The 144,179-nt window shown below is 42.7% G+C and overlaps 1 long non-coding RNA gene across 4 annotated transcripts; it reads right to left on the bottom strand.

Moving 5' to 3' along the window:
- Nucleotides 1–18,944: 18,944 nt before the first annotated feature.
- LOC126927830 (uncharacterized) lies at nucleotides 18,945–101,808 on the bottom strand. 4 transcript variants are annotated; one of them, XR_007715956.1, is made up of 3 exons: nucleotides 101,678–101,808; nucleotides 70,880–70,937; nucleotides 18,945–19,052 (listed from the first exon to the last, which is right to left on the bottom strand). It is a non-coding gene; the product is annotated as an uncharacterized LOC126927830 (long non-coding RNA). The 4 variants fall into 4 exon arrangements; XR_007715958.1 differs by lacking the exon at nucleotides 70,880–70,937 and adding an exon at nucleotides 73,411–73,468; XR_007715957.1 differs by lacking the exon at nucleotides 101,678–101,808 and adding an exon at nucleotides 100,415–100,545.
- Between the last annotated feature and the right edge of the window lie 42,371 nt (nucleotides 101,809–144,179).

Genomic DNA, 144,179 nt, shown 5'->3' on the forward strand with positions numbered 1-144,179 from the left:
CTAGATTTTTACGAGCGAGCGGAGCGAGCGAGCAACGATTACAATTTCCAAGCTATATATATTCCTTATATTGCCTTGTATATATTTCCTGTTATTGCCTAATTTTGTCAGCGATTTCGGACCACACGTTGCACTGTACTATGTGGAAATATTACTATTTATGTAAAACTATTGATAAACTGTAAAATTTTGTCAGTACGCAGTTCGATAAAGACTTCCGGCTCCTCGGGCTGGTGCGAATATTTCAATGTCCCTGTGTGCCAAACCGTTGGTTTGTGACACACATATATGCGTCCCTCGCTCGCTGCGCTCGCTCGAAAACTATAGCCTAACCTAAAACCAAGCCCTGTAGCGTTCGTTATTCGATAAGGAGGCGACTTCTTTCAAATTTGCTAACGTGTCGGATCGGTTGTGAGGTTGGACTAGATTTTTATGAGCGAGCGGTACGAGCGAGCAACGATTACTATTTCCACGCTATACATATACCTTATATTGCCTTGCATGTATTTCCTGTTATTGCCTAATTTTGTCAGCGATTTCGGACCACACGTTGCACTGTACTATGTGGAAATATTACTACTTATTTTAAACTATTGATAAACTGTAATCTTTTGTCAGTACGCAGTTCGATAAAGACTTCCGGCTCCTCGGGCTGGTGCTAATATTTCAATGTCCCTATGTGCCAATCCGTTGGATTGTGACACACCTTTACGCGACCCTCGCTCGCTGCGCTCGCTCGAAAACTATAGCCTAACCTAAAACCATTCCTCTTGCGTTCGTTATTCGATAAGGAGGCGACTTATTTCAAATTTGCTAACGTGTCGGATCGGTTGTGAGGTTGGACTAGATTTTTACGAGCGAGCGGTGCGAGCGAGCAACGCTTACAATTTCCAAGCTAAACATATGCGATACCTTACCTTGCATATATTTCCTGTTATTACCTAATTTTGTCTGCGATTTCGGACCTCACGTTGCACTGTACTATGTGGAATTATTACTATTTATGTAAAACTATTGATAAACTGTAAACTTTTGTCAGTACGCAACTCGATAAAGTCTTGCGGCTCCTCGGTCTGGTGCGAATATTTCAATGTCCCTATGAGCCAAACCGTTGGTTTGTGACACACCTTTACGCGTCCCGCGCTCGCTGCGCTTACTCGAAAACTATAGCCTATCCTAAAACCAAGCCCTCTTGCGTTCGTTATTCGATAAGGAGGCGACTTCTTTCAAATTTGCTAACGTGTCGGATCGGTTGTGAGGTTGGACTAGATTTTTACGAGCGAGCGGAGCGAGCGAGCAACGATTACAATTTCCAAGCTATACATATGCGATATATTACCTTGCATATATTTCCCGTTATTACCTAATTTTGTCTGCGATTTCGGACCTCACGTTGCACTGTACTATGTGGAAATATTACTATTTATGTAAAACTATCGATAAACTGTAAACTTTTGTCAGTACGCAGTTCGATAAAGAATTCCGGCTCCTCGGGCTGTTGCGAATATTTCAATGTCCCTATGTGCCAAACCGTTGGTTTGTGACACACCTTTACGCGTTCCGCGCTCGCTGCGCTCGCTCGAAAACTATAGCCTAACCTAATAACAAGCCCTCTTGCGTTCGCTGTTCGATAGGGAGGCGACTTATTTCAAATTTGCTAACGTGTCGGATCGGTTGTGAGGTTGGACTAGATTTTTACGAGAGAGCGGTACGAGCGAACAGCGATTACAATTTCCACTCTATAGATATACCTTATATTGCCTTGCATGTATTTCCTGTTATTGCCTAATTTTGTCAGCGATTTCGGACCTCACGTTGCACTGTACTATGTGGAAATATTACTATTTATGTAAAACTATTGATAAACTGTAAACTTTTGTCAGTGCGCAGTTCGATAAAGACTTCCGGCTCCTCGGGCTGGTGCGAATATTTCAATGTCCCTGTGTGCCAAACCGTTGGTTTGTGACACACATTTACGCGTCCCTCGCTCACTGCGCTCACTCGAAAACGATAGCCTAACCTAAAACCATCACTCTTATGTTCGTTATTCGATAAGTAGGCGACCTATTTCGAATTTGCTCACGTGTCGGATCGGTTGTGTGGTTGGACTAGGTTTTTACGAGCGAGCGAGCAACGATTACAATTTCCACGCTATACATATACCTTATATTGCCTTGCATATATTTCCTGTTATTACCTAATTTAGTCTGCGAATTCGGACCTCACGTTGCACTGTACTATGTGGAAATATTACCATTTATGTAAAACTATTGATAAACTGTAAACTGTTGTCAGTACTCAGTACGATAAAGACTTCCGGCTCCTCGGGCTGTTGCGAATATTTCAATGACCCTATGTGACAAACCGTTGGTTTGTGACACACCTTTACGCGTTCCTCGCTCGCTGCGCTCGCTCGAAAACTATAGCCTAACCTAAAACCATTCCTCTTGCCTTCGTTATTCGATAAGGAGGCGACTTATTTCAAATTTGCTAACGTGTCGGATCGGTTGTGAGGTTGGACTAGATTTTTACGAGCGAGCGGTGCGAGCGAGCAACGCTTACAATTTCCAAGCTAAACATATGCGATACCTTACCTTTCATATATTTCCCGTTATTACCTAATTTTGTCTGCGATTTCGGACCACACGTTGCACTGTACTATGTGGAAATATTACTATTTATGTAAAACTATTGATAAACTGTAAAATTCTGTCAGTACGCAGTTCGATAAAGACTTCCGGCTCCTCGGGCTGGTGCGAATATTTCAATGTCCCTGTGTGCCAAACCGTTGGTTTGTGACACACATATATGCGTCCCTCGCTCGCTGCGCTCGCTCGAAAACTATAGCCTAACCTAAAACCAAGCCCTGTAGCGTTCGTTATTCGATAAGGAGGCGACTTCTCTCAAATTTGCTAACGTGTCGGATCGGTTGTGAGGTTGGACTAGATTTTTACGAGCGAGCGGAGCGAGCGAGCAACGATTACAATTTCCAAGCTATATATATTCCTTATATTGCCTTGTATATATTTCCTGTTATTGCCTAATTTTGTCAGCGATTTCGGACCACACGTTGCACTGTACTATGTGGAAATATTACTATTTATTTTAAACTATTGATAAACTGTAAACTTTTCTCAGTACGCAGTTCGATAAAGACTTCCGGCTCCTCGGGCTGTTGCGAATATTTCAATGACCCTATGTGCCAAACCGTTGGTTTGTGACACACCTTTACGCGTCCCTCGCTCGCTGCGCTCGCACGAAAACTATAGTCTAACCTAAAACCACCCCTCTTGCGTTCGTTATTCGATAGGGAGGCGACTTCTTTCAAATTTGCTGACGTGTCGGATCGGTTGTGAGGTTGGACTAGATTTTTGCGAGCGAGCGGAGCGAGCGAGCAACGATTACAATTTCCACGCTATACATATACCTTATATTGCCTTGCATATATTTCCTGTTATTACCTAATTTTGTCTGCGATTTCGGACCTCACGTTGCACTGTACTATGTGGAGATATTACTATTTATGTAAAACTATTGATAAACTGTAAACTTTTGTCAGTACGCAGTTCGATAAAGACTTCCGGCTCCTCGGGCTGTTGCGAATATTTCAATGTCCCTATGTGCCAAACCGTTGGTTTGTGACACACCTTTACGCGTTCCGCGCTCGCTGCGCTCGCTCGAAAACTATAGCCTAACCTAATAACAAGCCCTCTTGCGTTCGTTGTTCGATAGGGAGGCGACTTATTTCAAATTTGCTAACGTGTCGGATCGGTTGTGAGGTTGGACTAGATTTTTACGAGCGAGCGGAGCGAGCGAGAAAGGATTACAATTTCCACGCTATACATATACCTTATATTGCCTTGCATGTATTTCCTGTTATTGCCTAATTTTGCAGCGATTTCGTACCTCACGTTGCACTGTTCTATGTGGAAATATTACTATTTATGTAAAACTATTGATAAACAGTAAACTTTTGTCAGTACGCAGTTCGATAAAGACTTCCGGCTCCTCCGGCTGTTGCGAATATTTCAATGTCCCTATGTGCCAAACCGTTGGATTGTGAAACACCTTTACGCCTCCCTCGCTCGCTGCGCTCGCTCGAAAACTATAGCCTAAACTAAAACCAATCCCTCTTGCGTTCGTTATTCGATAAGGAGGCGTCCTATTTCAAATTTGCGATCGTGTCTGATCGGTTGTGAGGTTGGACTAGATTTTTACGTGCGAGCGGAGCGAGCGAGCAACGATTACAATTTCCACGCTATACATATACCTTATATTGTCTTGCATATATTTCCTGTTATTACCTAATTTTGTCTGCGATTTCGGACCTCACGTTGCACTGTACTATGTGGAGATATTACTATTTATGTAAAACTATTGATAAACTGTAAACATTTGTCAGTACAAAATTCGATAAAGACTTGCGGCTCCTCGGTCTGGTGCGAATATTTCAATGTCCCTATGTGCCAAACCGTTGGTTTGTGACACACCTTTACGCCGCCCTCGCTCGCTGCGCTCGCTCGAAAACTATAGCCTAAACTAAAACCAATCCCTCTTGCGTTCGTTATTCGATAAGGAGGCGTCTTATTTCAAATTTTCGATCGTGTCTGATCGGTTGTGAGGTTGGACTAGATATTTACGAGCGAGCGGAGCGAGCGAGCAACGATTACAATTTCCACGCTATACATATACCTTATATTGCCTTGCATATATTTCCTGTTATTACCTAATTTTGTCTGCGATTTCGGACATTACGTTGCACTGTACTATGTGGAAATATTACTATTAATGTAAAACTATTGATAAACTGTAAACTTTTGTCAGTACGCAGTTCGATAAAGACTTCCGGCTCCTCGGGCTGTTGCGAATATTTTAATGTCCCTATGTGCCAAACCGTTGGTTTGTGACACACCATTACGCCTCCCTCGCTCGCTGCGCTCGCTCGAAAACTATAGCCTAACCTAAAACCATTCCTCTTGCGTTCGTTATTCGATAAGGAGGCGACTTATTTTAAATTTTCGAACGTGTCGGATCGGATGTGAGGTTGGACTAGATATTTACGAGCGAGCGGAGCGAGCGAGCAACGATTACAATTTCCACGCTATACATATACCTTATATTGCCTTGCATATATTTCCTGTTATTACCTAATTTTTTCTGCGATTTCGGACATTACGTTGCACTGTACTATGTGGAAATATTACTATTAATGTAAAACTATTGATAAACTGTAAACTTTTGTCAGTACGCAGTTCGATAAAGACTTCCGGCTCCTCGGGCTGTTGCGAATATTTCTATGTCCCTGTGTGCCAAACCGTTGGTTTGTGACACACATATATGCGTCCCTCGCTCGCTGCGCTCGCTCGAAAACTATAGTCTAACCTAAAACCACCCCTCTTGCGTTCGTTATTCGATAGGGAGGCGACTTCTTTCAAATTTGCTAACGTGTCGGATCGGTTGTGAGGTTGGACTAGATTTTTATGAGCGAGCGGTACAAGCGAGCAACGATTACAATTTCCACGCTATACATATACCTTATATTGCCTTGCATGTATTTCCTGTTATTGCCTAATTTTGTCTGCGATTTCGGACCTCACGTTGCACTGTACTATGTGGAATTATTACTATTTATGTAAAACTATTGATAAACTGTAAACTTTTGTCAGTACGCAACTCGATAAAGATTTGCGGCTCCTCGGGCTGGTGCTAATATTTCAATGTCCCTGTGTGCCAAACCGTTGGTTTGTGACACACATATACTCGTCCCTCGCTCGCTGCGCTCGCTCGAAAACTATAGCCTAACCTAAAACCAAGCCCTCTAGCGTTCGTTATTCGATAAGGAGGCGACTTCTTTCAAATTTGCTAACGTGTCGGATCGGTTGTGAGGTTGGACTAGATTTTTACGAGCGAGCGGAGCGAGCGAGCAACGATTACAATTTCCAAGCTATATATATTCCTTATATTGCCTTGTATATATTTCCTGTTATAGCCTAATTTTGTCAGCGATTTCGGACCACACGTTGCACTGTACTATGTGGAAATATTACTATTTATTTTAAACTATTGATAAACTGTAAACTTTTGTCAGTACGCAACTCGATAAAGTCTTGCGGCTCCTCGGTCTGGTGCGAATATTTCAATGTCCCTATGAGCCAAACCGTTGGTTTGTGACACACCTTTACGCGTCCCGCGCTCGCTGCGCTTACTCGAAAACTATAGCCTATCCTAAAACCAAGCCCTCTTGCGTTCGTTATTCGATAAGGAGGCGACTTCTTTCAAATTTGCTAACGTGTCGGATCGGTTGTGAGGTTGGACTAGATTTTTACGAGCGAGCGGAGCGAGCGAGCAACGATTACAATTTCCAAGCTATACATATGCGATATATTACCTTGCATATATCTCCCGTTATTACCTAATTTTGTCTGCGATTTCGGACCTCACGTTGCACTGTACTATGTGGAAATATTACTATTTATGTAAAACTATTGATAAACTGTAAACTTTTGTCAGTACGCAGTTCGATAAAGAATTCCGGCTCCTCGGGCTGTTGCGAATATTTCAATGTCCCTATGTGCCAAACCGTTGGTTTGTGACACACCTTCACGCGTCCCTCGCACGCTGCGCTCGCTCGAAAACTATAGCCTAACCTAATACCAAGCCCTCTTGCGTTCGTTATTCGATAAGGAGGCGACATATTTCAAATTTGCTAACGTGTCGGATCGGTTGTGAGGTTGGACTAGATTTTTACGAGCGAGCGGAGCGAGCGAGCAACGATTACAATTTCCAAGCTATATATATTCCTTATATTGCCTTGTATATATTTCCTGTTATTGCCTAATTTTGTCAGCGATTTCGGACCACACGTTGCACTGTACTATGTGGAAATATTACTATTTATGTAAAACTATTGATAAACTGTAAAATTTTGTCAGTACGCAGTTCGATAAAGACTTCCGGCTCCTCGGGCTGGTGCGAATATTTCAATGTCCCTGTGTGCCAAACCGTTGGTTTGTGACACACATATATGCGTCCCTCGCTCGCTGCGCTCGCTCGAAAACTATAGCCTAACCTAAAACCAAGCCCTGTAGCGTTCGTTATTCGATAAGGAGGCGACTTCTTTCAAATTTGCTAACGTGTCGGATCGGTTGTGAGGTTGGACTAGATTTTTATGAGCGAGCGGTACGAGCGAGCAACGATTACTATTTCCACGCTATACATATACCTTATATTGCCTTGCATGTATTTCCTGTTATTGCCTAATTTTGTCAGCGATTTCGGACCACACGTTGCACTGTACTATGTGGAAATATTACTACTTATTTTAAACTATTGATAAACTGTAATCTTTTGTCAGTACGCAGTTCGATAAAGACTTCCGGCTCCTCGGGCTGGTGCTAATATTTCAATGTCCCTATGTGCCAATCCGTTGGATTGTGACACACCTTTACGCGACCCTCGCTCGCTGCGCTCGCTCGAAAACTATAGCCTAACCTAAAACCATTCCTCTTGCGTTCGTTATTCGATAAGGAGGCGACTTATTTCAAATTTGCTAACGTGTCGGATCGGTTGTGAGGTTGGACTAGATTTTTACGAGCGAGCGGTGCGAGCGAGCAACGCTTACAATTTCCAAGCTAAACATATGCGATACCTTACCTTGCATATATTTCCTGTTATTACCTAATTTTGTCTGCGATTTCGGACCTCACGTTGCACTGTACTATGTGGAATTATTACTATTTATGTAAAACTATTGATAAACTGTAAACTTTTGTCAGTACGCAACTCGATAAAGTCTTGCGGCTCCTCGGTCTGGTGCGAATATTTCAATGTCCCTATGAGCCAAACCGTTGGTTTGTGACACACCTTTACGCGTCCCGCGCTCGCTGCGCTTACTCGAAAACTATAGCCTATCCTAAAACCAAGCCCTCTTGCGTTCGTTATTCGATAAGGAGGCGACTTCTTTCAAATTTGCTAACGTGTCGGATCGGTTGTGAGGTTGGACTAGATTTTTACGAGCGAGCGGAGCGAGCGAGCAACGATTACAATTTCCAAGCTATACATATGCGATATATTACCTTGCATATATTTCCCGTTATTACCTAATTTTGTCTGCGATTTCGGACCTCACGTTGCACTGTACTATGTGGAAATATTACTATTTATGTAAAACTATCGATAAACTGTAAACTTTTGTCAGTACGCAGTTCGATAAAGAATTCCGGCTCCTCGGGCTGTTGCGAATATTTCAATGTCCCTATGTGCCAAACCGTTGGTTTGTGACACACCTTTACGCGTTCCGCGCTCGCTGCGCTCGCTCGAAAACTATAGCCTAACCTAATAACAAGCCCTCTTGCGTTCGCTGTTCGATAGGGAGGCGACTTATTTCAAATTTGCTAACGTGTCGGATCGGTTGTGAGGTTGGACTAGATTTTTACGAGAGAGCGGTACGAGCGAACAGCGATTACAATTTCCACTCTATACATATACCTTATATTGCCTTGCATGTATTTCCTGTTATTGCCTAATTTTGTCAGCGATTTCGGACCTCACGTTGCACTGTACTATGTGGAAATATTACTATTTATGTAAAACTATTGATAAACTGTAAACTTTTGTCAGTGCGCAGTTCGATAAAGACTTCCGGCTCCTCGGGCTGGTGCGAATATTTCAATGTCCCTGTGTGCCAAACCGTTGGTTTGTGACACACATTTACGCGTCCCTCGCTCACTGCGCTCACTCGAAAACGATAGCCTAACCTAAAACCATCACTCTTATGTTCGTTATTCGATAAGTAGGCGACCTATTTCGAATTTGCTCACGTGTCGGATCGGTTGTGTGGTTGGACTAGGTTTTTACGAGCGAGCGAGCAACGATTACAATTTCCACGCTATACATATACCTTATATTGCCTTGCATATATTTCCTGTTATTACCTAATTTAGTCTGCGAATTCGGACCTCACGTTGCACTGTACTATGTGGAAATATTACCATTTATGTAAAACTATTGATAAACTGTAAACTGTTGTCAGTACTCAGTACGATAAAGACTTCCGGCTCCTCGGGCTGTTGCGAATATTTCAATGACCCTATGTGACAAACCGTTGGTTTGTGACACACCTTTACGCGTTCCTCGCCCGCTGCGCTCGCTCGAAAACTATAGCCTAACCTAAAACCATTCCTCTTGCCTTCGTTATTCGATAAGGAGGCGACTTATTTCAAATTTGCTAACGTGTCGGATCGGTTGTGAGGTTGGACTAGATTTTTACGAGCGAGCGGTGCGAGCGAGCAACGCTTACAATTTCCAAGCTAAACATATGCGATACCTTACCTTTCATATATTTCCCGTTATTACCTAATTTTGTCTGCGATTTCGGACCACACGTTGCACTGTACTATGTGGAAATATTACTATTTATGTAAAACTATTGATAAACTGTAAAATTCTGTCAGTACGCAGTTCGATAAAGACTTCCGGCTCCTCGGGCTGGTGCGAATATTTCAATGTCCCTGTGTGCCAAACCGTTGGTTTGTGACACACATATATGCGTCCCTCGCTCGCTGCGCTCGCTCGAAAACTATAGCCTAACCTAAAACCAAGCCCTGTAGCGTTCGTTATTCGATAAGGAGGCGACTTCTCTCAAATTTGCTAACGTGTCGGATCGGTTGTGAGGTTGGACTAGATTTTTACGAGCGAGCGGAGCGAGCGAGCAACGATTACAATTTCCAAGCTATATATATTCCTTATATTGCCTTGTATATATTTCCTGTTATTGCCTAATTTTGTCAGCGATTTCGGACCACACGTTGCACTGTACTATGTGGAAATATTACTATTTATTTTAAACTATTGATAAACTGTAAACTTTTCTCAGTACGCAGTTCGATAAAGACTTCCGGCTCCTCGGGCTGTTGCGAATATTTCAATGACCCTATGTGCCAAACCGTTGGTTTGTGACACACCTTTACGCGTCCCTCGCTCGCTGCGCTCGCACGAAAACTATAGTCTAACCTAAAACCACCCCTCTTGCGTTCGTTATTCGATAGGGAGGCGACTTCTTTCAAATTTGCTGACGTGTCGGATCGGTTGTGAGGTTGGACTAGATTTTTGCGAGCGAGCGGAGCGAGCGAGCAACGATTACAATTTCCACGCTATACATATACCTTATATTGCCTTGCATATATTTCCTGTTATTACCTAATTTTGTCTGCGATTTCGGACCTCACGTTGCACTGTACTATGTGGAGATATTACTATTTATGTAAAACTATTGATAAACTGTAAACTTTTGTCAGTACGCAGTTCGATAAAGACTTCCGGCTCCTCGGGCTGTTGCGAATATTTCAATGTCCCTATGTGCCAAACCGTTGGTTTGTGACACACCTTTACGCGTTCCGCGCTCGCTGCGCTCGCTCGAAAACTATAGCCTAACCTAATAACAAGCCCTCTTGCGTTCGTTGTTCGATAGGGAGGCGACTTATTTCAAATTTGCTAACGTGTCGGATCGGTTGTGAGGTTGGACTAGATTTTTACGAGCGAGCGGAGCGAGCGAGAAAGGATTACAATTTCCACGCTATACATATACCTTATATTGCCTTGCATGTATTTCCTGTTATTGCCTAATTTTGCAGCGATTTCGTACCTCACGTTGCACTGTTCTATGTGGAAATATTACTATTTATGTAAAACTATTGATAAACAGTAAACTTTTGTCAGTACGCAGTTCGATAAAGACTTCCGGCTCCTCCGGCTGTTGCGAATATTTCAATGTCCCTATGTGCCAAACCGTTGGATTGTGAAACACCTTTACGCCTCCCTCGCTCGCTGCGCTCGCTCGAAAACTATAGCCTAAACTAAAACCAATCCCTCTTGCGTTCGTTATTCGATAAGGAGGCGTCCTATTTCAAATTTGCGATCGTGTCTGATCGGTTGTGAGGTTGGACTAGATTTTTACGTGCGAGCGGAGCGAGCGAGCAACGATTACAATTTCCACGCTATACATATACCTTATATTGTCTTGCATATATTTCCTGTTATTACCTAATTTTGTCTGCGATTTCGGACCTCACGTTGCACTGTACTATGTGGAGATATTACTATTTATGTAAAACTATTGATAAACTGTAAACATTTGTCAGTACAAAATTCGATAAAGACTTGCGGCTCCTCGGTCTGGTGCGAATATTTCAATGTCCCTATGTGCCAAACCGTTGGTTTGTGACACACCTTTACGCCGCCCTCGCTCGCTGCGCTCGCTCGAAAACTATAGCCTAAACTAAAACCAATCCCTCTTGCGTTCGTTATTCGATAAGGAGGCGTCTTATTTCAAATTTTCGATCGTGTCTGATCGGTTGTGAGGTTGGACTAGATATTTACGAGCGAGCGGAGCGAGCGAGCAACGATTACAATTTCCACGCTATACATATACCTTATATTGCCTTGCATATATTTCCTGTTATTACCTAATTTTGTCTGCGATTTCGGACATTACGTTGCACTGTACTATGTGGAAATATTACTATTAATGTAAAACTATTGATAAACTGTAAACTTTTGTCAGTACGCAGTTCGATAAAGACTTCCGGCTCCTCGGGCTGTTGCGAATATTTTAATGTCCCTATGTGCCAAACCGTTGGTTTGTGACACACCATTACGCCTCCCTCGCTCGCTGCGCTCGCTCGAAAACTATAGCCTAACCTAAAACCATTCCTCTTGCGTTCGTTATTCGATAAGGAGGCGACTTATTTTAAATTTTCGAACGTGTCGGATCGGATGTGAGGTTGGACTAGATTTTTGCGAGCGAGCGGAGCGAGCGAGCAACGATTACAATTTCCACGCTATACATATACCTTATATTGCCTTGCATATATTTCCTGTTATTACCTAATTTTGTCTGCGATTTCGGACCTCACGTTGCACTGTACTATGTGGAGATATTACTATTTATGTAAAACTATTGATAAACTGTAAACTTTTGTCAGTACGCAATTCGATAAAGACTTGCGGCTCCTCGGTCTGGTGCGAATATTTCAATGTCCCTATGTGCCAAACCGTTGGTTTGTGACACACCTTTACGCGTTCCGCGCTCGCTGCGCTCGCTCGAAAACTATAGCCTAAACTAAAACCAATCCCTCTTGCGTTCGTTATTCGATAAGGAGGCGTCCTATTTCAAATTTGCGATCGTGTCTGATCGGCTGTGAGGTTGGACTAGATTTTTACGAGCGAGCGGAGCGAGCGAGCAACGATTACAATTTCCACGCTATACATATACCTTATATTGCCTTGCATATATTTCCTGTTATTACCTAATTTTGTCTGCGATTTCGGACATTACGTTGCACTGTACTATGTGGAAATATTACTATTAATGTAAAACTATTGATAAACTGTAAACTTTTGTCAGTACGCAGTTCGATAAAGACTTCCGGCTCCTCGGGCTGTTGCGAATATTTCAATGTCCCTATGTGCCAAACCGTTGGTTTGTGACACACCTTTACGCCTCCCTCGCTCGCTGCGCTCGCTCGAAAACTATAGCCTAACCTAAAACCATTCCTCTTGCGTTCGTTATTCGATAAGGAGGCGACTTATTTTAAATTTTCGAACGTGTCTGATCGGTTGTGAGGTTGGACTAGATATTTACGAGCGAGCGGGGCGAGCGAGCAACGATTACAATTTCCACGCTATACATATACCTTATATTGCCTTGCATATATTTCCTGTTATTACCTAATTTTTTCTGCGATTTCGGACATTACGTTGCACTGTACTATGTGGAAATATTACTATTAATGTAAAACTATTGATAAACTGTAAACTTTTGTCAGTACGCAGTTCGATAAAGACTTCCGGCTCCTCGGGCTGTTGCGAATATTTCAATGTCCCTATGTGCCAAACCGTTGGTTTGTGACACACCTTTACGCCTCCCTCGCTCGCTGCGCTCGCTCGAAAACTATAGCCTAACCTAAAACCATTCCTCTTGCGTTCGTTATTCGATAAGGAGGCGACTTATTTTAAATTTTCGAACGTGTCTGATCGGTTGTGAGGTTGGACTAGATTTTTGCGAGCAAGCGGAGCGAGCGAGCAACGATTACAATTTCCACGCTATACATATACCTTATATTGCCTTGCATATATTTCCCGTTATTACCTAATTTTGTCTGCGATTTCGGACCTCACGTTGCACTGTACTATGTGGAAATATTACTATTTATGTAAAACTATTGATAAACTGTAAACTTTTGTCAGTACGCAATTCGATAAACACTTCCGGCTCCTCGGGCTGTTGCGAATATTTCAATGTCCCTATGTGCCAAACCGTTGGTTTGTGACACACCTTCACGCGTTCCGCGCTCGCTGCGCTCGCTCGAAAACTATAGCCTAACCTAATAACAAGCCCTCTTGCGTTCGTTGTTCGATAGGGAGGCGACTTATTTCAAATTTGCTAACGTGTCGGATCGGTTGTGAGGTTAGACTAGATTTTTACGAGCGAGCGGAGCGAGCGAGAAAGGATTACAATTTCCACGCTATACATATACCTTATATTGCCTTGCATGTATTTCCTGTTATTGCCTAATTTTGTCAGCGATTTCGTACCTCACGTTGCACTGTTCTATGTGGAAATATTACTATTTATGTAAAACTATTGATAAACAGTAAACTTTTGTCAGTACGCAGTTCGATAAAGACTTCCGGCTCCTCGGGCTGTTGCGAATATTTCAATGTCCCTATGTGCCAAACCGTTGGTTTGTGACACACCTTTACGCCTCCCTCGCTCGCTGCGCTCGCTCGAAAACTATAGCCTAACCTAAAACCATTCCTCTTGCGTTCGTTATTCGATAAGGAGGCGACTTATTTTAAATTTTCGAACGTGTCGGATCGGATGTGAGGTTGGACTAGATTTTTGCGAGCGAGCGGAGCGAGCGAGCAACGATTACAATTTCCACGCTATACATATACCTTATATTGCCTTGCATATATTTCCCGTTATTACCTAATTTTGTCTGCGATTTCGGACCTCACGTTGCACTGTACTATGTGGAGATATTACTATTTATGTAAAACTATTGATAAACTGTAAACTTTTGTCAGTACGCAATTCGATAAAGACTTCCGGCTCCTCCGGCTGTTGCGAATATTTCAATGTCGATATGTGCCAAACCGTTGGATTGTGAAACACCTTTACGCCTCCCTCGCTCGCTGCGCTCGCTCGAAAACTATAGCCTAAACTAAAACCAATCCCTCTTGCGTTCGTTATTCGATAAGGAGGCGTCCTCTTTCAAATTTGCGATCGTGTCTGATCGGTTGTGAGGTTGGACTAGATTTTTACGAGCGAGCGGAGCGAGCGAGCAACGATTACAATTTCCACGCTATACATATACCTTATATTGTCTTGAATATATTTCCTGTTATTACCTAATTTTGTCTGCGATTTCGGACCTCACGTTGCACTGTACTATGTGGAGATATTACTATTTATGTAAAACTATTGATAAACTGTAAACTTTTGTCAGTACGCAATTCGATAAAGACTTGCGGCTCCTCGGTCTGGTGCGAATATTTCAATGTCCCTATGTGCCAAACCGTTGGTTTGTGACACACCTTTACGCCTCCCTCGCTCGCTGCGCTCGATCGAAAACTATAGCCTAAACTAAAACCAATCCCTCTTGCGTTCGTTATTCGATAAGGAGGCGTCTTATTTCAAATTTTCGATCGTGTCTGATCGGTTGTGAGGTTGGACTAGATATTTACGAGCGAGCGGAGCGAGCGAGCAACGATTACAATTTCCACGCTATACATATACCTTATATTGCCTTGCATATATTTCCTGTTATTACCTAATTTTGTCTGCGATTTCGGACATTACGTTGCACTGTACTATGTGGAAATATTACTATTAATGTAAAACTATTGATAAACTGTAAACTTTTGTCAGTACGCAGTTCGATAAAGACTTCCGGCTCCTCGGGCTGTTGCGAATATTTCAATGTCCCTATGTGCCAAACCGTTGGTTTGTGACACACCTATACGCCTCCCTCGCTCGCTGCGCTCGCTCGAAAACTATAGCCTAACCTAAAACCATTCCTCTTGCGTTCGTTATTCGATAAGGAGGCGACTTATTTTAAATTTTCGAACGTGTCGGATCGGATGTGAGGTTGGACTAGATTTTTACGAGCGAGCGGAGCGAGCGAGAAAGGATTACAATTTCCACGCTATACATATACCATATATTGCCTTGCATGTATTTCCTGTTATTGCCTAATTTTGTCAGCGATTTCGTACCTCACGTTGCACTGTTCTATGTGGAAATATTACTATTTATGTAAAACTATTGATAAACAGTAAACTTTTGTCAGTACGCAGTTCGATAAAGACTTCCGGCTCCTCCGGCTGTTGCGAATATTTCAATGTCCCTATGTGCCAAACCGTTGGATTGAGAAACACCTTTACGCCTCCCTCGCTCAATGCGCTCGCTCGAAACTATAGCCTAAACTAAAACCAATCCCTCTTGCGTTCGTTCTTCGATAAGGAGGCGTCCTATTTCAAATTTGCGATCGTGTCTGATCGGTTGTGAGGTTGGACTAGATTTTACGAGCGAGCGGAGCGAGCGAGCAACGATTACAATTTCCACGCTATACATATACCTTATTTTGCCTTGCATGTATTTCCTGTTATTGCCTAATTTTGTCAGCGATTTCGTACCTCACGTTGCACTGTTCTATGTGGAAATATTACTATTTATGTAAAACTATTGATAAACAGTAAACTTTTGTCAGTACGCAGTTCGATAAAGACTTCCGGCTCCTCCGGCTGTTGCGAATATTTCAATGTCCCTATGTGCCAAACCGTTGGATTGTGAAACACCTTTACGCCTCCCTCGCTCGATGCGCTCGCTCGAAAACTATAGACTAAACTAAAACCAATCCCTCTTGCGTTCGTTATTCGATAAGGAGGCGTCTTATTTCAAATTTTCGATCGTGTCTGATCGGTTGTGAGGTTGGACTAGATATTTACGAGCGAGCGGAGCGAGCGAGCGGAGCGAGCGAGCAACGATTACAATTTCCACGCTATACATATACCTTATATTGCCTTGCATATATTTCCTGTTATTACCTAATTTTGTCTGCGATTTCGGACATTACGTTGCACTGTACTATGTGGAAATATTACTATTAATGTAAAACTATTGATAAACTGTAAACTTTTGTCAGTACGCAGTTCGATAAAGACTTCCGGCTCCTCGGGCTGTTGCGAATATTTCAATGTCCCTATGTGCCAAACCGTTGGTTTGTGACACACCTTTACGCCTCCCTCGCTCGCTGCGCTCGCTCGAAAACTATAGCCTAACCTAAAACCATTCCTCTTGCGTTCGTTATTCGATAAGGAGGCGACTTATTTTAAATTTTCGAACGTGTCTGATCGGTTGTGAGGTTGGACTAGATATTTACGAGCGAGCGGAGCGAGCGAGCAACGATTACAATTTCCACGCTATACATATACCTTATATTGCCTTGCATATATTTCCTGTTATTACCTAATTTTTTCTGCGATTTCGGACATTACGTTGCACTGTACTATGTGGAAATATTACTATTAATGTAAAACTATTGATAAACTGTAAACTTTTGTCAGTACGCAATTCCATAAAAACTTGCGACTCCTCCGGCTGTTGCGAATATTTCAATGTCCCTATGTGCCAAACCGTTGGATTGTGAAACACCTTTACGCCTCCCTCGCTCGATGCGCTCGCTCGAAAACTATAGACTAAACTAAAACCAATCCCTCTTGCGTTCGTTATTCGATAAGGAGGCGTCTTATTTCAAATTTTCCATCGTGTCTGATCGGTTGTGAGGTTGGACTAGATATTTACGAGCGAGCGGAGCGAGCGAGCGGAGCGAGCGAGCGGAGCGAGCGAGCAACGATTACAATTTCCACGCTATACATATACCTTATATTGCCTTGCATATATTTCCTGTTATTACCTAATTTTGTCTGCGATTTCGGACATTACGTTGCACTGTACTATGTGGAAATATTACTATTAATGTAAAACTATTGATAAACTGTAAACTTTTGTCAGTACGCAGTTCGATAAAGACTTCCGGCTCCTCGGGCTGTTGCGAATATTTCAATGTCCCTATGTGCCAAACCGTTGGTTTGTGACACACCTTTACGCCTCCCTCGCTCGCTGCGCTCGCTCGAAAACTATAGCCTAACCTAAAACCATTCCTCTTGCGTTCGTTATTCGATAAGGAGGCGACTTATTTTAAATTTTCGAACGTGTCTGATCGGTTGTGAGGTTGGACTAGATATTTACGAGCGAGCGGAGCGAGCGAGCAACGATTACAATTTCCACGCTATACATATACCTTATATTGCCTTGCATATATTTCCTGTTATTACCTAATTTTTTCTGCGATTTCGGACATTACGTTGCACTGTACTATGTGGAAATATTACTATTAATGTAAAACTATTGATAAACTGTAAACTTTTGTCAGTACGCAGTTCGATAAAGACTTCCGGCTCCTCGGGCTGTTGCGAATATTTCAATGTCCCTATGTGCCAAACCGTTGGTTTGTGAGACACCATTACGCGTTCCGCGCTCGATGCGCTCGCTCGAAAACTATAGCCTAAACTAAAACCAATCCCTCTTGCGTTCGTTATTCGATAAGGAGGGGTCTTATTTCAAATTTTCGATCGTGTCTGATCGGTTGTGAGGTTGGACTAGATTTTTACGAGCGAGCGGAGCGAGCGAGCAACGATTACAATTTCCACGCTTTACATATACCTTATATTGCCTTGCATGTATTTCCTGTTATTGCCTAATTTTGTCAGCGATTTCGTACCTCACGTTGCACTGTTCTATGTGGAAATATTACTATTTATGTAAAACTATTGATAAACAGTAAACTTTTGTCAGTACGCAGTTCGATAAAGACTTCCGGCTCCTCCGGCTGTTGCGAATATTTCAATGTCCCTATGTGCCAAACCGTTGGATTGTGAAACACCTTTACGCCTCCCTCGCTCGATGCGCTCGCTCGAAAACTATAGCCTAAACTAAAACCAATCCCTCTTGCGTTCGTTATTCGATAAGGAGGGGTCTTATTTCAAATTTTCGATCGTGTCTGATCGGTTGTGAGGTTGGACTAGATATTTACGAGCGAGCGGAGCGAGCGAGCAACGATTACAATTTCCACGCTATACATATACCTTATATTGTCTTGCATATATTTCCTGTTATTACCTAATTTTGTCTGCGATTTCGGACCTCACGTTGCACTGTACTATGTGGAAATATTACTATTAATGTAAAACTATTGATAAACTGTAAACTTTTGTCAGTACGCAGTTCGATAAAGACTTCCGGCTCCTCGGGCTGTTGCGAATATTTCAATGTCCCTATGTGCCAAACCGTTGGTTTGTGACACACCTTTACGCCTCCCTCGCTCGCTGCGCTCGCTCGAAAACTATAGCCTAACCTAAAACCATTCCTCTTGCGTTCGTTATTCGATAAGGAGGCGACTTATTTTAAATTTTCGAACGTGTCTGATCGGTTGTGAGGTTGGACTAGATATTTACGAGCGAGCGGAGCGAGCGAGCAACGATTACAATTTCCACGCTATACATATACCTTATATTGCCTTGCATATATTTCCTGTTATTACCTAATTTTTTCTGCGATTTCGGACATTACGTTGCACTGTACTATGTGGAAATATTACTATTAATGTAAAACTATTGATAAACTGTAAACTTTTGTCAGTACGCAGTTCGATAAAGACTTCCGGCTTCTCGGGCTGTTGCGAATATTTCAATGTCCCTATGTGCCAAACCGTTGGTTTGTGACACACCTTTACGCCTCCCTCGCTCGCTGCGCTCGCTCGAAAACTATAGCCTAACCTAAAACCATTCCTCTTGCGTTCGTTATTCGATAAGGAGGCGACTTATTTTAAATTTTCGAACGTGTCGGATCGGATGTGAGGTTGGACTAGATTTTTGCGAGCGAGCGGAGCGAGCGAGCTACGATTACAATTTCCACGCTATACATATACCTTATATTGCCTTGCATATATTTCCCGTTATTACCTAATTTTGTCTGCGATTTCGGACCTCACGTTGCACTGTACTATGTGGAAATATTACTATTTATGTAAAACTATTGATAAACTGTAAACTTTTGTCAGTACGCAATTCGATAAACACTTCCGGCTCCTCGGGCTGTTGCGAATATTTCAATGTCCCTATGTGCCAAACCGTTGGTTTGTGACACACCTTTACGCGTTCCGCGCTCGCTGCGCTCGCTCGAAAACTATAGCCTAACCTAATAACAAGCCCTCTTGCGTTCGTTGTTCGATAGGGAGGCGACTTATTTCAAATTTGCTAACGTGTCGGATCGGTTGTGAGGTTAGACTAGATTTTTACGAGCGAGCGGAGCGAGCGAGAAAGGATTACAATTTCCACGCTATACATATACCTTATATTGCCTTGCATGTATTTCCTGTTATTGCCTAATTTTGTCAGCGATTTCGTACCTCACGTTGCACTGTTCTATGTGGAAATATTACTATTTATGTAAAACTATTGATAAACAGTAAACTTTTGTCAGTACGCAGTTCGATAAAGACTTCCGGCTCCTCGGGCTGTTGCGAATATTTCAATGTCCCTATGTGCCAAACCGTTGAATTGTGAAACACCTTTACGCCTCCCTCGCTCGCTGCGCTCGCTCGAAAACTATAGCCTAAACTAAAACCAATCCATCTTGCGTTCGTTATTCGATAAGGAGGCGTCCTATTTCAAATTTGCGATCGTGTCTGATCGGTTGTGAGGTTGGACTAGATTTTTACGAGCGAGCGGAGCGAGCGAGCAACGATTACAATTTCCACGCTATACATATACCTTATATTGTCTTGCATATATTTCCTGTTATTACCTAATTTTCTCTGCGATTTCGGACCTCACGTTGCACTGTACTATGTGGAGATATTACTATTTATGTAAAACTATTGATATACTGTAAACTTTTGTCAGTACGCAATTCGATAAAGACTTGCGGCTCCTCGGGCTGGTGCGAATATTTCAATGTCCCTATGTGCCAAACCGTTGGTTTGTGACACACCTTTACGCCTCCCTCGCTCGCTGCGCTCGCTCGAAAACTATAGACTAAACTAAAACCAATCCCTCTTGCGTTCGTTATTCGATAAGGAGGCGTCTTATTTCAAATTTTCGATCGTGTCTGATCGGTTGTGAGGTTGGACTAGATATTTACGAGCGAGCGGAGCGAGCGAGCGGAGCGAGCGAGCAACGATTACAATTTCCACGCTATACATATACCTTATATTGCCTTGCATATATTTCCTGTTATTACCTAATTTTGTCTGCGATTTCGGACATTACGTTGCACTGTACTATGTGGAAATATTACTATTAATGTAAAACTATTGATAAACTGTAAACTTTTGTCAGTACGCAGTTCGATAAAGACTTCCGGCTCCTCGGGCTGTTGCGAATATTTCAATGTCCCTATGTGCCAAACCGTTGGTTTGTGACACACCTTTACGCCTCCCTCGCTCGCTGCGCTCGCTCGAAAACTATAGCCTAACCTAAAACCATTCCTCTTGCGTTCGTTATTCGATAAGGAGGCGACTTATTTTAAATTTTCGAACGTGTCTGATCGGTTGTGAGGTTGGACTAGATATTTACGAGCGAGCGGAGCGAGCGAGCAACGATTACAATTTCCACGCTATACATATACCTTATATTGCCTTGCATATATTTCCTGTTATTACCTAATTTTTTCTGCGATTTCGGACATTACGTTGCACTGTACTATGTGGAAATATTACTATTAATGTAAAACTATTGATAAACTGTAAACTTTTGTCAGTACGCAATTCCATAAAAACTTGCGACTCCTCCGGCTGTTGCGAATATTTCAATGTCCCTATGTGCCAAACCGTTGGATTGTGAAACACCTTTACGCCTCCCTCGCTCGATGCGCTCGCTCGAAAACTATAGACTAAACTAAAACCAATCCCTCTTGCGTTCGTTATTCGATAAGGAGGCGTCTTATTTCAAATTTTCGATCGTGTCTGATCGGTTGTGAGGTTGGACTAGATATTTACGAGCGAGCGGAGCGAGCGAGCGGAGCGAGCGAGCGGAGCGAGCGAGCAACGATTACAATTTCCACGCTATACATATACCTTATATTGCCTTGCATATATTTCCTGTTATTACCTAATTTTGTCTGCGATTTCGGACATTACGTTGCACTGTACTATGTGGAAATATTACTATTAATGTAAAACTATTGATAAACTGTAAACTTTTGTCAGTACGCAGTTCGATAAAGACTTCCGGCTCCTCGGGCTGTTGCGAATATTTCAATGTCCCTATGTGCCAAACCGTTGGTTTGTGACACACCTTTACGCCTCCCTCGCTCGCTGCGCTCGCTCGAAAACTATAGCCTAACCTAAAACCATTCCTCTTGCGTTCGTTATTCGATAAGGAGGCGACTTATTTTAAATTTTCGAACGTGTCTGATCGGTTGTGAGGTTGGACTAGATATTTACGAGCGAGCGGAGCGAGCGAGCAACGATTACAATTTCCACGCTATACATATACCTTATATTGCCTTGCATATATTTCCTGTTATTACCTAATTTTTTCTGCGATTTCGGACATTACGTTGCACTGTACTATGTGGAAATATTACTATTAATGTAAAACTATTGATAAACTGTAAACTTTTGTCAGTACGCAGTTCGATAAAGACTTCCGGCTCCTCGGGCTGTTGCGAATATTTCAATGTCCCTATGTGCCAAACCGTTGGTTTGTGACACACCTTTAGGCCTCCCTCGCTCGCTGCGCTCGCTCGAAAACTATAGCCTAACCTAAAACCATTCCTCTTGCGTTCGTTATTCGATAAGGAGGCGACTTATTTTAAATTTTCGAACGTGTCGGATCGGATGTGAGGTTGGACTAGATTTTTGCGAGCGAGCGGAGCGAGCGAGCAACGATTACAATTTCCACGCTATACATATACCTTATATTGTCTTGCATATATTTCCTGTTATTACCTAATTTTCTCTGCGATTTCGGACCTCACGTTGCACTGTACTATGTGGAGATATTACTATTTATGTAAAACTATTGATAAACTGTAAACTTTTGTCAGTACGCAATTCGATAAAGACTTGCGGCTCCTCGGTCTGGTGCGAATATTTCAATGTCCCTATGTGCCAAACCGTTGGTTTGTGACACACCTTTACGCCTCCCTCGCTCGCTGCGCTCGCTCGAAAACTATAGCCTAACCTAATAACAAGCCCTCTTGCGTTCGTTGTTCGATAGGGAGGCGACTTATTTCAAATTTGCTAACGTGTCGGATCGGTTGTGAGGTTAGACTAGATTTTTACGAGCGAGCGGAGCGAGCGAGAAAGGATTACAATTTCCACGCTATACATATACCTTATATTGCCTTGCATGTATTTCCTGTTATTGCCTAATTTTGTCAGCGATTTCGTACCTCACGTTGCACTGTTCTATGTGGAAATATTACTATTTATGTAAAACTATTGATAAACAGTAAACTTTTGTCAGTACGCAGTTCGATAAAGACTTCCGGCTCCTCCGGCTGTTGCGAATATTTCAATGTCCCTATGTGCCAAACCGTTGGATTGTGAAACACCTTTACGCCTCCCTCGCTCGCTGCGCTCGCTCGAAAACTATAGCCTAAACTAAAACCAATCCCTCTTGCGTTCGTTATTCGATAAGGAGGCGTCCTATTTCAAATTTGCGATCGTGTCTGATCGGTTGTGAGGTTGGACTAGATTTTTACGAGCGAGCGGAGCGAGCGAGCAACGATTACAATTTCCACGCTATACATATACCTTATATTGTCTTGCATATATTTCCTGTTATTACCTAATTTTGTCTGCGATTTCGGACCTCACGTTGCACTGTACTATGTGGAGATATTACTATTAATGTAAAACTATTGATAAACAGTAAACTTTTGTCAGTACGCAGTTCGATAAAGACTTCCGGCTCCTCGGGCTGTTGCGAATATTTCAATGTCCCTATGTGCCAAACCGTTGGTTTGTGACACACCTTTACGCCTCCCTCGCTCGCTGCGCTCGCTCGAAAACTATAGCCTAACCTAAAACCATTCCTCTTGCGTTCGTTATTCGATAAGGAGGCGACTTATTTTAAATTTTCGAACGTGTCTGATCGGTTGTGAGGTTGGACTAGATATTTACGAGCGAGCGGAGCGAGCGAGCAACGATTACAATTTCCACGCTATACATATACCTTATATTGCCTTGCATATATTTCCTGTTATTACCTAATTTTTTCTGCGATTTCGGACATTACGTTGCACTGTACTATGTGGAAATATTACTATTAATGTAAAACTATTGATAAACTGTAAACTTTTGTCAGTACGCAGTTCGATAAAGACTTCCGGCTTCTCGGGCTGTTGCGAATATTTCAATGTCCCTATGTGCCAAACCGTTGGTTTGTGACACACCTTTACGCCTCCCTCGCTCGCTGCGCTCGCTCGAAAACTATAGCCTAACCTAAAACCATTCCTCTTGCGTTCGTTATTCGATAAGGAGGCGACTTATTTTAAATTTTCGAACGTGTCGGATCGGATGTGAGGTTGGACTAGATTTTTGCGAGCGAGCGGAGCGAGCGAGCAACGATTACAATTTCCACGCTATACATATACCTTATATTGCCTTGCATATATTTCCCGTTATTACCTAATTTTGTCTGCGATTTCGGACCTCACGTTGCACTGTACTATGTGGAAATATTACTATTTATGTAAAACTATTGATAAACTGTAAACTTTTGTCAGTACGCAGTTCGATAAAGACTTCCGGCTCCTCGGGCTGTTGCGAATATTTCAATGTCCCTATGTGCCAAACCGTTGGTTTGTGACACACCTTTAGGCCTCCCTCGCTCGCTGCGCTCGCTCGAAAACTATAGCCTAACCTAAAACCATTCCTCTTGCGTTCGTTATTCGATAAGGAGGCGACTTATTTTAAATTTTCGAACGTGTCGGATCGGATGTGAGGTTGGACTAGATTTTTGCGAGCGAGCGGAGCGAGCGAGCAACGATTACAATTTCCACGCTATACATATACCTTATATTGTCTTGCATATATTTCCTGTTATTACCTAATTTTCTCTGCGATTTCGGACCTCACGTTGCACTGTACTATGTGGAGATATTACTATTTATGTAAAACTATTGATAAACTGTAAACTTTTGTCAGTACGCAATTCGATAAAGACTTGCGGCTCCTCGGTCTGGTGCGAATATTTCAATGTCCCTATGTGCCAAACCGTTGGTTTGTGACACACCTTTACGCCTCCCTCGCTCGCTGCGCTCGCTCGAAAACTATAGCCTAACCTAATAACAAGCCCTCTTGCGTTCGTTGTTCGATAGGGAGGCGACTTATTTCAAATTTGCTAACGTGTCGGATCGGTTGTGAGGTTAGACTAGATTTTTACGAGCGAGCGGAGCGAGCGAGAAAGGATTACAATTTCCACGCTATACATATACCTTATATTGCCTTGCATGTATTTCCTGTTATTGCCTAATTTTGTCAGCGATTTCGTACCTCACGTTGCACTGTTCTATGTGGAAATATTACTATTTATGTAAAACTATTGATAAACAGTAAACTTTTGTCAGTACGCAGTTCGATAAAGACTTCCGGCTCCTCCGGCTGTTGCGAATATTTCAATGTCCCTATGTGCCAAACCGTTGGATTGTGAAACACCTTTACGCCTCCCTCGCTCGCTGCGCTCGCTCGAAAACTATAGCCCAAACTAAAACCAATCCCTCTTGCGTTCGTTATTCGATAAGGAGGCGTCCTATTTCAAATTTGCGATCGTGTCTGATCGGTTGTGAGGTTGGACTAGATTTTTACGAGCGAGCGGAGCGAGCGAGCAACGATTACAATTTCCACGCTATACATATACCTTATATTGTCTTGCATATATTTCCTGTTATTACCTAATTTTGTCTGCGATTTCGGACCTCACGTTGCACTGTACTATGTGGAGATATTACTATTAATGTAAAACTATTGATAAACAGTAAACTTTTGTCAGTACGCAGTTCGATAAAGACTTCCGGCTCCTCGGGCTGTTGCGAATATTTCAATGTCCCTATGTGCCAAACCGTTGGTTTGTGACACACCTTTACGCCTCCCTCGCTCGCTGCGCTCGCTCGAAAACTATAGCCTAACCTAAAACCATTCCTCTTGCGTTCGTTATTCGATAAGGAGGCGACTTATTTTAAATTTTCGAACGTGTCTGATCGGTTGTGAGGTTGGACTAGATATTTACGAGCGAGCGGAGCGAGCGAGCAACGATTACAATTTCCACGCTATACATATACCTTATATTGCCTTGCATATATTTCCTGTTATTACCTAATTTTTTCTGCGATTTCGGACATTACGTTGCACTGTACTATGTGGAAATATTACTATTAATGTAAAACTATTGATAAACTGTAAACTTTTGTCAGTACGCAGTTCGATAAAGACTTCCGGCTTCTCGGGCTGTTGCGAATATTTCAATGTCCCTATGTGCCAAACCGTTGGTTTGTGACACACCTTTACGCCTCCCTCGCTCGCTGCGCTCGCTCGAAAACTATAGCCTAACCTAAAACCATTCCTCTTGCGTTCGTTATTCGATAAGGAGGCGACTTATTTTAAATTTTCGAACGTGTCGGATCGGATGTGAGGTTGGACTAGATTTTTGCGAGCGAGCGGAGCGAGCGAGCAACGATTACAATTTCCACGCTATACATATACCTTATATTGCCTTGCATATATTTCCCGTTATTACCTAATTTTGTCTGCGATTTCGGACCTCACGTTGCACTGTACTATGTGGAAATATTACTATTTATGTAAAACTATTGATAAACTGTAAACTTTTGTCAGTACGCAGTTCGATAAAGACTTCCGGCTCCTCGGGCTGTTGCGAATATTTCAATGTCCCTATGTGCCAAACCGTTGGTTTGTGACACACCTTTAGGCCTCCCTCGCTCGCTGCGCTCGCTCGAAAACTATAGCCTAACCTAAAACCATTCCTCTTGCGTTCGTTATTCGATAAGGAGGCGACTTATTTTAAATTTTCGAACGTGTCGGATCGGATGTGAGGTTGGACTAGATTTTTGCGAGCGAGCGGAGCGAGCGAGCAACGATTACAATTTCCACGCTATACATATACCTTATATTGTCTTGCATATATTTCCTGTTATTACCTAATTTTCTCTGCGATTTCGGACCTCACGTTGCACTGTACTATGTGGAGATATTACTATTTATGTAAAACTATTGATAAACTGTAAACTTTTGTCAGTACGCAATTCGATAAAGACTTGCGGCTCCTCGGTCTGGTGCGAATATTTCAATGTCCCTATGTGCCAAACCGTTGGTTTGTGACACACCTTTACGCCTCCCTCGCTCGCTGCGCTCGCTCGAAAACTATAGCCTAACCTAATAACAAGCCCTCTTGCGTTCGTTGTTCGATAGGGAGGCGACTTATTTCAAATTTGCTAACGTGTCGGATCGGTTGTGAGGTTAGACTAGATTTTTACGAGCGAGCGGAGCGAGCGAGAAAGGATTACAATTTCCACGCTATACATATACCTTATATTGCCTTGCATGTATTTCCTGTTATTGCCTAATTTTGTCAGCGATTTCGTACCTCACGTTGCACTGTTCTATGTGGAAATATTACTATTTATGTAAAACTATTGATAAACAGTAAACTTTTGTCAGTACGCAGTTCGATAAAGACTTCCGGCTCCTCCGGCTGTTGCGAATATTTCAATGTCCCTATGTGCCAAACCGTTGGATTGTGAAACACCTTTACGCCTCCCTCGCTCGCTGCGCTCGCTCGAAAACTATAGCCTAAACTAAAACCAATCCCTCTTGCGTTCGTTATTCGATAAGGAGGCGTCCTATTTCAAATTTGCGATCGTGTCTGATCGGTTGTGAGGTTGGACTAGATTTTTACGAGCGAGCGGAGCGAGCGAGCAACGATTACAATTTCCACGCTATACATATACCTTATATTGTCTTGCATATATTTCCTGTTATTACCTAATTTTGTCTGCGATTTCGGACCTCACGTTGCACTGTACTATGTGGAGATATTACTATTAATGTAAAACTATTGATAAACAGTAAACTTTTGTCAGTACGCAGTTCGATAAAGACTTCCGGCTCCTCGGGCTGTTGCGAATATTTCAATGTCCCTATGTGCCAAACCGTTGGTTTGTGACACACCTTTACGCCTCCCTCGCTCGCTGCGCTCGCTCGAAAACTATAGCCTAACCTAAAACCATTCCTCTTGCGTTCGTTATTCGATAAGGAGGCGACTTATTTTAAATTTTCGAACGTGTCTGATCGGTTGTGAGGTTGGACTAGATATTTACGAGCGAGCGGAGCGAGCGAGCAACGATTACAATTTCCACGCTATACATATACCTTATATTGCCTTGCATATATTTCCTGTTATTACCTAATTTTTTCTGCGATTTCGGACATTACGTTGCACTGTACTATGTGGAAATATTACTATTAATGTAAAACTATTGATAAACTGTAAACTTTTGTCAGTACGCAGTTCGATAAAGACTTCCGGCTTCTCGGGCTGTTGCGAATATTTCAATGTCCCTATGTGCCAAACCGTTGGTTTGTGACACACCTTTACGCCTCCCTCGCTCGCTGCGCTCGCTCGAAAACTATAGCCTAACCTAAAACCATTCCTCTTGCGTTCGTTATTCGATAAGGAGGCGACTTATTTTAAATTTTCGAACGTGTCGGATCGGATGTGAGGTTGGACTAGATTTTTGCGAGCGAGCGGAGCGAGCGAGCAACGATTACAATTTCCACGCTATACATATACCTTATATTGCCTTGCATATATTTCCCGTTATTACCTAATTTTGTCTGCGATTTCGGACCTCACGTTGCACTGTACTATGTGGAAATATTACTATTTATGTAAAACTATTGATAAACTGTAAACTTTTGTCAGTACGCAGTTCGATAAAGACTTCCGGCTCCTCGGGCTGTTGCGAATATTTCAATGTCCCTATGTGCCAAACCGTTGGTTTGTGACACACCTTTAGGCCTCCCTCGCTCGCTGCGCTCGCTCGAAAACTATAGCCTAACCTAAAACCATTCCTCTTGCGTTCGTTATTCGATAAGGAGGCGACTTATTTTAAATTTTCGAACGTGTCGGATCGGATGTGAGGTTGGACTAGATTTTTGCGAGCGAGCGGAGCGAGCGAGCAACGATTACAATTTCCACGCTATACATATACCTTATATTGCCTTGCATATATTTCCTGTTATTACCTAATTTTGTCTGCGATTTCGGACCTCACATTGCACTGTACTATGTGGAGATATTACTATTTATGTAAAACTATTGATAAACTGTAAACTTTTGTCAGTACGCAATTCGATAAAGACTTGCGGCTCCTCGGTCTGGTGCGAATATTTCAATGTCCCTATGTGCCAAACCGTTGGTTTGTGAGACACCTTTACGCGTTCCGCGCTCGCTGCGCTCGCTCGAAAACTATAGCCTAACCTAATAACAAGCCCTCTTGCGTTCGTTGTTCGATAGGGAGGCGACTTATTTCAAATTTGCTAACGAGTCGGATCGGTTGTGAGGTTGGACTAGATTTTTACGAGCGAGCGGAGCGAGCGAGAAAGGATTACAATTTCCACGCTATACATATACCTTATATTGCCTTGCATGTATTTCCTGTTATTGCCTAATTTTGTCAGCGATTTCGTACCTCACGTTGCACTGTTCTATGTGGAAATATTACTATTTATGTAAAACTATTGATAAACAGTAAACTTTTGTCAGTACGCAGTTCGATAAAGACTTCCGGCTCCTCGGGCTGTTGCGAATATTTCAATGTCCCTATGTGCCAAACCGTTGGTTTGTGACAAACCATTACGCCTCCCTCGCTCGCTGCGCTCGCTCGAAAACTATAGCCTAACATAAAACCAATCCCTCTTGCGTTCGTTATTCGATAAGGAGGCGACTTATTTCGAATTTGCTCACGTGTCGGATCGGTTATGAGGTTGGACTAGATTTTTACGAGCGCGCGGTACGAGCGAGCAACGATTACAATTTCCACGCTATACATATACCTTATATTGCCTTGCATGTATTTCCTGTTATTGCCCAATTTTGTCAGCGATTTCGGACCTCACGTTGCACTGTACTATGTGGAAATATTACTATTTATGTAAAACTATTGATAAACTGTAAAATTTTGTCAGTATGCAGTTCGATAAAGACTTCCGGCTCCTCGGGCTGGTGCGAATATTTCAATGTCCCTGTGTGCCAAACCGTTGGTTTGTTACACACATATATGCGTCCCTCGCTCGCTGCGCTCGCTCGAAAACTATAGCCTAACCTAATAACAAGCCCTGTAGCGTTCGTTATTCGATAAGGAGGCGACTTCTCTCAAATTTGCTAACGTGTCGGATCGGTTGTGAGGTTGGACTAGATTTTTACGAGCGAGCGGTGCGAGCGAGCAACGCTTACAATTTCCAAGCTATATATATTCCTTATATTGCCTTGTATATATTTCCTGTTATTGCCTAATTTTGTCAGCGATTTCGGACCACACGTTGCACTGTACTATGTGGAAATATTACTATTTATTTTAAACTATTGATAAACTGTAAACTTTTCTCAGTACGCAGTTCGATAAAGACTTCCGGCTCCTCGGGCTGTTGCGAATATTTCAATGACCCTATGTGCCAAACCGTTGGTTTGTGACACACCTTTACGCGTCCCTCGCTCGCTGCGCTCGCTCGAAAACTATAGCCTATCCTAAAACCAAGCCCTCTTGCGTTCGTTATTCGATAAGGAGGCGACTTCTTTCAAATTTGCTAACGTGTCGGATCGGTTGTGAGGTTGGACTAGATTTTTACGAGCGAGCGGAGCGAGCGAGCAACGATTACAATTTCCAAGCTATACATATGCGATATATTACCTTGCATATATTTCCCGTTATTACCTAATTTTGTCTGCGATTTCGGACCTCACGTTGCACTGTACTATGTGGAAATATTACTATTTATGTAAAACTATTGATAAACTGTAAACTTTTGTCAGTACGCAGTTCGATAAAGAATTCCGGCTCCTCGGGCTGTTGCGAATATTTCAATGTCCCTATGTGCCAAACCGTTGGTTTGTGACACACCTTTACGCGTTCCGCGCTCGCTGCGCTCGCTCGAAAACTATAGCCTAACCTAATAACAAGCCCTCTTGCGTTCGCTGTTCGATAGGGAGGCGACTTATTTCAAATTTGCTAACGTGTCGGATCGGTTGTGAGGTTGGACTAGATTTTTACTAGAGAGCGGTACGAGCGAACAGCGATTACAATTTCCACTTTATACATATACCTTATATTGCCTTGCATGTATTTCCTGTTATTGCCTAATTTTGTCAGCGATTTCGGACCTCACGTTGCACTGTACTATGTGGAAATATTACCATTTATGTAAAACTATTGATAAACTGTAAACTGTTGTCAGTACTCAGTACGATAAAGACTTCCGGCTCCTCGGGCTGTTGCGAATATTTCAATGACCCTATGTGCCAAACCGTTGGTTTGTGGCACACCTTTACGCGTTCCTCGCTCGCTGCGCTCGCTCGAAAACTATAGCCTAACCTAAAACCATCACTCTTATGTTCGCTATTCGATAAGTAGGCGACCTATTTCGAATTTGCTCACGTGTCGGATCGGTTGTGTGGTTGGACTAGGTTTTTACGAGCGAGCGAGCAACGATTACAATTTCCACGCTATACATATACCTTATATTGCCTTGCATATATTTCCTGTTATTACCTAATTTAGTCTGCGAATTCGGACCTCACGTTGCACTGTACTATGTGGAAATATTACTATTTATGTAAAACTATTGATAAACTGTAAACTTTTGTCAGTACGCAATTCGATAAAGACTTGCGGCTCCTCAGGCTGGTGCGAATATTTCAATGTCCCTATGTGCCAAACCGTTGGTTTGTGACACACCTTTAAGCGCCCCTCGCTCGCTGCGCTCGCTCGAAAACTATAGCCTGACCTAAAACCAATCATTCTTGCGCTCGTTATTCGATAAGGAGGCGACTTATTTCAAATTTGCGATCGTGTCGGATCGGTTGTGAGGTTGGACTAGATTTTTACGAGCGAGCGGAGCGAGCGAGCAACGACTACAATTTCCACGCTATACATATACCTTATATTACCTTGCATATATTTCCCGTTATTACCTAATTTTGTCTGCGATTTCGGACCGCACGTTGCACTGTTCTATGTGGAAATATTACTATTTATGTAAAACTATTGATAAACTGTAAACTTTTGTCAGTACGAAATTCGATAAAGATTTGCGGCTCCTCGGGCTGGTGCGAATATTTCAATGTCCCTATGTGCCAAACCGTTGGTTTGTGACACACATTCACGCGTCCCTCGCACGCTGCGCTCGCTCGAAAACTATAGCCTAACCTAATACCAAGCCCTCTTGCGTTCGTTATTCGATAAGGAGGCGACATATTTCAAATTTGCTAACGTGTCGGATCGGTTGTGAGGTTGGACTAGATTTTTACGAGAGAGCGGTACGAGCGAGCAACGATTACAATTTCCAAGCTATACATATGCGATATATTACCTTGCATATATTTCCCGTTATTACCTAATTTTGTCTGCGATTTCGGACCTCACGTTGCACTGTACTATGTGGAAATATTACTATTTATGTAAAACTATTGATAAACTGTAAACTTTTGTCAGTACGCAGTTCGATAAAGAATTCCGGCTCCTCGGGCTGTTGCGAACATTTCAATGTCCCTATGTGCCAAACCGTTGGTTTGTGACACACCTTTACGCGTTCCGCGCTCGCTGCGCTCGCTCGAAAACTATAGCCTAACCTAATAACAAGCCCTCTTGCGTTCGCTGTTCGATAGGGAGGCGACTTATTTCAAATTTGCTAACGTGTCGGATCGGTTGTGAGGTTGGACTAGATTTTTACGAGCGAGCGGTGCGAGCGAGCAACGCTTACAATTTCCAAACTAAACATATGCGATACCTTTCCTTTCATATATTTCCCGTTATTACCTAATTTTGTCTCCGATTTCGGACCTCACGTTGCACTGTACTATGTGGAGATATTACTATTTATGTAAAACTATTGATAAACTGTAAACTTTTGTCAGTACGCAATTCGATAAAGACTTGCGGCTCGTCGGTCTGGTGCGAATATTTCAATGTCCCTATGTGCCAAACCGTTGGTTTGTGACATACCTTTACGCCTCCCTCGCTCGCTGCGCTCGCTCGAAAACTATAGCCTAACATAAAACCAATCCCTCTTGCGTTCGTTATTCGATAAGGAGGCGTCTTCTTTCAAATTTGCGATCGTGTCTGATCGGTTGTGAGGTTGGACTAGATTTTTAGGAGCGAGCGGATCGAGCGAGCAACGATTACAATTTCCACGCTATACATATACCTTATATTGCCTTGCATATATTTCCTGTTATGACCTAATTTTGTCTGCGATTTCGGACACTACGTTGCACTGTACTATGTGGAAATATTACTAATAATGTAAAACGATTGATAAACAGTAAACTTTTGTCTGTACGCAGTTCGATAAAGACTTCCGGCTCCTCGGGCTGTTGCGAATATTTCAATGTCCCTATGTGCCAAACCGTTGGTTTGTGACACACCTTTACGCGTTCCGCGCTCGCTGCGCTCGCTCGAAAACTATAGCCTAACCTAATAACAAGCCCTCTTGCGTTCGTTGTTCGATAGGGAGGCGACTTATTTCAAATTTGCTAACGTGTCGGATCGGTTGTGAGGTTGGACTAGATTTTTACGAGCGAGCGGAGCGAGCGAGAAAGGATTACAATTTCCACGCTATACATATACCTTATATTGCCTTGCATGTATTTCCTGTTATTGCCTAATTTTGTCAGCGATTTCGTACCTCACGTTGCACTGTTCTATGTGGAAATATTACTATTTATGTAAAACTATTGATAAACTGTAAACTTTTGTCAGTGCGCAGTTCGATAAAGACTTCCGGCTCCTCGGGCTGTTGCGAGTATTTCAATGACCCTATGTGCCAAACCGTTGGTTTGTGACACACCTTTACGCCTCCCTCGCTCGCTGCGCTCGCTCGAAAACTATAGCCTAACCTAAAACCATCCCTCTTGCGTTCGTTATTCGATAAGGAGGCGACTTATTTCGAATTTGCTCACGTGTCGGATCGGTTGTGAGGTTGGACTAGATTTTTACGAGCGCGCGGTACGAGCGAGCAACGATTACAATTTCCACGCTATACATATACCTTATATTGCCTTGCATGTATTTCCTGTTATTGCCTAATTTTGTCAGCGATTTCAGACCACACGTTGCACTGTACCATGTGGAAATATTACTATTTATGTAAAACTATTGATAAACTGTAAAATTTTGTCAGTACGCAGTTCGATAAAGACTTCCGGCTCCTCGGGCTGGTGCGAATATTTCTATGTCCCTGTGTGCCAAACCGTTGGTTTGTGACACACATATATGCGTCCCTCGCTCGCTGCGCTCGCTCGAAAACTATAGTCTAACCTAAAACCACCCCTCTTGCGTTCGTTATTCGATAGGGAGGCGACTTCTTTCAAATTTGCTAACGTGTCGGATCGGTTGTGAGGTTGGACTAGATTTTTATGAGCGAGCGGTACGAGCGAGCAACGATTACAATTTCCACGCTATACATATACCTTATATTGCCTTGCATGTATTTCCTGTTATTGCATAATTTTGTCAGCGATTTCGGACCACACGTTGCACTGTACTAAGTGGAAATATTACTACTTATTTTAAACTATTGATAAACTGTAATCTTTTGTCAGTACGCAGTTCGATAAAGACTTCCGGCTCCTCGGGCTGGTGCTAATATTTCAATGTCTCTATGTGCCAATCCTTTGGATTGTGACACACCTTTACGCGACCCTCGCTCGCTGCGCTCGCTCGAAAACTATAGCCTAAGCTAAAACCATTCCTCTTGCGTTCGTTATTCGATAAGGAGGCGACTTATTTCAAATTTGCTAACGTGTCGGATCGGTTGTGAGGTTGGACTAGATTTTTACGAGCGAGCGGAGCGAGCGAGCAACGATTACAATTTCCAAGCTATACATATGCGATATATTACCTTGCATATATTTCCCGTTATTACCTAATTTTGTCTGCGATTTCGGACCTCACGTTGCACTGTACTATGTGGAATTATTACTATTTATGTAAAACTATTGATAAACTGTAAACTTTTGTCAGTACGCAACTCGATAAAGTCTTGCGGCTCCTCGGTCTGGTGCGAATATTTCAATGTCCCTATGAGCCAAACCGTTGGTTTGTGACACACCTTTACGCGACCCGCGCTCGCTGCGCTTACTCGAAAACTATAGCCTATCCTAAAACCAAGCCCTCTTGCGTTCGTTATTCGATAAGGAGGCGACTTCTTTCAAATTTGCTAACGTGTCGGATCGGTTGTGAGGTTGGACTAGATTTTTACGAGCGAGCGGAGCGAGCGAGCAACGATTACAATTTCCAAGCTATACATATGCGATATATTACCTTGCATATATATCCCGTTATTACCTAATTTTGTCTGCGATTTCGGACCTCACGTTGCACTGTACTATGTGGAAATATTACTATTTATGTAAAACTATTGATAAACTGTAAAATTTTGTCAGTACGCAGTTCGATAAAGAATTCCGGCTCCTCGGGCTGTTGCGAATATTTCAATGTCCCTATATGCCAAACCGTTGGTTTGTGACACACCTTTACGCGTTCCACGCTCGCTGCGCTCGCTCGAAAACTATAGCCTAAACTAATAACAAGCCCTCTTGCGTTCGCTGTACGATAGGGAGGCGACTTATTTCAAATTTGCTAACGTGTCGGATCGGTTGTGAGGTTGGACTAGATTTTTACGAGAGAGCGGTACGAGCGAACAGCGATTACAATTTCCACTCTATACATATACCTTATATTGCCTTGCATGTATTTCCTGTTATTGCCTAATTTTGTCAGCGATTTCGGACCTCACGTTGCACTGTACTATGTGGAAATATTACTATTTATGTAAAACTATTGATAAACTGTAAACTTTTGTCAGTGCGCAGTTCGATAAAGACTTCCGACTCCTCGGGCTGGTGCGAATATTTCAATGTCCCTGTGTGCCAAACCGTTGGTTTGTGACACACATTTACGCGTCCCCTCGCTCACTGCGCTCGCTCGAAAACGATAGCCTAACCTAAAACCATCACTCTTATGTTCGTTATTCGATAAGTAGGCGACCTATTTCGAATTTGCTCACGTGTCGGATCGGTTGTGTGGTTGGACTAGGTTTTTACGAGCGAGCGAGCAACGATTACAATTTCCACGCTATACATATACCTTATATTGCCTTGCATATATTTCCTGTTATTACCTAATTTAGTCTGCGAATTCGGACCTCACGTTGCACTGTACTATGTGGAAACATTACCATTTATGTAAAACTATTGATAAAATGTAAACTGTTGTCAGTACTCCGTACGATAAAGACTTCCGGCTCCTCGGGCTGTTGCGAATATTTCAATGACCCTACGTGACAAACCGTTGGTCTGTGACACACCTTTACGCGTTCCTCGCTCGCTGCGCTCGCTCGAAAACTATAGCCTAACCTAAAACCATTCCTCTTGCGTTCGTTATTCGATAAGGAGGCGACTTATTTCAAATTTGCTAACGTGTCGGATCGGTTGTGAGGTTGGACTAGATTTTTACGAGCGAGCGGTGCGAGCGAGCAACGCTTACAATTTCCAAGCTAAACATATGCGATACCTTACCTTTCATATATTTCCCGTTATTACCTAATTTTGTCTGCGATTTCGGACCACACGTTGCACTGTACTATGTGGAAATATTACTATTTATGTAAAACTATTGATAAACTGTAAACTTTTGTCAGTACGCAATTCGATAAAGACTTGCGGCTCCTCAGGCTGGTGCGAATATTTCAATGTCCCTATGTGCCAAACCGTTGGTTTGTGACACACCTTTAAGCGCCCCTCGCTCGCTGCGCTCGCTCGAAAACTATAGCCTGACCTAAAACCAAGCATTCTTGCGCTCGTTATTCGATAAGGAGGCGACTTATTTCAAATTTGCTAACGTGTCGGATCGGTTGTGAGGTTGGACTAGATTTTTACGAGCGAGCGGTGCGAGCGAGCAACGCTTACAATTTCCAAGCTAAACATATGCGATACCTTTCCTTTCATATATTTCCCGTTATTACCTAATTTTGTCTGCGATTTCGGACCACACGTTGCACTGTACTATGTGGAATTATTACTATTTATGTAAAACTATTGATAAACTGTAAACTTTTGTCAGTACGCAACTCGATAAAGTCTTGCGGCTCCTCGGTCTGGTGCGAATATTTCAATGTCCCTATGAGCCAAACCGTTGGTTTGTGACACACCTTTACGCGTCCCGCGCTCGCTGCGCTTACTCGAAAACTATAGCCTATCCTAAAACCAAGCCCTCTTGCGTTCGTTATTCGATAAGGAGGCGACTTCTTTCAAATTTGCTAACGTGTCGGATCGGTTGTGAGGTTGGACTAGATTTTTACGAGCGAGCGGAGCGAGCGAGCAACGATTACAATTTCCAAGCTATACATATGCGATATATTACCTTGCATATATATCCCGTTATTACCTAATTTTGTCTGCGATTTCGGACCTCACGTTGCACTGTACTATGTGGAAATATTACTATTTATGTAAAACTATTGATAAACTGTAAAATTTTGTCAGTACGCAGTTCGATAAAGAATTCCGGCTCCTCGGGCTGTTGCGAATATTTCAATGTCCCTATATGCCAAACCGTTGGTTTGTGACACACCTTTACGCGTTCCACGCTCGCTGCGCTCGCTCGGAAACTATAGCCTAAACTAATAACAAGCCCTCTTGCGTTCGCTGTACGATAGGGAGGCGACTTATTTCAAATTTGCTAACGTGTCGGATCGGTTGTGAGGTTGGACTAGATTTTTACGAGAGAGCGGTACGAGCGAACAGCGATTACAATTTCCACTCTATACATATACCTTATATTGCCTTGCATGTATTTCCTGTTATTGCCTAATTTTGTCAGCGATTTCGGACCTCACGTTGCACTGTACTATGTGGAAATATTACTATTTATGTAAAACTATTGATAAACTGTAAACTTTTGTCAGTGCGCAGTTCGATAAAGACTTCCGACTCCTCGGGCTGGTGCGAATATTTCAATGTCCCTGTGTGCCAAACCGTTGGTTTGTGACACACATTTACGCGTCCCTCGCTCACTGCGCTCGCTCGAAAACGATAGCCTAACCTAAAACCATCACTCTTATGTTCGTTATTCGATAAGTAGGCGACCTATTTCGAATTTGCTCACGTGTCGGATCGGTTGTGTGGTTGGACTAGGTTTTTACGAGCGAGCGAGCAACGATTACAATTTCCACGCTATACATATACCTTATATTGCCTTGCATATATTTCCTGTTATTACCTAATTTAGTCTGCGAATTCGGACCTCACGTTGCACTGTACTATGTGGAAACATTACCATTTATGTAAAACTATTGATAAAATGTAAACTGTTGTCAGTACTCCGTACGATAAAGACTTCCGGCTCCTCGGGCTGTTGCGAATATTTCAATGACCCTACGTGACAAACCGTTGGTCTGTGACACACCTTTACGCGTTCCTCGCTCGCTGCGCTCGCTCGAAAACTATAGCCTAACCTAAAACCATTCCTCTTGCGTTCGTTATTCGATAAGGAGGCGACTTATTTCAAATTTGCTAACGTGTCGGATCGGTTGTGAGGTTGGACTAGATTTTTACGAGCGAGCGGTGCGAGCGAGCAACGCTTACAATTTCCAAGCTAAACATATGCGATACCTTACCTTTCATATATTTCCCGTTATTACCTAATTTTGTCTGCGATTTCGGACCACACGTTGCACTGTACTATGTGGAAATATTACTATTTATGTAAAACTATTGATAAACTGTAAACTTTTGTCAGTACGCAATTCGATAAAGACTTGCGGCTCCTCAGGCTGGTGCGAATATTTCAATGTCCCTATGTGCCAAACCGTTGGTTTGTGACACACCTTTAAGCGCCCCTCGCTCGCTGCGCTCGCTCGAAAACTATAGCCTGACCTAAAACCAAGCATTCTTGCGCTCGTTATTCGATAAGGAGGCGACTTATTTCAAATTTGCTAACGTGTCGGATCGGTTGTGAGGTTGGACTAGATTTTTACGAGCGAGCGGTGCGAGCGAGCAACGCTTACAATTTCCAAGCTAAACATATGCGATACCTTTCCTTTCATATATTTCCCGTTATTACCTAATTTTGTCTGCGATTTCGGACCACACGTTGCACTGTACTATGTGGAAATATTACTACTTATTTTAAACTATTGATAAACTGTAAACTTTTGTCAGTACGCAACTCGATAAAGATTTGCGGCTCCTCGGGCTGGTGCTAATATTTCAATGTCCCTGTGTGCCAAACCGTTGGTTTGTGACACACATATACTCGTCCCTCGCTCGCTGCGCTCGCTCGAAAACTATAGCCTAACCTAAAACCAAGCCCTCTAGCGTTCGATATTCGATAAGGAGGCGACTTCTTTCAAATTTGCTAACGTGTCGGATCGGTTGTGAGGTTGGACTAGATTTTTACGAGCGAGCGGAGCGAGCGAGCAACGATTACAATTTCCAAGCTATATATATTCCTTATATTGCCTTGTATATATTTCCAGTTATAGCCTAATTTTGTCAGCGATTTCGGACCACACGTTGCACTGTACTATGTGGAAATATTACTATTTATATTAAACTATTGATAAACTGTAAACTTTTGTCAGTACGCAACTCGATAAAGTCTTGCGGCTCCTCGGTCTGGTGCGAATATTTCAATGTCCCTATGAGCCAAACCGTTGGTTTGTGACACACCTTTACGCGTCCCGCGCTCGCTGCGCTTACTCGAAAACTATAGCCTATCCTAAAACCAAGCCCTCTTGCGTTCGTTATTCGATAAGGAGGCGACTTCTTTCAAATTTGCTAACGTGTCGGATCGGTTGTGAGGTTGGACTAGATTTTTACGAGCGAGCGGAGCGAGCGAGCAACGATTACAATTTCCAAGCTATACATATGCGATATATTACCTTGCATATATCTCCCGTTATTACCTAATTTTGTCTGCGATTTCGGACCTCACGTTGCACTGTACTATGTGGAAATATTACTATTTATGTAAAACTATTGATAAACTGTAAACTTTTGTCAGTACGCAGTTCGATAAAGACTTCCTGCTCCTCGGGCTGGTGCGAATATTTCAATGTCCCTGTGTGCCAAACCGTTGGTTTGTGACACACCTTTACGCGTTCCGCGCTCGCTGCGCTCGCTCGAAAACTATAGCCTAACCTAATAACAAGCCCTCTTGCGTTCGCTGTTCGATAGGGAGGCGACTTATTTCAAATTTGCTAACGTGTCGGATCGGTTGTGAGGTTGGACTAGATTTTTATGAGCGAGCGGTACGAGCGAGCAACGATTACTATTTCCACGCTATACATATACCTTATATTGCCTTGCATGTATTTCCTGTTATTGCCTAATTTTGTCAGCGATTTCGGACCACACGTTGCACTGTACTATGTGGAAATATTACTACTTATTTTAAACTATTGATAAACTGTAATCTTTTGTCAGTACGCAGTTCGATAAAGACTTCCGGCTCCTCGGGCTGGTGCTAATATTTCAATGTCCCTATGTGCCAATCCGTTGGATTGTGACACACCTTTACGCGACCCTCGCTCGCTGCGCTCGCTCGAAAACTATAGCCTAACCTAAAACCATTCCTCTTGCGTTCGTTATTCGATAAGGAGGCGACTTATTTCAAATTTGCTAACGTGTCGGATCGGTTGTGAGGTTGGACTAGATTTTTACGAGCGAGCGGTGCGAGCGAGCAACGCTTACAATTTCCAAGCTAAACATATGCGATACCTTACCTTGCATATATTTCCTGTTATTACCTAATTTTGTCTGCGATTTCGGACCTCACGTTGCACTGTACTATGTGGAATTATTACTATTTATGTAAAACTATTGATAAACTGTAAACTTTTGTCAGTACGCAACTCGATAAAGTCTTGCGGCTCCTCGGTCTGGTGCGAATATTTCAATGTCCCTATGAGCCAAACCGTTGGTTTGTGACACACCTTTACGCGTCCCGCGCTCGCTGCGCTTACTCGAAAACTATAGCCTATCCTAAAACCAAGCCCTCTTGCGTTCGTTATTCGATAAGGAGGCGACTTCTTTCAAATTTGCTAACGTGTCGGATCGGTTGTGAGGTTGGACTAGATTTTTACGAGCGAGCGGAGCGAGCGAGCAACGATTACAATTTCCAAGCTATACATATGCGATATATTACCTTGCATATATTTCCCGTTATTACCTAATTTTGTCTGCGATTTCGGACCTCACGTTGCACTGTACTATGTGGAAATATTACTATTTATGTAAAACTATCGATAAACTGTAAACTTTTGTCAGTACGCAGTTCGATAAAGAATTCCGGCTCCTCGGGCTGTTGCGAATATTTCAATGTCCCTATGTGCCAAACCGTTGGTTTGTGACACACCTTTACGCGTTCCGCGCTCGCTGCGCTCGCTCGAAAACTATAGCCTAACCTAATAACAAGCCCTCTTGCGTTCGCTGTTCGATAGGGAGGCGACTTATTTCAAATTTGCTAACGTGTCGGATCGGTTGTGAGGTTGGACTAGATTTTTACGAGAGAGCGGTACGAGCGAACAGCGATTACAATTTCCACTCTATACATATACCTTATATTGCCTTGCATGTATTTCCTGTTATTGCCGAATTTTGTCAGCGATTTCGGACCTCACGTTGCACTGTACTATGTGGAAATATTACTATTTATGTAAAACTATTGATAAACTGTAAACTTTTGTCAGTGCGCAGTTCGATAAAGACTTCCGGCTCCTCGGGCTGGTGCGAATATTTCAATGTCCCTGTGTGCCAAACCGTTGGTTTGTGACACACATTTAAGCGTCCCTCGCTCACTGCGCTCACTCGAAAACGATAGCCTAAACTAAAACCATCACTCTTATGTTCGTTATTCGATAAGTAGGCGACCTATTTCGAATTTGCTCACGTGTCGGATCGGTTGTGTGGTTGGACTAGGTTTTTACGAGCGAGCGAGCAACGATTACAATTTCCACGCTATACATATACCTTATATTGCCTTGCATATATTTCCTGTTATTACCTAATTTAGTCTGCGAATTCGGACCTCACGTTGCACTGTACTATGTGGAAATATTACCATTTATGTAAAACTATTGATAAACTGTAAACTGTTGTCAGTACTCAGTACGATAAAGACTTCCGGCTCCTCGGGCTGTTGCGAATATTTCAATGACCCTATGTGCCAAACCGTTGGTTTGTGACACACCTTTACGCGTTCCTCGCTCGCTGCGCTCGCTCGAAAACTATAGCCTAACCTAAAACCATTCCTCTTGCGTTCGTTATTCGATAAGGAGGCGACTTATCTCAAATTTGCTAACGTGTCGGATCGGTTGTGAGGTTGGACTAGATTTTTACGAGCGAGCGGTGCGAGCGAGCAACGCTTACAATTTCCAAGCTAAACATATGCGATACCTTACCTTTCATATATTTCCCGTTATTACCTAATTTTGTCTGCGATTTCGGACCACACGTTGCACTGTACTATGTGGAAATATTACTATTTATGTAAAACTATTGATAAACTGTAAACTTTTGTCAGTACGCAACTCGATAAAGTCTTGCGGCTCCTCGGTCTGGTGCGAATATTTCAATGTCCCTATGAGCCAAACCGTTGGTTTGTGACACACCTTTACGCGTCCCGCGCTCGCTGCGCTTACTCGAAAACTATAGCCTATCCTAAAACCAAGCCCTCTTGCGTTCGTTATTCGATAAGGAGGCGACTTCTTTCAAATTTGCTAACGTGTCGGATCGGTTGTGAGGTTGGACTAGATTTTTACGAGCGAGCGGAGCGAGCGAGCAACGATTACAATTTCCAAGCTATACATATGCGATATATTACCTTGCATATATATCCCGTTATTACCTAATTTTGTCTGCGATTTCGGACCTCACGTTGCACTGTACTATGTGGAAATATTACTATTTATGTAAAACTATTGATAAACTGTAAAATTTTGTCAGTACGCAGTTCGATAAAGAATTCCGGCTCCTCGGGCTGTTGCGAATATTTCAATGTCCCTATATGCCAAACCGTTGGTTTGTGACACACCTTTACGCGTTCCACGCTCGCTGCGCTCGCTCGGAAACTATAGCCTAAACTAATAACAAGCCCTCTTGCGTTCGCTGTACGATAGGGAGGCGACTTATTTCAAATTTGCTAACGTGTCGGATCGGTTGTGAGGTTGGACTAGATTTTTACGAGAGAGCGGTACGAGCGAACAGCGATTACAATTTCCACTCTATACATATACCTTATATTGCCTTGCATGTATTTCCTGTTATTGCCTAATTTTGTCAGCGATTTCGGACCTCACGTTGCACTGTACTATGTGGAAATATTACTATTTATGTAAAACTATTGATAAACTGTAAACTTTTGTCAGTGCGCAGTTCGATAAAGACTTCCGACTCCTCGGGCTGGTGCGAATATTTCAATGTCCCTGTGTGCCAAACCGTTGGTTTGTGACACACATTTACGCGTCCCTCGCTCACTGCGCTCGCTCGAAAACGATAGCCTAACCTAAAACCATCACTCTTATGTTCGTTATTCGATAAGTAGGCGACCTATTTCGAATTTGCTCACGTGTCGGATCGGTTGTGTGGTTGGACTAGGTTTTTACGAGCGAGCGAGCAACGATTACAATTTCCACGCTATACATATACCTTATATTGCCTTGCATATATTTCCTGTTATTACCTAATTTAGTCTGCGAATTCGGACCTCACGTTGCACTGTACTATGTGGAAACATTACCATTTATGTAAAACTATTGATAAAATGTAAACTGTTGTCAGTACTCCGTACGATAAAGACTTCCGGCTCCTCGGGCTGTTGCGAATATTTCAATGACCCTACGTGACAAACCGTTGGTCTGTGACACACCTTTACGCGTTCCTCGCTCGCTGCGCTCGCTCGAAAACTATAGCCTAACCTAAAACCATTCCTCTTGCGTTCGTTATTCGATAAGGAGGCGACTTATTTCAAATTTGCTAACGTGTCGGATCGGTTGTGAGGTTGGACTAGATTTTTACGAGCGAGCGGTGCGAGCGAGCAACGCTTACAATTTCCAAGCTAAACATATGCGATACCTTACCTTTCATATATTTCCCGTTATTACCTAATTTTGTCTGCGATTTCGGACCACACGTTGCACTGTACTATGTGGAAATATTACTATTTATGTAAAACTATTGATAAACTGTAAACTTTTGTCAGTACGCAATTCGATAAAGACTTGCGGCTCCTCAGGCTGGTGCGAATATTTCAATGTCCCTATGTGCCAAACCGTTGGTTTGTGACACACCTTTAAGCGCCCCTCGCTCGCTGCGCTCGCTCGAAAACTATAGCCTGACCTAAAACCAAGCATTCTTGCGCTCGTTATTCGATAAGGAGGCGACTTATTTCAAATTTGCTAACGTGTCGGATCGGCTGTGAGGTTGGACTAGATTTTTACGAGCGAGCGGTGCGAGCGAGCAACGCTTACAATTTCCAAGCTAAACATATGCGATACCTTTCCTTTCATATATTTCCCGTTATTACCTAATTTTGTCTGCGATTTCGGACCACACGTTGCACTGTACTATGTGGAAATATTACTACTTATTTTAAACTATTGATAAACTGTAAACTTTTGTCAGTACGCAACTCGATAAAGATTTGCGGCTCCTCGGGCTGGTGCTAATATTTCAATGTCCCTGTGTGCCAAACCGTTGGTTTGTGACACACATATACTCGTCCCTCGCTCGCTGCGCTCGCTCGAAAACTATAGCCTAACCTAAAACCAAGCCCTCTAGCGTTCGATATTCGATAAGGAGGCGACTTCTTTCAAATTTGCTAACGTGTCGGATCGGTTGTGAGGTTGGACTAGATTTTTACGAGCGAGCGGAGCGAGCGAGCAACGATTACAATTTCCAAGCTATATATATTCCTTATATTGCCTTGTATATATTTCCAGTTATAGCCTAATTTTGTCAGCGATTTCGGACCACACGTTGCACTGTACTATGTGGAAATATTACTATTTATATTAAACTATTGATAAACTGTAAACTTTTGTCAGTACGCAACTCGATAAAGTCTTGCGGCTCCTCGGTCTGGTGCGAATATTTCAATGTCCCTATGAGCCAAACCGTTGGTTTGTGACACACCTTTACGCGTCCCGCGCTCGCTGCGCTTACTCGAAAACTATAGCCTATCCTAAAACCAAGCCCTCTTGCGTTCGTTATTCGATAAGGAGGCGACTTCTTTCAAATTTGCTAACGTGTCGGATCGGTTGTGAGGTTGGACTAGATTTTTACGAGCGAGCGGAGCGAGCGAGCAACGATTACAATTTCCAAGCTATACATATGCGATATATTACCTTGCATATATCTCCCGTTATTACCTAATTTTGTCTGCGATTTCGGACCTCACGTTGCACTGTACTATGTGGAAATATTACTATTTATGTAAAACTATTGATAAACTGTAAACTTTTGTCAGTACGCAGTTCGATAAAGACTTCCTGCTCCTCGGGCTGGTGCGAATATTTCAATGTCCCTGTGTGCCAAACCGTTGGTTTGTGACACACCTTTACGCGTTCCGCGCTCGCTGCGCTCGCTCGAAAACTATAGCCTAACCTAATAACAAGCCCTCTTGCGTTCGCTGTTCGATAGGGAGGCGACTTATTTCAAATTTGCTAACGTGTCGGATCGGTTGTGAGGTTGGACTAGATTTTTATGAGCGAGCGGTACGAGCGAGCAACGATTACTATTTCCACGCTATACATATACCTTATATTGCCTTGCATGTATTTCCTGTTATTGCCTAATTTTGTCAGCGATTTCGGACCACACGTTGCACTGTACTATGTGGAAATATTACTACTTATTTTAAACTATTGATAAACTGTAATCTTTTGTCAGTACGCAGTTCGATAAAGACTTCCGGCTCCTCGGGCTGGTGCTAATATTTCAATGTCCCTATGTGCCAATCCGTTGGATTGTGACACACCTTTACGCGACCCTCGCTCGCTGCGCTCGCTCGAAAACTATAGCCTAACCTAAAACCATTCCTCTTGCGTTCGTTATTCGATAAGGAGGCGACTTATTTCAAATTTGCTAACGTGTCGGATCGGTTGTGAGGTTGGACTAGATTTTTACGAGCGAGCGGTGCGAGCGAGCAACGCTTACAATTTCCAAGCTAAACATATGCGATACCTTACCTTGCATATATTTCCTGTTATTACCTAATTTTGTCTGCGATTTCGGACCTCACGTTGCACTGTACTATGTGGAATTATTACTATTTATGTAAAACTATTGATAAACTGTAAACTTTTGTCAGTACGCAACTCGATAAAGTCTTGCGGCTCCTCGGTCTGGTGCGAATATTTCAATGTCCCTATGAGCCAAACCGTTGGTTTGTGACACACCTTTACGCGTCCCGCGCTCGCTGCGCTTACTCGAAAACTATAGCCTATCCTAAAACCAAGCCCTCTTGCGTTCGTTATTCGATAAGGAGGCGACTTCTTTCAAATTTGCTAACGTGTCGGATCGGTTGTGAGGTTGGACTAGATTTTTACGAGCGAGCGGAGCGAGCGAGCAACGATTACAATTTCCAAGCTATACATATGCGATATATTACCTTGCATATATTTCCCGTTATTACCTAATTTTGTCTGCGATTTCGGACCTCACGTTGCACTGTACTATGTGGAAATATTACTATTTATGTAAAACTATCGATAAACTGTAAACTTTTGTCAGTACGCAGTTCGATAAAGAATTCCGGCTCCTCGGGCTGTTGCGAATATTTCAATGTCCCTATGTGCCAAACCGTTGGTTTGTGACACACCTTTACGCGTTCCGCGCTCGCTGCGCTCGCTCGAAAACTATAGCCTAACCTAATAACAAGCCCTCTTGCGTTCGCTGTTCGATAGGGAGGCGACTTATTTCAAATTTGCTAACGTGTCGGATCGGTTGTGAGGTTGGACTAGATTTTTACGAGAGAGCGGTACGAGCGAACAGCGATTACAATTTCCACTCTATACATATACCTTATATTGCCTTGCATGTATTTCCTGTTATTGCCGAATTTTGTCAGCGATTTCGGACCTCACGTTGCACTGTACTATGTGGAAATATTACTATTTATGTAAAACTATTGATAAACTGTAAACTTTTGTCAGTGCGCAGTTCGATAAAGACTTCCGGCTCCTCGGGCTGGTGCGAATATTTCAATGTCCCTGTGTGCCAAACCGTTGGTTTGTGACACACATTTAAGCGTCCCTCGCTCACTGCGCTCACTCGAAAACGATAGCCTAAACTAAAACCATCACTCTTATGTTCGTTATTCGATAAGTAGGCGACCTATTTCGAATTTGCTCACGTGTCGGATCGGTTGTGTGGTTGGACTAGGTTTTAACGAGCGAGCGAGCAACGATTACAATTTCCACGCTATACATATACCTTATATTGCCTTGCATATATTTCCTGTTATTACCTAATTTAGTCTGCGAATTCGGACCTCACGTTGCACTGTACTATGTGGAAATATTACCATTTATGTAAAACTATTGATAAACTGTAAACTGTTGTCAGTACTCAGTACGATAAAGACTTCCGGCTCCTCGGGCTGTTGCGAATATTTCAATGACCCTATGTGCCAAACCGTTGGTTTGTGACACACCTTTACGCGTTCCTCGCTCGCTGCGCTCGCTCGAAAACTATAGCCTGACCTAAAACCAAGCATTCTTGCGCTCGTTATTCGATAAGGAGGCGACTTATTTCAAATTTGCGATCGTGTCGGATCGGTTGTGAGGTTGGACTAGATTTTTACGAGCGAGCGGAGCGAGCGAGCAACGACTACAATTTCCACGCTATACATATACCTTATATTACCTTGCATATATTTCCCGTTATTACCTAATTTTGTCTGCGATTTCGGACCTCACGTTGCACTGTTCTATGTGGAAATATTACTATTTATGTAAAACTATTGATAAACTGTAAACTTTTGTCAGTACGAAATTCGATAAAGATTTGCGGCTCCTCGGGCTGGTGCGAATATTTCAATGTCCCTATGTGCCAAACCGTTGGTTTGTGACACACCTTCACGCGTCCCTCGCACGCTGCGCTCGCTCGAAAACTATAGCCTAACCTAATACCAAGCCCTCTTGCGTTCGTTATTCGATAAGGAGGCGACATATTTCAAATTTGCTAACGTGTCGGATCGGTTGTGAGGTTGGACTAGATTTTTACGAGCGAGCGGAGCGAGCGAGCAACGATTACAATTTCCAAGCTATATATATTCCTTATATTGCCTTGTATATATTTCCTGTTATTGCCTAATTTTGTCAGCGATTTCGGACCACACGTTGCACTGTACTATGTGGAGATATTACTATTTATGTAAAACTATTGATAAACTGTAAACTTTTGTCAGTACGCAATTCGATAAAGACTTGCGGCTCCTCGGTCTGGTGCGAATATTTCAATGTCCCTATGTGCCAAACCGTTGGTTTGTGACACACCTTTACGCGTTCCGCGCTCGCTGCGCTCGCTCGAAAACTATAGCCTAAACTAAAACCAATCCCTCTTGCGTTCGTTATTCGATAAGGAGGCGTCCTATTTCAAATTTGCGATCGTGTCTGATCGGTTGTGAGGTTGGACTAGATTTTTACGAGCGAGCGGAGCGAGCGAGCAACGATTACAATTTCCACGCTATACATATACCTTATATTGCCTTGCATGTATTTCCTGTTATTGCCTAATTTTGTCAGCGATTTCGTACCTCACGTTGCACTGTTCTATGAGGAAATATTACTATTTATGTAAAACTATTGATAAACAGTAAACTTTTGTCAGTACGCAGTTCGATAAAGACTTCCGGCTCCTCCGGCTGTTGCGAATATTTCAATGTCCCTATGTGCCAAACCGTTGGATTGTGAAACACCTTTACGCCTCCCTCGCTCGATGCGCTCGCTCGAAAACTATAGCCTAAACTAAAACCAATCCCTCTTGCGTTCGTTATTCGATAAGGAGGCGTCTTATTTCAAATTTTCGATCGTGTCTGATCGGTTGTGAGGTTGGACTAGATATTTACGAGCGAGCGGAGCGAGCGAGCAACGATTACAATTTCCACGCTATACATATACCTTATATTGCCTTGCATATATTTCCTGTTATTACCTAATTTTGTCTGCGATTTCGGACATTACGTTGCACTGTACTATGTGGAAATATTACTATTAATGTAAAACTATTGATAAACTGTAAACTTTTGTCAGTACGCAGTTCGATAAAGACTTCCGGCTCCTCGGGCTGTTGCGAATATTTCAATGTCCCTATGTGCCAAACCGTTGGTTTGTGACACACCTTTACGCCTCCCTCGCTCGCTGCGCTCGCTCGAAAACTATAGCCTAACCTAAAACCATTCCTCTTGCGTTCGTTATTCGATAAGGAGGCGACTTATTTTAAATTTTCGAACGTGTCGGATCGGATGTGAGGTTGGACTAGATTTTTGCGAGCGAGCGGAGCGAGCGAGCAACGATTACAATTTCCACGCTATACATATACCTTATATTGCCTTGCATATATTTCCTGTTATTACCTAATTTTGTCTGCGATTTCGGACCTCACATTGCACTGTACTATGTGGAGATATTACTATTTATGTAAAACTATTGATAAACTGTAAACTTTTGTCAGTACGCAATTCGATAAAGACTTGCGGCTCCTCGGTCTGGTGCGAATATTTCAATGTCCCTATGTGCCAAACCGTTGGTTTGTGAGACACCTTTACGCGTTCCGCGCTCGCTGCGCTCGCTCGAAAACTATAGCCTAACCTAATAACAAGCCCTCTTGCGTTCGTTGTTCGATAGGGAGGCGACTTATTTCAAATTTGCTAACGTGTCGGATCGGTTGTGAGGTTGGACTAGATTTTTACGAGCGAGCGGAGCGAGCGAGAAAGGATTTCAATTTCCACGCTATACATATACCTTATATTGCCTTGCATGTATTTCCTGTTATTGCCTAATTTTGTCAGCGATTTCGTACCTCACGTTGCACTGTTCTATGTGGAAATATTACTATTTATGTAAAACTATTGATAAACAGTAAACTTTTGTCAGTACGCAGTTCGATAAAGACTTCCGGCTCCTCGGGCTGTTGCGAATATTTCAATGTCCCTATGTGCCAAACCGTTGGATTGTGAAACACCTTTACGCCTCCCTCGCTCGCTGCGCTCGCTCGAAAACTATAGCCTAAACTAAAACCAATCCATCTTGCGTTCGTTATTCGATAAGGAGGCGTCCTATTTCAAATTTGCGATCGTGTCTGATCGGTTGTGAGGTTGGACTAGATTTTTACGAGCGAGCGGAGCGAGCGAGCAACGATTACAATTTCCACGCTATACATATACCTTATATTGTCTTGCATATATTTCCTGTTATTACCTAATTTTCTCTGCGATTTCGGACCTCACGTTGCACTGTACTATGTGGAGATATTACTATTTATGTAAAACTATTGATAAACTCTAAACTTTTGTCAGTACGCAATTCGATAAATACTTGCGGCTCCTCGGTCTGGTGCGAATATTTCAATGTCCCTATGTGCCAAACCGTTGGTTTGTGACACACCTTTACGCCTCCCTCGCTAGCTGCGCTCGCTCGAAAACTATAGCCTAACCTAAAACCATTCCTCTTGCGTTCGTTATTCGATAAGGAGGCGACTTATTTTAAATTTTCGAACGTGTCGGATCGGATGTGAGGTTGGACTAGATTTTTACGAGCGAGCGGAGCGAGCGAGAAAGGATTACAATTTCCACGCTATACATATACCATATATTGCCTTGCATTTATTTCCTGTTATTGCCTAATTTTGTCAGCGATTTCGTACCTCACGTTGCACTGTTCTATGTGGAAATATTACTATTTATGTAAAACTATTGATAAACAGTAAACTTTTGTCAGTACGCAGTTCGATAAAGACTTCCGGCTCCTCCGGCTGTTGCGAATATTTCAATGTCCCTATGTGCCAAACCGTTGGATTGTGAAACACCTTTACGCCTCCCTCGCTCGATGCGCTCGCTCGAAAACTATAGACTAAACTAAAACCAATCCCTCTTGCGTTCGTTATTCGATAAGGAGGCGTCTTATTTCAAATTTTCGATCGTGTCTGATCGGTTGTGAGGTTGGACTAGATATTTACGAGCGAGCGGAGCGAGCGAGCAACGATTACAATTTCCACGCTATACATATACCTTATATTGCCTTGCATATATTTCCTGTTATTACCTAATTTTGTCTGCGATTTCGGACATTACGTTGCACTGTACTATGTGGAAATATTACTATTAATGTAAAACTATTGATAAACTGTAAACTTTTGTCAGTACGCAGTTCGATAAAGACTTCCGGCTCCTCGGGCTGTTGCGAATATTTCAATGTCCCTATGTGCCAAACCGTTGGTTTGTGACACACCTTTACGCCTCCCTCGCTCGCTGCGCTCGCTCGAAAACTATAGCCTAACCTAAAACCATTCCTCTTGCGTTCGTTATTCGATAAGGAGGCGACTTATTTTAAATTTTCGAACGTGTCTGATCGGTTGTGAGGTTGGACTAGATATTTACGAGCGAGCGGAGCGAGCGAGCAACGATTACAATTTCCACGCTAAACATATACCTTATATTGCCTTGCATATATTTCCTGTTATTACCTAATTTTTTCTGCGATTTCGGACATTACGTTGCACTGTACTATGTGGAAATATTGCTATTAATGTAAAACTATTGATAAACTGTAAACTTTTGTCAGTACGCAGTTCGATAAAGACTTCCGGCTCCTCGGGCTGTTGCGAATATTTCAATGTCCCTATGTGCCAAACCGTTGGTTTGTGACACACCTTTACGCCTCCCTCGCTCGCTGCGCTCGCTCGAAAACTATAGCCTAACCTAATAACAAGCCCTCTTGCGTTCGTTGTTCGATAGGGAGGCGACTTATTTCAAATTTGCTAACGTGTCGGATCGGTTGTGAGGTTGGACTAGATTTTTACGAGCGAGCGGAGCGAGCGAGAAAGGATTTCATTTTCCACGCTATACATATACCTTATATTGCCTTGCATGTATTTCCTGTTATTGCCTAATTTTGTCAGCGATTTCGTACCTCACGTTGCACTGTTCTATGTGGAAATATTACTATTTATGTAAAACTATTGATAAACAGTAAACTTTTGTCAGTACGCAGTTCGATAAAGACTTCCGGCTCCTCGGGCTGTTGCGAATATTTCAGTGTCCCTATGTGCCAAACCGTTGGATTGTGAAACACCTTTACGCCTCCCTCGCTCGCTGCGCTCGCTCGAAAACTATAGCCTAAACTAAAACCAATCCATCTTGCGTTCGTTATTCGATAAGGAGGCGTCCTATTTCAAATTTGCGATCGTGTCTGATCGGTTGTGAGGTTGGACTAGATTTTTACGAGCGAGCGGAGCGAGCGAGCAACGATTACAATTTCCACGCTATACATATACCTTATATTGTCTTGCATATATTTCCTGTTATTACCTAATTTTCTCTGCGATTTCGGACCTCACGTTGCACTGTACTATGTGGAGATATTACTATTTATGTAAAACTATTGATAAACTGTAAACTTTTGTCAGTACGCAATTCGATAAATACTTGCGGCTCCTCGGTCTGGTGCGAATATTTCAATGTCCCTATGTGCCAAACCGTTGGTTTGTGACACACCTTTACGCCTCCCTCGCTAGCTGCGCTCGCTCGAAAACTATAGCCTAACCTAAAACCATTCCTCTTGCGTTCGTTATTCGTTAAGGAGGCGACTTATTTTAAATTTTCGAACGTGTCGGATCGGATGTGAGGTTGGACTAGATTTTTACGAGCGAGCGGAGCGAGCGAGAAAGGATTACAATTTCCACGCTATACATATACCATATATTGCCTTGCATGTATTTCCTGTTATTGCCTAATTTTGTCAGCGATTTCGTACCTCACGTTGCACTGTTCTATGTGGAAATATTACTATTTATGTAAAACTATTGATAAACAGTAAACTTTTGTCAGTACGCAGTTCGATAAAGACTTCCGGCTCCTCCGGCTGTTGCGAATATTTCAATGTCCCTATGTGCCAAACCGTTGGATTGAGAAACACCTTTACGCCTCCCTCGCTCGCTGCGCTCGCTCGAAAACTATAGCCTAAACTAAAACCAATCCCTCTTGCGTTCGTTCTTCGATAAGGAGGCGTCCTATTTCAAATTTGCGATCGTGTCTGATCGGTTGTGAGGTTGGACTAGATTTTTACGAGCGAGCGGAGCGAGCGAGCAACGATTACAATTTCCACGCTATACATATACCTTATTTTGCCTTGCATGTATTTCCTGTTATTGCCTAATTTTGTCAGCGATTTCGTACCTCACGTTGCACTGTTCTATGTGGAAATATTACTATTTATGTAAAACTATTGATAAACAGTAAACTTTTGTCAGTACGCAGTTCGATAAAGACTTCCGGCTCCTCCGGCTGTTGCGAATATTTCAATGTCCCTATGTGCCAAACCGTTGGATTGTGAAACACCTTTACGCCTCCCTCGCTCGATGCGCTCGCTCGAAAACTATAGACTAAACTAAAACCAATCCCTCTTGCGTTCGTTATTCGATAAGGAGGCGTCTTATTTCAAATTTTCGATCGTGTCTGATCGGTTGTGAGGTTGGACTAGATATTTACGAGCGAGCGGAGCGAGCGAGCAACGATTACAATTTCCACGCTATACATATACCTTATATTGCCTTGCATATATTTCCTGTTATTACCTAATTTTTTCTGCGATTTCGGACATTACGTTGCACTGTACTATGTGGAAATATTACTATTAATGTAAAACTATTGATAAACTATAAACTTTTGTCAGTACGCAGTTCGATAAAGACTTCCGGCTCCTCGGGCTGTTGCGAATATTTCAATGTCCCTATGTGCCAAACCGTTGGTTTGTGACACACCTTTACGCCTCCCTCGCTCGCTGCGCTCGCTCGAAAACTATAGCCTAACCTAAAACCATTCCTCTTGCGTTCGTTATTCGATAAGGAGGCGACTTATTTTAAATTTTCGAACGTGTCTGATCGGTTGTGAGGTTGGACTAGATATTTACGAGCGAGCGGAGCGAGCGAGCAACGATTACAATTTCCACGCTAAACATATACCTTATATTGCCTTGCATATATTTCCTGTTATTACCTAATTTTTTCTGCGATTTCGGACATTACGTTGCACTGTACTATGTGGAAATATTACTATTAATGTAAAACTATTGATAAACTGTAAACTTTTGTCAGTACGCAGTTCGATAAAGACTTCCGGCTCCTCGGGCTGTTGCGAATATTTCAATGTCCCTATGTGCCAAACCGTTGGTTTGTGACACACCTTTACGCCTCCCTCGCTCGCTGCGCTCGCTCGAAAACTATAGCCTAACCTAACACCATTCCTCTTGCGTTCGTTATTCGATAAGGAGGCGACTTATTTTAAATTTTCGAACGTGTCGGATCGGATGTGAGGTTGGACTAGATTTTTGCGAGCGAGCGGAGCGAGCGAGCAACGATTACAATTTCCACGCTATACATATACCTTATATTGCCTTGCATATATTTCCCGTTATTACCTAATTTTGTCTGCGATTTCGGACCTCACGTTGCACTGTACTATGTGGAAATATTACTATTTATGTAAAACTATTGATAAACTGTAAACTTTTGTCAGTACGCAATTCGATAAACACTTCCGGCTCCTCGGGCTGTTGCGAATATTTCAATGTCCCTATGTGCCAAACCGTTGGTATGTGACACACCTTTACGCGTTCCGCGCTCGCTGCGCTCGCTCGAAAACTATAGCCTAACCTAATAACAAGCCCTCTTGCGTTCGTTATTCGATAAGGAGGCGTCCTATTTCAAATTTGCGATCGTGTCTGATCGGTTGTGAGGTTGGACTAGATTTTTACGAGCGAGCGGAGCGAGCGAGCAACGACTACAATTTCCACGCTATACATATACCTTATATTGTCTTGCATATATTTCCTGTTATTACCTAATTTTCTCTGCGATTTCGGACCTCACGTTGCACTGTACTATGTGGAGATATTATTATTTATGTAAAACTATTGATAAACTGTAAACTTTTGTCAGTACGCAATTCGATAAAGACTTGCGGCTCCTCGGTCTGGTGCGAATATTTCAATGTCCCTATGTGCCAAACCGTTGGTTTGTGACACACCTTTACGCCTCCCTCGCTCGCTGCGCTCGCTCGAAAACTATAGCCTAACCTAATAACAAGCCCTCTTGCGTTCGTTGTTCGATAGGGAGGCGACTTATTTCAAATTTGCTAACGTGTCGGATCGGTTGTGAGGTTAGACTAGATTTTTACGAGCGAGCGGAGCGAGCGAGAAAGGATTACAATTTCCACGCTATACATATACCTTATATTGCCTTGCATGTATTTCCTGTTATTGCCTAATTTTGTCAGCGATTTCGTACCTCACGTTGCACTGTTCTATGTGGAAATATTACTATTTATGTAAAACTATTGATAAACAGTAAACTTTTGTCAGTACGCAGTTCGATAAAGACTTCCGGCTCCTCCGGCTGTTGCGAATATTTCAATGTCCCTATGTGCCAAACCGTTGGATTGTGAAACACCTTTACGCCTCCCTCGCTCGCTGCGCTCGCTCGAAAACTATAGCCTAAACTAAAACCAATCCCTCTTGCGTTCGTTATTCGATAAGGAGGCGTCCTATTTCAAATTTGCGATCGTGTCTGATCAGTTGTGAGGTTGGACTAGATTTTTACGAGCGAGCGGAGCGAGCGAGCAACGATTACAATTTCCACGCTATACATATACCTTATATTGTCTTGCATATATTTCCTGTTATTACCTAATTTTGTCTGCGATTTCGGACCTCACGTTGCACTGTACTATGTGGAGATATTACTATTTATGTAAAACTATTGATAAACTGTAAACTTTTGTCAGTACGCAATTCGATAAAGACTTGCGGCTCCTCGGTCTGGTGCGAATATTTCAATGTCCCTATGTGCCAAACCGTTGGTTTGTGACACACCTTTACGCCTCCCTCGCCCGCTGCGCTCGCTCGAAAACTATAGCCTAAACTAAAACCAATCCCTCTTGCGTTCGTTATTCGATAAGGAGGCGTCTTATTTCAAATTTTCGATCGTGTCTGATCGGTTGTGAGGTTGGACTAGATATTTACGAGCGAGCGGAGCGAGCGAGCAACGATTACAATTTCCACGCTATACATATACCTTATATTGCCTTGCATATATTTCCTGTTATTGCCTAATTTTGTCAGCGATTTCGTACCTCACGTTGCACTGTTCTATGTGGAAATATTACTATTTATGTAAAACTATTGATAAACAGTAAACTTTTGTCAGTACGCAGTTCGATAAAGACTTCCGGCTCCTCCGGCTGTTGCGAATATTTCAATGTCCCTATGTGCCAAACCGTTGGATTGAGAAACACCTTTACGCCTCCCTCGCTCGCTGCGCTCGCTCGAAAACTATAGCCTAAACTAAAACCAATCCCTCTTGCGTTCGTTATTCGAAAAGGAGGCGTCCTATTTCAAATTTGCGATCGTGTCTGATCGGTTGTGAGGTTGGACTAGATTTTTACGAGCGAGCGGAGCGAGCGAGCAACGATTACAATTTCCACGCTATACATATACCTTATATTGCCTTGCATGTATTTCCTGTTATTGCCTAATTTTGTCAGCGATTTCGTACCTCACGTTGCACTGTTCTATGTGGAAATATTACTATTTATGTAAAACTATTGATAAACAGTAAACTTTTGTCAGTACGCAGTTCGATAAAGACTTCCGGCTCCTCCGGCTGTTGCGAATATTTCAATGTCCCTATGTGCCAAACCGTTGGATTGTGAAACACCTTTACGCCTCCCTCGCTCGATGCGCTCGCTCGAAAACTATAGCCTAAACTAAAACCAATCCCTCTTGCGTTCGTTATTCGATAAGGAGGGGTCTTATTTCAAATTTTCGATCGTGTCTGATCGGTTGTGAGGTTGGACTAGATATTTACGAGCGAGCGGAGCGAGCGAGCAACGATTACAATTTCCACGCTATACATATACCTTATATTGCCTTGCATATATTTCCTGTTATTACCTAATTTTGTCTGCGATTTCGGACATTACGTTGCACTGTACTATGTGGAAATATTACTATTAATGTAAAACTATTGATAAACTGTAAACTTTTGTCAGTACGCAGTTCGATAAAGACTTCCGGCTCCTCGGGCTGTTGCGAATATTTCAATGTCCCTATGTGCCAAACCGTTGGTTTGTGACACACCTTTACGCCTCCCTCGCTCGCTGCGCTCGCTCGAAAACTATAGCCTAACCTAAAACCATTCCTCTTGCGTTCGTTATTCGATAAGGAGGCGACTTATTTTAAATTTTCGAACGTGTCTGATCGGTTGTGAGGTTGGACTAGATATTTACGAGCGAGCGGAGCGAGCGAGCAACGATTACAATTTCCACGCTATACATATACCTTATATTGCCATGCATATATTTCCTGTTATTACCTAATTTTTTCTGCGATTTCGGACATTACGTTGCACTGTACTATGTGGAAATATTACTATTAATGTAAAACTATTGATAAACTGTAAACTTTTGTCAGTACGCAGTTCGATAAAGACTTCCGGCTCCTCGGGCTGTTGCGAATATTTCAATGTCCCTATGTGCCAAACCGTTGGTTTGTGACACACCTTTACGCCTCCCTCGCTCGCTGCGCTCGCTCGAAAACTATAGCCTAACCTAAAACCATTCCTCTTGCGTTCGTTATTCGATAAGGAGGCGACTTATTTTAAATTTTCGAACGTGTCGGATCGGATGTGAGGTTGGACTAGATTTTTGCGAGCGAGCGGAGCGAGCGAGCAACGATTACAATTTCCACGCTATACATATACCTTATATTGCCTTGCATATATTTCCCGTTATTACCTAATTTTGTCTGCGATTTCGGACCTCACGTTGCACTGTACTATGTGGAAATATTACTATTTATGTAAAACTATTGATAAACTGTAAACTTTTGTCAGTACGCAATTCGATAAAGACTTTCGGCTCCTCCGGCTGTTGCGAATATTTCAATGTCCCTATGTGCCAAACCGTTGGTTTGTGACACACCTTTACGCGTTCCGCGCTCGCTGCGCTCGCTCGAAAACTATAGCCTAACCTAATAACAAGCCCTCTTGCGTTCGTTATTCGATAGGGAGGCGACTTATTTCAAATTTGCTAACGTGTCGGATCGGTTGTGAGGTTAGACTAGATTTTTACGAGCGAGCGGAGCGAGCGAGAAAGGATTACAATTTCCACGCTATACATATACCTTATATTGCCTTGCATGTATTTCCTGTTATTGCCTAATTTTGTCAGCGATTTCGTACCTCACGTTGCACTGTTCTATGTGGAAATATTGCTATTTATGTAAAACTATTGATAAACAGTAAACTTTTGTCAGTACGCAGTTCGATAAAGACTTCCGGCTCCTCCGGCTGTTGCGAATATTTCAATGTCCCTATGTGCCAAACCGTTGGATTGTGAAACACCTTTACGCCTCCCTCGCTCGCTGCGCTCGCTCGAAAACTATAGCCTAAACTAAAACCAATCCCTCTTGCGTTCGATATTCGATAAGGAGGCGTCCTATTTCAAATTTGCGATCGTGTCTGATCGGTTGTGAGGTTGGACTAGATTTTTACGAGCGAGCGGAGCGAGCGAGCAACGATTACAATTTCCACGCTATACATATACCTTATATTGTCTTGCATATAATTCCTGTTATTACCTAATTATGTCTGCGATTTCGGACCTCACGTTGCACTGTACTATGTGGAGTTATTACTATTTATGTAAAACTATTGATAAACTGTAAACTTTTGTCAGTACGCAATTCGATAAAGACTTGCGGCTCCTCGGTCTGGTGCGAATATTTCAATGTCCCTATGTGCCAAACCGTTGGTTTGTGACACACCTTTACGCCTCCCTCGCTCGCTGCGCTCGCTCGAAAACTATAGCCTAAACTAAAACCAATCCCTCTTGCGTTCGTTATTCGATAAGGAGGCGTCTTATTTCAAATTTTCGATCGTGTCTGATCGGTTGTGAGGTTGGACTAGATATTTACGAGCGAGCGGAGCGAGCGAGCAACGATTACAATTTCCACGCTATACATATACCTTATATTGCCTTGCATGTATTTCCTGTTATTGCCTAATTTTGTCAGCGATTTCGTACCTCACGTTGCACTGTTCTATGTGGAAATATTACTATTTATGTAAAACTATTGATAAACAGTAAACTTTTGTCAGTACGCAGTTCGATAAAGACTTCCGGCTCCTCGGGCTGTTGCGAATATTTCAATGTCCCTATGTGCCAAACCGTTGGATTGTGAAACACCTTTACGCCTCCCTCGCTCGCTGCGCTCGCTCGAAAACTATAGCCTAAACTAAAATCAATCCATCTTGCGTTCATTATTCGATAAGGAGGCGTCCTATTTCAAATTTGCGATCGTGTCTGATCGGTTGTGAGGTTGGACTAGATTTTTACGAGCGAGCGGAGCGAGCGAGCAACGATTACAATTTCCACGCTATACATATACCTTATATTGTCTTGCATATATTTCCTGTTATTACCTAATTTTCTCTGCGATTTCGGACCTCACGTTGCACTGTACTATGTGGAGATATTACTATTTATGTAAAACTATTGATAAACTGTAAACTTTTGTCAGTACGCAATTCGATAAAGACTTGCGGCTCCTCGGTCTGGTGCGAATATTTCAATGTCCCTATGTGCCAAACCGTTGGTTTGTGACACACCTTTACGCCTCCCTCGCTCGCTGCGCTCGCTCGAAAACTATAGCCTAACCTAATAACAAGCCCTCTTGCGTTCGTTGTTCGATAGGGAGGCGACTTATTTCAAATTTGCTAACGTGTCGGATCGGTTGTGAGGTTAGACTAGATTTTTACGAGCGAGCGGAGCGAGCGAGCAACGATTACAATTTCCACGCTATACATATACCTTATATTGCCTTGCATGTATTTCCTGTTATTGCCTAATTTTGTCAGCGATTTCGTACCTCACGTTGCACTGTTCTATGTGGAAATATTACTATTTATGTAAAACTATTGATAAACAGTAAACTTTTGTCAGTACGCAGTTCGATAAAGACTTCCGGCTCCTCCGGCTGTTGCGAATATTTCAATGTCCCTATGTGCCAAACCGTTGGATTGTGAAACACCTTTACGCCTCCCTCGCTCGATGCGCTCGCTCGAAAACTATAGCCTAAACTAAAACCAATCCCTCTTGCGTTCGTTATTCGATAAGGAGGGGTCTTATTTCAAATTTTCGATCGTGTCTGATCGGTTGTGAGGTTGGACTAGATATTTACGAGCGAGCGGAGCGAGCGAGCAACGATTACAATTTCCACGCTATACATATACCTTATATTGCCTTGCATATATTTCCTGTTATTACCTAATTTTGTCTGCGATTTCGGACATTACGTTGCACTGTACTATGTGGAAATATTACTATTAATGTAAAACTATTGATAAACTGTAAACTTTTGTCAGTACGCAGTTCGATAAAGACTTCCGGCTCCTCGGGCTGTTGCGAATATTTCAATGTCCCTATGTGCCAAACCGTTGGTTTGTGACACACCTTTACGCCTCCCTCGCTCGCTGCGCTCGCTCGAAAACTATAGCCTAACCTAAAACCATTCCTCTTGCGTTCGTTATTCGATAAGGAGGCGACTTATTTTAAATTTTCGAACGTGTCGGATCGGATGTGAGGTTGGACTAGATTTTTGCGAGCGAGCGGAGCGAGCGAGCAACGATTACAATTTCCACGCTATACATATACCTTATATTGTCTTGCATACATTTCCTGTTATTACCTAATTTTGTCTGCGATTTCGGACCTCACGTTGCACTGTACTATGTGGAGATATTACTATTTATGTAAAACTATTGATAAACTGTAAACTTGTGTCAGTACGCAATTCGATAAAGACTTGCGGCTCCTCGGTCTGGTGCGAATATTTCAATGTCCCTATGTGCCAAACCGTTGGTTTGTGACACACCTTTACGCCTCCCTCGCTCGCTGCGCTCGCTCGAAAACTATAGCCTAAACTAAAACCAATCCCTCTTGCGTTCGTTATTCGATAAGGAGGCGTCTTATTTCAAATTTTCGATCGTGTCTGATCGGTTGTGAGGTTGGACTAGATATTTACGAGCGAGCGGAGCGAGCGAGCAACGATTACAATTTCCACGCTATACATATACCTTATATTGCCTTGCATGTATTTCCTGTTATTGCCTAATTTTGTCAGCGATTTCGTACCTCACGTTGCACTGTTCTATGTCTAAATATTACTATTTATGTAAAACTATTGATAAACAGTAAACTTTTGTCAGTACGCAGTTCGATAAAGACTTCCGGCTCCTCCGGCTGTTGCGAATATTTCAATGTCACTATGTGCCAAACCGTTGGATTGAGAAACACCTTTACGCCTCCCTCGCTCGCTGCGCTCGCTCGAAAACTATAGCCTAAACTAAAACCAATCCCTCTTGCGTTCGTTATTCGATAAGGAGGAGTTATTTCAAATTTGCGAACGCAAGAGGGATCGGTTGTGAGTTTGGACTATAGTTTTACGAGGCGAGCGAGCGAGCGAGCAACGATTACAATTTCCACGCTATACATATACCTTATATTGTCTTGCATATATTTCCTGTTATTACCTAATTTTATCTGCGATTTCGGACCTCACGTTGCACTGTACTATTTGGAGATATTACTATTTATGTAAAACTATTGATAAACTGTAAACTTTTGTCAGTACGCAATTCGATAAAGACTTGCGGCTCCTCGGTCTGATGCGAATATTTCAATGTCCCAATGTGCCAAACCGTTGGTTTGTGACACACCTTTACGCCTCCCTCGCTCGCAGCGCTCGCTCGAAAACTATAGCCCTAACATAAAACCAATCTCTCTTGCGTTCGTTATTCGATAAGGAGGGCGTCTTCTTTCAAATTTGCGATCGTGTCTGATCGGTTGTGAGGTTGGACTAGATTTTTAGGAGCGAGCGGATCGAGCGAGCAACGATTACAATTTCCACGCTATACATATACCTTATATTGCCTTGCATATATTTCCTGTTATTACTTAATTTTGTCTGCGATTTCGGACACTACGTTGCACTGTACTATGTGGAAATATTACTAATAATGTAAAACTATTGATAAACAGTAAACTTTTGTCAGTACGCAGTTCGATAAAGACTTCCGGCTCCTCGGGCTGTTGCGAGTATTTCAATGACCCTATGTGCCAAACCGTTGGTTTGTGACACACCTTTACGCGTCCCTCGCTCGCTGCGCTCGCTCGAAAACTATAGCCTAACCTAAAACATTCCTCTTGCGTTCGTTATTCGATAAGGAGGCGACTTATTTCGAATTTGCTAACGTGTCGGATCGGTTGTGAGGTTGGACTAGATTTTTACGAGAGAGCGGTACGAGCGAACAGCGATTACAATTTCCACTCTATACATATACCTTATATTGCCTTGCATGTATTTCCTGTTATTGCCTAATTTTGTCAGCGATTTCGGACCTCACGTTGCACTGTACTATGTGGAAATATTACTATTTACGTAAAACTATTGATAAACTGTAAACTTTTGTCAGTGCGCAGTTCGATAAAGACTTCCGGCTCCTCGGGCTGGTGCGAATATTTCAATGTCCCTGTGTGCCAAACCGTTGGTTTGTGACACACATTTACGCGTCCCTCGCTCACTGCGCTCGCTCGAAAACGATAGCCTAACCTAAAACCATCACTCTTATGTTCGTTATTCGATAAGTAGGCGACTTATTTCGAATTTGCTCACGTGTCGGATCGGTTGTGTGGTTGGACTAGGTTTTTACGACCGAGCGAGCAACGATTACAATTTCCACGCTATACATATACCTTATATTGCCTTGCATATATTTCCTGTTATTACCTAATTTAGTCTGCGAATTCGGACCTCACGTTGCACTGTACTATGTGGAAATATTACCATTTATGTAAAACTATTGATAAACTGTAAACTGTTGTCAGTACTCAGTACGATAAAGACTTGCGGCTCCTCGGGCTGTTGCGAATATTTCAATGACCCTATGTGCCAAACCGTTGGTTTGTGACACACCTTTACGCGTTCCTCGCTCGCTGCGCTCGCTCGAAAACTATAGCCTAACCTAAAACCATTCCTCTTGCGTTCGTTATTCGATAAGGAGGCGACTTATTTCAAATTTGCTAACGTGTCGGACCGGTTGTGAGGTTGGACTAGATTTCTACGAGCGAGCGGTGCGAGCGAGCAACGCTTACAATTTCCAAGCTAAACATATACCTTATATTGCCTTGCATGTATTTCCTGTTATTGCCTAATTTTGTCAGCGATTTCGGACCACACGTTGCACTGTACTATGTGGAAATATTACTACTTATTTTAAACTATTGATAAACTGTAATCTTTTGTCAGTACGCAACTCGATAAAGACTTGCGGCTCCTCAGGCTGGTGCTAATATTTCAATGTCCCTATGTGCCAATCCGTTGGATTGTGACACACCTTTACGCGACCCTCGCTCGCTGCGCTCGCTCGAAAACTATAGCCTAACCTAAAACCATTCCTCTTGCGTTCGTTATTCGATAAGGAGGCGACTTATTTCAAATTTGCTAACGTGTCGGATCGGTTGTGAGGTTGGACTAGATTTTTACGAGCGAGCGGTGCGAGCGAGCAACGCTTACAATTTCCAAGCTAAACATATGCGATACCTTACCTTGCATATATTTCCTGTTATTACCTAATTTTGTCTGCTATTTCGGACCTCACGTTGCACTGTACTATGTGGAATTATTACTATTTATGTAAAACTATTGATAAACTGTAAACTTTTGACAGTACGCAACTCGATAAAGACTTGCGGCTCCTCGGTCTGGTGCGAATATTTCAATGTCCCTATGAGCCAAACCGATGGTTTGTGACACACCTTTACGCCTCCCTCGCTCGCTGCGCTCGCTCGAAAACTATAGCCTAAACTAAAACCAATCCTCTTGCGTTCGTTATTCGATAAGGAGGCGTCTTATTTCAAATTTGCGATCGTGTCTGATCGGTTGTGAGGTTGGACTAGATTTTTACGAGCGAGCGGAGCGAGCGAGCAACGATTACAATTTCCACGCTATACATATACCTTATATGCCTTGCATATATTTCCTGTTATTACCTAATTTTGTCTGCGATTTCGGACATTACGTTGCACTGTACTGTGTGGAAATATTACTATTAATGTAAAACTATTGATAAACTGTAAACTTTTGTCAGTACGCAGTTCGATAAAGACTTCCGGCTCCTCGGGCTGTTGCGAATATTTCAATGTCCCTATGTGCAAACCGTTGGTTTGTGACACACCTTTACGCGTTCCGCGCTCGCTGCGCTCGCTCGAAAACTATAGCCTAACCTAATAACAAGCCCTCTTGCGTTCGTTGTTCGATAGGGAGGCGACTTATTTCAAATTGGCTAACGTGTCGGATCGGTTGTGAGGTTAGACTAGATTTTTACGAGCGAGCGGAGCGAGCGAGCAACGATTACAATTTCCACGCTATACATATACCTTATATTGCCTTGCATGTATTTCCTGTTATTGCCTAATTTTGTCAGCGATTTTCGTACCTCACGTTGCACTGTTCTATGTGGAAATATTACTATTTATGTAAAACTATTGATAAACAGTAAACTTTTGTCAGTACGCAGTTCGATAAAGACTTCCGGCTCCTCGGCTGTTGCGAATATTTCAATGTCCCTATGTGCCAAACCGTTGGATTGTGAAACACCTTTACGCCTCCCTCGCTCGATGCGCTCGCTCGAAAACTATAGCCTAAACTAAAACCAATCCCTCTTGCGTTCGTTATTCGATAAGGAGGGGTCTTATTTCAAATTTTCGATCGTGTCTGATCGGTTGTGAGGTTGGACTAGATATTTACGAGCGAGCGGAGCGAGCGAGCAACGATTACAATTTCCACGCTATACATATACCTTATATTGCCTTGCATATATTTCCTGTTATTACCTAATTTTGTCTGCGATTTCGGACATTACGTTGCACTGTACTATGTGGAAATATTACTATTAATGTAAAACTATTGATAAACTGTAAACTTTTGTCAGTACGCAGTTTCGATAAAGACTTCCGGCTCCTCGGGCTGTTGCGAATATTTCAATGTCCCTATGTGCCAAACCGTTGGTTTGTGACACACCTTTACGCCTCCCTCGCTCGCTGCGCTCGCTCGAAAACTATAGCCTAACCTAAAACCATTCCTCTTGCGTTCGTTATTCGATAAGGAGGCGACTTATTTTAAATTTTCGAACGTGTCGGATCGGATGTGAGGTTGGACTAGATTTTTGCGAGCGAGCGGAGCGAGCGAGCAACGATTACAATTTCCACGCTATACATATACCTTATATTGTCTTGCATACATTTCCTGTTATTACCTAATTTTGTCTGCGATTTCGGACCTCACGTTGCACTGTACTATGTGGAGATATTACTATTTATGTAAAACTATTGATAAACTGTAAACTTTTGTCAGTACGCAATTCGATAAAGACTTGCGGCTCCTCGGTCTGGTGCGAATATTTCAATGTCCCTATGTGCCAAACCGTTGGTTTGTGACACACCTTTACGCCTCCCTCGCTCGCTGCGCTCGCTCGAAAACTATAGCCTAAACTAAAACCAATCTCTCTTGCGTTCGTTATTCGATAAGGAGGCGTCTTCTTTCAAATTTGCGATCGTGTCTGATCGGTTGTGAGGTTGGACTAGATTTTTAGGAGCGAGCGGATCGAGCGAGCAACGATTACAATTTCCACGCTATACATATACCTTATATTGCCTTGCATATATTTCCTGTTATTACTTAATTTTGTCTGCGATTTCGGACACTACGTTGCACTGTACTATGTGGAAATATTACTAATAATGTAAAACTATTGATAAACAGTAAACTTTTGTCAGTACGCAGTTCGATAAAGACTTCCGGCTCCTCGGGCTGTTGCGAGTATTTCAATGACCCTATGTGCCAAACCGTTGGTTTGTGACACACCTTTACGCGTCCCTCGCTCGCTGCGCTCGCTCGAAAACTATAGCCTAACCTAAAACCATTCCTCTTGCGTTCGTTATTCGATAAGGAGGCGACTTATTCGAATTTGCTAACGTGTCGGATCGGTTGTGAGGTTGGACTAGATTTTTACGAGAGAGCGGTACGAGCGAACAGCGATTACAATTTCCACTCTATACATATACCTTATATTGCCTTGCATGTATTTCCTGTTATTGCCTAATTTTGTCAGCGATTTCGGACCTCACGTTGCACTGTACTATGTGGAAATATTACTATTTATGTAAAACTATTGATAAACTGTAAACTTTTGTCAGTGCGCAGTTCGATAAAGACTTCCGGCTCCTCGGGCTGGTGCGAATATTTCAATGTCCCTGTGTGCCAAACCGTTGGTTTGTGACACACATTTACGCGTCCCTCGCTCACTGCGCTCGCTCGAAAACGATAGCCTAACCTAAAACCATCACTCTTATGTTCGTTATTCGATAAGTAGGCGACTTATTTCGAATTTGCTCACGTGTCGGATCGGTTGTGTGGTTGGACTAGGTTTTTTACGACCGAGCGAGCAACGATTACAATTTCCACGCTATACATATACCTTATATTGCCTTGCATATATTTCCTGTTATTACCTAATTTAGTCTGCGAATTCGGACCTCACGTTGCACTGTACTATGTGGAAATATTACCATTTATGTAAAACTATTGATAAACTGTAAACTGTTGTCAGTACTCAGTACGATAAAGACTTGCGGCTCCTCGGGCTGTTGCGAATATTTCAATGACCCTATGTGCCAAACCGTTGGTTTGTGACACACCTTTACGCGTTCCTCGCTCGCTGCGCTCGCTCGAAAACTATAGCCTAACCTAAAACCATTCCTCTTGCGTTCGTTATTCGATAAGGAGGCGACTTATTTCAAATTTGCTAACGTGTCGGACCGGTTGTGAGGTTGGACTAGATTTCTACGAGCGAGCGGTGCGAGCGAGCAACGCTTACAATTTCCAAGCTAAACATATACCTTATATTGCCTTGCATGTATTTCCTGTTATTGCCTAATTTTGTCAGCGATTTCGGACCACACGTTGCACTGTACTATGTGGAAATATTACTACTTATTTTAAACTATTGATAAACTGTAATCTTTTGTCAGTACGCAACTCGATAAAGACTTGCGGCTCCTCAGGCTGGTGCTAATATTTCAATGTCCCTATGTGCCAATCCGTTGGATTGTGACACACCTTTACGCGACACTCGCTCGCTGCGCTCGCTCGAAAACTATAGCCTAACCTAAAACCATTCCTCTTGCGTTCGTTATTCGATAAGGAGGCGACTTATTTCAAATTTGCTAACGTGTCGGATCGGTTGTGAGGTTGGACTAGATTTTTACGAGCGAGCGGTGCGAGCGAGCAACGCTTACAATTTCCAAGCTAAACATATGCGATACCTTACCTTGCATATATTTCCTGTTATTACCTAATTTTGTCTGCTATTTCGGACCTCACGTTGCACTGTACTATGTGGAATTATTACTATTTATGTAAAACTATTGATAAACTGTAAACTTTTGACAGTACGCAACTCGATAAAGACTTGCGGCTCCTCGGTCTGGTGCGAATATTTCAATGTCCCTATGAGCCAAACCGATGGTTTGTGACACACCTTTACGCCTCCCTCGCTCGCTGCGCTCGCTCGAAAACTATAGCCTAAACTAAAACCAATCCCTCTTGCGTTCGTTATTCGATAAGGAGGCGTCTTATTTCAAATTTGCGATCGTGTCTGATCGGTTGTGAGGTTGGACTAGATTTTTACGAGCGAGCGGAGCGAGCGAGCAACGATTACAATTTCCACGCTATACATATACCTTATATTGCCTTGCATATATTTCCTGTTATTACCTAATTTTGTCTGCGATTTCGGACATTACGTTGCACTGTACTGTGTGGAAATATTACTATTAATGTAAAACTATTGATAAACTGTAAACTTTTGTCAGTACGCAGTTCGATAAAGACTTCCGGCTCCTCGGGCTGTTGCGAATATTTCAATGTCCCTATGTGCCAAACCGTTGGTTTGTGACACACCTTTACGCCTCCCTCGCTCGCTGCGCTCGCTCGAAAACTATAGCCTAACCTAAAACCATTCCTCTTGCGTTCGTTATTCGATAAGGAGGCGACTTATTTTAAATTTTCGAACGTGTCGGATCGGATGTGAGGTTGGACTAGATTTTTGCGAGCGAGCGGAGCGAGCGAGCAACGATTACAATTTCCACGCTATACATATACCTTATATTGCCTTGCATATATTTCCTGTTATTACCTAATTTTGTCTGCGATTTCGGACCTCACATTGCACTGTACTATGTGGAGATATTACTATTTATGTAAAACTATTGATAAACTGTAAACTTTTGTCAGTACGCAATTCGATAAAGACTTGCGGCTCCTCGGTCTGGTGCGAATATTTCAATGTCCCTATGTGCCAAACCGTTGGTTTGTGAGACACCTTTACGCGTTCCGCGCTCGCTGCGCTCGCTCGAAAACTATAGCCTAACCTAATAACAAGCCCTCTTGCGTTCGTTGTTCGATAGGGAGGCGACTTATTTCAAATTTGCTAACGTGTCGGATCGGTTGTGAGGTTGGACTAGATTTTTACGAGCGAGCGGAGCGAGCGAGAAAGGATTACAATTTCCACGCTATACATATACCTTATATTGCCTTGCATGTATTTCCTGTTATTGCCTAATTTTGTCAGCGATTTCGTACCTCACGTTGCACTGTTCTATGTGGAAATATTACTATTTATGTAAAACTATTGATAAACAGTAAACTTTTGTCAGTACGCAGTTCGATAAAGACTTCCGGCTCCTCGGGCTGTTGCGAATATTTCAATGTCCCTATGTGCCAAACCGTTGGATTGTGAAACACCTTTACGCCTCCCTCGCTCGCTGCGCTCGCTCGAAAACTATAGCCTAAACTAAAACCAATCCCTCTTGCGTTCGTTATTCGATAAGGAGGCGTCCTATTTCAAATTTGCGATCGTGTCTGATCGGTTGTGAGGTTGGACTAGATTTTTACGAGCGAGCGGAGCGAGCGAGCAACGATTACAATTTCCACGCTATACATATACCTTATATTGTCTTGCATATATTTCCTGTTATTACCTAATTTTGTCTGCGATTTCGGACCTCACGTTGCACTGTACTATGTGGAGATATTACTATTTATGTAAAACTATTGATAAACTGTAAACTTTTGTCAGTACGCAATTCGATAAAGACTTGCGGCTCCTCGGTCTGGTGCGAATATTTCAATGTCCCTATGTGCCAAACCGTTGGTTTGTGACACACCTTTACGCCACCCTCGCTCGCTCCGCTCGCTCGAAAACTATAGCCTAAACTAAAACCAATCCCTCTTGCGTTCGTTATTCGATAAGGAGGGGTCTTATTTCAAATTTTCGATCGTGTCTGATCGGTTGTGAGGTTGGACTAGATATTTACGAGCGAGCGGAGCGAGCGAGCAACGATTACAATTTCCACGCTATACATATACCTTATATTGCCTTGCATATATTTCCTGTTATTACCTAATTTTGTCTGCGATTTCGGACATTACGTTGCACTGTACTATGTGGAAATATTACTATTAATGTAAAACTATTGATAAACTGTAAACTTTTGTCAGTACGCAGTTCGATAAAGACTTCCGGCTCCTCGGGCTGTTGCGAATATTTCAATGTCCCTATGTGCCAAACCGTTGGTTTGTGACACACCTTTACGCCTCCCTCGCTCGCTGCGCTCGCTCGAAAACTATAGCCTAACCTAATAACAAGCCCTCTTGCGTTCGTTGTTCGATAGGGAGGCGACTTATTTCAAATTTGCTAACGTGTCGGATCGGTTGTGAGGTTAGACTAGATTTTTACGAGCGAGCGGAGCGAGCGAGAAAGGATTACAATTTCCACGCTATACATATACCTTATATTGCCTTGCATGTATTTCCTGTTATTGCCTAATTTTGTCTGCGATTTCGGACCTCACGTTGCACTGTACTATGTGGAAATATTACTATTTATGTAAAACTATTGATAAACTGTAAACTTTTGTCAGTACGCAATTCGATAAACACTTCCGGCTCCTCGGGCTGTTGCGAATATTTCAATGTCCCTATGTGCCAAACCGTCGGTTTGTGACACACCTTTACGCGTTCCGCGCTCGCTGCGCTCGCTCGAAAACTATAGCCTAACCTAATAACAAGCCCTCTTGCGTTCGTTGTTCGATAGGGAGGCGACTTATTTCAAATTTGCTAACGTGTCGGATCGGTTGTGAGGTTAGACTAGATTTTTACGAGCGAGCGGAGCGAGCGAGAAAGGATTACAATTTCCACGCTATACATATACCTTATATTGCCTTGCATGTATTTCCTGTTATTGCCTAATTTTGTCAGCGATTTCGTACCTCACGTTGCACTGTTCTATGTGGCAATATTACTATTTATGTAAAACTATTGATAAACAGTAAACTTTTGTCAGTACGCAGTTCGATAAAGACTTCCGGCTCCTCCGGCTGTTGCGAATATTTCAATGTCCCTATGTGCCAAACCGTTGGATTGTGAAACACCTTTACGCCTCCCTCGCTCGCTGCGCTCGCTCGAAAACTATAGCCTAAACTAAAACCAATCCCTCTTGCGTTCGTTATTCGATAAGGAGGCGTCCTATTTCAAATTTGCGATCGTGTCTGATCGGTTGTGAGGTTGGACTAGATTTTTACGAGCGAGCGGAGCGAGCGAGCAACGATTACAATTTCCACGCTATACATATACCTTATATTGTCTTGCATATATTTCCTGTTATTACCTAATTTTGTCTGCGATTTCGGACCTCACGTTGCACTGTACTATGTGGAGATATTACTATTTATGTAAAACTATTGATAAACTGTAAACTTTTGTCAGTACGCAATTCGATAAAGACTTGCGGCTCCTCGGTCTGGTGCGAATATTTCAATGTCCCTATGTGCCAAACCGTTGGTTTGTGACACACCTTTACGCCTCCCTCGCTCGCTGCGCTCGCTCGAAAACTATAGCCTAAACTAAAACCAATCCCTCTTGCGTTCGTTATTCGATAAGGAGGCGTCTTATTTCAAATTTTCGATCGTGTCTGATCGGTTGTGAGGTTGGACTAGATATTTACGAGCGAGCGGAGCGAGCGAGCAACGATTACAATTTCCACGCTATACATATACCTTATATTGCCTTGCATATATTTCCTGTTATTGCCTAATTTTGTCAGCGATATCGTACCTCACGTTGCACTCTTCTATGTGGAAATATTACTATTTATGTAAAACTATTGATAAACAGTAAACTTTTGTCAGTACGCAGTTCGATAAAGACTTCCGGCTCCTCCGGCTGTTGCGAATATTTCAATGTCCCTATGTGCCAAACCGTTGGATTGAGAAACACCTTTACGCCTCCCTCGCTCGCTGCGCTCGCTCGAAAACTATAGCCTAAACTAAAACCAATCCCTCTTGCGTTCGTTATTCGATAAGGAGGCGTCCTATTTCAAATTTGCGATCGTGTCTGATCGGTTGTGAGGTTGGACTAGATTTTTACGAGCGAGCGGAGCGAGCGAGCAACGATTACAATTTCCACGCTATACATATACCTTATATTGCCTTGCATGTATTTCCTGTTATTGCCTAATTTTGTCAGCGATTTCGTACCTCACGTTGCACTGTTCTATGTGGAAATATTACTATTTATGTAAAACTATTGATAAACTGTAAACTTTTGTCAGTACGCAGTTCGATAAAGACTTCCGGCTCCTCGGGCTGTTGCGAATATTTCAATGTCCCTATGTGCCAAACCGTTGGTTTGTGACACACCTTTACGCCTCCCTCGCTCGCTGCGCTCGCTCGAAAACTATAGCCTAAGCTAAAACCATTCCTCTTGCGTTCGTTATTCGATAAGGAGGCGACTTATTTTAAATTTTCGAACGTGTCTGATCGGTTGTGAGGTTGGACTAGATATTTACGAGCGAGCGGAGCGAGCGAGCAACGATTACAATTTCCACGCTATACATATACCTTATATTGCCTTGCATATATTTCCCGTTATTACCTAATTTTTTCTGCGATTTCGGACATTACGTTGCACTGTACTATGTTGAAATATTACTATTAATGTAAAACTATTGATAAACTGTAAACTTTTGTCAGTACGCAGTTCGATAAAGACTTCCGTCTCCTCGGGCTGTTGCGAATATTTCAATGTCCCTATGTGCCAAACCGTTGGTTTGTGACACACCTTTACGCGTTCCGCGCTCGCTGCGCTCGCTCGAAAACTATAGCCTAACCTAATAACAAGCCCTCTTGCGTTCGTTGTTCGATAGGGAGGCGACTTATTTCAAATTTGCTAACGTGTCGGATCGGTTGTGAGGTTAGACTAGATTTTTACGAGCGAGCGGAGCGAGCGAGAAAGGATTACAATTTCCACGCTATACATATACCTTATATTGCCTTGCATGTATTTCCTGTTATTGCCTAATTTTGTCTGCGATTTCGGACCTCACGTTGCACTGTACTATGTGGAAATATTACTATTTATGTAAAACTATTGATAAACTGTAAACTTTTGTCAGTACGCAATTCGATAAACACTTCCGGCTCCTCGGGCTGTTGCGAATATTTCAATGTCCCTATGTGCCAAACCGTCGGTTTGTGACACACCTTTACGCGTTCCGCGCTCGCTGCGCTCGCTCGAAAACTATAGCCTAACCTAATAACAAGCCCTCTTGCGTTCGTTGTTCGATAGGGAGGCGACTTATTTCAAATTTGCTAACGTGTCGGATCGGTTGTGAGGTTAGACTAGATTTTTACGAGCGAGCGGAGCGAGCGAGAAAGGATTACAATTTCCACGCTATACATATACCTTATATTGCCTTGCATGTATTTCCTGTTATTGCCTAATTTTGTCAGCGATTTCGTACCTCACGTTGCACTGTACTATGTGGAAATATTACTATTTATGTAAAACTATTGATAAACTGTAAACTTTTGTCAGTACGCAATTCGATAAACACTTCCGGCTCCTCGGGCTGTTGCGAATATTTCAATGTCCCTATGTGCCAAACCGTCGGTTTGTGACACACCTTTACGCGTTCCGCGCTCGCTGCGCTCGCTCGAAAACTATAGCCTAACCTAATAACAAGCCCTCTTGCGTTCGTTGTTCGATAGGGAGGCGACTTATTTCAAATTTGCTAACGTGTCGGATCGGTTGTGAGGTTAGACTAGATTTTTACGAGCGAGCGGAGCGAGCGAGAAAGGATTACAATTTCCACGCTATACATATACCTTATATTGCCTTGCATGTATTTCCTGTTATTGCCTAATTTTGTCAGCGATTTCGTACCTCACGTTGCACTGTTCTATGTGGCAATATTACTATTTATGTAAAACTATTGATAAACAGTAAACTTTTGTCAGTACGCAGTTCGATAAAGACTTCCGGCTCCTCCGGCTGTTGCGAATATTTCAATGTCCCTATGTGCCAAACCGTTGGATTGTGAAACACCTTTACGCCTCCCTCGCTCGCTGCGCTCGCTCGAAAACTATAGCCTAAACTAAAACCAATCCCTCTTGCGTTCGTTATTCGATAAGGAGGCGTCCTATTTCAAATTTGCGATCGTGTCTGATCGGTTGTGAGGTTGGACTAGATATTTACGAGCGAGCGGAGCGAGCGAGCAACGATTACAATTTCCACGCTATACATATACCTTATATTGCCTTGCATATATTTCCTGTTATTGCCTAATTTTGTCAGCGATATCGTACCTCACGTTGCACTCTTCTATGTGGAAATATTACTATTTATGTAAAACTATTGATAAACAGTAAACTTTTGTCAGTACGCAGTTCGATAAAGACTTCCGGCTCCTCCGGCTGTTGCGAATATTTCAATGTCCCTATGTGCCAAACCGTTGGATTGAGAAACACCTTTACGCCTCCCTCGCTCGCTGCGCTCGCTCGAAAACTATAGCCTAAACTAAAACCAATCCCTCTTGCGTTCGTTATTCGATAAGGAGGCGTCCTATTTCAAATTTGCGATCGTGTCTGATCGGTTGTGAGGTTGGACTAGATTTTTACGAGCGAGCGGAGCGAGCGAGCAACGATTACAATTTCCACGCTATACATATACCTTATATTGCCTTGCATGTATTTCCTGTTATTGCCTAATTTTGTCAGCGATTTCGTACCTCACGTTGCACTGTTCTATGTGGAAATATTACTATTTATGTAAAACTATTGATAAACTGTAAACTTTTGTCAGTACGCAGTTCGATAAAGACTTCCGGCTCCTCGGGCTGTTGCGAATATTTCAATGTCCCTATGTGCCAAACCGTTGGTTTGTGACACACCTTTACGCCTCCCTCGCTCGCTGCGCTCGCTCGAAAACTATAGCCTAACCTAAAACCATTCCTCTTGCGTTCGTTATTCGATAAGGAGGCGACTTATTTTAAATTTTCGAACGTGTCTGATCGGTTGTGAGGTTGGACTAGATATTTACGAGCGAGCGGAGCGAGCGAGCAACGATTACAATTTCCACGCTATACATATACCTTATATTGCCTTGCATATATTTCCCGTTATTACCTAATTTTGTCTGCGATTTCGGACCTCACGTTGCACTGTACTATGTGGAAATATTACTATTTATGTAAAACTATTGATAAACTGTAAACTTTTGTCAGTACGCAATTCGATAAACACTTCCGGCTCCTCGGGCTGTTGCGAATATTTCAATGTCCCTATGTGCCAAACCGTTGGTTTGTGACACACCTTTACGCGTTCCGCGCTCGCTGCGCTCGCTCGAAAACTATAGCCTAACCTAATAACAAGCCCTCTTGCGTTCGTTGTTCGATAGGGAGGCGACTTATTTCAAATTTGCTAACGTGTCGGATCGGTTGTGAGGTTAGACTAGATTTTTACGAGCGAGCGGAGCGAGCGAGAAAGGATTACAATTTCCACGCTATACATATACCTTATATTGCCTTGCATGTATTTCCTGTTATTGCCTAATTTTGTCAGCGATTTCGTACCTCACGTTGCACTGTTCTATGTGGAAATATTACTATTTATGTAAAACTATTGATAAACTGTAAACTTTTGTCAGTACGCAATTCGATAAAGACTTGCGGCTCCTCGGTCTGGTGCGAATATTTCAATGTCCCTATGTGCCAAACCGTTGGTTTGTGACACACCTTTACGCCTCCCTCGCTCGCTGCGCTCGCTCGAAAACTATAGCCTAAACTAAAACCAATCCCTCTTGCGTTCGTTATTCGATAAGGAGGCGTCTTATTTCAAATTTTCGATCGTGTCTGATCGGTTGTGAGGTTGGACTAGATATTTACGAGCGAGCGGAGCGAGCGAGCAACGATTACAATTTCCACGCTATACATATACCTTATATTGCCTTGCATGTATTTCCTGTTATTGCCTAATTTTGTCAGCGATTTCGTACCTCACGTTGCACTGTTCTATGTGGAAATATTACTATTTATGTAAAACTATTGATAAACACTAAACTTTTGTCAGTACGCAGTTCGATAAAGACTTCCGGCTCCTCCGGCTGTTGCGAATATTTCAATGTCCCTATGTGCCAAACCGTTGGATTGAGAAACACCTTTACGCCTCCCTCGCTCGCTGCGCTCGCTCGAAAACTATAGCATAAACAAAAACCAATCCCTCTTGCGTTCGTTATTCGATAAGGAGGCGTCCTATTTCAAATTTGCGATCGTGTCTGATCGGTTGTGAGGTTGTACTAGATTTTTACGAGCGAGCGGAGCGAGCGAGCAACGATTACAATTTCCACGCTATACATATACCTTATATTGTCTTGCATATATTTCCTGTTATTACCTAATTTTGTCTGCGATTTCGGACCTCACGTTGCACTGTACTATGTGGAGATATTACTATTTATGTAAAACTATTGATAAACTGTAAACTTTTGTCAGTACGCAATTCGATAAAGACTTCCGGCTCCTCCGGCTGTTGCGAATATTTCAATGTCCCAATGTGCCAAACCGTTGGTTTGTGACACACCTTTACGCCTCCCTCGCTCGCAGCGCTCGCTCGAAAACTATAGCCTAACATAAAACCAATCTCTCTTGCGTTCGTTATTCGATAAGGAGGCGTCTTCTTTCAAATTTGCGATCGTGTCTGATCGGTTGTGAGGTTGGACTAGATTTTTAGGAGCGAGCGGATCGAGCGAGCAACGATTACAATTTCCACGCTATACATATACCTTATATTGCCTTGCATATATTTCCTGTTATTACTTAATTTTGTCTGCGATTTCGGACACTACGTTGCACTGTACTATGTGGAAATATTACTAATAATGTAAAACTATTGATAAACAGTAAACTTTTGTCAGTACGCAGTTCGATAAAGACTTCCGGCTCCTCGGGCTGTTGCGAGTATTTCAATGACCCTATGTGCCAAACCGTTGGTTTGTGACACACCTTTACGCGTCCCTCGCTCGCTGCGCTCGCTCGAAAACTATAGCCTAACCTAAAACCATTCCTCTTGCGTTCGTTATTCGATAAGGAGGCGACTTATTTCGAATTTGCTAACGTGTCGGATCGGTTGTGAGGTTGGACTAGATTTTTACGAGAGAGCGGTACGAGCGAACAGCGATTACAATTTCCACTCTATACATATACCTTATATTGCCTTGCATGTATTTCCTGTTATTGCCTAATTTTGTCAGCGATTTCGGACCTCACGTTGCACTGTACTATGTGGAAATATTACTATTTATGTAAAACTATTGATAAACTGCAAACTTTTGTCAGTGCGCAGTTCGATAAAGACTTCCGGCTCCTCGGGCTGGTGCGAATATTTCAATGTCCCTGTGTGCCAAACCGTTGGTTTGTGACACACATTTACGCGTCCCTCGCTCACTGCGCTCGCTCGAAAACGATAGCCTAACCTAAAACCATCACTCTTATGTTCGTTATTCGATAAGTAGGCGACTTATTTCGAATTTGCTCACGTGTCGGATCGGTTGTGTGGTTGGACTAGGTTTTTACGACCGAGCGAGCAACGATTACAATTTCCACGCTATACATATACCTTATATTGCCTTGCATATATTTCCTGTTATTACCTAATTTAGTCTGCGAATTCGGACCTCACGTTGCACTGTACTATGTGGAAATATTACCATTTATGTAAAACTATTGATAAACTGTAAACTGTTGTCAGTACTCAGTACGATAAAGACTTGCGGCTCCTCGGGCTGTTGCGAATATTTCAATGACCCTATGTGCCAAACCGTTGGTTTGTGACACACCTTTACGCGTTCCTCGCTCGCTGCGCTCGCTCGAAAACTATAGCCTAACCTAAAACCATTCCTCTTGCGTTCGTTATTCGATAAGGAGGCGATTTCTCTCAAATTTGCTAACGTGCCGGATCGGTTGTGAGGTTGGACTAGATTTTTACGAGCGAGCGGAGCGAGCGAGCAACGATTACAATTTCCAAGCTATATATATTCCTTATATTGCCTTGTATATATTTCCTGTTATTGCCTAATTTTGTCAGCGATTTCGGACCACACGTTGCACTGTACTATGTGGAAATATTACTATTTATTTCAAACTATTGATAAACTGTAAACTTTTTTCAGTACGCACTTCGATAAAGACTTCCGGCTCTTCGGGCTGTTGCGAATATTTCAATGACCCTATGTGCCAAACCGTTGGTTTGTGACACACCTTTACGCGTCCCTCGCTCGCTGCGCTCGCTCGAAAACTATAGCCTAACCTAAAACCATCCCTTTTGCGTTCGTTATTCGATAGGGAGGCGACTTCTTTCAAATTTGCTAACGTGTCGGATCGGTTGTGAGGTTGGACTAGATTTTTACGAGCGAGCGGTGCGAGCGAGCAACGCTTACAATTTCCAAGCTAAACATATGCGATACCTTACCTTGCATATATTTCCTGTTATTACCTAATTTTGTCTGCGATTTCGGACCTCACGTTGCACTGTACTATGTGGAATTATTACTATTTATGTAAAACTATTGATAAACTGTAAACTTTTGTCAGTACGCAACTCGATAAAGACTTGCGGCTCCTCGGTCTGGTGCGAATATTTCAATGTCCCTATGAGCCAAACCGATGGTTTGTGACACACCTTTACGCCTCCCTCGCTCGCTGCGCTCGCTCGAAAACTATAGCCTAACCTAAAACCATTCCTCTTGCGTTCGTTATTCGATAAGGAGGTGACTTATTTCAAATTTGCTAACGTGTCGGATCGGTTGTGAGGTTGGACTAGATTTTTACGAGCGAGCGGTGCGAGCGAGCAACGCTTACAATTTCCACGCTATACATATACCTTATATTGCCTTGCATATATTTCCTGTTATTACCTAATTTTGTCTGCGATTTCGGACATTACGTTGCACTGTACTATGTGGAAATATTAATATTAATGTAAAACTATTGATAAACTGTAAACTTTTGTCAGTACGCAGTTCGATAAAGACTTCCGGCTCCTCGGGCTGTTGCGAATATTTCAATGTCCCTATGTGCCAAACCGTTGGTTTGTGACACACCTTTACGCCTCCCTCGCTCGCTGCGCTCGCTCGAAAACTATAGCCTAACCTAAAACCATTCCTCTTGCGTTCGTTATTCGATAAGGAGGCGACTTATTTTAAATTTTCGAACGTGTCGGATCGGATGTGAGGTTGGACTAGATTTTTGCGAGCGAGCGGAGCGAGCGAGCAACGATTACAATTTCCACGCTATACATATACCTTATATTGCCTTGCATATATTTCCTGTTATTACCTAATTTTGTCTGCGATTTCGGACCTCACATTGCACTGTACTATGTGGGGATATTACTATTTATGTAAAACTATTGATAAACTGTAAACTTTTGTCAGTACGCAATTCGATAAAGACTTGCGGCTCCTCGGTCTGGTGCGAATATTTCAATGTCCCTATGTGCCAAACCGTTGGTTTGTGAGACACCTTTACGCGTTCCGCGCTCGCTGCGCTCGCTCGAAAACTATAGCCTAACCTAATAACAAGCCCTCTTGCGTTCGTTGTTCGATAGGGAGGCGACTTATTTCAAATTTGCTAACGTGTCGGATCGGTTGTGAGGTTGGACTAGATTTTTACGAGCGAGCGGAGCGAGCGAGAAAGGATTACAATTTCCACGCTATACATATACCTTATATTGCCTTGCATGTATTTCCTGTTATTGCCTAATTTTGTCAGCGATTTCGTACCTCACGTTGCACTGTTCTATGTGGAAATATTACTATTTATGTAAAACTATTGATAAACAGTAAACTTTTGTCAGTACGCAGTTCGATAAAGACTTCCGGCTCCTCGGGCTGTTGCGAATATTTCAATGTCCCTATGTGCCAAACCGTTGGATTGTGAAACACCTTTACGCCTCCCTCGCTCGCTGCGCTCGCTCGAAAACTATAGACTAAACTAAAACCAATCCCTCTTGCGTTCGTTATTCGATAAGGAGGCGTCCTATTTCAAATTTGCGATCGTGTCTGATCGGTTGTGAGGTTGGACTAGATTTTTACGAGCGAGCGGAGCGAGCGAGCAACGATTACAATTTCCACGCTATACATATACCTTATATTGTCTTGCATATATTTCCTGTTATTACCTAATTTTGTCTGCGATTTCGGACCTCACGTTGCACTGTACTATGTGGAGATATTACTATTTATGTAAAACTATTGATAAACTGTAAACTTTTGTCAGTACGCAATTCGATAAAGACTTGCGGCTCCTCGGTCTGGTGCGAATATTTCAATGTCCCTATGTGCCAAACCGTTGGTTTGTGACACACCTTTACGCCTCCCTCGCTCGCTGCGCTCGCTCGAAAACTGTAGCCTAAACTAAAACCAATCCCTCTTGCGTTCGTTATTCGATAAGGAGGCGTCTTATTTCAAATTTTCGATCGTGTCTGATCGGTTGTGAGGTTGGACTAGATATTTACGAGCGAGCGGAGCGAGCGAGCAACGATTACAATTTCCACGCTATACATATACCTTATATTGCCTTGCATATGTTTCCTGTTATTACCTAATTTTGTCTGCGATTTCGGACATTACGTTGCACTGTACTATGTGGAAATATTACTATTAATGTAAAACTATTGATAAACTGTAAACTTTTGTCAGTACGCAGTTCGATAAAGACTTCCGGCTCCTCGGGCTGTTGCGAATATTTCAATGTCCCTATGTGCCAAACCGTTGGTTTGTGACACACCTTTACGCCTCCCTCGCTCGCTGCGCTCGCTCGAAAACTATAGCCTAACCTAAAACCATTCCTCTTGCGTTCGTTATTCGATAAGGAGGCGACTTATTTTAAATTTTCGAACGTGTCGGATCGGATGTGAGGTTGGACTAGATTTTTGCGAGCGAGCGGAGCGAGCGAGCAACGATTACAATTTCCACGCTATACATATACCTTATATTGCCTTGCATATATTTCCTGTTATTACCTAATTTTGTCTGCGATTTCGGACCTCACATTGCACTGTACTATGTGGAGATATTACTATTTATGTAAAACTATTGATAAACTGTAAACTTTTGTCAGTACGCAATTCGATAAAGACTTGCGGCTCCTCCGGCTGTTGCGAATATTTCAATGTCCCTATGTGCCAAACCGTTGGATTGAGAAACACCTTTACGCCTCCCTCGCTCGCTGCGCTCGCTCGAAAACTATAGCCTAAACTAAAACCAATCCCTCTTGCGTTCGTTATTCGATAAGGAGGCGTCCTATTTCAAATTTGCGATCGTGTCTGATCGGTTGTGAGGTTGGACTAGATTTTTACGAGCGAGCGGAGCGAGCGAGCAACGATTACAATTTCCACGCTATACATATACCTTATATTGCCTTGCATGTATTTCCTGTTATTGCCTAATTTTGTCAGCGATTTCGTACCTCACGTTGCACTGTTCTATGTGGAAATATTACTACTTATTTTAAACTATTGATAAACTGTAATCTTTTGTCAGTACGCAGTTCGATAAAGACTTCCGGCTCCTCGGGCTGGTGCTAATATTTCAATGTCCCTATGTGCCAATCCGTTGGATTGTGACACACCTTTACGCGACCCTCGCTCGCTGCGCTCGCTCGAAAACTATAGCCTAACCTAAAACCATTCCTCTTGCGTTCGTTATTCGATAAGGAGGTGACTTATTTCAAATTTGCTAACGTGTCGGATCGGTTGTGAGGTTGGACTAGATTTTTACGAGCGAGCGGTGCGAGCGAGCAACGCTTACAATTTCCAAGCTAAACATATGCGATACCTTACCTTGCATATATTTCCTGTTATTACCTAATTTTGTCTGCGATTTCGGACCTCACGTTGCACTGTACTATGTGGAATTATTACTATTTATGTAAAACTATTGATAAACTGTAAACTTTTGTCAGTACGCAACTCGATAAAGACTTGCGGCTCCTCGGTCTGGTGCGAATATTTAAATGTCCCTATGAGCCAAACCGATGGTTTGTGACACACCTTTACGCCTCCCTCGCTCGCTGCGCTCGCTCGAAAACTATAGCCTAAACTAAAACCAATCCCTCTTGCGTTCGTTATTCGATAAGGAGGCGTCTTATTTCAAATTTGCGATCGTGTCTGATCGGTTGTGAGGTTGGACTAGATTTTTACGAGCGAGCGGAGCGAGCGAGCAACGATTACAATTTCCACGCTATACATATACCTTATATTGCCTTGCATGTATTTCCTGTTATTGCCTAATTTTTGTCAGCGATTTCGTACCTCACGTTGCACTGTTCTATGTGGAAATATTACTATTTATGTAAAACTATTGATAAACAGTAAACTTTTGTCAGTACGCAGTTCGATAAAGACTTCCGGCTCCTCCGGCTGTTGCGAATATTTCAATGTCCCTATGTGCCAAACCGTTGGATTGAGAAACACCTTTACGCCTCCCTCGCTCGCTGCGCTCGCTCGAAAACTATAGCCTAAACTAAAACCAATCCCTCTTGCGTTCGTTATTCGATAAGGAGGCGTCCTATTTCAAATTTGCGATCGTGTCTGATCGGTTGTGAGGTTGGACTAGATTTTTACGAGCGAGCGGAGCGAGCGAGCAACGATTACAATTTCCACGCTATACATATACCTTATATTGCCTTGCATGTATTTCCTGTTATTGCCTAATTTTGTCAGCGATTTCGTACCTCACGTTGCACTGTTCTATGTGGAAATATTACTATTTATGTAAAACTATTGATAAACACTAAACTTTTGTCAGTACGCAGTTCGATAAAGACTTCCGGCTCCTCCGGCTGTTGCGAATATTTCAATGTCCCTATGTGCCAAACCGTTGGATTGTGAAACACCTTTACGCCTCCCTCGCTCGCTGCGCTCGCTCGAAAACTATAGCCTAACCTAAAACCATTCCTCTTGCGTTCGTTATTCGATAAGGAGGCGACTTCTCTCAAATTTGCTAACGTGCCGGATCGGTTGTGAGGTTGGACTAGATTTTTACGAGCGAGCGGAGCGAGCGAGCAACGATTACAATTTCCAAGCTATATATATTCCTTATATTGCCTTGTATATATTTCCTGTTATTGCCTAATTTTGTCAGCGATTTCGGACCACACGTTGCACTGTACTATGTGGAAATATTACTATTTATTTCAAACTATTGATAAACTGTAAACTTTTCTCAGTACGCACTTCGATAAAGACTTCCGGCTCTTCGGGCTGTTGCGAATATTTCAATGACCCTATGTGCCAAACCGTTGGTTTGTGACACACCTTTACGCGTCCCTCGCTCGCTGCGCTCGCTCGAAAACTATAGCCTAACCTAAAACCATCCCTTTTGCGTTCGTTATTCGATAGGGAGGCGACTTCTTTCAAATTTGCTAACGTGTCGGATCGGTTGTGAGGTTGGACTAGATTTTTATGAGCGAGCGGTACGAGCGAGCAACGATTACAATTTCCACGCTATACATATACCTTATATTGCCTTGCATGTATTTCCTGTTATTGCCTAATTTTGTCAGCGATTTCGGACCACACGTTGCACTGTACTATGTGGAAATATTACTACTTATTTTAAACTATTGATAAACTGTAATCTTTTGTCAGTACGCAGTTCGATAAAGACTTCCGGCTCCTCGGGCTGGTGCTAATATTTCAATGTCCCTATGTGCCAATCCGTTGGATTGTGACACACCTTTACGCGACCCTCGCTCGCTGCGCTCGCTCGAAAACTATAGCCTAACCTAAAACCATTCCTCTTGCGTTCGTTATTCGATAAGGAGGTGACTTATTTCAAATTTGCTAACGTGTCGGATCGGTTGTGAGGTTGGACTAGATTTTTACGAGCGAGCGGTGCGAGCGAGCAACGCTTACAATTTCCAAGCTAAACATATGCGATAGCTTACCTTGCATATATTTCCTGTTATTACCTAATTTTGTCTGCGATTTCGGACCTCACGTTGCACTGTACTATGTGGAATTATTACTATTTATGTAAAACTATTGATAAACTGTAAACTTTTGTCAGTACGCAACTCGATAAAGACTTGCGGCTCCTCGGTCTGGTGCGAATATTTCAATGTCCCTATGAGCCAAACCGATGGTTTGTGACACACCTTTACGCCTCCCTCGCTCGCTGCGCTCGCTCGAAAACTATAGCCTAAACTAAAACCAATCCCTCTTGCGTTCGTTATTCGATAAGGAGGCGTCTTATTTCAAATTTGCGATCGTGTCTGATCGGTTGTGAGGTTGGACTAGATTTTTACGAGCGAGCGGAGCGAGCGAGCAACGATTACAATTTCCACGCTATACATATACCTTATATTGCCTTGCATATATTTCCTGTTATTACCTAATTTTGTCTGCGATTTCGGACATTACGTTGCACTGTACTATGTGGAAATATTACTATTAATGTAAAACTATTGATAAACTGTAAACTTTTGTCAGTACGCAGTTCGATAAAGACTTCCGGCTCCTCGGGCTGTTGCGAATATTTCAATGTCCCTATGTGCCAAACCGTTGGTTTGTGACACACCTTTACGCCTCCCTCGCTCGCTGCGCTCGCTCGAAAACTATAGCCTAACCTAAAACCATTCCTCTTGCGTTCGTTATTCGATAAGGAGGCGACTTATTTTAAATTTTCGAACGTGTCGGATCGGATGTGAGGTTGGACTAGATTTTTGCGAGCGAGCGGAGCGAGCGAGCAACGATTACAATTTCCACGCTATACATATACCTTATATTGCCTTGCATATATTTCCTGTTATTACCTAATTTTGTCTGCGATTTCGGACCTCACATTGCACTGTACTATGTGGGGATATTACTATTTATGTAAAACTATTGATAAACTGTAAACTTTTGTCAGTACGCAATTCGATAAAGACTTGCGGCTCCTCGGTCTGGTGCGAATATTTCAATGTCCCTATGTGCCAAACCGTTGGTTTGTGACACACCTTTACGCCTCCCTCGCTCGCTGCGCTCGCTCGAAAACTATAGCCTAAACTAAAACCAATCCCTCTTGCGTTCGTTATTCGATAAGGAGGCGTCTTATTTCAAATTTTCGATCGTGTCTGATCGGTTGTGAGGTTGGACTAGATATTTACGAGCGAGCGGAGCGAGCGAGCAACGATTACAATTTCCACGCTATACATATACCTTATATTGCCTTGCATATGTTTCCTGTTATTACCTAATTTTGTCTGCGATTTCGGACATTACGTTGCACTGTACTATGTGGAAATATTACTATTAATGTAAAACTATTGATAAACTGTAAACTTTTGTCAGTACGCAGTTCGATAAAGACTTCCGGCTCCTCGGGCTGTTGCGAATATTTCAATGTCCCTATGTGCCAAACCGTTGGTTTGTGACACACCTTTACGCCTCCCTCGCTCGCTGCGCTCGCTCGAAAACTATAGCCTAACCTAAAACCATTCCTCTTGCGTTCGTTATTCGATAAGGAGGCGACTTATTTTAAATTTTCGAACGTGTCGGATCGGATGTGAGGTTGGACTAGATTTTTGCGAGCGAGCGGAGCGAGCGAGCAACGATTACAATTTCCACGCTATACATATACCTTATATTGCCTTGCATATATTTCCTGTTATTACCTAATTTTGTCTGCGATTTCGGACCTCACATTGCACTGTACTATGTGGAGATATTACTATTTATGTAAAACTATTGATAAACTGTAAACTTTTGTCAGTACGCAATTCGATAAAGACTTGCGGCTCCTCGGGCTGGTGCGAATATTTCAATGTCCCTATGTGCCAAACCGTTGGTTTGTGAGACACCTTTACGCGTTCCGCGCTCGCTGCGCTCGCTCGAAAACTATAGCCTAACCTAAAACCATTCCTCTTGCGTTCGTTATTCGATAAGGAGGCGACTTATTTTAAATTTTCGAACGTGTCGGATCGGATGTGAGGTTGGACTAGATTTTTACGAGCGAGCGGAGCGAGCGAGAAAGGATTACAATTTCCACGCTATACATATACCATATATTGCCTTGCATGTATTTCCTGTTATTACCTAATTTTGTCAACGATTTCGTACCTCACGTTGCACTGTTCTATGTGGAAATATTACTATTTATGTAAAACTATTGATAAACAGTAAACTTTTGTCAGTACGCAGTTCGATAAAGACTTCCGGCTCCTCCGGCTGTTGCGAATATTTCAATGTCCCTATGTGCCAAACCGTTGGATTGAGAAACACCTTTACGCCTCCCTCGCTCGCTGCGCTCGCTCGAAAACTATAGCCTAACCTAAAACCATTCCTCTTGCGTTCGTTATTCGATAAGGAGGCGACTTCTCTCAAATTTGCTAACGTGCCGGATCGGTTGTGAGGTTGGACTAGATTTTTACGAGCGAGCGGAGCGAGCGAGCAACGATTACAATTTCCAAGCTATATATATTCCTTATATTGCCTTGTATATATTTCCTGTTATTGCCTAATTTTGTCAGCGATTTCGGACCACACGTTGCACTGTACTATGTGGAAATATTACTATTTATTTCAAACTATTGATAAACTGTAAACTTTTCTCAGTACGCACTTCGATAAAGACTTCCGGCTCTTCGGGCTGTTGCGAATATTTCAATGACCCTATGTGCCAAACCGTTGGTTTGTGACACACCTTTACGCGTCCCTCGCTCGCTGCGCTCGCTCGAAAACTATAGCCTAACCTAAAACCATCCCTTTTGCGTTCGTTATTCGATAGGGAGGCGACTTCTTTCAAATTTGCTAACGTGTCGGATCGGTTGTGAGGTTGGACTAGATTTTTATGAGCGAGCGGTACGAGCGAGCAACGATTACAATTTCCACGCTATACATATACCTTATATTGCCTTGCATGTATTTCCTGTTATTGCCTAATTTTGTCAGCGATTTCGGACCACACGTTGCACTGTACTATGTGGAAATATTACTACTTATTTTAAACTATTGATAAACTGTAATCTTTTGTCAGTACGCAGTTCGATAAAGACTTCCGGCTCCTCGGGCTGGTGCTAATATTTCAATGTCCCTATGTGCCAATCCGTTGGATTGTGACACACCTTTACGCGACCCTCGCTCGCTGCGCTCGCTCGAAAACTATAGCCTAACCTAAAACCATTCCTCTTGCGTTCGTTATTCGATAAGGAGGTGACTTATTTCAAATTTGCTAACGTGTCGGATCGGTTGTGAGGTTGGACTAGATTTTTACGAGCGAGCGGTGCGAGCGAGCAACGCTTACAATTTCCAAGCTAAACATATGCGATACCTTACCTTGCATATATTTCCTGTTATTACCTAATTTTGTCTGCGATTTCGGACCTCACGTTGCACTGTACTATGTGGAATTATTACTATTTATGTAAAACTATTGATAAACTGTAAACTTTTGTCAGTACGCAACTCGATAAAGACTTGCGGCTCCTCGGTCTGGTGCGAATATTTCAATGTCCCTATGAGCCAAACCGATGGTTTGTGACACACCTTTACGCCTCCCTCGCTCGCTGCGCTCGCTCGAAAACTATAGCCTAAACTAAAACCAATCCCTCTTGCGTTCGTTATTCGATAAGGAGGCGTCTTATTTCAAATTTGCGATCGTGTCTGATCGGTTGTGAGGTTGGACTAGATTTTTACGAGCGAGCGGAGCGAGCGAGCAACGATTACAATTTCCACGCTATACATATACCTTATATTGCCTTGCATATATTTCCTGTTATTACCTAATTTTGTCTGCGATTTCGGACATTACGTTGCACTGTACTATGTGGAAATATTACTATTAATGTAAAACTATTGATAAACTGTAAACTTTTGTCAGTACGCAGTTCGATAAAGACTTCCGGCTCCTCGGGCTGTTGCGAATATTTCAATGTCCCTATGTGCCAAACCGTTGGTTTGTGACACACCTTTACGCCTCCCTCGCTCGCTGCGCTCGCTCGAAAACTATAGCCTAACCTAAAACCATTCCTCTTGCGTTCGTTATTCGATAAGGAGGCGACTTATTTTAAATTTTCGAACGTGTCGGATCGGATGTGAGGTTGGACTAGATTTTTGCGAGCGAGCGGAGCGAGCGAGCAACGATTACAATTTCCACGCTATACATATACCTTATATTGCCTTGCATATATTTCCTGTTATTACCTAATTTTGTCTGCGATTTCGGACCTCACATTGCACTGTACTATGTGGGGATATTACTATTTATGTAAAACTATTGATAAACTGTAAACTTTTGTCAGTACGCAATTCGATAAAGACTTGCGGCTCCTCGGTCTGGTGCGAATATTTCAATGTCCCTATGTGCCAAACCGTTGGTTTGTGACACACCTTTACGCCTCCCTCGCTCGCTGCGCTCGCTCGAAAACTATAGCCTAAACTAAAACCAATCCCTCTTGCGTTCGTTATTCGATAAGGAGGCGTCTTATTTCAAATTTTCGATCGTGTCTGATCGGTTGTGAGGTTGGACTAGATATTTACGAGCGAGCGGAGCGAGCGAGCAACGATTACAATTTCCACGCTATACATATACCTTATATTGCCTTGCATATGTTTCCTGTTATTACCTAATTTTGTCTGCGATTTCGGACATTACGTTGCACTGTACTATGTGGAAATATTACTATTAATGTAAAACTATTGATAAACTGTAAACTTTTGTCAGTACGCAGTTCGATAAAGACTTCCGGCTCCTCGGGCTGTTGCGAATATTTCAATGTCCCTATGTGCCAAACCGTTGGTTTGTGACACACCTTTACGCCTCCCTCGCTCGCTGCGCTCGCTCGAAAACTATAGCCTAACCTAAAACCATTCCTCTTGCGTTCGTTATTCGATAAGGAGGCGACTTATTTTAAATTTTCGAACGTGTCGGATCGGATGTGAGGTTGGACTAGATTTTTGCGAGCGAGCGGAGCGAGCGAGCAACGATTACAATTTCCACGCTATACATATACCTTATATTGCCTTGCATATATTTCCTGTTATTACCTAATTTTGTCTGCGATTTCGGACCTCACATTGCACTGTACTATGTGGAGATATTACTATTTATGTAAAACTATTGATAAACTGTAAACTTTTGTCAGTACGCAATTCGATAAAGACTTGCGGCTCCTCGGGCTGGTGCGAATATTTCAATGTCCCTATGTGCCAAACCGTTGGTTTGTGAGACACCTTTACGCGTTCCGCGCTCGCTGCGCTCGCTCGAAAACTATAGCCTAACCTAAAACCATTCCTCTTGCGTTCGTTATTCGATAAGGAGGCGACTTATTTTAAATTTTCGAACGTGTCGGATCGGATGTGAGGTTGGACTAGATTTTTACGAGCGAGCGGAGCGAGCGAGAAAGGATTACAATTTCCACGCTATACATATACCATATATTGCCTTGCATGTATTTCCTGTTATTACCTAATTTTGTCAACGATTTCGTACCTCACGTTGCACTGTTCTATGTGGAAATATTACTATTTATGTAAAACTATTGATAAACAGTAAACTTTTGTCAGTACGCAGTTCGATAAAGACTTCCGGCTCCTCCGGCTGTTGCGAATATTTCAATGTCCCTATGTGCCAAACCGTTGGATTGAGAAACACCTTTACGCCTCCCTCGCTCGCTGCGCTCGCTCGAAAACTATAGCCTAAACTAAAACCAATCCCTCTTGCGTTCGTTATTCGATAAGGAGGCGTCCTATTTCAAATTTGCGATCGTGTCTGATCGGTTGTGAGGTTGGACTAGATTTTTACGAGCGAGCGGAGCGAGCGAGCAACGATTACAATTTCCACGCTATACATATACCTTATATTGCCTTGCATGTATTTCCTGTTATTGCCTAATTTTGTCAGCGATTTCGTACCTCACGTTGCACTGTTCTATGTGGAAATATTACTATTTATGTAAAACTATTGATAAACAGTAAACTTTTGTCAGTACGCAGTTCGATAAAGACTTCCGGCTCCTCCGGCTGTTGCGAATATTTCAATGTCCCTATGTGCCAAACCGTTGGATTGTGAAACACCTTTACGCCTCCCTCGCTCGCTGCGCTCGCTCGAAAACTATAGCCTAACCTAAAACCATTCCTCTTGCGTTCGTTATTCGATAAGGAGGCGACTTATTTTAAATTTTCGAACGTGTCTGATCGGTTGTGAGGTTGGACTAGATATTTACGAGCGAGCGGAGCGAGCGAGCAACGATTACAATTTCCACGCTATACATATACCTTATATTGCCTTGCATATATTTCCTGTTATTACCTAATTTTTTCTGCGATTTCGGACATTACGTTGCACTGTACTATGTGGAAATATTACTATTAATGTAAAACTATTGATAAACTGTAAACTTTTGTCAGTACGCAGTTCGATAAAGACTTCCGGCTCCTCGGGCTGTTGCGAATATTTCAATGTCCCTATGTGCCAAACCGTTGGTTTGTGACACACCTTTACGCCTCCCTCGCTCGCTGCGCTCGCTCGAAAACTATAGCCTAACCTAAAACCATTCCTCTTGCGTTCGTTATTCGATAAGGAGGCGACTTATTTTAAATTTTCGAACGTGTCGGATCGGATGTGAGGTTGGACTAGATTTTTGCGAGCCAGCGGAGCGAGCGAGCAACGATTACAATTTCCACGCTATACATATACCTTATATTGCCTTGCATATATTTCCCGTTATTACCTAATTTTGTCAGCGATTTCGTACCTCACGTTGCACTGTACTATGTGGAAATATTACTATTTATGTAAAACTATTGATAAACAGTAAACTTTTGTCAGTACGCAGTTCGATAAAGACTTCCGGCTCCTCGGGCTGTTGCGAATATTTCAATGTCCCTATGTGCCAAACCGTTGGATTGTGAAACACCTTTACGCCTCCCTCGCTCGCTGCGCTCGCTCGAAAACTATAGCCTAAACTAAAACCAATCCATCTTGCGTTCGTTATTCGATAAGGAGGCGTCCTATTTCAAATTTGCGATCGTGTCTGATCGGTTGTGAGGTTGGACTAGATTTTTACGAGCGAGCGGAGCGAGCGAGCAACGATTACAATTTCCACGCTATACATATACCTTATATTTTCTTGCATATATTTCCTGTTATTACCTAATTTTTTCTGCGATTTCGGACCTCACGTTGCACTGTACTATGTGGAGATATTACTATTTATGTAAAACTATTGATAAACTGTAAACTTTTGTCAGTACGCAATTCGATAAAGACTTGCGGCTCCTCGGTCTGGTGCGAATATTTCAATGTCCCTATGTGCCAAACCGTTGGTTTGTGACACACCTTTACGCCTCCCTCGCTAGCTGCGCTCGCTCGAAAGCTATAGCCTAACCTAAAACCATTCCTCTTGCGTTCGTTATTCGATAAGGAGGCGACTTATTTTAAATTTTCGAACGTGTCGGATCGGATGTGAGGTTGGACTAGATTTTTACGAGCGAGCGGAGCGAGCGAGAAAGGATTACAATTTCCACGCTATACATATACCATATATTGCCTTGCATGTATTTCCTGTTATTACCTAATTTTGTCAACGATTTCGTACCTCACGTTGCACTGTTCTATGTGGAAATATTACTATTTATGTAAAACTATTGATAAACAGTAAACTTTTGTCAGTACGCAGTTCGATAAAGACTTCCGGCTCCTCCGGCTGTTGCGAATATTTCAATGTCCCTATGTGCCAAACCGTTGGATTGAGAAACACCTTTACGCCTCCCTCGCTCGCTGCGCTCGCTCGAAAACTATAGCCTAAACTAAAACCAATCCCTCTTGCGTTCGTTATTCGATAAGGAGGCGTCCTATTTCAAATTTGCGATCGTGTCTGATCGGTTGTGAGGTTGGACTAGATTTTTACGAGCGAGCGGAGCGAGCGAGCAACGATTACAATTTCCACGCTATACATATACCTTATATTGCCTTGCATGTATTTCCTGTTATTGCCTAATTTTGTCAGCGATTTCGTACCTCACGTTGCACTGTTCTATGTGGAAATATTACTATTTATGTAAAACTATTGATAAACAGTAAACTTTTGTCAGTACGCAGTTCGATAAAGACTTCCGGCTCCTCCGGCTGTTGCGAATATTTCAATGTCCCTATGTGCCAAACCGTTGGATTGTGAAACACCTTTACGCCTACCTCGCTCGCTGCGCTCGCTCGAAAACTATAGCCTAACCTAAAACCATTCCTCTTGCGTTCGTTATTCGATAAGGAGGCGACTTATTTTAAATTTTCGAACGTGTCTGATCGGTTGTGAGGTTGGACTAGATATTTACGAGCGAGCGGAGCGAGCGAGCAACGATTACAATTTCCACGCTATACATATACCTTATATTGCCTTGCATATATTTCCTGTTATTACCTAATTTTTTCTGCGATTTCGGACATTACGTTGCACTGTACTATGTGGAAATATTACTATTAATGTAAAACTATTGATAAACTGTAAACTTTTGTCAGTACGCAGTTCGATAAAGACTTCCGGCTCCTCGGGCTGTTGCGAATACTTCAATGTCCCTATGTGCCAAACCGTTGGTTTGTGACACACCTTTAGGCCTCCCTCGCTCGCTGCGCTCGCTCGAAAACTATAGCCTAACCTAAAACCATTCCTCTTGCGTTCGTTATTCGATAAGGAGGCGACTTATTTTAAATTTTCGAACGTGTCGGATCGGATGTGAGGTTGGACTAGATTTTTGCGAGCGAGCGGAGCGAGCGAGCAACGATTACAATTTCCACGCTATACATATACCTTATATTGCCTTGCATATATTTCCCGTTATTACCTAATTTTGTCTGCGATTTCGGACCTCACGTTGCACTGTACTATGTGGAAATATTACTATTTATGTAAAACTATTGATAAACTGTAAACTTTTGTCAGTACGCAATTCGATAAACATTTCCGGCCCCTCGGGCTGTTGCGAATATTTCAATGTCCCTATGTGCCAAACCGTTGGTTTGTGACACACCTTTACGCGTTCCGCGCTCGCTGCGCTCGCTCGAAAACTATAGCCTAACATAAAACCAATCTCTCTTGCGTTCGTTATTCGATAAGGAGGCGTCTTCTTTCAAATTTGCGATCGTGTCTGATCGGTTGTGAGGTTGGACTAGATTTTTAGGAGCGAGCGGATCGAGCGAGCAACGATTACAATTTCCACGCTATACATATACCTTATATTGCCTTGCATATATTTCCTGTTATTACTTAATTTTGTCTGCGATTTCGGACACTACGTTGCACTGTACTATGTGGAAATATTACTAATAATGTAAAACTATTGATAAACAGTAAACTTTTGTCAGTACGCAGTTCGATAAAGACTTCCGGCTCCTCGGGCTGTTGCGAGTATTTCAATGACCCTATGTGCCAAACCGTTGGTTTGTGACACACCTTTACGCGTCCCTCGCTCGCTGCGCTCGCTCGAAAACTATAGCCTAACCTAAAACCATTCCTCTTGCGTTCGTTATTCGATAAGGAGGCGACTTATTTCGAATTTGCTAACGTGTCGGATCGGTTGTGAGGTTGGACTAGATTTTTACGAGAGAGCGGTACGAGCGAACAGCGATTACAATTTCCACTCTATACATATACCTTATATTGCCTTGCATGTATTTCCTGTTATTGCCTAATTTTGTCAGCGATTTCGGACCTCACGTTGCACTGTACTATGTGGAAATATTACTATTTATGTAAAACTATTGATAAACTGCAAACTTTTGTCAGTGCGCAGTTCGATAAAGACTTCCGGCTCCTCGGGCTGGTGCGAATATTTCAATGTCCCTGTGTGCCAAACCGTTGGTTTGTGACACACATTTACGCGTCCCTCGCTCACTGCGCTCGCTCGAAAACGATAGCCTAACCTAAAACCATCACTCTTATGTTCGTTATTCGATAAGTAGGCGACTTATTTCGAATTTGCTCACGTGTCGGATCGGTTGTGTGGTTGGACTAGGTTTTTACGACCGAGCGAGCAACGATTACAATTTCCACGCTATACATATACCTTATATTGCCTTGCATATATTTCCTGTTATTACCTAATTTAGTCTGCGAATTCGGACCTCACGTTGCACTGTACTATGTGGAAATATTACCATTTATGTAAAACTATTGATAAACTGTAAACTGTTGTCAGTACTCAGTACGATAAAGACTTGCGGCTCCTCGGGCTGTTGCGAATATTTCAATGACCCTATGTGCCAAACCGTTGGTTTGTGACACACCTTTACGCGTTCCTCGCTCGCTGCGCTCGCTCGAAAACTATAGCCTAACCTAAAACCATTCCTCTTGCGTTCGTTATTCGATAAGGAGGCGACTTATTTCAAATTTGCTAACGTGTCGGACCGGTTGTGAGGTTGGACTAGATTTCTACGAGCGAGCGGTGCGAGCAAGCAACGCTTACAATTTCCAAGCTAAACATATGCGATACCTTACCTTGCATATATTTCCTGTTATTACCTAATTTTGTCTGCGATTTCGGACCTCACGTTGCACTGTACTATGTGGAATTATTACTATTTATGTAAAACTATTGATAAACTGTAAACTTTTGTCAGTACGCAACTCGATAAATACTTGCGGCTCCTCGGTCTGGTGCGAATATTTCAATGTCCCTATGAGCCAAACCGATGGTTTGTGACACACCTTTACGCCTCCCTCGCTCGCTGCGCTCGCTCGAAAACTATAGCCTAAACTAAAACCAATCCCTCTTGCGTTCGTTATTCGATAAGGAGGCGTCTTATTTCAAATTTTCGATCGTGTCTGATCGGTTGTGAGGTTGGACTAGATATTTACGAGCGAGCGGAGCGAGCGAGCAACGATTACAATTTCCACGCTATACATATACCTTATATTGCCTTGCATATATTTCCTGTTATTACCTAATTTTGTCTGCGATTTCGGACATTACGTTGCACTGTACTATGTGGAAATATTACTATTAATGTAAAACTATTGATAAACTGTAAACTTTTGTCAGTACGCAGTTCGATAAAGACTTCCGGCTCCTCGGGCTGTTGCGAATATTTCAATGTCCCTATGTGCCAAACCGTTGATTTGTGACACACCTTTACGCCTCCCTCGCTCGCTGCGCTCGCTCGAAAACTATAGCCTAACCTAAAACCATTCCTCTTGCGTTCGTTATTCGATAAGGAGGCGACTTATTTTAAATTTTCGAACGTGTCGGATCGGATGTGAGGTTGGACTAGATTTTTGCGAGTGAGCGGAGCGAGCGAGCAACGATTACAATTTCAACGCAATACATATACCTTATATTGCCTTGCATATATTTCCTGTTATTGCCTAATTTTGTCAGCGGTTTCGTACCTCACGTTGCACTGTTCTATGTGGAAACATTACTATTTATGTAAAACTCTTGATAAACAGTAAACTTTTGTCAGTACGCAGTTCGATAAAGACTTCCGGCTCCTCCGGCTGTTGCGAATATTTCAATATCCCTATGTGCCAAACCGTTGGATTGTGAAACACCTTTACGCCTCCCTCGCTCGCTGCGCTCGCTCGAAAACTATAGCCTAAACTAAAACCAATCCCTCTTGCGTTCGTTATTCGATAAGGAGGCGTCCTATTTCAAATTTGCGATCGTGTCTGATCGGTTGTGAGGTTGGACTAGATTTTTACGAGCGAGCGGAGCGAGCGAGCAACGATTACAATTTCCACGCTATACATATACCTTATATTGCCTTGCATATATTTCCTGTTATTACCTAATTTTGTCTGCGATTTCGGACCTCACGTTGCACTGTACTATGTGGAGATATTACTATTTATGTAAAACTATTGATAAACTGTAAACTTTTGTCAGTACGCAATTCGATAAAGACTTGCGGTTCCTCGGTCTGGTGCGAATATTTCAATGTCCCTATGTGCCAAACCGTTGGTTTGTGACACACCTTTACGCCTCCCTCGCTCGCAGCGCTCGCTCGAAAACTATAGCCTAACATAAAACCAATCTCTCTTGCGTTCGTTATTCGATAAGGAGGCGTTTTCTTTCAAATTTGCGATCGTGTCTGATCGGTTGTGAGGTTGGACTAGATTTTTAGGAGCGAGCGGATCGAGCGAGCAACGGCTACAATTTCCACGCTATACATATACCGTATATTGCCTTGCATATATTTCCTGTTATTACCTTATTTTGTCTGCGATTTCGGACCTCACGTTGCACTGTTCTATGTGGAAATATTACTATTTATGTAAAACTATTGATAAACTGTAAACTTTTGTCAGTACGAAATTCGATAAAGATTTGCGGCTCCTCGGGCTGGTGCTAATATTTCAATGTCCCTGTGTGCCAAACCGTTGGTTTGTGACACACATATACGCGTCCCTCGCTCGCTGCGCTCGCTCGAAAACTATAGCCTAACCTAAAACCATTCCTCTTGCGTTCGTTATTCGATAAGGAGGCGACTTATTTCAAATTTGCTAACGTGTCTGATCGGTTGAGAGGTTGGACTAGATTTTTAGGAGCGAGCGGATCGAGCGAGCAACGACTACAATTTCCACGCTATACATATACCTTATATTGCCTTGCATATATTTCCTGTTATTACCTAATTTTGTCTGCGATTTCGGACCTCACGTTGCACTGTTCTATGTGGAAATATTACTATTTATGTAAAACTATTGATAAACTGTAAACTTTTGTCAGTACGCAATTCGATAAAGACTTGCGGCTCCTCGGTCTGGTGCGAATATTTCAATGTCCCTATGTGCCAAACCGTTGGTTTGTGACACACCTTTACGCCTCCCTCGCTCGCTGCGCTCGCTGGAAAACTATAGCCTAGCCTAAAACCATTCCTCTTGCGTTCGTTATTCGATAAGGAGGCGACTTATTTTAAATTTTCGAACGTGTCGGATCGGATGTGAGGTTGGACTAGATTTTTGCGAGCGAGCGGAGCGAGCGAGCAACGATTACAATTTCCACGCTATACATATACCTTATATTGCCTTGCATATATTTCCTGTTATTACCTAATTTTGTCTGCGATTTCGGACCTCACGTTGCACTGTACTATGTGGAGATATTACTATTTATGTAAAACTATTGATAAACTGTAAACTTTTGTCAGTACGCAATTCGATAAAGACTTGCGGCTCCTCGGTCTGGTGCGAATATTTTAATGTCCCTATGTGCCAAACCGTTGGTTTGTGACACACCTTTACGAGTTCCGCGCTCGCTGCGCTCGCTCGAAAACTATAGCCTAACCTAATAACAAGCCCTCTTGCGTTCGTTGTTCGATAGGGAGGCGACTTATTTCAAATTTGCTAACGTGTCGGATCGGTTGTGAGGTTGGACTAGATTTTTACGAGCGAGCGGAGCGAGCGAGAAAGGATTACAATTTCCACGCTATACATATACCTTATATTGCCTTGCATGTATTTCCTGTTATTGCCTAATTTTGTCTGCGATTTCGGACCTCACGTTGCACTGTACTATGTGGAGATATTACTATTTATGTAAAACTATTGATAAACTGTAAACTTTTGTCAGTACGCAATTCGATAAAGACTTGCGGTTCCTCGGTCTGGTGCGAATATTTCAATGTCCCTATGTGCCAAACCGTTGGTTTGTGACACACCTTTACGCCTCCCTCGCTCGCAGCGCTCGCTCGAAAACTATAGCCTACATAAAACCAATCTCTCTTGCGTTCGTTATTCGATAAGGAGGCGTCTTCTTTCAAATTTGCGATCGTGTCTGATCGGTTGTGAGGTTGGACTAGATTGTTAGGAGCGAGTGGATCGAGCGAGCAACGGCTACAATTTCCACGCTATACATATACCGTATATTGCCTTGCATATATTTCCTGTTATTACCTTATTTTGTCTGCGATTTCGGACCTCACGTTGCACTGTTCTATGTGGAAATATTACTATTTATGTAAAACTATTGATAAACTGTAAACTTTTGTCAGTACGAAATTCGATAAAGATTTGCGGCTCCTCGGGCTGGTGCTAATATTTCAATGTCCCTGTGTGCCAAACCGTTGGTTTGTGACACACATATACGCGTCCCTCGCTCGCTGCGCTCGCTCGAAAACTATAGCCTAACCTAAAACCATTCCTCTTGCGTTCGTTATTCGATAAGGAGGCGACTTATTTCAAATTTGCTAACGTGTCTGATCGGTTGAGAGGTTGGACTAGATTTTTAGGAGCGAGCGGATCGAGCGAGCAACGACTACAATTTCCACGCTATACATATACCTTATATTGCCTTGCATATATTTCCTGTTATTACCTAATTTTGTCTGCGATTTCGGACCTCACGTTGCACTGTTCTATGTGGAAATATTACTATTTATGTAAAACTATTGATAAACTGTAAACTTTTGTCAGTACGCAATTCGATAAAGACTTGCGGCTCCTCGGTCTGGTGCGAATATTTCAATGTCCCTATGTGCCAAACCGTTGGTTTGTGACACACCTTTACGCCTCCCTCGCTCGCTGCGCTCGCTCGAAAACTATAGCCTAAACTAAAACCAATCCCTCTTGCGTTCGTTATTCGATAAGGAGGCGTCCTATTTCAAATTTGCGATCGTGTCTGATCGGTTGTGAGGTTGGACTAGATTTTTACGAGCGAGCGGAGCGAGCGAGCAATGATTACAATTTCCACGCTATACATATACCTTATATTGTCTTGCATATATTTCCTGTTATTACCTAATTTTGTCTGCGATTTCGGACCTCACGTTGCACTGTACTATGTGGAGATATTACTATTTATGTAAAACTATTGATAAACTGTAAACTTTTGTCAGTACGCAATTCGATAAAGACTTGCGGCTCCTCGGTCTGGTGCGAATATTTCAATGTCCCAATGTGCCAAACCGTTGGTTTGTGACACACCTTTACGCCTCCCTCGCTCGCAGCGCTCGCTCGAAAACTATAGCCTAACATAAAACCAATCTCTCTTGCGTTCGTTATTCGATAAGGAGGCGTCTTCTTTCAAATTTGCGATCGTGTCTGATCGGTTGTGAGGTTGGACTAGATTTTTAGGAGCGAGCGGATCGAGCGAGCAACGATTACAATTTCCACGCTATACATATACCTTATATTGCCTTGCATATATTTCCTGTTATTACCTAATTTTGTCTGCGATTTCGGACACTACGTTGCACTGTACTATGTGGAAATATTACTAATAATGTAAAACTATTGATAAACAGTAAACTTTTGTCAGTACGCAGTTCGATAAAGACTTCCGGCTCCTCGGGCTGTTGCGAGTATTTCAATGACCCTATGTGCCAAACCGTTGGTTTGTGACACACCTTTACGCGTCCCTCGCTCGCTGCGCTCGCTCGAAAACTATAGTCTAACCTAAAACCATTCCTCTTGCGTTCGTTATTCGATAAGGAGGCGACTTATTTCGAATTTGCTAACGTGTCGGATCGGTTGTGAGGTTGGACTAGATTTTTACGAGAGAGCGGTACGAGCGAACAGCGATTACAATTTCCACTCTATACATATACCTTATATTGCCTTGCATGTATTTCCTGTTATTGCCTAATTTTGTCAGCGATTTCGGACCTCACGTTGCCACTGTACTATGTGGAAATATTACTATTTATGTAAAACTATTGATAAACTGTAAACTTTTGTCAGTGCGCAGTTCGATAAAGACTTCCGGCTCCTCGGGCTGGTGCGAATATTTCAATGTCCCTGTGTGCCAAACCGTTGGTTTGTGACACACATGTACGCGTCCCTCGCTCACTGCGCTCGCTCGAAAACGATAGCCTAACCTAAAACCATCACTCTTATGTTCGTTATTCGATAAGTAGGCGACTTATTTCGAATTTGCTCACGTGTCGGATCGGTTGTGTGGTTGGACTAGGTTTTTTACGACCGAGCGAGCGACGATTACAATTTCCACGCTATACATATACCTTATATTGCCTTGCATATATTTCCTGTTATTACCTAATTCAGTCTGCGAATTCGGACCTCACGTTGCACTGTACTATGTGGAAATATTACCATTTATGTAAAACTATTGATAAACTGTAAACTGTTGTCAGTACTCAGTACGATAAAGACTTGCGGCTCCTCGGGCTGTTGCGAATATTTCAATGACCCTATGTGCCAAACCGTTGGTTTGTGACACACCTTTACGCGTTCCTCGCTCGCTGCGCTCGCTCGAAAACTATAGCCTAACCTAAAACCATTCCTCTTGCGTTCGTTATTCGATAAGGAGGCGACTTATTTCAAATTTGCTAACGTGTCGGACCGGTTGTGAGGTTGGACTAGATTTTTACGAGCGAGCGGTGCGAGCGAGCAACGCTTACAATTTCCAAGCTAAACATATGCGATACCTTACCTTTCATATATTTCCCGTTATTACCTAATTTTGTCTGCGATTTCGGACCACACGTTGCACTGTACTATGTGGAAATATTACTATTTATGTAAAACTATTGATAAACTGTAAACTTTTGTCAGTACGCAACTCGATAAAGACTTGCGGCTCCTCAGGCTGGTACGAATATTTCAATGTCCCTGTGTGCCAAACCGTTGGTTTGTGACACACATATATGCGTCCCTCGCTCGCTGCGCTCGCTCGAAAACTATAGCCTAACCTAAAACCAAGCCCTGTAGCGTTCGTTATTCGATAAGGAGGCGACTTCTCTCAAATTTGCTAACGTGTCGGATCGGTTGTGAGGTTGGACTAGATTTTTACGAGCGAGCGGAGCGAGCGAGCAACGATTACAATTTCCAAGCTATATATATTCCTTATATTGCCTTGTATATATTTCCTGTTATCGCCTAATTTTGTCAGCGATTTCGGACCACACGTTGCACTGTACTATGTGGAAATATTACTATTTATTTTAAACTATTGATAAACTGTAAACTTTTCTCAGTACGCAGTTCGATAAAGACTTCCGGCTCTTCGGGCTGTTGCGAATATTTCAATGACCCTATGTGCCAAACGGTTGGTTTGTGACACACCTTTACGCGTCCCTCGCTCGCTGCGCTCGCTCGAAAACTATAGCCTAACCTGAAACCACCCCTCTTGCGTTCGTTATTCGATAGGGAGGCGACTTCTTTCAAATTTGCTAACGTGTCGGATCGGTTGTGAGGTTGGACTAGATTTTTATGAGCGAGCGGTACGAGCGAGCAACGATTACAATTTCCACGCTATACATATACCTTATATTGCCTTGCATGTATTTCCTGTTATTGCCTAATTTTGTCAGCGATTTCGGACCACACGTTGCACTGCACTATGTGGAAATATTACTACTTATTTTAAACTATTGATAAACTGTAATCTTTTGTCAGTACGCAGTTCGATAAAGACTTCCGGCTCCTCGGGCTGGTGCTAATATTTCAATGTCCCTATGTGCCAATCCGTTGGATTGTGACACACCTTTACGCGACCCTCGCTCGCTGCGCTCGCTCGAAAACTATAGCCTAACCTAAAACCATTCCTCTTGCGTTCGTTATTCGATAAGGAGGCGACTTATTTCAAATTTGCTAACGTGTCGGATCGGTTGTGAGGTTGGACTAGATTTTTACGAGCGAGCGGTGCGAGCGAGCAACGCTTACAATTTCCAAGCTAAACATATGCGATACCTTACCTTGCATATATTTCCTGTTATTACCTAATTTTGTCTGCGATTTCGGACCTCACGTTGCACTGTACTATGTGGAATTATTACTATTTATGTAAAACTATTGATAAACTGTAAACTTTTGTCAGTACGCAACTCGATAAATACTTGCGGCTCCTCGGTCTGGTGCGAATATTTCAATGTCCCTATGAGCCAAACCGATGGTTTGTGACACACCTTTACGCGTTCCTCGCTCGCTGCGCTCGCTCGAAAACTATAGCCTAACCTAAAACCATTCCTCTTGCGTTCGTTATTCGATAAGGAGGCGACTTATTTCAAATTTGCTAACGTGTCGGGCCGGTTGTGAGGTTGGACTAGATTTTTACGAGCGAGCGGTGCGAGCGAGCAACGCTTACAATTTCCAAGCTAAACATATGCGATACCTTACCTTTCATATATTTCCCGTTATTACCTAATTTTGTCTGCGATTTCGGACCACACGTTGCACTGTACTATGTGGAAATATTACTATTTATGTAAAACTATTGATAAACTGTAAACTTTTGTCAGTACGCAACTCGATAAAGACTTGCGGCTCCTCAGGCTGGTGCGAATATTTCAATGTCCCTGTGTGCCAAACCGTTGGTTTGTGACACACATATATGCGTCCCTCGCTCGCTGCGCTCGCTCGAAAACTATAGCCTAACGTAAAACCACCCCTCTTGCGTTCGTTATTCGATAGGGAGGCGACTTCTTTCAAATTTGCTAACGTGTCGGATCGGTTGTGAGGTTGGACTAGATTTTTATGAGCGAGCGGTACGAGCGAGCAACGATTACAATTTCCACGCTATACATATACCTTATATTGCCTTGCATGTATTTCCTGTTATTGCCTAATTTTGTCAGCGATTTCGGACCACACGTTGCACTGCACTATGTGGAAATATTACTACTTATTTTAAACTATTGATAAACTGTAATCTTTTGTCAGTACGCAGTTCGATAAAGACTTCCGGCTCCTCGGGCTGGTGCTAATATTTCAATGTCCCTATGTGCCAATCCGTTGGATTGTGACACACCTTTACGCGACCCTCGCTCGCTGCGCTCGCTCGAAAACTATAGCCTAACCTAAAACCATTCCTCTTGCGTTCGTTATTCGATAAGGAGGCGACTTATTTCAAATTTGCTAACGTGTCGGATCGGTTGTGAGGTTGGACTAGATTTTTACGAGCGAGCGGTGCGAGCGAGCAACGCTTACAATTTCCAAGCTAAACATATGCGATACCTTACCTTGCATATATTTCCTGTTATTACCTAATTTTGTCTGCGATTTCGGACCTCACGTTGCACTGTACTATGTGGAATTATTACTATTTATGTAAAACTATTGATAAACTGTAAACTTTTGTCAGTACGCAACTCGATAAATACTTGCGGCTCCTCGGTCTGGTGCGAATATTTCAATGTCCCTATGAGCCAAACCGATGGTTTGTGACACACCTTTACGCCTCCCTCGCTCGCTGCGCTCGCTCGAAAACTATAGCCTAAACTAAAACCAATCCCTCTTGCGTTCGTTATTCGATAAGGATGCGTCTTATTTCAAATTTGCGATCGTGTCTGATCGGTTGTGAGGTTGGACTAGATTTTTACGAGCGAGCGGAGCGAGCGAGCAACGATTACAATTTCCACGCTATACATATACCTTATATTGCCAGCATATATTTCCTGTTATTACCTAATTTTGTCTGCGATTTCGGACATTACGTTGCACTGTACTATGTGGAAATATTACTATTAATGTAAAACTATTGATAAACTGTAAACTTTTGTCAGTACGCAGTTCGATAAAGACTTCCGGCTCCTCGGGCTGTTGCGAATATTTCAATGTCCCTATGTGCCAAACCGTTGGTTTGTGACACACCTTTACGCCTCCCTCGCTCGCTGCGCTCGCTCGAAAACTATAGCCTAACCTAAAACCATTCCTCATGCGTTCGTTATTCGATAAGGAGGCGACTTATTTTAAATTTTCGAACGTGTCGGATCGGATGTGAGGTTGGACTAGATTTTTGCGAGCGAGCGGAGCGAGCGAGCAACGATTACAATTTCAACGCTATACATATACCTTATATTGCCTTGCATATATTTCCTGTTATTGCCTAATTTTGTCAGCGATTTCGTACCTCACGTTGCACTGTTCTATGTGGAAATATTACTATTTATGTAAAACTATTGATAAACTGTAAACTTTTGTCAGTACGAAATTCGATAAAGATTTGCGGCTCCTCGGGCTGGTGCTAATATTTCAATGTCCCTGTGTGCCAAACCGTTGGTTTGTGACACACATATACGCGTCCCTCGCTCGCTGCGCTCGCTCGAAAACTATAGCCTAACCTAAAACCAAGCCCTCTAGCGTTCGTTATTCGATAAGGAGGCGACTTCTTTCAAATTTGCTAACGTGTCGGATCGGTTGTGAGGTTGGACTAGATTTTTGCGAGCGAGCGGAGCGAGCGAGCAACGATTACAATTTCAACGCTATACATATACCTTATATTGCCTTGCATATATTTCCTGTTATTGCCTAATTTTGTCAGCGATTTCGTACCTCACGTTGCACTGTTCTATGTGGAAATATTACTATTTATGTAAAACTATTGATAAACTGTAAACTTTTGTCAGTACGAAATTCGATAAAGATTTGCGGCTCCTCGGGCTGGTGCTAATATTTCAATGTCCCTGTGTGCCAAACCGTTGGTTTGTGACACACATATACGCGTCCCTCGCTCGCTGCGCTCGCTCGAAAACTATAGCCTAACCTAAAACCAAGCCCTCTAGCGTTCGTTATTCGATAAGGAGGCGACTTCTTTCAAATTTGCTAACGTGTCGGATCGGTTGTGAGGTTGGACTAGATTTTTACGAGCGAGCGGAGCGAGCGAGCAACGATTACAATTTCCAAGCTATATATATTCCTTATATTGCCTTGTATATATTTCCTGTTATAGCCTAATTTTGTCAGCGATTTCGGACCACACGTTGCACTGTACTATGTGGAAATATTACTATTTATTTTAAACTATTGATAAACTGTAAACTTTTCTCAGTATGCAGTTCGATAAAGACTTCCGGCTCCTCGGGCTGGTGCGAATATTTCCATGTCCCTATGTGCCCAACCGTTGGTTTGTGACACACCTTTACGCGTCCCGCGCTCGCTGCGCTTACTCGAAAACTATAGCTTATCCTAAAACCAAGCCCTCTTGCGTTCGTTATTCGATAAGGAGGCGACTTCTTTCAAATTTGCTAACGTGTCGGATCGGTTGTGAGGTTGGACTAGATTTTTACGAGCGAGCGGAGCGAGCGAGCAACGATTACAATTTCCAAGCTATACATATGCGATATATTACCTTGCATATATTTCCCGTTATTACCTAATTTTGTCTGCGATTTCGGACCTCACGTTGCACTGTACTATGTGGAAATATTACAATTTATGTAAAACTATTGATAAACTGTAAACTTTTGTCAGTACGCAGTTCGATAAAGAATTCCGGCTCCTCGGGCTGTTGCGAATATTTCAATGTCCCTATGTGCCAAACCGTTGGTTTGTGACACACCTTTACGCGTTCCGCGCTCGCTGCGCTCGCTCGAAAACTATACCCTAACCTAATAACAAGCCCTCTTGCGTTCGCTGTTCGATAGGGAGGCGACTTATTTCAAATTTGCTAACGTGTCGGATCGGTTGTGAGGTTGGACTAGATTTTTACGAGAGAGCGGTACGAGCGGACAGCGATTACAATTTCCACTCTATACATATACCTTATATTGCCTTGCATGTATTTCCTGTTATTGCCTAATTTTGTCAGCGATTTCGGACCTCACGTTGCACTGTACTATGTGGAAGTATTACTATTTATGTAAAACTATTGATAAACTGTAAACTTTTGTCAGTACGCAGTACGATAAAGAATTCCGGCTCCTCGGGCTGTTGCGAATATTTCAATGTCCCTATGTGCCAAACCGTTGGTTTGTGACACACATTTACGCGTCCCTCGCTCACTGCGCTCGCTCGAAAACGATAGCCTAACCTAAAACCATCACTCTTATGTTCGTTATTCGATAAGTAGGCGACTTATTTCGAATTTGCTCACGTGTCGGATCGGTTGTGTGGTTGGACTAGGTTTTTACGAGCGAGCGAGCAACGATTACAATTTCCACGCTATACATATACCTTATATTGCCTTGCATATATTTCCTGTTATTACCTAATTTAGTCTGCGAATTCGGACCTCACGTTGCACTGTACTATGTGGAAATATTACCATTTATGTAAAACTATTGATAAACTGTAAACTGTTGTCAGTACTCAGTACGATAAAGACTTCCGGCTCCTCGGGCTGTTGCGAATATTTCAATGACCCTATGTGCCAAACCGTTGGATTGAGAAACACCTTTACGCCTCCCTCGCTCGCTGCGCTCGCTCGAAAACTATAGCCTAAACTAAAACCAATCCCTCTTGCGTTCGTTATTCGATAAGGAGGCGTCCTATTTCAAATTTGCGATCGTGTCTGATCGGTTGTGAGGTTGGACTAGGTTTTTACGAGCGAGCGGAGCGAGCGAGCAACGATTACAATTTCCACGCTATACATATACCTTATATTGTCTTGCATATATTTCCTGTTATTACCTAATGTTGTCTGCGATTTCGGACCTCACGTTGCACTGTACTATGTGGAGATATTACTATTTATGTAAAACTATTGATAAACTATAAACTTTTGTCAGTACGCAATTCGATAAAGACTTGAGGCTCCTCGGTCTGGTGCGAATATTTCAATGTCCCAATGTGCCAAGCCGTTGGTTTGTGACACACCTTTACGCCTCCCTCGCTCGCAGCGCTCGCTCGAAAACTATAGCCTAACATAAAACCAATCTCTCTTGCGTTCGTTATTCGATAAGGAGGCGTCTTCTTTCAAATTTGCGATCGTGTCTGATCGGTTATGAGGTTGGACTAGATTTTTAGGAGCGAGCGGATCGAGCGAGCAACGATTACAATTTCCACGCTATACATATACCTTATATTGCCTTGCATATATTTCCTGTTATTACCTAATTTTGTCTGCGATTTCGGACACTACGTTGCACTGTACTATGTGAAAATATTACTAATAATGTAAAACTATTGATAAACAGTAAACTTTTGTCAGTACGCAGTTCGATAAAGACTTCCGGCTCCTCGGGCTGTTGCGAGTATTTCAATGACCCTATGTGCCAAACCGTTGGTTTGTGACACACCTTTACGCGTCCCTCGCTCGCTGCGCTCGCTCGAAAACTATAGCCTAACCTAAAACCATTCCTCTTGCGTTCGTTATTCGATAAGGAGGCGACTTATTTCGAATTTGCTAACGTGTCGGATCGGTTGTGAGGTTGGACTAGATTTTTACGAGAGAGCGGTACGAGCGAACAGCGATTACAATTTCCACTCTATACATATACCTTATATTGCCTTGCATGTATTTCCTGTTATTGCCTAATTTTGTCAGCGATTTCTGACCTCACGTTGCACTGTACTATGTGGAAATATTACTATTTATGTAAAACTATTGATAAACTGTAAACTTTTGTCAGTGCGCAGTTCGATAAAGACTTCCGGCTCCTCGGGCTGGTGCGAATATTTCAATGTCCCTGTGTGCCAAACCGTAGGTTTGTGACACACATTTACGCGTCCCTCGCTCACTGCGCTCGCTCGAAAACGATAGCCTAACCTAAAACCATCACTCTTATGTTCGTTATTCGATAAGTAGGCGACTTATTTCGAATTTGCTCACGTGTCGGATCGGTTGTGTGGTTGGACTAGGTTTTTACGACCGAGCGAGCGACGATTACAATTTCCACGCTATACATACACCTTATATTGCCTTGCATATATTTCCTGTTATTACCTAATTTAGTCTGCGAATTCGGACCTCACGTTGCACTGTACTATGTGGAAATATTACCATTTATGTAAAACTATTGATAAACTGTAAACTGTTGTCAGTACTCAGTACGATAAAGACTTGCGGCTCCTCGGGCTGTTGCGAATATTTCAATGACCCTATGTGCCAAACCGTTGGTTTGTGACACACCTTTACGCGTTCCTCGCTCGCTGCGCTCGCTCGAAAACTATAGCCTAACCTAAAACCATTCCTCTTGCGTTCGTTATTCGATAAGGAGGCGACTTATTTCAAATTTGCTAACGTGTCGGACCGGTTGTGAGGTTGGACTAGATTTTTACGAGCGAGCCGTACGAGCGAGCAACGCTTACAATTTCCAAGCTAAACATATGCGATACCTTACCTTTCATATATTTCCCGTTATTACCTAATTTTGTCTGCGATTTCGGAGCACACGTTGCACTGTACTATGTGGAAATATTACTATTTATGTAAAACTATTGATAAACTGTAAACTTTTGTCAGTACGCAACTCGATAAAGACTTGCGGCTCCTCAGGCTGGTGCGAATATTTCAATGTCCCTGTGTGCCAAACCGTTGGTTTGTGACACACATATATGCGTCCCTCGCTCGCTGCGCTCGCTCGAAAACTATAGCCTAACCTAAAACCAAGCCCTGTAGCGTTCGTTATTCGATAAGGAGGCGACTTCTCTCAAATTTGCTAACGTGTCGGATCGGTTGTGAGGTTGGACTAGATTTTTACGAGCGAGCGGAGCGAGCGAGCAACGATTACAATTTCCAAGCTATATATATTCCTAATATTGCCTTGTGTATATTTCCTGTTATTGCCTAATTTTGTCAGCGATTTCGGACCACACGTTGCACTGTACTATGTGGAAATATTACTATTTATTTTAAACTATTGATAAACTGTAAACTTTTCTCAGTACGCAGTTCGATAAAGACTTCCGGCTCTTCGGGCTGTTGCGAATATTTCAATGACCCTATGTGCCAAACCGTTGGTTTGTGACACACCTTTACGCGTCCCTCGCTCGCTGCGCTCGCTCGAAAACTATAGCCTAACCTAAAACCATCCCTCTTGCGTTCGTTATTCGATAGGGAGGCGACTTCTTTCAAATTTGCTAACGTGTCGGATCGGTTGTGAGGTTGGACTAGATTTTTATGACCGAGCGGTACGAGCGAGCAACGATTACAATTTCCACGCTATACATATACCTTATATTGCCTTGCATGTATTTCCTGTTATTGCCTAATTTTGTCAGCGATTTCGGACCACACGTTGCACTGTATAATGTGGAAATATTACTATTTATTTTAAACTATTGATAAACTGTAATCTTTTGTCAGTACGCAGTTCGATAAAGACTTCCGGCTCCTCGGGCTGGTTTGAATATTTCAATGTCCCTATGTGCCAAACCGTTGGATTGTGACACACCTTTACGCCTCCCTCGCTCGCTGCGCTCGCTCGAAAACTATAGCCTAACATAAAACCAATCTCTCTTGCGTTCGTTATTCGATAAGGAGGCGTCTTCTTTCAAATTTGCGATCGTGTCTGATCGGTTGTGAGGTTGGACTAGATTTTTAGGAGCGAACGGATGGAGCGAGCAACGATTACAATTTCCACGCTATACATATACCTTATATTGCCTTGTATATATTTCCTGTTATTACCTAATTTTGTCTGCGATTTCTGACACTACGTTGCACTGTACTATGTGGAAATATTACTAATAATGTAAAACTATTGATAAACAGTAAACTTTTGTCAGTACGCAATTCGATAAAGACTTGCGGCTCCTCGGTCTGGTGCGAATATTTCAATGTCCCTATGTGCCAAACCGTTGGTTTGTGACACACCTTTACGCGTTCCGCGCTCGCTGCGCTCGCTCGAAAACTATAGCCTAACCTAATAACAAGCCCTCTTGCGTTCGTTGTTCGATAGGGAGGCGACTTATTTCAAATTTGCTAACGTGTCGGATCGGTTGTGAGGTTGGACTAGATTTTTACGAGCGAGCGGAGCGAGCGAGAAAGGATTACAATTTCCACGCTATACATATACCTTATATTGCCTTGCATGTATTTCCTGTTATTGCCTAATTTTGTCAGCGATTTCGTACCTCACGTTGCACTGTTCTATGTGGAAATATTACTATTTATGTAAAACTATTGATAAACAGTAAACTTTTGTCAGTACGCAGTTCGATAAAGACTTCCGGCTCCTCCGGCTGTTGCGAATATTTCAATGTCCCTATGTGCCAAACCGTTGGATTGTGAAACACCTTTACGCCTCCCTCGCTCGCTGCGCTCGCTCGAAAACTATAGCCTAACATAAAACCAATCTCTCTTGCGTTCGTTATTCGATAAGGAGGCGTCTTCTTTCAAATTTGCGATCGTGTCTGATCGGTTGTGAGGTTGGACTAGATTTTTAGGAGCGAGCGGATTGAGCGAGCAGCGAACACAATTTCCACGCTATACATATACCTTATATTGCCTTGCATATATTTCCTGTTATTACCTAATTTTGTCTGCGATTTCGGACCTCACGTTGCACTGTACTATGTGGAGATATTACTATTTATGTAAAACTATTGATAAACTGTAAACTTTTGTCAGTACGCAATTCGATAAAGACTTGCGGCTCCTCGGTCTGGTGCGAATATTTCAATGTCCCTATGTGCCAAACCGTTGGTTTGTGACACACCTTTACGACTCCCTCGCTCGCTGCGCTCGCTCGAAAACTATAGCCTAACATAAAACCAATCCCTCTTGCGTTCGTTATTCGATAATGAGGCGACATATTTCAAATTTGCTAACGTGTCGGATCGGTTGTGAGGTTGGACTAGATTTTTACGAGAGAGCGGTACGAGCGAACAGCGATTACAATTTCCACTCTATACATATACCCTATATTGCCTTGCATGTATTTCCTGTTATTGCCTAAATTTGTCAGCGATTTCGGACCTCACGTTGCACAGTAATATGTGGAAATATTACTATTTATGTAAAACAATTGACAAACTGTAAACTTTTATCAGTACGCAATTCGATAAAGGCTTGCGGCTCCTCGGGCTGGTGCGAATATTTCAATGTTCCTATGTGCCCAACCGTTGGTTTGTGACACACCTTTAAGCGTCCCTCGCTCGGTGCGCTCGCTCAAAAACTATAGCCTGACCTAAAACCAAGCATTCTTGCGTTCGTTATTCGATAAGGAGGCGACTTATTTCAAATTTGCGATCGTGTCGGATCGGTTGTGAGGTTGGACTAGATATTTACGAGCGAGCGGAGCGTGCGAGCAACGATTACAATTTCCACGCTATACATATACCTTATATTGCCTTGCATATATTTCCTGTTATTACCTAACTTTGTCTGCGATTTCGGACATCACGTTGCACTGTACTATGTGGAAATATTACTATTTATGTAAATCTATTGATAAACTGTAAACTTTTGTCAGTACGCAGTTCGATAAAGACTTCCGGCTCCTCGGGCTGTTGCGAATATTTCAATGACCCTATGTGCCAAACCGTTGGTTTGTGACACACCTTTATGCGTCCCTCGCTCTCTGCGGTCGCTCGAAAACTATAGCCTAACCTAAAACCAATCCCTCTTGCGTTCGTTATTCGATAAGGAGGCGACTTATTTCAAATTTGCTAACGTGTCGGATCGGTTGTGAGGTTGGACTAGATTTTTACGAGCGAGCGGTGCGAGCGAGCAACGCTTACAATTTCCAAGCTATACATATGCGATATATTACCTTGCATATATTTCCCGTTATTACCTAATTTTGTCTGCGATTTCGGACCTCACGTTGCACTGTACTATGTGGAGATATTACTATTTATGTAAAACAATTGATAAACTGTAAACTTTTGTCAGTACGCAATTCGATAAAGACTTGCGGCTCCTCGGTCTGGTGCGAATATTTCAATGTCCCTATGTGCCAAACCGTTGGTTTGTGACACACCTTTACGCGTTCCGCGCTCGCTGCGCTCGCTCGAAAACTATAGCCTAACCTAATAACAAGCCGTCTTGCGTTCGTTGTTCGATAGGGAGGCTACTTATTTCAAATTTGCTAACGTGTCGGATCGGTTGTGAGGTTGGACTAGATTTTTACGAGCGAGCGGAGCGAGCGAGAAAGGATTACAATTTCCACGCTATACATATACCTTATATTGCCTTGCATGTATTTCCTGTTATTGCCTAATTTTGTCAGCGATTTCGTACCTCACGTTGCACTGTTCTATGTGGAAATATTACTATTTATGTAAAACTATTGATAAACAGTAAACTTTTGTCAGTACGCAGTTCGATAAAGACTTCCGGCTCCTCCGGCTGTTGCGAATATTTCAATGTCCCTATGTGCCAAACCGTTGGATTGTGAAACATCTTTACGCCTCCCTCGCTCGCTGCGCTCGCTCGAAAACTATAGCCTAAGATAAAACCAATCTCTCTTGCGTTCGTTATTCGATAAGGAGGCGTCTTCTTTCAAATTTGCGATCGTGTCTGATCGGTTGTGAGGTTGGACTAGATTTTTAGGAGCGAGCGGATGGAGCGAGCAACGATTACAATTTCCACGCTATACATATACCTTATATTGCCTTGCATATATTTCCTGTTATTACCTAATTTTGTCTGCGATTTCGGACACTACGTTGCACTGTACTATGTGGAAATATTACTAATAATGTAAAACTATTGATAAACAGTAAACTTTTGTCAGTACGCAGTTGGATAAAGACTTCCGGCTCCTCGGGCTGTTGCGAATATTTCAATGTCCCTATGTGCCAAACAGTTGGTTTGTGACACACCTTTACGCGTTCCGCGCTCGCTGCGCTCGCTCGAAAACTATAGCCTAACCTAATAACAAGCCCTCTTGCGTTCGTTGTTCGATAGGGAGGCGACTTATTTCAAATTTGCTAACGTGTCGGATCGGTTGTGAGGTTGGACTAGATTTTTACGAGCGAGCGGAGCGAGCGAGAAAGGATTACAATTTCGACGCTATACATATACCTTATATTGCCTTGCATGTATTTCCTGTTATTGCCTAATTTTGTCAGCGATTTCGGACCTCACGTTGCACTGTACTATGTGGAGATATTACTATTTATGTAAAACTATTGATAAACTGTAAACTTTTGTCAGTACGCAATTCGATAAAGACGTGCGGCTCCTCGGTCTGGTGCGAATATTTCAATGTCCCTATGTGCCAAACCGTTGGTTTGTGACACACCTTTACGCCTCCCTCGCTCGCTGCGCTCGCTCGAAAACTATAGCCTAACAAAAAACCAATCCCTCTTGCGTTCGTTATTCGATAAGGAGGCGTCTTCTTTCAAATTTGCGATCGTGTCTGATCGGTTGTGAGGTTGGACTAGATTTTTACGAGCGAGCGGAGCGAGCGAGAAAGGATTACAATTTCCACGCTATACATATACCATATATTGCCTTGCATGTATTTCCTGTTATAGCCTAATTTTGTCAGCGATTTCGGACCACACGTTGCACTGTACTATGTGGAAATATTACTATTTATTTTAAACTATTGATAAACTGTAAACTTTTCTCAGTACGCAGTTCGATAAAGACTTCCGGCTCCTCGGGCTGGTGCGAATATTTCTATGTCCCTATGTGCCCAACCATTGGTTTGTGACACACCTTTACGCGTCCCGCGCTCGCTGCGCTTACTCGAAAACTATAGCCTATCCTAAAACCAAGCCCTCTTGCGTTCGTTATTCGATAAGGAGGCGACTTCTTTCAAATTTGCTGACGTGTCGGATCGGTTGTGAGGTTGGACTAGATTTTTACGAGCGAGCGGAGCGAGCGAGCAACGATTACAATTTCCAAGCTATACATATGCGATATATTACCTTGCATATATTTCCCGTTATTACCTAATTTAGTCTGCGAATTCGGACATCACGTTGCACTGTACTATGTGGAAATATTACCATTTATGTAAAACTATTGATAAACAGTAAACTGTTGTCAGTACTCTGTACGATAAAGACTTCCGGCTCCTCGGGCTGTTGCGAATATTTCAATGACCCTATGTGCCAAACCGTTGGTTTGTGACACACCTTTACGCGTTCCCCGCTCAATGCGCTCGCTCGAAAACTATAGCCTAACCTAAAACCATTCCTCTTGCGTTCGTTATTCGATAAGGAGGCGACTTATTTCAAATTTGCTAACGTGTCGGATCGGTTGTGAGGTTGGACTAGATTTTTACGAGCGAGCGGTGCGAGCGAGCAACGCTTACAATTTCGAAGCTAAACATATGCGATACCTTACCTTTCATATATTTCCCGTTATTACCTAATTTTGTCTGCGATTTCGGACCACACGTTGCACTGTACTATGTGGAAATATTACTATTTATGGAAAACTATTGATAAACTGTAAACTTTTGTCAGTACGAAATTCGATAAAGATTTGCGGCTCCTCGGGCTGGTGCGAATATTTCAGTGTCCCTATGTGCCAAACCGTTGGTTTGTGACACACCTTCACGCGTCCCTCGCACGCTGCGCTCGCACGAAAACTATAGCCTAACCTAATACCAAGCCCTCTTGCGTTCGTTATTCGATAAGGAGGCGACATATTTCAAATTTGCTAACGTGTCGGATCGGTTGTGAGGTTGGACTAGATTTTTACGAGAGAGCGGTACGAGCGAACAGCGATTATAATTTCCACTCTATACATATACCTTATATTGCCTTGCATGTATTTCCTGTTATTGCCCAATTTTGTCAGCGATTTCGGACCTCACGTTGCACTGTACTATGTGGAAATATTACTATTTATGTAAAACTATTGATAAACTGTAAAATTTTGTCAGTACGCAGTTCGATAAAGACTTCCGGCTCCTCGGGCTGGTGCGAATATTTCAATGTCCCTGTGTGCCAAACCGTTGGTTTGTGACACACATATATGCGTCCCTCGCTCGCTGTGCTGGCTCGAAAACTATAGCCTAACCTAAAACCAATCCCTGTAGCGTTCGTTATTCGATAAGGAGGCGACTTCTTTCAAATTTGCTAACGTGTCGGATCGGTTGTGATGTTGGACTAGATTTTTACGAGCGAGCGGAGCGAGCGAGCAATGATTACAATTTCCAAGCTATATATATTCCTTATATTGGCTTGTATATATTTCCTGTTATTGCCTAATTTTGTCAGCGATTTCGGACCACACGTTGCACTGTACTATGTGGAAATACCACTATTTATCTTAAACTATTGATAAACTGTAAACTTTTCTCAGTACGCAGTTCGATAAAGACTTCCGGCTCCTCGGGCTGTTGCGAATATTTCAATGTCCCTATGTGCCAAACCGTTGGTTTGTGACACACCTTTACGCGTTCCGCGCTCGCTGCGCTCGCTCGAAAACTATAGCCTAACCTAATAACAAGCCCTCTTGCGTTCGTTGTTCGATAGGGAGGCGACTTATTTCAAATTTGCTAACGTGTCGGATCGGTTGTGAGGTTGGACTAGATTTTTACGAGCGAGCGGAGCGAGCGAGAAAGGATTACAATTTCCACGCTATACATATACCTTATATTGCCTTGCATGTATTTCCTGTTATTGCCTAATTTTGTCAGCGATTTCGTACCTCACGTTGCACTGTTCTATGTGGAAATATTACTATTTATGTAAAACTATTGATAAACAGTAAACTTTTGTCAGTACGCAGTTCGATAAAGACTTCCGGCTCCTCCGGCTGTTGCGAATATTTCAATGTCCCTATGTGCCAAACCGTTGGATTGTGAAACACCTTTACGCCTCCCTCGCTCGCTGCGCTCGCTCGAAAACTATAGCCTAACATAAAACCAATCTCTCTTGCGTTCGTTATTCGATAAGGAGGCGTCTTCTTTCAAATTTGCAATCGTGTCTGATCGGTTGTGAGGTTGGACTAGATTTTTAGGAGCGAGCGGATCGAGCGAGCAGCGATTACAATTTCCACGCTATACATATACCTTATATTGCCTTGCATATATTTCCTGTTATTACCTAATTTTGTCTGCGATTTCGGACACTACGTTGCACTGTACTATGTGGAAATATTACTAATAATGTAAAACTATTGATAAACAGTAAACTTTTGTCAGTACGCAGTTCGATAAAGACTTCCGGCTCCTCGGGCTGGTGCGAATATTTCAATGACCCTATGTGCCAAATCGTTGGTTTGTGACACACCATTACGCGTCCCTCGCTCGCTGCGCTCGCTCGAAAACTATAGCCTAACCTAAAACCACCCCTCTTGCGTTCGTTATTCGATAGGGAGGCGACCTCTTTCAAATTTGCTAACGTGTCGGATCGGTTGTGAGGTTGGACTAGATTTTTATGAGCGAGCTGTACGAGCGAGCAACGATTACTATTTCCACGCTATACAGATACCTTATATTGCCTTGCATGTATTTCCTGTTATTACCTAATTTTGTCTGCGATTTTGGACCTCACGTTGCGCTGTACTATGTGGAAATATTACTATTTATGTAAAACTATTGATAAACTGTAAACTTTTGTCAGTACGAAATTCGATAAAGATTTGCGGCTCCTCGGGCTGTTGCGAATATTTCAATGACCCTGTGTGCCAACCCTTGGTTTGTGACACACCTTTACGCGTCCCGCGCTCGCTGCGCTTACTCGAAAACTATAGCCTATGATAAAACCAAGCCCTCTTGCGTTCGTTATTCGATAAGGAGGCGACTTCTTTCAAATTTGCTAACGTGTCGGATCGGTTGTGAGGTTGGACTAGATTTTTACGAGCGAGCGGAGCGAGCGAGCAGCGATTACAATTTCCAAGCTATACATATGCGATATATTACCTTGCATATATTTCCCGTTAATACCTAATTTTGTCTGCGATTTCGGACCTCACGTTGCACTGTACTATGTGGAAATATTACTATTTATGTAAAACTATTGATAAACTGTAAACTTTTGTCAGTACGCAGTTCGATAAAGACTTCCGGCTCCTCGGGCTGGTGCGAATATTTCAATGTCCCTGTGTGCCAAACCGTTGGTTTGTGACACACATTTACGCGTCCCTCGCTCGCTGCGCTCGCTCGAAAACGATAGCCTAACCTAAAACCATCACTCTTATGTTCGTTATTCGATAAGTAGGCGACTTATTTCGAATTTGCTCACGTGTCGGATCGGTTGTGTGGTTGGACTAGGTTTTTACGAGCGAGCGAGCAACGATTACAACTTCCACGCTATACATATACCTTATATTGCCTTGCATATATTTCCTGTTATTACCTAATTTAGTCTGCGAATTCGGACCTCACGTTGCACTGTACTATGTGGAAATATTACCATTTATGTCAAACTATTGATAAACTGTAAACTGTTGTCAGTACTCAGTACGATAAAGACTTCCGGCTCCTCGGGCTGTTGCGAATATTTCAATGACCCTATGTGCCAAACCGTTGGTTTGTGACACACCTTTAAGCGCCCGTCGCTCGCTGCGCTCGCTCGAAAACTATAGCCTAACCTAATAACAAGCCCTCTTGCGTTCGTTGTTCGATAGGGAGGCGACTTATTTCAAATTTGCTAACGTGTCGGATCGGTTGTGAGGTTGGACTAGATTTTTACGAGCGAGCGGAGCGAGCGAGAAAGGATTACAATTTTCACGCTATACATATACCTTATATTGCCTTGCATGTATTTCCTGTTATTGCCTAATTTTGTCAGCGATTTCGTACCTCACGTTGCACTGTTCTATGTGGAAATATTACTATTTACGTAAAACTATTGATAAACTGTAAACTTTTGTCAGTACGAAATTCGATAAAGATTTGCGGCTCCTCGGGCTGGTGCGAATATTTCAATGTCCCTATGTGCCAAACCGTTGGTTTTTGACAGACCTTTACGCGTCCCCCGCACGCTGCGCTCGCTCGAAAACTATAGCCTAACCTAATAACAAGCCCTCTTGCGTTCGTTATTCGATAAGGACGCGACATATTTCAAATTTGCTAACGTGTCGGATTGGTTGTGAGGTTGGACTAGATTTTTACGAGAGAGCGGTACGAGCGAACAGCGATTACAATTTCCACTCTATACATATACCTTATATTGCCTTGCATGTATTTCCTGTTATTGCCTAATTTTGTCAGCGATTTCGTACCTCACGTTGCACTGTACTATGTGGAAATATTACTATTTATGTAAAACTATTGATAAACTGTAAACTTTTGTCAGTACGCAGTTCGATAAAGACTTCCGGCTCCTCCGGCTGTTGCGAATATTTCAATGACCCTATGTGCCAAACCGTTGGTTTGTGACACACCTTTACGCGTCCCTCGCTCGCTGCGCTCGCTCGAAAACTATAGCCTAACCTAAAACCACCCCTCTTGCGTTCGTTATTCGATAGGGAGGCGACTTCTTTCAAATTTGCTAACGTGTCGGATCGGTTGTGAGGTTGGACTAAATTTTTATGAGCGAGCGGTACGAGCGAGCAACGATTACTATTTCCACGCTATACAGATACCTTATATTGCCTTGCATGTATTTCCTGTTATTACCTAATTTTGTCTGCGATTTTGGACCTCACGTTGCGCTGTACTATGTGGAAATATTACTATTTATGTTAAAAATTGATAAACTGTAAACTTTTGTCAGTACGCAGTTCGATAAAGACTTCCGGCACCTCGGGCTGGTGCGAACATTTCCAGGTCCCTATGTGCCCAACCCTTGGTTTGTGACACACCTTTACGCGTCCCGCGCTCGCTGCGCTTACTCGAAAATTATAGCCTATCCAAAAACCAAGCCCTCTTGCGTTCGTTATTCGATAAGGAGGCGACATCTTTCAAATTCGCTAACGTGTCGGATCGGTTGTGAGGTTGGACTAGATTTTTACGAGCGAGCGGAGCGAGCGAGCAGCGATTACAATTTCCAAGCTATACATATGCGATATATTACCTTGCATATATTTCCCGTTAATACCTAATTTTGTCTGCGATTTCGGACCTCACGTTGCACTGTACTATGTGGAAATATTACTATTTATGTAAAACTATTGATAAACTGTAAACTTTTGTCAGTACGCAGTTCGATAAAGACTTCCGGCTCCTCGGGCTGGTGCGAATATTTCAATGTCCCTGTGTGCCAAACCGTTGGTTTGTGACACACATTTACGCGTCCCTCGCTCGCTGCGCTCGCTCGAAAACGATAGCCTAACCTAAAACCATCACTCTTATGTTCGTTATTCGATAAGTAGGCGACTTATTTCGAATTTGCTCACGTGTCGGATCGGTTGTGTGGTTGGACTAGGTTTTTACGAGCGAGCGAGCAACGATTACAATTTCCACGCTATACATATACCTTATATTGCCTTGCATATATTTCCTGTTATTACCTAATTTAGTCTGCGAATTCGGACCTCACGTTGCACTGTACTATGTGGTAATATTACCATTTATGTAAAACTATTGATAAACTGTAAACTGTTGTCAGTACGAAATTCGATAAAGACTTCCGGCTCCTCGGGCTGTTGCGAATATTTCAATGACCCTATGTGCCAAACCGTTGGTTTGTGACACACCATTACGCGTCCCTCGCTCGCTGCGCTCGCTCGAAAACTATAGCCTAAACTAAAACCACCCCTCTTGCGTTCGTTATTCGATAGGGAGGCGACTTATTTCAAATTTGCTAACGTGTCGGATCGGTTGTAAGGTTGGACTAGATTTTTACGAGAGAGCGGTACGAGCGAACAGCGATTATAATTTCCACTCTATACATATACCTTATATTGCCTTGCATGTATTTCCTGTTATTGCCCAATTTTGTCAGCGATTTCGGACCTCACGTTGCACTGTACTATGTGGAAATATTACTATTTATGTAAAACTATTGATAAACTGTAAAATTTTGTCCGTACGCAGTTCGATAAAGACTTCCGGCTCCTCGGGCTGGTGCGAATATTTCAATGTCCCTGTGTGCCAAACCGTTGGTTTGTGACACACATATATGCGTCCCTCGCTCGCTGCGCTCGCTCGAAAACTATAGCCAAACCTAAAACGAAACCCTGTAGCGTTCGTTATTCGATAAGGAGGCGACTTCTCTCAAATTTGCTAACGTGTCGGATCGGTTGTGAGTTTGGACTAGATTTTTACGAGCGAGCGGAGCGAGCGAGCAACGATTACAATTTCCAAGCTATATATATTCCTTATATTGCCTTGTATATATTTCCTGTTATTGCCTAATTTTGTCAGCGATTTCGGACCACACGTTGCACTGTACTATGTGGAAATATTACTATTTATTTTAAACTATTGATAAACTGTAAACTTTTCTCAGTACGCAGTTCGATAAATACTTCCGGCTCCTCGGGCTGTTGCGAATATTTCAATGACCCTATGTGCCAAACCGTTGGTTTGTGACACACCATTACGCGTCCCTCGCTCGCTGCGCTCGCTCGAAAACTATAGCCTAACCTAAAACCATCCCTCTTGCGTTCGTTATTCGATAAGGAGGCGACTTATTTCAAATTTGCGATCGTGTCTGATCGGTTGTGAGGTTGGACTAAATTTTTACGAGCGAGCGGAGCGAGCGAGAAAGGATTACAATTTCCACGTTATACATATACCTTATATTGCCTTGCATGTATTTCCTGTTATTGCCTAATTTTGTCAGCGATTTCGGACCTCACGTTGCACTGTTCTATGTGGAAATATTACTATTTATGTAAAACTATTGATAAACTGTAAACTTTTGTCAGTACGCAGTTCGATAAATACTTCCGGCTCCTCGGGCTGTTGCGAATATTTCAATGTCCCTGTGTGCCAAACCGTTGGTTTGTGACACACATTTACGCGTCCCTCGCACGCTGCGCTCGCTCGAAAACTATAGCCTAACCTAAAACCATTCCTCTTGCGTTCGTTATTCGATAAGGAGGCGACATATTTCAAATTTGTTAACGTGTCAGATCGGTTGTGAGGTTGGACTTGATTTTTACGAGAGAGCGGTACGAGCGAACAGCGATTATAATTTCCACTCTATACATCTACCTTATATTGCCTTGCATGTATTTCCTGTTATTGCCCAATTTTGTCAGCGATTTCGGACCTCACGTTGCACTGTACTATGTGGAAATATTACTATTTATGTAAAACTATTGATAAACTGTAAACTGTTGTCAGTACTCAGTACGATAAAGACTTCCGGCTCCTTGGGCTGTTGCGAATATTTCAATGACGCTATGTGCCAAACCGTTGGTTTGTGACACACTTTTACGCGTACCTCGCTCGCTGCGCTCGCTCGAAAACTATAGCCTAACCTAAAACCATTCCTCTTGCGTTCGTTATTCGATAAGGAGGCGACTTATTTCAAATTTGCTAACGTGTCGAATCGGTTGTGAGGTTGGGCTAGATTTTTACGAGCGAGCGGTGCGAGCGAGCAACGCTTACAATTTCCAAGCTAAACATATGCGATACCTTACCTTTCATATATTTCCCGTTATTACCTAATTTTGTCTGCGATTTCGGACCTCACGTTGCACTGTACTATGTGGAAATATTACTGTTTATGTAAAACTATTGATAAACTGTAAACTTTTGTCAGTACGCAATTCGATAAAGACTTGCGGCTCCTCAGGCTGGTGCGAATATTTCAATGTCCCTATGTGCCAAACCGTTGGTTTGTGACACACCTTTAAGCGCCACTCGCTCGCTGCGCTCGCTCGAAAACTATAGCCTGACCTAATTCCAAGCATTCTTGCGTTCGTTATTCGATAAGGAAGCGACTTATTTCAAATTTGCGATCGTGTCGGATCGGTTGTGAGGTTGGACTAGATTTTTACGAGCGAGCGGAGCGAGCGAGCAACGACTACAATTTCCACGCTATACATATACCTTATATTACCTTGCATATGTTTCCCGTTATTACCTAATTTTGTCTGCGATTTCGGACCTCACGTTGCACTGTACTATGTGGAAATATTACTATTTATGTAAAACTATTGATAAACTGTAAAATTTTGTCAGTACGCAGTTCGATACAGACTTCCGGCTCCTCGGGCTGGTGCGAATATTTCAATGTCCCTGTGTGCCAAACCGTTGGTTTGTGACACACCATTACGCCTTCCCTCGCACGCTGCGCTCGCTCGAAAACTATAGCCTAACCTAAAACCATCACTCTTATGTTCGTTATTCGATAAGTAGGCGACTTATTTCGAATTTGCTCACGTGTCGGATCGGTTGTGTGGTTGGACTAGGTTTTTACGAGCGAGCGAGCAACGATTACAATTTCCACGCTATACATATACCTTATATTGCCTTGCATATATTTCCTGTTATTACCTAATTTAGTCTGCGAATTCGGACCTCATGTTGCACTGTACTATGTGGAAATATTACTATTTATGTAAAACTATTGATAAACTGTAAACTTTTGTCAGTACGCAATTCGATAAACACTTGCGGCTGCTCAGGCTGGTGCGAATATTTCAATGTCCCTATGTGCCAAACCGTTGGTTTATGACACACCTTTAAGCGCCCCTCGCTCGCTGCGCTCGCTCGAAAACTATAGCCTGACCTAAATCCAAGCATTCTTGCGCTCGTTATTCGATAAGGAGGCGACTTATTTCAAATTTGCGATCGTGTAGGATCGGTTGTGAGGTTGGACTAGATTTTTACGAGCGAGCGGAGCGAGCGAGCAACGATTACAATTTCCAAGCTATATATATTCCTTATATTGCCTTGTATATATTTCCTGTTATTGCCTAATTTTGTCAGCGATTTCGGACCACACGTTGCACTGTACTATGTGGAAATATTACTATTTATTTTAAACTATTGATAAACTGTAAACTTTTCTCAGTACGCAGTTCGATAAAGACTTCCGGCTCCTGGGGCTGGTGCGAATATTTCAATGTCCCTGTGTGCCAAACCGTTGGTTTGTGACACACATTTACGCGTCCCTCGCTCGCTGCGCTCGCTCGAAAACGATAGCCTAACCTAAAACCATCACTCTTATGTTCGTTATTCGATAAGTAGGCGACTTATTTCGAATTTGCTCACGTGTCGGATCGGTTGTGTGGTTGGACTAGGTTTTTACGAGCGAGCGAGCAACGATTACAATTTCCACGCTATACATATACCTTATATTGCCTTGCATATGTTTCCTGTTATTACCTAATTTAGTCTGCGAATTCGGACCTCATGTTGCACTGTACTATGTGGAAATATTACTATTTATGTAAAACTATTGATAAACTGTAAACTTTTGTCAGTACGCAATTCGATAAAGACTTGCGGCTCCTCAGGCTGGTGCGAATATTTCAATGACACTATGTGCCAAACCGTTGGTTTGTGACACACCTTAACGGGTCCCGCGCTCGCTGCACTCGCTCGAAAACTATAGCCTAACCTAAAACCATCACTCTTGCATTCGTTATTCGATAAGGAGGCTTATTCGAATTATTTACTTATTTCGTATTTGCTCACGTGTTGGACCGGTTGTGAGGCTGGATTAGATTTTTACGAGCGAGCGGTGCGAGCGAGCAACGCTTACAATTTCCAAGCTATACATATGCGATATATTACCTTGCATATATTTCCTGTTATTGCCTAATTTTGTCAGCGATTTCGGACCTCACGTTGCACTGTACTATGTGGAAATATTACTATTACGTAAAACTATTGCTAAACTGTAAAGTTTTGTCAGTACGCAGTTCGATAAAGACTTCCGGCTCCTCGGGCTGGTGCGAATATTTCAATGTCCCTATGTGCCAAACCATTGGTTTGTGACACACCTTTAAGCGTCCCTCGCTCGCTGCGCTCGCTCGAAAACTATAGCCTGACCTAAAACCAAGCATTCTTGCGTTCGTTATTCGATATGGAGGCGACTTATTTCAAATTTGCGATCGTGTCGGATCGGTTGTGAGGTTGCACTAGATTTTTACGAGCGAGCGGTACGAGCGAACAGCGATTATAATTTCCACTCTATACATATACCTTATATTGCCTTGCATGTATTTCCTGTTATTGCCTAATTTTGTGAGCGATTTCGGACATCACGTTGCACTGTACTATGTGGAAATATTACTATTTATGTAAAACTATTGATAAACTGTAAACTTTTGTCAGTACGCAGTTCGATAAAGACTTCCGGCTCCTCGGACTGGTGCGAATATTTCAATGTCCCTATGTGCCAAACCGTTGGTTTGTGACACACCTTCACGCGTCCCTCGCACGCTGCGCTCGCTCGAAAACTATAGCCTAACCTAAAACCATTCCTCTTGCGTTCGTTATTCGATAAGGAGGCGACTTATTTCAAATTTGCGATCGTGTCGGATCGGTTGTGAGGTTGGACTAGATTTTGACGAGCGAGCGGAGCGAGCGAGCAACGACTACAATTTCCACGCTATACATATACCTTATATTACCTTGCATATATTTCCCGTTATTACCTAATTTTGTCTGCGATTTCGGACCTCACGTTGCACTGTACTATGTGGAAATATTACTATTTATGTAAAACTATTGATAAACTGTAAAATTTTGTCAGTACGCAGTTCGATACAGACTTCCGGCTCCTCGGGCTGGTGCGAATATTTCAATGTCCCTATGTGCCAAACCGTTGGTTTTTGACAGACCTATACGCGTCCCCCGCACGCTGCGCTCGCTCGAAAACTATAGCCTAACCTAATAACAAGCCCTCTTGCGTTCGTTATTCGATAAGGACGCGACATATTTCAAATTTGCTAACGTGTCGGATCGGTTGTGAGGTTGGACTAGATTTTTACGAGAGAGCGGTACGAGCGAACAGCGATTACAATTTCCACTCTATACATATACCTTATATTGCCTTGCATGTATTTCCTGTTATTGCCTAATTTTGTCAGCGATTTCGGACCTCACGTTGCACTGTACTATGTGGAATTATTACTGTTTATGTAAAACTATTGATAAACTGTAAACTTTTGTCAGTACGCAGTTCGATAAAGACTTCCGGCTCCTGGGGCTGGTGCGAATATTTCAATGTCCCTGTGTGCCAAACCGTTGGTTTGTGACACACATTTACGCGTCCCTCGCTCGCTGCGCTCGCTCGAAAACGATAGCCTAACCTAAAACCATCACTCTTATGTTCGTTATTCGATAAGTAGGCGACTTATTTCGAATTTGCTCACGTGTCGGATCGGTTGTGTGGTTGGACTAGGTTTTTACGAGCGAGCGAGCAACGATTACAATTTCCACGCTATACATATACCTTATATTGCTTTGCATATATTTCCTGTTATTACCTAATTTAGTCTGCGAATTCGGACCTCATGTTGCACTGTACTATGTGGAAATATTACTATTTATGTAAAACTATTGATAAACTGTAAACTTTTGTCGGTACGCAATTCGATAAAGACTTGCGGCTCCTCAGGCTGGTGCGAATATTTCAATGTCCCTATGTGCCAAACCGTTGGTTTGTGACACACCTTTAAGCGCCCCTCGCTCGCTGCGCTCGCTCTAAAACTATAGCCTGACCTAAATCCAAGCATTCTTGCGCTCGTTATTCGATAAGGAGGCGACTTATTTCAAATTTGCGATCGTGTCGGATCGGTTGTGAGGTTGGACTAGATTTTTACGAGTGAGCGGAGCGAGCGAGCAACGACTACAATTTCCACGCTATACATATACCTTATATTACCTTGCATATATTTCCCGTTATTACCTAATTTTGTCTGCGATTTCGGACCTCACGTTGCACTGTACTATGTGTAAATATTACTATTTATTTTAAACTATTGATAAACTGTAAACTTTTCTCAGTATGCAGTTCGATAAAGACTTCCGGCTCCTCGGGCTGTTGCAAATATTTCAATGACACTATGTGCCAAACCGTTGGTTTGTGACACACCTTTACGGGTCCCGCGCTCGCTGCGCTCGCTCGAAAACTATAGCCTAACCTAAAACCATCACTCTTGCATTCGTTATTCGATAAGGAGGCTTATTCGAATTATTTACTTCTTTCGAATTTGCTCACGTGTTGGACCGGTTGTGAGGTTGGATTAGATTTTTACGAGCGAGCGGTGCGAGCGAGCAACGCTTACAATTTCCAAGCTATACATATGCGATATATTACCTTGCATATATTTCCTGTTATTGCCTAATTTTGTCAGCGATTTCGGACCTCACGTTGCACTGTACTATGTGGAAATATTACTATTACGTAAAACTATTGCTAAACTGTAAAGTTTTGTCAGTACGCAGTTCGATAAAGACTTCCGGCTCCTCGGGCTGGTGCGAATATTTCAATGTCCCTATGTGCCAAACCGTTGGTTTGTGACACACCTTTAAGCGTCCCTCGCTCGCTGCGCTCGCTCGAAAACTATAGCCTGACCTAAAACCAAGCATTCTTGCGTTCGTTATTCGATAAGGAGGCGACTTATTTCAAATTTGCGATCGTGTCGGATCGGTTGTGAGGTTGCACTAGATTTTTACGAGCGAGCGGTACGAGCGAACAGCGATTATAATTTCCACTCTATACATATACCTTATATTGCCTTGCATGTATTTCCTGTTATTGCCTAATTTTGTGAGCGATTTCGGACATCACGTTGCACTGTACTATGTGGAAATATTACTATTTATGTAAAACTATTGATAAACTGTAAACTTTTGTCAGTACGCAGTTCGATAAAGACTTCCGGCTCCTCGGACTGGTGCGAATATTTCAATGTCCCTATGTGCCAAACCGTTGGTTTGTGACACACCTTTAAGCATACCTCGCTCGCTGCGCTCGCTCGAAAACTATAGCCTAACCTATAACCAATCCCTCTTGCGTTCGTTATTCGATAAGGAGGCGACTTATTTCAAATTTGCGATCGTGTCGGATCGGTTGTGAGGTTGGACTAGATTTTTACGAGCGAGCGGTACGAGCGAACAGCGATTATAATTTCCACTCTATACATATACCTTATATTGCCTTGCATGTATTTCCTGTTATTGCCTAATTTTGTGAGCGATTTCGGTCCTCACGTTGCACTGTACTATGTGGAAATATTACTATTTATGTAAAACTATTGATAAACAGTAAACTTATGTCAGTACGCAGTTCGATAAAGACTTCCGGCTCCTCGGACTGGTGCGAATATTTCAATGTCCCTATGTGCCAAACCGTTGGTTTGTGACAAACCATTACGCGTCCCGCGCTCGCTGCGCTCGCTCGAAAACTATTGCCTAACCTAAAACCATTCCTCTTGCGTTCGTTATTCGATAAGGAGGCGACTTATTTCAAATTTGCGATCGTGTCGGATCGGTTGTGAGGTTGGACTAGATTTTTACGAGCGAGCGGTACGAGCGAACAGCGATTATAATTTCCACTCTATACATATACCTTATATTGCCTTGCATGTATTTCCTGTTATTGCCTAATTTTGTGAGCGATTTCGGTCCTCACGTTGCACTGTACTATGTGGAAATATTACTATTTATGTAAAACTATTGATAAACAGTAAACTTTTGTCAGTACGCAGTTCGATAAAGACTTCCGGCTCCTCGGACTGGTGCGAATATTTCAATGTCCCTATGTGCAAAACCGTTGGTTTGTGACAAACCATTACGCGTCCCGCGCTCGCTGCGCTCGCTCGAAAACTATTGCCTAACCGAAAACCATTCCTCTTGCGTTCGTTATTCGATAAGGAGGCGACTTATTTCAAATTTGCTAACGTGTCTAATCGGTTGTGAGGTTGGACTAGATTTTTACGAGCGAGCGGTGCGAGCGAGCAACGCTTACAATTTCCAAGCTAAACATATGCGATACCTTACCTTGCATATATTTCCTGTTATTACCTAATTTTGTCTGCGATTTCGGACCTCACGTTGCACTGTACTATGTGGAATTATTACTATTTATGTAAAACTATTGATAAACTGTAAACTTTTGTCAGTACGCAACTCGATAAAGACTTGCGCCTCCTCGGTCTGGTGCGAATATTTCAATGTCCCTATGAGCCAAACCGTTGGTTTGTGACACACCTTTACGCCTCCCTCGCTCGCTGCGCTCGCTCGAAAACTATAGCCTAAACTAAAACCAATCCCTCTTGCGTTCGTTATTCGATAAGGAGGCGTCTTATTTCAAATTTGCGATCGTGTCTGATCGGTTGTGAGGTTGGACTAGATTTTTACGAGCGAGCGGAGCGAGCGAGCAATGATTACAATTTCCACGCTATACATATACCTTACATTGCCTTGCATATATTTCCTGTTATTACGTAATTATGTCTGCGATTTCGGGCCTCACGTTGCACTGTACTATGTGGAGATATTACTATTTATGTAAAACTATTGATAAACTGTAAACTTTTGTCAGTACGCAATTCGATAAAGACTTGCGGCTCCTCGGTCTGGTGCGAATATTTCAATGTCCCTATGTGCCAAACCGTTGGTTTGTGACACACCTTTACGCCTCCCTCGCTCGCTGCGCTCGCTCGAAAACTATAGCCTAACATAAAACCAATCCCTCTTGCGTTCGTTATTCGATAAGGAGGCGTCTTCTTTCAAATTTGCCATCGTGTCTGATCGGTTGTGAGGTTGGACTAGATTTTTAGGAGCGAGCGGATCGAGCGAGCAATGATTACAATTTCCACGCTATACATATACCTTATATCGCCTTGCATATATTTCCTGTTATTACCTAATTTTGTCTGCGATTTCGGACCTCACGTTGCACTGTTCTATGTGGAAATATTACTATTTATGTAAAACTATTGATAAACTGTAAACTTTTGTCAGTACGCAGTTCGATAAAGACATCCGGCTCCTCGGGCTGTTGCGAATATTTCAATGTCCCTATGTGCCAAACCGTTGGTTTGTGACACACCTTTACGCGTTCCGCGCTCGCTGCGCTCGCTCGAAAACTATAGCCTAACCTAATAACAAGCCCTCTTGCGTTCGTCGTTCGATAGGGAGGCGACTTATTTCAAATTTGCTAACGTGTCGGATCGGTTGTGAGGTTGGACTAGATTTTTACGAGCGAGCGGAGCGAGCGAGCAACGATTACAATTTCCAAGCTATATATATGCGATATATTACCTTGCATATATTTCCCGTTATTACCTAATTTTGTCAGCGATTTCGGACCACACGTTGCACTCTACTATGTGGAAATATTACTATTTATTTTAAACTATTGATAAACTGTAAACTTTTCTCAGTACGCAGTTCGATAAAGACTTCCGGCTCCTCGGGCTGTTGCGAATATTTCAATGACCCTATGTGCCAAACCGTTGGTTTGTGACACACCATTACGCGTCCCTCGCTCGCTGCGCTCGCTCGAAAACTATAGCATAACCTAAAACCAGCCCTCTTGCGTTCGTTATTCGATAGGGAGGCGACTTATTTCAAATTTGCTAACGTGTCGGATCGGTTGTGAGGTTGGACTGGATTTATACGAGAGAGCGGTACGAGCGAACAGCGATTATAATTTCCACTCTATACATATACCTTATATTGCCTTGCATGTATTTCCTGTTATTGCCCAATTTTGTCAGCGATTTCGGACCTCACGTTGCACTGTACTATGTGGAAATATTCCTATTTATGTAAAACTATTGATAAACTGTAAAATTTTGTCAGTACGAAATTCGATAAAGATTTGCGGCTCCTCGGGCTGGTGCTAATATTTCAATGTCCCTGTGTGCCAAACCGTTGGTTTGTGACACACATATACGTGTCCCTCGCTCGCTGCGCTCGCTCGAAAACTATAGCCTAACCTAAAACCAAGCCCTCTAGCGTTCGTTATTCGATAAGGAGGCGACTTATTTCAAATTTGCTAACGTGTCGGATCGGTTGTGAGGTTGGACTAGATTTTTACGAGCGAGCGGTGCGAGCGAGCAACGCTTACAATTTCCAAGCTAAACATATGCGATACCTTACCTTGCATATATTTCCTGTTATTACCTAATTTTGTCTGCGATTTCGGACCTCACGTTGCACTGTACTATGTGGAAATATTACTATTTATTTTAAACTATTGATAAACTGTAAAATTTTGTCAGTACGAAATTCGATAAAGATTTGCGGCTCCTCGGGCTGGTGCTAATATTTCAATGTCCCTGTGTGCCAAACCGTTGGTTTGTGACACACCTTTACGCCTCCCTCGCTCGCTGCGCTCGCTCGAAAACTATAGCCTAACCTAAAACCATTCCTCTTGCGTTCGTTATTCGATAAGGAGGCGACTTATTTTAAATTTTCGAACGTGTCGGATCGGATGTGAGGTTGGACTAGATTTTTGCGAGCGAGCGGAGCGAGCGAGCAACGATTACAATTTCAACGCTATACATATACCTTATATTGCCTTGCTTATATTTCCTGTTATTGCCTAATTTTGTCAGCGATTTCGTACCTCACGTTGCACTGTTCTATGTGGAAATATTACTATTTATGTAAAACTATTGATAAACTGTAAACTTTTGTCAGTACGAAATTCGATAAAGATTTGCGGCTCCTCGGGCTGGTGCTAATATTTCAATGTCCCTGTGTGCCAAACCGTTGGTTTGTGACACACATATACGCGTCCCTCGCTCGCTGCGCTCGCTCGAAAACTATAGCCTAACCTAAAACCAAGCCCTCTAGCGTTCGTTATTCGATAAGGAGGCGACTTCTTTCAAATTTGCTAACGTGTCGGATCGGTTGTGAGGTTGGACTAGATTTTTACGAGCGAGCGGAGCGAGCGAGCAACGATTACAATTTCCAAGCTATTCATATTCCTTATATTGCCTTGCATATATTTCCTGTTATTGCCTAATTTTGTCAGCGATTTCGGACCACACGTTTCACTGTACTATGTGGAAATATTACTATTTATTTTAAACTATTGATAAACTGTTAACTTTTGTCAGTACGCAGTTCGATAAAGACTTCCGGCTCCTCGGGCTGGTGCGAATATTTCCATGTCCCTATGTGCCCAACCGTTGGTTTGTGACACACCTTTACGCGTCCCGCGCTCGCTGCGCTCGCTCGAAAACTATAGCCTAACCTAAAACCATCCTTCTTGCGTTCGTTAATCGATAAGGTGGCAACTTCTTTCAAATTTCCTAACGTGTCGGATCGGTTGTGAGGTTGGTTTAGATTTTTACGAGCGAGCGGAGAGAGCGAGCAACGATTACAATTTCCAAGCTATTCATATTCCTTATATTGCCTTGCATATATTTCCTGTTATTGCCTAATTTTGTCAGCGATTTCGGACCTCGCGTTGCACTGTACTATGTGGAAATATTACTATTTATGTAAAACTATTGATAAACTGTAAACTGTTGTCAGTACTCCGTACGATAAAGACTTCCGGCTCCTCGGGCTGGTGCGAATATTTCAATGTTCCTATGTGCCCAACCGTTGGTTTGTGACACACCTTTAAGCGTCCCTCGCTCGCTGCGCCCGCTCGAAAACTATAGCCTAACCTAAAACCACCCCTCTTGCGTTCGTTATTCGATAGGGAGGCGACTTATTTCAAATTTGCGATCGTGTCTGATCGGTTGTGAGGTTGGACTAGATTTTTACGAGCGAGCGGAGCGAGCGAGAAAGGATTACAATTTCCACGCTATACATATACCTTATATTGCCTTGCATCTATTTCCTGTTATTGCCTAATTTTGTCAGCGATTTCGGACCACACGTTGCACTGTTCTATGTGGAAATATTACTATTAATGTAAAACTATTGATAAACTGTAAAAGTTTGTCAGTACGAAATTCGATAAAGATTTGCGGCTCCTCGGGCTGGTGCGAATATTTCAATGTCCCTATGTGCCAAACCGTTGGTTTGTGACAGACCTTTACGAGTCGCTCGCACGCTGCGCTCGCTCGAAAACTATAGCCTAATCTAATAACAAGCCCTCTTGCGTTCGTTATTCGATAAGGAGGCGACATATTTCAAATTTGCTAACGTGTCGGATCGGTTGTGAGGTTGGACTAGATTTTTACGAGAGAGCGGTACGAGCGAGCAACGATTACAATTTCCAAGCTATTCATATTCCTTATATTGCCTTGCATATATTTCCTGTTATTGCCTAATTTTGTCAGCGATTTCGGACCTCACGTTGCACTGTACTATGTGGAAATATTACTATTTATGTAAAACTATTGATAAACTGTAAACTGTTGTCAGTACTCAGTACGATAAAGACTTCCGGCTCCTCGGGCTGGTGCGAATATTTCAATGTTCCTATGTGCCCAACCGTTGGTTTGTGACACACCTTTAAGCGTCCCTCGCTCGGTGCGCTCGCTCAAAAACTATAGCCTGACCTAAAACCAAGCATTCTTGCGTTCGTTATTCGATAAGGAGGCGACTTATTTCAAATTTGCGATCGTGTCGGATCGGTTGTGAGGTTGGACTAGATATTTACGAGCGAGCGGAGCGAGCGAGCAACGATTACAATTTCCACGCTATACATATACCTTATATTGCCTTGCATATATTTCCTGTTATTACCTAATTTTGTCTGCGATTTCGGACATCACGTTGCACTGTACTATGTGGAAATATTACTATTTATGTAAATCTATTGATAAACTGTAAACTTTTGTCAGTACGCAGTTCGATAAAGACTTCCGGCTCCTCGGGCTGTTGCGAATATTTCAATGACCCTATGTGCCAAACCGTTGGTTTGTGACACACCTTTAAGCGTCCCTCGCTCGCTGCGGTCGCTCGAAAACTATAGCCTAACCTAAAACCAATCCCTCTTGCGTTCGTTATTCGATAAGGAGGCGACTTATTTCAAATTTGCGATCATGTCGGATCGGTTGTGAGGTTGGACTAGATTTTTACGAGCGAGCGGAGCGAGCGAGCAACGATTACAATTTCCACGCTATACATATACCTTATATTGCCTTGCATGTATTTCCTGTTATTGCCTAATTTTGTCAGCGATTTCGGACCACACGTTGCACTGTATAATGTGGAAATATTACTATTTATTTTAAACTATTGATAAACTGTAAACTTTTGTCAGTACGCAATTCGATAAACACTTCCGGCTCCTCGGGCTGTTGCGAATATTTCAATGTCCCTATGTGCCAAACCGTTGGTTTGTGACACACCTTTACGCGTTCCGCGCTCGCTGCGCTCGCTCGAAAACTATAGCCTAACCTAATAACAAGCCCTCTTGCGTTCGTTGTTCGATAGGGAGGCGACTTATTTCAAATTTGCTAACGTGTCGGATCGGTTGTGGGGTTGGACTAGATTTTTACGAGCGAGCGGAGCGAGCGAGAAAGGATTACAATTTCCACGCTATACATATACCTTATATTGCCTTGCATGTATTTCCTGTTATTGCCCAATTTTGTCAGCGATTTCGGACCTCACGTTGCACTGTACTATGTGGAAATATTACTATTTATGTAAAACTATTGATAAACTGTAAAATTTTGTCAGTACGAAATTCGATAAAGATTTGCGGCTCCTCGGGCTGGTGCTAATATTTCAATGTCCCTGTGTGCCAAACCGTTGGTTTGTGACACACATATACGTGTCCCTCGCTCGCTGCGCTCGCTCGAAAACTATAGCCTAACCTAAAACCAAGCCCTCTAGCGTTCGTTATTCGATAAGGAGGCGACTTATTTCAAATTTGCTAACGTGTCGGATCGGTTGTGAGGTTGGACTAGATTTTTACGAGCGAGCGGTGCGAGCGAGCAACGCTTACAATTTCCAAGCTAAACATATGCGATACCTTACCTTGCATATATTTCCTGTTATTACCTAATTTTGTCTGCGATTTCGGACCTCACGTTGCACTGTACTATGTGGAATTATTACTATTTATGTAATACTATTGATAAACTGTAAACTTTTGTCAGTACGCAACTCGATAAATACTTGCGGCTCCTCGTTCTGGTGCGAATATTTCAATGTCCCTATGAGCCAAACCGATGGTTTGTGACACACCTTTACGCCTCCCTCGCTCGCTGCGCTCGCTCGAACACTATAGCCTAAACTAAAACCAATCCCTCTTGCGTTCGTTATTCGATAAGGAGGCGTCTTATTTCAAATTTGCGATCGTGTCTGATCGGTTGTGAGGTTGGACTAGATTTTTACGAGCGACCGGAGCGAGCGAGCAACGATTACAATTTCCACGCTATACATATACCTTATATTGCCTTGCATATATTTCCTGTTATTACCTAATTTTGTCTGCGATTTCGGACATTACGTTGCACTGTACTATGTGGAAATATTACTATTAATGTAAAACTATTGATAAACTGTAAACTTTTATCAGTACGCAGTTCGATAAAGACTTCCGGCTCCTCGGGCTGTTGCGAATATTTCAATGTCCCTATGTGCCAAACCGTTGGTTTGTGACACACATATACGCGTCCCTCGCTCGCTGCGCTCGCTCGAAAACTATAGCCTAACCTAAAACCAAGCCCTCTAGCGTTCGTTATTCGATAAGGAGGCGACTTCTTTCAAATTTGCTAACGTGTCGGATCGGTTGTGAGGTTGGACTAGATTTTTACGAGCGAGCGGAGCGAGCGAGCAACGATTACAATTTCCAAGCTATTCATATTCCTTATATTGCCTTGCATATATTTCCTGTTATTGCCTAATTTTGTCAGCGATTTCGGACCACACGTTTCACTGTACTATGTGGAAATATTACTATTTATTTTAAACTATTGATAAACTGTTAACTTTTGTCAGTACGCAGTTCGATAAAGACTTCCGGCTCCTCGGGCTGGTGCGAATATTTCCATGTCCCTATGTGCCCAACCGTTGGTTTGTGACACACCTTTACGCGTCCCGCGCTCGCTGCGCTCGCTCGAAAACTATAGCCTAACCTAAAACCATCCTTCTTGCGTTCGTTAATCGATAAGGTGGCAACTTCTTTCAAATTTCCTAACGTGTCGGATCGGTTGTGAGGTTGGTTTAGATTTTTACGAGCGAGCGGAGAGAGCGAGCAACGATTACAATTTCCAAGCTATTCATATTCCTTATATTGCCTTGCATATATTTCCTGTTATTGCCTAATTTTGTCAGCGATTTCGGACCTCGCGTTGCACTGTACTATGTGGAAATATTACTATTTATGTAAAACTATTGATAAACTGTAAACTGTTGTCAGTACTCCGTACGATAAAGACTTCCGGCTCCTCGGGCTGGTGCGAATATTTCAATGTTCCTATGTGCCCAACCGTTGGTTTGTGACACACCTTTAAGCGTCCCTCGCTCGCTGCGCCCGCTCGAAAACTATAGCCTAACCTAAAACCACCCCTCTTGCGTTCGTTATTCGATAGGGAGGCGACTTATTTCAAATTTGCGATCGTGTCTGATCGGTTGTGAGGTTGGACTAGATTTTTACGAGCGAGCGGAGCGAGCGAGAAAGGATTACAATTTCCACGCTATACATATACCTTATATTGCCTTGCATCTATTTCCTGTTATTGCCTAATTTTGTCAGCGATTTCGGACCACACGTTGCACTGTTCTATGTGGAAATATTACTATTAATGTAAAACTATTGATAAACTGTAAAAGTTTGTCAGTACGAAATTCGATAAAGATTTGCGGCTCCTCGGGCTGGTGCGAATATTTCAATGTCCCTATGTGCCAAACCGTTGGTTTGTGACAGACCTTTACGAGTCGCTCGCACGCTGCGCTCGCTCGAAAACTATAGCCTAATCTAATAACAAGCCCTCTTGCGTTCGTTATTCGATAAGGAGGCGACATATTTCAAATTTGCTAACGTGTCGGATCGGTTGTGAGGTTGGACTAGATTTTTACGAGAGAGCGGTACGAGCGAGCAACGATTACAATTTCCAAGCTATTCATATTCCTTATATTGCCTTGCATATATTTCCTGTTATTGCCTAATTTTGTCAGCGATTTCGGACCTCACGTTGCACTGTACTATGTGGAAATATTACTATTTATGTAAAACTATTGATAAACTGTAAACTGTTGTCAGTACTCAGTACGATAAAGACTTCCGGCTCCTCGGGCTGGTGCGAATATTTCAATGTTCCTATGTGCCCAACCGTTGGTTTGTGACACACCTTTAAGCGTCCCTCGCTCGGTGCGCTCGCTCAAAAACTATAGCCTGACCTAAAACCAAGCATTCTTGCGTTCGTTATTCGATAAGGAGGCGACTTATTTCAAATTTGCGATCGTGTCGGATCGGTTGTGAGGTTGGACTAGATATTTACGAGCGAGCGGAGCGAGCGAGCAACGATTACAATTTCCACGCTATACATATACCTTATATTGCCTTGCATATATTTCCTGTTATTACCTAATTTTGTCTGCGATTTCGGACATCACGTTGCACTGTACTATGTGGAAATATTACTATTTATGTAAATCTATTGATAAACTGTAAACTTTTGTCAGTACGCAGTTCGATAAAGACTTCCGGCTCCTCGGGCTGTTGCGAATATTTCAATGACCCTATGTGCCAAACCGTTGGTTTGTGACACACCTTTAAGCGTCCCTCGCTCGCTGCGGTCGCTCGAAAACTATAGCCTAACCTAAAACCAATCCCTCTTGCGTTCGTTATTCGATAAGGAGGCGACTTATTTCAAATTTGCGATCATGTCGGATCGGTTGTGAGGTTGGACTAGATTTTTACGAGCGAGCGGAGCGAGCGAGCAACGATTACAATTTCCACGCTATACATATACCTTATATTGCCTTGCATGTATTTCCTGTTATTGCCTAATTTTGTCAGCGATTTCGGACCACACGTTGCACTGTATAATGTGGAAATATTACTATTTATTTTAAACTATTGATAAACTGTAATCTTTTGTCAGTACGCAGTTCGATAAAGACTTCCGGCTCCTCGGGCTGGTTTGAATATTTCAATGTCCCTATGTGCCAAACCGTTGGATTGTGACACACCTTTACGCGTCCAGCGCTCGCTGCGCTCGCTCGAAAACTATAGCCTAACCTAAAACCATCCCTCTTGCGTTCGTTATTCGATAAGGAGGCGACTTATTTCAAATTTGCTAACGTGTCGGATCGGTTGTGAGGTTGGACTAGATTTTTACGAGCGAGCGGTGCGAGCGAGCAACGCTTACAATTTCCTAGCTATACATATGCGATATATTACCTTGCAAATATTTCCCGTTATTACCTAATTTTGTCTGCGATTTCGGACACTACGTTCCACTGTACTATGTGGAAATATTACTAATAATGTAAAACTATTGATAAACAGTAAACTTTTGTCAGTACGCAGTTCGATAAAGACTTCCGGCTCCTCGGGCTGTTGCGAATATTTCAATGTCCCTATGTGCCAAACAGTTGGTTTGTGACACACCTTTACGCGTTCCGCGCTCGCTGCGCTCGCTCGAAACCTATAGCCTAACCTAATAACAAGCCCTCTTGCGTTCGTTGTTCGATAGGGAGGCGACTTATTTCAAATTTGCTAACGTGTCGGATCGGTTGTGAGGTTGGACTAGATTTTTACGAGCGAGCGGAGCGAGCGAGAAAGGATTACAATTTCCACGCTATACATATACCTTATATTGCCTTGCATGTATTTCCTGTTATTGCCTAATTTTGTCAGCGATTTCGTACCTCACGTTGCACTGTTCTATGTGGAAATATTACTATTTATGTAAAACTATTGATAAACAGTAAACTTTTGTCAGTACGCAGTTCGATAAAGACTTCCGGCTCCTCCGGCTGTTGCGAATATTTCAATGTCCCTATGTGCCAAACCGTTGGATTGTGAAACACCTTTACGCCTCCCTCGCTCGCTGCGCTCGCTCGAAAACTATAGCCTAACATAAAACCAATCTCTCTTGCGTTCGTTATTCGATAAGGAGGCGTCTTCTTTCAAATTTGCGATCGTGTCTGATCGGTTGTGAGGTTGGACTAGATTTTTAGGAGCGAGCGGATCGAGCGAGCAGCGATTACAATTTCCACGCTATACATATACCTTATATTGCCTTGCATATATTTCCTGTTATTACCTAATTTTGTCTGCGATTTCGGACCTCACGTTGCACTGTACTATGTGGAGATATTACTATTTATGTAAAACTATTGATAAGCTGTAAACTTTTGTCAGTACGCAATTCGATAAAGACTTGCGGCTCCTCGGTCTGGTGCGAATATTTCAATGTCCCTATGTGCCAAACCGTTGGTTTGTGACACACCTTTACGCCTCCCTCGCTCGCTGCGCCCGCTCGAAAACTATAGCCTAACATAAAACCAATCCCTCTTGCGTTCGTTATTCGATAAGGAGGCGACATATTTCAAATTTGCTAACGTGTCGGATCGGTTGTGAGGTTGGACTAGATTTTTACGAGAGAGCGGTACGAGCGAACAGCGATTACAATTTCCACTCTATACATATACCCTATATTGCCTTGCATGTATTTCCTGTTATTGCCTAAATTTGTCAGCGATTTCGGACCTCACGTTGCACAGTAATATGTGGAAATATTACTATTTATGTAAAACAATTGATACACTGTAAACTTTTATCAGTACGCAATTCGATAAAGACTTGCGGCTCCTCGGGCTGGTGCGAATATTTCAATGTTCCTATGTGCCCAACCGTTGGTTTGTGACACACCATTAAACGTCCCTCGCTAGGTGCGCTCGCTCAAAAACTATAGCCTGACCTAAAACCAAGCATTCTTGCGTTCGTTATTCGATAAGGAGGCGACCTATTTCAAATTTGCGATCGTGTCGGATCGGTTGTGAGGTTGGACTAGATATTTACGAGCGAGCGGAGCGAGCGAGCAACGATTACAATTTCCACGCTATACATATACCTTATATTGCCTTGCATATATTTCCTGTTATTACCTAACTTTGTCTGCGATTTCGGACATCACGTTGCACTGTACTATGTGGAAATATTACTATTTATGTAAATCTATTGATAAACTGTAAACTTTTGTCAGTACGCAGTTCGATAAAGACTTCCGGCTCCTCGGGCTGTTGCGAATATTTCAATGACCCTATGTGCCAAACCGTTGGTTTGTGACACACCTTTAAGCGTCCCTCGCTCGCTGCGGTCGCTCGAAAACTATAGCCTAACATAAAACCAATCCCTCTTGCGTTCGTTATTCGATAAGGAGGCGACCTATTTCAAATTTGCGATCGTGTCGGATCGGTTGTGAGGTTGGACTAGATATTTACGAGCGAGCGGAGCGAGCGAGCAACGATTACAATTTCCACGCTATACATATACCTTATATTGCCTTGCATATATTTCCTGTTATTACCTAACTTTGTCTGCGATTTCGGACATCACGTTGCACTGTACTATGTGGAAATATTACTATTTATGTAAATCTATTGATAAACTGTAAACTTTTGTCAGTACGCAGTTCGATAAAGACTTCCGGCTCCTCGGGCTGTTGCGAATATTTCAATGACCCTATGTGCCAAACCGTTGGTTTGTGACACACCTTTAAGCGTCCCTCGCTCGCTGCGCTCGCTCGAAAACTATAGCCTAACCTAAAACCATCCTTCTTGCGTTCGTTAATCGATAAGGTGGCAACTTCTTTCAAATTTCCTAACGTGTCGGATCGGTTGTGAGGTTGGTTTAGATTTTTACGAGCGAGCGGAGAGAGCGAGCAACGATTACAATTTCCAAGCTATTCATATTCCTTATATTGCCTTGCATATATTTCCTGTTATTGCCTAATTTTGTCAGCGATTTCGGACCTCGCGTTGCACTGTACTATGTGGAAATAATACTATTTATGTAAAACTATTGATAAACTGTAAACTGTTGTCAGTACTCAGTACGATAAAGACTTCCGGCTCCTCGGGCTGTTGCGAATATTTCAATGACCCTATGTGCCAAACCGTTGGTTTGTGACACACCTTTACGCGTCCCTCGCTCGCTGCGCCCGCTCGAAAACTATAGCCTAACCTAAAACCACCCCTCTTGCGTTCGTTATTCGATAGGGAGGCGACTTATTTCAAATTTGCGATCGTGTCTGATCGGTTGTGAGGTTGGACTAGATTTTTACGAGCGAGCGGAGCGAGCGAGAAAGGATTACAATTTCCACGCTATACATATACCTTATATTGCCTTGCATCTATTTCCTGTTATTGCCTAATTTTGTCTGCGATTTCGGACCTCACGTTGCACTGTACTATGTGTAGATATTACTATTTATGTAAAACTATTGATAAACTGTAAACTTTTGTCAGTACGCAATTCGATAAAGACTTGCGGCTCCTCGGTCTGGTGCGAATATTTCAATGTCCCTATGTGCCAAACCGTTGGTTTGTGACACACCTTTACGCCTCCCTCGCTCGCTGCGCTCGCTCGAAAACTATAGCCTAACATAAAACCAATCCCTCTTGCGTTCGTTATTCGATAATGAGGCGACATATTTCAAATTTGCTAACGTGTCGGATCGGTTGTGAGGTTGGACTAGATTTTTACGAGAGAGCGGTACGAGCGAACAGCGATTACAATTTCCACTCTATACATATACCCTATATTGCCTTGCATGTATTTCCTGTTATTGCCTAAATTTGTCAGCGATTTCGGACCTCACGTTGCACTGTACTATGTGGAAATATTACTATTTATGTAAAACTATTGATAAACTGTAAACATTTGTCAGTACGCATTTCGATAAAGACTTCCGGCTCCTCGGGCTGGTGCGAATATTTCAATGTCCCTGTGTGCCAAACCGTTGGTTTGTGACACACATATACGCGTCCCTCGCTCGCTGCGCTCGCTCGAAAACTATAGCCTAACCTAAAACCAAGCCCTCTAGCGTTCGTTATTCGATAAGGAGGCGACTTCTTTCAAATTTGCTAACGTGTCGGATCGGTTGTGATGTTGGACTAGATTTTTACGAGCGAGCGGAGCGAGCGAGCAACGATAACAATTTCGAAGCTATATATATTCCTTATATTGCCTTGTATATATTTCCTGTTATTGCCTAATTTTGTCAGCGATTTCGGACCACACGTTGCACTGTACTATATGGAAATACTACTATTTATTTTAAACTATTGATAAACTGTAAACTTTTCTCAGTACGCAGTTCGATAAAGACTTCCGGCTCCTCGGGCTGTTGCGAATATTTCAATGTCCCTATGTGCCAAACCGTTGGTTTGTGACACACCTTTACGCCTCCCTCGCTCGCTGCGCTCGCTCGAAAACTATAGCCTAACCTAAAACCATTCCTCTTGCGTTCGTTATTCGATAAGGAGGCGACTTATTTTAAATTTTCGAACGTGTCGGATCGGATGTGAGGTGGGACTAGATTTTTGCGAGCGAGCGGAGCGAGCGAGCAACGATTACAATTTCCACGCTATACATATACCTTATATTGCCTTGCATATATTTCCTGTTATTACCTAATTTTGTCTGCGATTTCGGACCTCACGTTGCACTGTACTATGTGGAGATATTACTATTTATGTAAAACTATTGATAAACTGTAAACTTTTGTCAGTACGCAATTCGATAAAGACTTGCGGCTCCTCGGTCTGGTGCGAATATTTCAATGTCCCTATGTGCCAAACCGTTGGTTTGTGACACACCTTTACGCGTTCCGCGCTCGCTGCGCTCGCTCGAAAACTATAGCCTAACCTAATAACAAGCCCTCTTGCGTTCGTTGTTCGATAGGGAGGCTACTTATTTCAAATTTGCTAACGTGTCGGATCGGTTGTGTGGTTGGACTAGATTTTTACGAGCGAGCGGAGCGAGCGAGAAAGGATTACAATTTCCACGCTATACATATACCTTATATTGCCTTGCATGTATTTCCTGTTATTGCCTAATTTTGTCAGCGATTTCGTACCTCACGTTGCACTGTTCTATGTGGAAATATTACTATTTATGTAAAACTATTGATGAACAGTAAACTTTTGTCAGTACGCAGTTCGATAAAGACTTCCGGCTCCTCCGGCTGTTGCGAATATTTCAATGTCCCTATGTGCCAAACCGTTGGATTGTGAAACACCTTTACGCCTCCCTCGCTCGCTGCGCTCGCTCGAAAACTATAGCCTAAGATAAAACCAATCTCTCTTGCGTTCGTTATTCGATAAGGAGGCGTCTTCTTTCAAATTTGCGATCGTGTCTGATCGGTTGTGAGGTTGGACTAGATTTTTAGGAGCGAGCGGATGGAGCGAGCAACGATTACAATTTCCACGCTATACATATACCTTATATTGCCTTGCATATATTTCCTGTTATTACCTAATTTTGTCTGCGATTTCGGACACTACGTTGCACTGTACTATGTGGAAATATTACTAATAATGTAAAACTATTGATAAACAGTAAACTTTTGTCAGTACGCAGTTCGATAAAGACTTCCGGCTCCTCGGGCTGTTGCGAATATTTCAATGTCCCTATGTGCCAAACAGTTGGTTTGTGACACACCTTTACGCGTTCCGCGCTCGCTGCGCTCGCTCGAAAACTATAGCCTAACCTAATAACAAGCCCTCTTGCGTTCGTTGTTCGATAGGGAGGCGACTTATTTCAAATTTGCTAACGTGTCGGATCGGTTGTGAGGTTGGACTAGATTTTCACGAGCGAGCGGAGCGAGCGAGAAAGGATTACAATTTCCACGCTATACATATACCTTATATTGCCTTGCATGTATTTCCTGTTATTGCCTAATTTTGTCAGCGATTTCGGACCACACGTTGCACTGTACTATGTGGAGATATTACTATTTATGTAAAACTATTGATAAACTGTAAACTTTTGTCAGTACGCAATTCGATAAAGACTTGCGGCTCCTCGGTCTGGTGCGAATATTTCAATGTCCCTATGTGCCAAACCGTTGGTTTGTGACACACCTTTACGCCTCCCTCGCTCGCTGCGCTCGCTCGAAAACTATAGCCTAACAAAAAACCAATCCCTCTTGCGTTCGTTATTCGATAAGGAGGCGTCTTCTTTCAAATTTGCGATCGTGTCTGATCGGTTGTGAGGTTGGACTAGATTTTTAGGAGCTAGCGGATCGAGCGAGCAACGATTACAATTTCCACGCTATACATATACCTTATATTGCCTTGCATATATTTCCTGTTATTACCTAATTTTGTCTGCGATTTCGGACACTACGTTGCACTGTACTATGTGGAAATATTACTAATAATGTAAAACTATTGATAAACAGTAAACTTTTGTCAGTACGCAGTTCGATAAAGACTTCCGGCTCCTCGGGCTGTTGCGAGTATTTCAATGACCCTATGTGCCAAACCGTTGGTTTGTGACACACCTTTACGCGTCCCTCGCTCGCTGCGCTCGCCCGAAAACTATAGCCTAACCTAAAACCATCCCTCTTGCGTTCGTTATTCGATAAGGAGGCGACTTATTTCGAATTTGCTCACGTGTCGGATCGGTTGTGAGGTTGGACTAGATTTTTACGAGCGCGCGGTACGAGCGAGCAACGATTACAATTTCCACGCTATACATATACCTTATATTGCCTTGCATATATTTCCTGTTGTTACCTAACTTTGTCTGCGATTTCGGACATCACGTTGCACTGTACTATGTGGAAATATTACTAATAATGTAAAACTATTGATAAACAGTAAACTTTTGTCAGTACGAAATTCGATAAAGATTTGCGGCTCCTCGGGCTGGTGCTAATATTTCAATGTCCCTGTGTGCCAAACCGTTGGTTTGTGACACACATATACGCGTCCCTCGCTCGCTGCGCTCGCTCGAAAACTATAGCCTAACCTAAAACCAAGCCCTCTAGCGTTCGTTATTCGATAAGGAGGCGACTTATTTCAAATTTGCGATCGTGTCGGATCGGTTGTGAGGTTGGACTAGATATTTACGAGCGAGCGGAGCGAGCGAGCAACGATTACAATTTCCACGCTATACATATACCTTATATAGCCTTGCATATATTTCCTGTTATTACCTAACTTTGTCTGCGATTTCGGACATCACGTTGCACTGTACTATGTGGAAATATTACTATTTATGTAAATCTATTGATAAACTGTAAACTTTTGTCAGTACGCAGTTCGATAAAGACTTCCGGCTCCTCGGGCTGTTGCGAATATTTCAATGTCCCTATGTGCCAAACCGTTGGTTTGTGACACACCTTTAAGCGTCCCTCGCTCGCTGCGGTCGCTCGAAAACTATAGCCTAACCTAAAACCAATCCCTCTTGCGTTCGTTATTCGATAAGGAGGCGACTTATTTCAAATTTGCTAACGTGTCGGATCGGTTGTGAGGTTGGACTAGATTTTTACGAGCGAGCGGTGCGAGCGAGCAACGCTTACAATTTCCAAGCTATACATATGCGATATATTACCTTGCATATATTTCTCGTTATTACCTAATTTTGTCTGCGATTTCGGACCTCACGTTGCACTGTACTATGTGGAAATATTACTATTTATGTAAAACTATTGATAAACTGTAAACTTTTGTCAGTACGCAATTCGATAAACACTTCCGGCTCCTCGGGCTGTTGCGAATATTTCAATGTCCCTATGTGCCAAACCGTTGGTTTGTGACACACCTTTACGCGATCCGCGCTCGCTGCGCTCGCTCGAAAACTATAGCCTAACCTAATAACAAGCCCTCTTGCGTTCGTTGTTCGATAGGGAGGCGACTTATTTCAAATTTGCTAACGTGTCGGATCGGTTGTGAGGTTGGACTAGATTTTTACGAGCGAGCGGAGCGAGCGAGAAAGGATTACAATTTCCACTCTATACATATACCTTATATTGCCTTGCATGTATTTCCTGTTATTGCCTAATTTTGTCAGCGATTTCGGACCTCACGTTGCACTGTACTATGTGGAAATATTACTATTTATGTAAAACTATTGATAAACTGTAAACATTTGTCAGTACGCATTTCGATAAAGACTTCCGGCTCCTCGGGCTGGTGCGAATATTTCAATGTCCCTGTGTGCCAAACCGTTGATTTGTGACACACATATACGCGTCCCTCGCTCGCTGCGCTCGCTCGAAAACTATAGCCTAACCTAAAACCAAGCCCTCTAGCGTTCGTTATTCGATAAGGAGGCGACTTCTTTCAAATTTGCTAACGTGTCGGATCGGTTGTGATGTTGGACTAGATTTTTACGAGCGAGCGGAGCGAGCGAGCAACGATTACAATTTCGAAGCTATATATATTCCTTATATTGCCTTGTATATATTTCCTGTTATTGCCTAATTTTGTCAGCGATTTCGGACCACACGTTGCACTGTACTATATGGAAATACTACTATTTCTTTTAAACTATTGATAAACTGTAAACTTTTCTCAGTACGCAGTTCGATAAAGACTTCCGGCTCCTCGGGCTGTTGCGAATATTTCAATGTCCCTATGTGCCAAACCGTTGGTTTGTGACACACCTTTACGCCTCCCTCGCTCGCTGCGCTCGCTCGAAAACTATAGCCTAACCTAAAACCATTCCTCTTGCGTTCGTTATTCGATAAGGAGTCGACTTATTTTAAATTTTCGAACGTGTCGGATCGGATGTGAGGTGGGACTAGATTTTTGCGAGCGAGCGGAGCGAGCGAGCATCGATTACAATTTCCACGCTATACATATACCTTATATTGCCTT

The sequence above is a fragment of the Bombus affinis genome, unplaced genomic scaffold (genome assembly GCF_024516045.1).
Source record: "Bombus affinis isolate iyBomAffi1 unplaced genomic scaffold, iyBomAffi1.2 ctg00000257.1, whole genome shotgun sequence".
Taxonomy (NCBI): Eukaryota; Metazoa; Arthropoda; class Insecta; order Hymenoptera; family Apidae; genus Bombus; species Bombus affinis.